This window comes from Sander lucioperca, chromosome 12, assembly GCF_008315115.2.
Source record: "Sander lucioperca isolate FBNREF2018 chromosome 12, SLUC_FBN_1.2, whole genome shotgun sequence".
Lineage (NCBI taxonomy): Eukaryota > Metazoa > Chordata > Actinopteri > Perciformes > Percidae > Sander > Sander lucioperca.
In genome coordinates this window covers 32,177,429-32,318,808 of record NC_050184.1, presented here as the reverse complement: position 1 = coordinate 32,318,808, position 141,380 = coordinate 32,177,429, and the positions used below count along the sequence as shown (strand labels likewise).

The 141,380-nt window shown below is 39.3% G+C and overlaps 12 protein-coding genes and 1 long non-coding RNA gene across 20 annotated transcripts in view; 4 read left to right on the top strand and 9 right to left on the bottom strand.

The window, feature by feature from the left end:
• Positions 1-9,012, top strand: part of pan2 (poly(A) specific ribonuclease subunit PAN2) — a 14,028-nt gene extending 5,016 nt beyond the window's left edge. Inside the window, exons 9-26 of one of the 3 annotated variants that reach the window (XM_031290262.2) lie at positions 1-106; positions 221-340; positions 442-570; positions 696-895; positions 1,378-1,526; positions 1,659-1,765; positions 1,882-1,980; positions 2,108-2,196; positions 2,557-2,701; positions 2,819-2,956; positions 3,089-3,148; positions 3,248-3,338; positions 3,426-3,583; positions 5,178-5,321; positions 6,582-6,761; positions 6,906-6,999; positions 8,400-8,591; positions 8,725-9,012. The exon at positions 1-106 is cut by the window's left edge and continues 14 nt beyond it. In XM_031290262.2, the coding sequence (XP_031146122.1) occupies positions 1-106; positions 221-340; positions 442-570; positions 696-895; positions 1,378-1,526; positions 1,659-1,765; positions 1,882-1,980; positions 2,108-2,196; positions 2,557-2,701; positions 2,819-2,956; positions 3,089-3,148; positions 3,248-3,338; positions 3,426-3,583; positions 5,178-5,321; positions 6,582-6,761; positions 6,906-6,999; positions 8,400-8,591; positions 8,725-8,759 (2,236 nt within the window). In that variant the 3' untranslated portion in view covers positions 8,760-9,012. Of the gene's footprint in view, positions 107-220; positions 341-441; positions 571-695; positions 896-1,377; positions 1,527-1,658; positions 1,766-1,881; positions 1,981-2,107; positions 2,197-2,556; positions 2,702-2,818; positions 2,957-3,088; positions 3,149-3,247; positions 3,339-3,425; positions 3,584-5,177; positions 5,322-6,581; positions 6,762-6,905; positions 7,000-8,399; positions 8,604-8,724 lie in introns of all 3 variants that reach the window. The other 2 variants (XM_036007800.1, XM_031290260.2) reach the window with 2 other exon arrangements.
• A 4,816-nt stretch (positions 9,013-13,828) lies between these two features.
• spats2 (spermatogenesis associated serine rich 2) lies at positions 13,829-34,651 on the bottom strand. Of its 2 annotated transcripts, none has more exons than XM_031290155.2 (13): positions 34,508-34,651; positions 31,843-32,126; positions 30,881-30,960; positions 30,124-30,232; positions 29,515-29,564; positions 29,155-29,377; positions 28,434-28,613; positions 28,115-28,250; positions 24,123-24,181; positions 19,605-19,714; positions 19,225-19,327; positions 17,268-17,413; positions 13,829-17,184 (listed from the first exon to the last, which is right to left on the bottom strand). In XM_031290155.2, the coding sequence occupies exons 2-13, from the start codon at positions 31,865-31,867 to the stop codon at positions 16,927-16,929; spliced, it is 1,479 nt and encodes a 492-aa protein (XP_031146015.1). In that variant the 5' UTR covers positions 31,868-32,126; positions 34,508-34,651; the 3' UTR covers positions 13,829-16,926. The 2 variants fall into 2 exon arrangements, with proteins under 2 accessions (XP_031146015.1, XP_031146017.1); XM_031290157.2 differs by lacking the exon at positions 34,508-34,651 and adding an exon at positions 32,956-33,122.
• Positions 34,652-35,988: 1,337 nt separating this feature from the next.
• On the top strand, positions 35,989-40,746 carry pym1 (PYM homolog 1, exon junction complex associated factor). Its single transcript, XM_031290160.2, has 3 exons — positions 35,989-36,343; positions 39,219-39,312; positions 39,528-40,746. Exons 1-3 carry the CDS (start codon positions 36,265-36,267, stop codon positions 40,024-40,026), a joined length of 672 nt encoding a protein of 223 aa, XP_031146020.1. The 5' UTR covers positions 35,989-36,264; the 3' UTR covers positions 40,027-40,746.
• A 255-nt stretch (positions 40,747-41,001) lies between these two features.
• On the top strand, positions 41,002-45,163 carry LOC116043481 (matrix metalloproteinase-19-like). The gene is made up of 9 exons (XM_031290158.2): positions 41,002-42,093; positions 42,944-43,032; positions 43,180-43,310; positions 43,425-43,637; positions 43,812-44,057; positions 44,146-44,244; positions 44,357-44,521; positions 44,640-44,767; positions 44,850-45,163. Exons 1-9 carry the CDS (start codon positions 41,977-41,979, stop codon positions 45,087-45,089), a joined length of 1,428 nt encoding a protein of 475 aa, XP_031146018.1. The 5' UTR covers positions 41,002-41,976; the 3' UTR covers positions 45,090-45,163.
• Positions 45,164-45,393: 230 nt separating this feature from the next.
• On the bottom strand, positions 45,394-52,597 carry LOC116043482 (transmembrane protein 198-like). Of its 2 annotated transcripts, XM_036007802.1 has the most exons (6): positions 52,328-52,597; positions 50,551-50,602; positions 50,297-50,519; positions 46,796-47,371; positions 46,549-46,676; positions 45,394-46,374 (listed from the first exon to the last, which is right to left on the bottom strand). In XM_036007802.1, the coding sequence occupies exons 3-6, from the start codon at positions 50,454-50,456 to the stop codon at positions 46,225-46,227; spliced, it is 1,014 nt and encodes a 337-aa protein (XP_035863695.1). In that variant the 5' UTR covers positions 50,457-50,519; positions 50,551-50,602; positions 52,328-52,597; the 3' UTR covers positions 45,394-46,224. The 2 variants fall into 2 exon arrangements, with proteins under 2 accessions (XP_035863695.1, XP_031146019.1); XM_031290159.2 differs by having other exon boundaries at positions 50,297-50,602.
• A 14,462-nt stretch (positions 52,598-67,059) lies between these two features.
• Positions 67,060-72,480, bottom strand: LOC116043636 (thyrotropin-releasing hormone receptor-like). The gene is made up of 3 exons (XM_031290471.2): positions 72,119-72,480; positions 70,605-71,439; positions 67,060-68,684 (listed from the first exon to the last, which is right to left on the bottom strand). The coding sequence occupies exons 2-3, from the start codon at positions 71,379-71,381 to the stop codon at positions 68,289-68,291; spliced, it is 1,173 nt and encodes a 390-aa protein (XP_031146331.1). The 5' UTR covers positions 71,382-71,439; positions 72,119-72,480; the 3' UTR covers positions 67,060-68,288.
• A 3,398-nt stretch (positions 72,481-75,878) lies between these two features.
• LOC116043540 (osteoclast stimulatory transmembrane protein) lies at positions 75,879-79,038 on the bottom strand. Its single transcript, XM_031290298.2, has 3 exons — positions 78,939-79,038; positions 76,626-77,625; positions 75,879-76,536 (listed from the first exon to the last, which is right to left on the bottom strand). The coding sequence occupies exons 1-3, from the start codon at positions 78,974-78,976 to the stop codon at positions 76,189-76,191; spliced, it is 1,386 nt and encodes a 461-aa protein (XP_031146158.1). The 5' UTR covers positions 78,977-79,038; the 3' UTR covers positions 75,879-76,188.
• A 2,022-nt stretch (positions 79,039-81,060) lies between these two features.
• Positions 81,061-93,065, bottom strand: slc13a3 (solute carrier family 13 member 3). The gene is made up of 13 exons (XM_031290291.2): positions 92,756-93,065; positions 91,251-91,516; positions 87,003-87,181; positions 86,068-86,137; positions 85,234-85,413; positions 85,031-85,156; positions 84,459-84,551; positions 84,250-84,354; positions 84,005-84,102; positions 82,749-82,861; positions 82,205-82,366; positions 81,367-81,504; positions 81,061-81,283 (listed from the first exon to the last, which is right to left on the bottom strand). Exons 1-13 carry the CDS (start codon positions 92,861-92,863, stop codon positions 81,101-81,103), a joined length of 1,821 nt encoding a protein of 606 aa, XP_031146151.1. The 5' UTR covers positions 92,864-93,065; the 3' UTR covers positions 81,061-81,100.
• Positions 86,238-91,584, top strand: LOC116043536. The gene is made up of 3 exons (XR_004103497.2): positions 86,238-86,555; positions 87,055-87,157; positions 91,276-91,584. It is a non-coding gene; the product is annotated as an uncharacterized LOC116043536 (long non-coding RNA).
• Positions 93,066-98,417: 5,352 nt separating the features above from the next.
• LOC116043626 lies at positions 98,418-104,736 on the bottom strand. Its single transcript, XM_031290455.2, has 5 exons — positions 104,632-104,736; positions 104,363-104,500; positions 104,007-104,229; positions 102,508-102,674; positions 98,418-99,072 (listed from the first exon to the last, which is right to left on the bottom strand). The coding sequence occupies exons 1-5, from the start codon at positions 104,656-104,658 to the stop codon at positions 99,025-99,027; spliced, it is 603 nt and encodes a 200-aa protein (XP_031146315.1). The 5' UTR covers positions 104,659-104,736; the 3' UTR covers positions 98,418-99,024.
• Positions 104,737-111,598: 6,862 nt separating this feature from the next.
• Positions 111,599-113,040, bottom strand: tcf15 (transcription factor 15). The gene is made up of 2 exons (XM_031290327.2): positions 112,509-113,040; positions 111,599-111,928 (listed from the first exon to the last, which is right to left on the bottom strand). Exons 1-2 carry the CDS (start codon positions 112,983-112,985, stop codon positions 111,866-111,868), a joined length of 540 nt encoding a protein of 179 aa, XP_031146187.1. The 5' UTR covers positions 112,986-113,040; the 3' UTR covers positions 111,599-111,865.
• Positions 112,991-123,974, bottom strand: srxn1 (sulfiredoxin 1 homolog (S. cerevisiae)). Of its 4 annotated transcripts, none has more exons than XM_031290329.2 (3): positions 123,593-123,974; positions 122,166-122,409; positions 112,991-113,096 (listed from the first exon to the last, which is right to left on the bottom strand). In XM_031290329.2, the coding sequence occupies exons 1-2, from the start codon at positions 123,824-123,826 to the stop codon at positions 122,200-122,202; spliced, it is 444 nt and encodes a 147-aa protein (XP_031146189.1). In that variant the 5' UTR covers positions 123,827-123,974; the 3' UTR covers positions 112,991-113,096; positions 122,166-122,199. The 4 variants fall into 4 exon arrangements, 3 of the variants coding, with proteins under 3 accessions (XP_031146189.1, XP_031146190.1, XP_031146188.1); XM_031290330.2 differs by lacking the exon at positions 112,991-113,096 and adding an exon at positions 118,062-121,165; XR_004899060.1 differs by lacking the exon at positions 112,991-113,096 and adding an exon at positions 121,391-121,895 and having other exon boundaries at positions 122,115-122,409; positions 123,593-123,971.
• Positions 123,975-131,772: 7,798 nt separating this feature from the next.
• scrt2 (scratch family zinc finger 2) lies at positions 131,773-140,660 on the bottom strand. The gene is made up of 2 exons (XM_031290300.2): positions 139,985-140,660; positions 131,773-136,457 (listed from the first exon to the last, which is right to left on the bottom strand). Exons 1-2 carry the CDS (start codon positions 140,136-140,138, stop codon positions 135,658-135,660), a joined length of 954 nt encoding a protein of 317 aa, XP_031146160.1. The 5' UTR covers positions 140,139-140,660; the 3' UTR covers positions 131,773-135,657.
• Between the last annotated feature and the right edge of the window lie 720 nt (positions 140,661-141,380).

Here is a 141,380-nt window from a genome sequence, read left to right as displayed (position 1 = left end):
TAAAGATGTGGAGCTTGATTATGATAATTACAACCAGGTCCCTGAATCACCAATTGGGCGTGATGAAGAGCCACACCTCTACATGGTGCCCAAAAAATACAGAAAGGTTCGATGCATTTCATTGTGGTTTTTAGCAGATTTTTTATCTTAAAATATTTTTTTTTTTACTGTTGCTTTGTATAAAAATGAAAAATATTGTTTGATCTTTTTGCGGCATCAGGTCACAATTAAATACTCCAAACTTGGACTGGAGGACTTTGACTTCAAACATTACAACAGAACCTTGTTTGCTGGCCTGGAACCTCACATCCCCAACGCCTACTGCAACTGCATGATCCAGGTAAGAAACAAGGAAGGGTTTTAGTGATATTAAATAAAGATTGTTGTTTTTTTTGACCAATGCAGAGTTGTTTTTCTGCTGTTTCTGTGTTGGCACGTTAGGTATTATATTTCCTGGAGCCAATCCGGTGTCTAGTGCAGAATCATTTGTGCCAGAAGGAGTTTTGCTTGGCCTGTGAGCTCGGCTTCCTCTTCCACATGTTGGATTTGTCACGAGGAGATCCATGTCAGGTACATATTTGTTATTGTTACTTTGAATAACAGAAGTTTGATCCCTAATCCACATTGTGTTGCAACTGCACATTGTCTCCCATGTAGATTTCCCAATCCAACCTCTTCTATCTCCTCCTCTCAAGGCCAGTAACTTCCTCCGAGCGTTTCGTACCATCCCAGAAGCCTCAGCGCTGGGTCTGATCCTCGCGGACTCAGATGAGCAAACGGGGAAGGCCAGACTCGGCCGCTTAATCCAGAGCTGGAACCGCTTCATCCTTACCCAGCTCCACCAGGAGACACAGGAACAGGAGGGCCCACAGGCCTACAGGGGAGCCAGCAGCAGGTCAGAGCAGTCGAATAAAAAGCTTCTGACACGTCCAGGACAGAGTCTGAAAGTATTCCGGGCACTAGGGCTGGGTACCGAATTCAATAGATTTTAGGCACCGACCGAATTGCCTCTAAAGTATCAAGTGTCTAAAAATGCCTCATCATTCAATACCCAACTTCAATACCTAAGGAGCATGCCTCTACCAAGATCTAATAATAATAATGTCTGTGATTGGCTGTTTAGCGTTACACGTCGTAGAGACACGCAGGAAAAACTTGTTGCACACAGAGACGGGGCTCACGTAGTATGAGCTGAAAAATAAATAAAAAGATTTGTGCCGGAACGTGCAATGTTGTAAATTCTTTTTGTTTTATAAAATTGATATTGTAAAAAAGTATTGTTAAGGAACTGGTATCGAGGTCACGGTATTGGTACCAGTATTTGAATATTTTTGAACGATACCCAGATTGTGTTGTGTCGATGATCCATTTATACAGTTCTCTGGGTTCCTCTGGGGAGTCCGCCATCGGAAAACTGTTTGGATGTGAAGTTGAGAACAGCAGCCTGTGTCGCTGTGGCAAGGAGACGGTCCGCTCCTCCCTCACGCTGCTCTTCACCATGCATTACCCTGAACAGAACTCTCAAGGTGCGTTTAAAGTGCTCTTTCACACTGCTGGGCAAGGATAGTCTTGTGTAGCTGTCTCGCCCTGAGACACTGGCGTATAGGGAACCTGGGGCTGATAAAAGACAACATATTCATTTCTCTTTGACTCTTCAGAAAAAACAGTAAAGGAATACGACTTTGCTGAGATCTTGAAGAAAAGCATCTGTCTGGAGCAGAGCACTCAGGCGTGGTGTGAAAACTGTGAGAAGTATCAACCCACAGTGAGTTACAGCTCCCATGCCGACCCATCAGCAGCTCATATTACCAGACAGTACATCTGACAGTCTGATTTCCACCCTATTCTGCATCATGACAGTGTTTCTGCGTGCTACTGTAGGTGCAGACACGCAACATCCGATGTCTTCCAGATGTGCTGGTCATCAACTGCGAGGTGAACAGTGCTAAAGAGGCTGAATTCTGGAAGGTTCAGGCCGAGGTAACTGAATACATGTCATTTTGGCTTCATTTCCATCCTTGCAAGTTTCCAATGCACTTTTAAGATTAATTCATGACCTGCCGTTAGTTAAATGAATTATGTGATTGTTTTTCTTTTTTCTTCACAGTATGCCTTCAACAAGGCCATGCAGAAAGAGGCTCAGGAACCTGCAAAACCCAAAGAGCCCCCACCCATGCCCACCGAGTGGTGCTTGGAGTAAGATCCCTTATAATATCAAATAAATAGGGTTGCATCATTGGTTATTTCTATTGTGGATTAAGGTTTTTGATTAATTCAGTCAATAAAACATCCGAAAACGGTAAAGAAAAGCCCCATTGTAATTTCCCTTTGAATATCTTGTTTGGTTCCAAACAAGAGCCAAAAATGATATAAAAGAGAGGAGACCATCAAATCCTTAAGAAGAAAAGCTGTCTCTATCACGTCTGGCAAAAATTGATTTAAACAATTTATAGATAATCAGTTTAGTTTCTAATCAATTTTCTGTCTAGCAACTAATTGACTAATTGTTTCAGCTCTGCAATTAACGTATCACACAAAAACTGTACGTCCTTGTAGCGGGGAGGACATGTGCAGCATGGAGGGCATCACCTTCGACACGCGGGCGGAGGATCTGCGACACGTCTGGATCCCTCTGACTCTCAAGATGTCCATCAGCAAAAGCCAGGGACTGGAGATCAGCAGCTGGCCCGAAGGAGAGGAGGTGAGCAAGGAAGCGTTTGATTAAAACACTGATTTTGATTCTTTATTTTTTATTTTTTGTAAGGTTAAGATTTACAGTACATGCAACTAACGACTCGTTAACATGGTCTCCGATCAGTTAAGTGCTGCTGAAGAGGAGGAGGGCGCCTCTGTTTACGACTTGGTGGTCACGGTGCCTCATATCCTGGACGCTCGCACAGGTGGGAACTTGGTTGCACACATCAAGGTGGGAGAGACCTACCATCAAAGAAAGGAGGTGAGCTTACATTAGAAAATACAGTCTGAGAGAGTCTTGCTTCTGCAAAGTTGAGCCAAAGTGTCGATGTTTTATACTGGGTCAAATCAAATCTGCGTTTGAAAACGGACTTTTAAAATGTTTTTGTTTCAGGGAGTCACACATCAGCAGTGGTACCTCTTCAATGATTTCTTAATTGAGCCAATTGACAAGGTAAATATTTGATTTAATTTATGCTAATGAAATGTCACGTTTGGAGTCCTGTAAAAGTATTGTGATTTTTTTTTTTTTTTTTGGTTTTGTTCGTCAAAGACCGAAGCTGCTCAGTTTGATGTGAGCTGGAAAGTGCCAGGCATTCTGTATTACGCCAAGAGGAACTACCACATCAAATACGACCTCCGCAGTGAGTGTTAGGACATTACATCTGGAGATTTTACTTGTAGGTTGGCATTCATTCATTTACTTGCTCATGCTATGCTGTTTGCCTCAGTTAAAAATCCCATAGACGCCAGCGTGCTACTGACGGAGGCCTCGTTGGCTCGGAAGCAGCGGAAGAGTCACGCCACTTTCATCCCCCTCATGGTCAGCGAGATGCCGCAGGCCAATGACTTGGTGGGGCTGGACGCGGAGTTTGTCACGCTCAACCAGGTGAGTCTGGATTATAATGCCACTGTGTGTTTACCGCACTCTGTCACACAGGATGATGACTGTTTACAGGTGTTGGGGTGTATGACTGCATATGTGAAAAATAAGCCTTTCGTGGCTCCAGAGGGAGCTGTGCATAGTCTGATAAATTTGCGCTGAATACTAAAAGTTTGAAAATTAAAATAAATCTTGGGGTGTGGAGTTAGAAAGAAGTGAGACCTCTGTAGCTCGCTTCTCATCTCTGCTGCAGGCTAGTGTCTCAAAGCTACAATAGCTGCTACTAGCATAACGCACCCAAATCTCTGACGCAGTTGGAATGTGGCTATTGTAGGCGTTAGGTTTTGAAAAGGGAGAGGAATGCGTGGAATAAAAAAAAAAAATATCTCTGGTTCTGCTGCATAGATTTTCATCCTTTTATTGTTTTCAAACTGTCCATCGCAAGTCCGATAATGAGTACTCTTCAAAGTCTTTGTCATGCACATGCATAGTTGTGAAAAGTCGATTAGAAACCCGGTAACCCATATACTACTCCATTTTCGTTTGACATTGGTAGTTAAAGGTGGAGTCTGCGATTCTAATCCATTACACGTTTTGTCAAATTTAGCGAATATCTCCTCACGGTTCGCTAGCTTTCCGTTCTGTTTGTGTGCTTAAAAAAAAAGGTGTTCATACTAGGCATGGGCCGGTTACCCGTTTCAAAGTATATCGCAGTTTGAAAAAGTCACATTCCTGCGGTATGAGCTGTTTTTTATGTCGTCAAGGACAGAACGTGCAGTTTAGAAATCCCTCTCCCTGCCAGTGTGCAGTGTTTTTTTTTACCCAGGCATTTCAAAATAATACATTTTAAAGTTGTAATTGCAATACCGTGAAACTGTGATACTTTTGCTGAAGGTTACCATACCATCAGAACCTCATACCGGCCCATGCCTAGTTCACCCACAGCCCTGGCTCTGTAAATGGGAAACAGACAAAGCATCTCGGACCAAGCCACACAACATTATTGTGTTCGTGCTGGTGCACAGGACAGGGGAAAGGCCATGGATGTGTAAAGAGAGAGGCAGTGGGAGCGAGGGGGACAGTCAATCTGGCACATGCTAACGTTCTGAAGGAGCACTGACGGGAGGCGGTGTGTTTGTTTGGATGTTCAAATATCAACAGTCTTTCTCCAGAATCGCAGACCCCACCTTTTTTATTACTGAGGTCTGTTTACCAAATTATTCTTTTTGATTTCGTTGTTTGTGACAGGAGTTGAGTTGGAGTGAAGTCTTTCATAACAGGACAAAAAAAAATAACTTAATAACTTTTCTCTTTCTGGCAAGGAAACATGGACAAACGGATATTCCAAAAAAAGAGAAATATTGGCCTGATATATTATGAAAAAAACAAAATGATAGCCTAACTTGAATCACCTCAATGTGAATCATGCTTTATTGTTAAGCTCTGTTTAGAGAAAAATGTTTTTCATATCTATGATCAAACATTATTTTCACATTATACAGTGTGTTTATGCTCATAATAATACTGTTTTTGTTATTAAGTCTTAATCTTCATGGAATAGGACCCAATAAAGCTGACCTATGACTGTGTGTGTTTGCAGGAAGAGGCAGAGCTTCGCAGTGACGGCACCAAGTCGACCATCAAGCCCAGCCAGATGTCTGTGGCCAGGATCACCTGTGTGAGGGGCCAGGGGCCCAACGAGGGGGTGCCCTTCATCGATGACTACATCTCCACTCAGGAGCAGGTAAACAGCCAAAAATACAGGGACGTGTTAAAGGAAGTGTTGAAGGTTGTGCAAACAGGATACCCCTGACTGACACCTTTTTCCCCGTCACTACCTCTATCATGTTGCCTTCATTGACATTAAACAGTGTCCTTTTGTCCGTGTTGATAAAAAAATAAAAAATAAAGTATTAGCATTACAGAAAGATTTCCTGATCTTTTCTTGTGCTCGGGTCACGATGATTGATCCCTTGTCCCTTGTTTGTCTAGAGCAGAGATGCCCAAATTCTTTCATATCAAGGGCCAAATTCTATCTGGATGGAAGGCCATGGGCCAAAAATAAGATGTTAAGATAGATGTTAAAGAATACCGTAATTCTTTGTAGATAAAACTTACTTATTTAATGGGGAAATTTACCAGCACTGTGCTTTACAGTACATTGCTGTAAAACTGAGATGAACCCTGGTGTTGTCTTCCCATCAACCATGAACTTGTCCATCCAGGTCAAAATTGAAAATGATGTATTTGTCACTTTTTCCATGCTTTTGGCACTTTTTTAAAAACCTGAGCTGGTTTAATAATAGGTTTTAAACTTATTCTTGGAATTCATGGTCAACAAACCTCATTTATATGAAATTATACATACGGTTTTAGTTAAAAAAGCAGAAATTGTGAATTATTTTAATTAATAGTTAAGATCAGAGGATGTTGAGTGGATCACAGATGGGTATATGTCAAAGTTTAGTTCGGATACTGTTTTGAAACCATTTAAAAAAAATTTCAAATGCTATAAAATTGAATAAAACACCCAAAAATGTAATGAAAGTAATCATTCATTTTACCTGAAGAATGTTGTATGGAACCATCCATGTTATTTTTGGGCAATTTGGTTGAAAGAAATCCATATTTCTGATATAAATCACTTTGAAAAACGGGTCAAATTTGACCCAAGGACAACACAAGGGTTAAGTACTTTTTGGCTGCACAAAATGTACGTTTCGTAATCATTACGGTTAGGATTTTACAGCACTTTCAAAATAAGAGGAGATTAAGCACGAGCATGTCAGATGCCATGCCGGGCCAAACCAAAGGGAGCACGGGCCAAACTTGGCCTGCGGGCCCCAAATTGGGCGGCCTTGGTCTAGAGTGTACTTTCTGCCCACTTCATAGAAAAGTCTTTATTCATTAGTTACGAAACATTAACCCTGAAGAAGAGGTACAGTACAAGTTGTACGTGTAGTATGTGTAGACACCTGACCCTTCTGAATGTCTGTTCTCCCAGGTGGTGGACTATTTGACACAATATTCTGGCATCAAACCAGGAGACCTGGATGCAAAGATTTCTTCAAAGCATTTGACCACACTGAAGTCCACGTACTTAAAGCTGCGCTTCCTCATCGACACGGGAGTCCGCTTTGTTGGTCACGGATTACAGAAGGACTTTCGGGTTATTAATCTACTGGTATGTTGTTTCACAACTCAAGTCAGATTTGTTTTGTAAATAATTTAAGTTTACAGTTGACTGTGTAGTGCATGGCAGTGCATACTTAAAACCACTGTAAGGGGATCACAGGTGACTTAAGTCTGTTTCTTTGCTGTTTTTCAGGTTCTAAAGGACCAAGTCGTCGACACGGTCTACCTGTTCCATTTACCCCGCAAGAGGATGATTTCTCTGAGATTTCTCGCCTGGTACTTTCTAGGTAAGTACAGGCGGCTAGAATCAATATTTCAGATCGCAGGACTGCGTGTGATGGGAAAGGGGTCGCTCGCAGTGACGAATCTGCAGAGAATTATCACCCGACTGCAGTTACTTTGACTCTACAGAGCTTTGAAAGCGTCCTTCAGCTCATTGTTCAGCTTTCCAGCCCGCATTTTGTAGTTTCTCTTTCACATCTCACCGCTCGCCGTTTTCATCTGCAGAAGGTGGCAAAGCTCTAACAATCCACTACACAACCTGTTCAGCACCAGACAGCAGACAGACCCAGTTAGAGACTAGCTGGTGAACATAGTGGAGCATTTAGCAGCTAAAGAGACAGATATTTCCCTCAGGAGTTGGTAGAGACACAAAAACGGAGCTGGAAAAGAGTGAATATTGGACTTACATTCATCAGGTGGACAGACAGTGACTCCAAATAAATGCTAATGTTGATCTGTGTCTGCTGGATGTGTAAATAAGCAACCGTACGCTAACAAGTTCACCTTATAAACTGAAAACGTGATAACTTGTTCATGTTTTTACAGCTTGTTTCTGCTGCCTCCAAGTGGCCAAAACAATCTGTGATTGCACCTTTAGGAAGAAAACAATAAAGTAGACCGCAGCACAGATTCAGGGTCAAAGCAAATAAAGCACACACAACTTCATGTCTGCTCCCAAATTATTAACTGATTATCTGACGTTTCTGTGGACAGGCAGGGCGCTTAAATGTCAGTTGGTCGATTGCAGTTGATTTGCAGTTGTTCAAGTCTCAAATGTCTCGAAGATTAGATTAGATTCAGCTTTATTGTCATTGTGCAGAGTACAAGTACAAAGACAAACGCAGTTTGCGTCCAACCAGAAGTGCAAAAAGAGCAGACAAGTGCAATGAGATACACAAAGTATATAGACAGGACAAGAAATATAGTGCAGTGTAGACAGTAGTATACCGTTGGTTTTCAGAAGGTGGTTTAGAGTAATATAAATAAAATATAAATGTGTGCAGTGTATTAGCAGTTACCTTATAAGAGCAGAATAAATATGGCATGTAATATGAACAATGTATGAACAACATGTACAGATATGTGCAATGTAGCAGCAGTAACATTATAATAGTAGTAAGAATAATATGCAGTGTATTATTATAAGAAAAACAATAATAAACAATAAATATGGATATTCGGTATGATCCGTATAGACAGATATGTACAGTATGTACAGCTATGTGCAGTGTGGCAGCAAGTGCAGAAACAGTAACAAGATATTGTGCTTTAATACAAAGAAGTGAATCATTTAGATCATTTCAAATACCCGCATTGTAAACTGGTGCTTAACGGTTGAGATGCAGCTGTGGGAATCATAATGACAAGGCATTCCTAAATGTCCGTTTGTCTGTGTGGCTCCCAGACCTCAGCATCCAGGGGGAAACCCACGACAGCATAGAAGACGCACGCACCGCTCTGCAGCTCTACAGGAAGTACCTGGAGCTGAGTCGCGGAGGAGGGAACGACGAAGTGAGGAAGGTCCTGAAGGGACTGTACGAAAAAGGCCGTCAGATGGACTGGAAAGTCCCGGAATCGGACACCGGAGATGGTCAAGGTAGCCCAAAAAGTACGACGTAACATTGAATTACATGTGGGGGCAGATGCTAATGACGTAGCGACTTCAGAGTAGACGGCTTCATGGGAAACTGAGTCAGAGTGGATTTAAAGCACTCTCCTTCCTTCAACAGGTGCTGCTGTGTTTCCCTCTGTGATGGGGCTGTGAGCTGCTCCGTGACACCTTCCCACTCAACCGTGTTGGCTGACATCTGCTACTGTAGTTCAGTTAGTGCCATATTGTGTACTTATTTGCATTTGCTTTGTGTGAAGTGTTTATGAAGGTCTTTGTTGCCTGTACAGTCCACTTCAGCACGGTGACTAAACAGTTTTAATCATGTCAACATTTTTTACTTTTTGTCCAAGAAAGGTTTTCAGAAAAAAAGGTATGTTGTGTATGTTAGGATTTTGGAGCCTTTTATGAAAAAAATTAAATAAAATTAAATAAAATTAAAAAAAACCAAGAACAAGAAAAAACAAAACATGTTTTTTGGTGCATGTAAATAAATAAATGTATCATGAGCACTAGAAGATGCATTGTGTTTAATACCAGGACGTGGGAAATATATTTTAACGTTATTAACATGGTCTTCCTGAGAAGTCGATTCAAACGTAACAATGCATTTGGTGTCGTCTGCTTCACAGCTTTCTGAGAAATGTGTAGCATTTTGAATGCTTGGTTGCAAAATTTGCCTGTTGATTTTCCTGAAACGTTTACTGGCAGATTAGGGCCGTTCCCAAACACAGGCACCACCAGTACAAGGATGACATTTCTTTATCTGTAGGCTACATGAGGATTTTCAGAAAGCCTACATGCAGTGAGAGTTGAACTGAATGAGGAGAAAAAGTTTCTTTTACCCAAGTTAACATTACATTTTTTTTTTTTTGCACCGGTCATGACTAACCAGCTACAACTGCAAAATGCTGCTCATGCAACCGTATTAACAATATTGTAATATATAATAATATATCAATCCCAGGAGCCATTTTTTTTGCACAAGTACTTTAATACTTTAAATATTAAATACATCTGCCCTTTTGCATAAGTATAAATTGTATAAGTTGCAGACTTTTACTTGTAACAGAGTACAAGTGAACATACTGTACATTACATTTAAAAAAAAATTACACAACTAATTTATAAACCCTTGTTGCGCGCTAAGAGTAGACTAATGTTCATCTTCCATTTTAATTCCAAGCTCTGTCTCCCGTTTTCTTAAACCGGAGCATCGGTTTTGTCAGAGGATTATAAATTATAGAAATATATTTTGCAACTATCTTTGTTTCCTATCCAGTAATGCACATTTAATACTGGATATGACTTTCATGCATTTGTATTCAGTGAATCCAGAATAATTTGGATGACTGTATTTGTCAATCCAGCGTCAAATTCCCCTCCTGTTTCCGTTTGACTTTACTCGCTTTCTGTTTGCAGCTGTTCTTGTGAACAAACTTCCTCTTCAACACTTTTGCATCTTTAATGAACATTTGCATCAGAAATGTCAGATGTCACCTCAGTTTAATCTCTTTGACCTCTGCATGGTGACATGTTGCAATGAAATGAATGTAAAAGGAACGTTTTGAACCAACCCTACAGCAGTGAAACATTAGCAAAGAACCACTCAAACCCCCAGTCCCCCCCCCCTTACCAGTTAGGCTATTCATCAGTCTAGATTGTTTTGAAAAACTCAACAGCAATGTTGCTTTCCAGAAACCATGACCTGGTTACTCCAGATACTCCACAGGCCTGGTTGTGAGCAGTTTTCTCTAGGAACTATGGTACTGTAGAAAGAAAATAGTTTCTACGTAAAACTGCTCCCAACTGGGTCATGATTTCTGGAAAGAGACATTGCTGTTGTGTTTTTTTTAAATGTATGTTTCTGGCGCTTTGAGCACCACAAACCAAGTGCCATCTAGTTCCATTGTATTGGAGAGAAGGCAGACCTATGTCGTTTTGATTTTAGGGTGAACTGTCTCTTAAGTGGTTGTTTTCTTCCACTCTTTGCTAACCTGACTTCCTGGAGGGGGTGCAGGGCAACGTGGTCCGAGGAACAGTGTTGGTTCTCTGGACAGTTTAATGGAGGTAAGATGTTGACATGGAACCTTTTATTTATTTAAGATTATTTTTTTGGGCATTTTCGGCCTTTATTTTGACAGGACAGCTGAAGACATGAAAGAGGAGAGAGAGGGGGGAATGACACGCAGCAAAGGGCCGCAGGTCGGAGTTGAACCCGGGACTGCTGCGTCGAAGAGTAAACCTCTATATATGGGCGCCCGCTCTACCCAACGGAGCTATCCGGGCACCTAACATGGAACCTTTTAATAGACCTGTATTTCCCCTCACTAACGTATTGAACCTGCCATGTGAACAGCTGCTCCTGTATTCTAAGTACAAAATTAGCCTCTTCTGAAAACAGCCCAAAGGATAAATATACATAAGGCTACTTATGTTACTGTTGTAAAACCTGCCAGAAAAGGGTGAGATACAGTGGCAAGAAAAAGTATGTGAACCTTTTGGAATTTCATGGTTTTATGAATAAAGTTGTCATAAAATGAGATCTGATCATCTAAGTCAAGGGTATTGACAAACATAATGTGTCTAAAATAATAACAAAATCTGACCTTTAATATCTTTATTGAACACACTCATTCAATATTCAAAATGGCAGTGGCCAGGCCCTGATGCAGCAAAGCAGGCCCAAATCATGTTTCCTCCACCATACTTTACGGTTGGGATGATGTTTTCGTGATGATATGCCGTGCCGTTTCTACGCCAGATGTAGTGCTGTGGTATTTCCAAATAGTTCAATCTTATCTTTTCATCAGTCCACAAAACATTTTGCCAATACCGCTGTGGAGTGTCAATGTGTTCTTTTGCAAACTTTAGGCGTGCAGCAATGTTCTTTTTAGTAAGCAGTGGTTTCCTTCGTGGTGAGACGTTGGCCAGTTCCAATGATGCCTTCAAATCTTTGGCTGTCATTCGGGATTGTTTCTTGACCTCATTGATGAGTCTTCGTTGTGCTCTTGGTGTCATTTTGACTGGGTGCCCACCTCTTGGTAGAGTAGCAACAGTCCCAAAGTGTCTCCATTTGTAGATTGTTTGCCTAACTGTAGACTGGTGAATTTCTAAACTCTTTGAAATAACTTTGTAACCCTTGCCAGCTTTATGTAAATCAACAATTCTTGATTTCTTGTTTGCAGCGCAAACTCCAAAAGTTTGAGGGGTTTTTATCAAAGTAGCTGTAGTCCACACCTCCAAACTCATTATCTTAACGAGACTCCAGGTGTGCTAAAACCTGACTCCATTTAGCTTTTTTTGAGGTCATTAACTCAAGGGTTCACATACTTTTTTTTCCACAAGCACTATGAGTTTTTTTTGGTTGTTCTCAATAAAGACATGAAAGATCAAATACATGTTGTGATATTATTTTAGACACATTATGTTTGACTTGTTTCATCTTGACGTAGATGAAGATCAGATCACATTATATGACAAATTTATTTAGAAAACCATGAGATTCCAAAAGGTTCACATACTTTTTCTTGCCACTGTACATTTGACTATTTAACACCCTTAAATGAAGATTACCTGTTGGAAGAAACATAAGCATGTACAATATCTCACAAAAGTGAGTACACCCCTCACATTTTAGTAAATATTTCATTATATCTTTTAATGGGACAACACTGAAGAAATTACACTTTACACTATGCTTTGCTACAATGTAAAGTATTAAGTGTACAGCTTGTATAACAGTGTAAATGTGCTGTCCCCTCAAAATAACTCAACACACAGCCATTAATGTCTAAACCGCTGGCAACAAAAGTGAGTACACCCCTATGTTAAATTCCCATAGAGGCAGGCAGATTTTTATTTTTAAAGGCCAGTTATTTCATGGATCCAGGATACTATGCATCCTGATAAAGTTCCCTTGGCCTTTGGAATTAAAATAGCCCCACATCATCACATACCCTTCACCATACCTAGAGATTGGCATGGTTTTATGTCGGTTAGCCTAATAGCTGGTTTGATTTGCATTGAGAGATGATTTTATGGAAAGTACCCCATGCCAATCTCAAGGTATGGTGAAGGGGATGTGATGATGTGGGGCTATTCTAATTATATAAAAATAATTAATGGCTGTGTGTTGTTATTTTGAGGGGACAGCACATTTACACTGTTATACAAGCTGTACACTTAATACTTTACATTGTAGCAAAGTGTAATTTCTTCAGTGTTGTCCCATTAAAAGATATAATGAAATATTTACTAAAATGTGAGGGGTGTACTCACTTTTGTGAGATACTGTATATGAATCTCTGATGAGGCATTATTAATGGTTTAGAGACATTCATTACTATTATTATTATTATTGGTTGTCTCATTGCAACTTTCTGCAGTCAGGCTACCGGTTAGGATAACATAAGCTGGAATGGACAGTAACTATTACTTTATATTACTCAAGTACTGTACGTAGTTTTATGGTAGTTTACTTGAGTATTTATTTTATGATACTTTATACTTACATTTCTGAGGGAAATTGTATATATTCTACTCCACTACATTTATTTCACAGCTATACTTTTCAGATGATTTGACATAGGCCATTGGACTAAACTACCAAACTCTATATAAAGTGCATAGACCAGCTACAACTGCAAAATGCTGCTTATGCATCCGTATTAACAATTATGTAATCCATCAATCCCAGCTGCCATTTTTTTTTTTTTTTTGCACGAGTACTTTAAATACGTCTGCCCTTTTGCTTGCAGACTTGTACTTGTAATGGAGTACAAGTAAACATACACTACATTGTTGTATTGGTTATGAGAAAGATATGAATAGTTTTCACCATTGCTGATGGATGAGGTCCTCCACCAAACCTCTCTAAAAAATAAATAAATCACAAAATCACATAAAAACATTTTTCTAGGAGTAATGGTGCCCTCTGCTGGCTGTTTCAATAGTTCAGATTGTTCTAGTTTATTCTCGTTAATGCATTTAATATAACAATTAAAACTCAAAGTGAACAGTCACTTGCAGCACACAAGCAGGAATTATGTTGATAAATTACTGCGGCTGTATACCTCCATATCCCACTATTGTTTACTTTGTTAAACATAAGTGTAAAACCTCATTGTAACCTCTGCTTCAGCTCCTGGTTTGCTTCCTGACATATAGACCATTACATGAGAGTATAGCTATAAAAAAAAAAAAAAAAAAAACCACACACACAGTCAGTATTGCAAACTGTTTATTCGTAGTAAATAAAAAGTGTGCAATTCAGTGAGTGGGGAGAAAGAGAGGAGGGGGTGTTGGGGACGGTCGATGTCTTTGGTCCATACTCTGGTGGAGGGGACGTCAATGAATCAGTGGGAGACAAGAAAAGGCACTTGAGTAAACAGTTGTCTCAGAAAGGTTGTCTTGAGAAGGAGGACACAAGGTCTACTGGAAGAATGAATTAACTAAATGTCTAACCTCCATTATGCCTAATATGAATATCACATACAAAATGCCCCATGTGAGCACAAAATTATATAGCTACATATATGTATATACAGTAAGGAATCAGAAAATAAAGTAGTATAGGAAGAAAAGGTGAAGTGTTGGATATATCCCCTTTGGAATTCTTTACAGGCCGAGCAAAAAAACAAAAACAAAAAAACAGGACGAAATTATTTCTTTGGCGATAACCTAATATTCCTACAGTTTGGAATGTAAAAACAAAAAAAGTGGTTAAAGTGAGGCAGACACAATCTACTCTCTTTGAGTCATGATTGAACAAATCCAGCCCAGAGATATACTGGAGTAAATGAAAACAAAACAAAAAACCCATCTGCAACTACTGACGAAGAGAACCGCAGGTGTAGTGGGCGAGCCCAAAGAACAATGCTCGAAAACAAACTTCTACAAGCGACACAAAAAATGAGATTTATGCTTTGTCGGAAGCGTTTTCAAACTGTAAGAGAATACGCGTTATTTCCCAAAATGTCAAACTATTCCCCTTAGTCCAAACGTGTCATTATAGCACATATTCACCCAAGTCCAAACGTGTCATTATAGCACATATTCACCCAAGACTGCAAACAAGTTAACGCTCTTCTCTCCACAGTATTAACTAATAATTACTGGGGTTTTTTTGAATCTCTCAAATAAGAAGAAAAATCTCCCCATCATATGAAAACCCACAAGGAAACAAAAAATGTGTGTGTGGGGGGGGGGGGGGGGAACATATTATAAATTCATGTTTTTCAAGTCTGCTCAAAGGAAGACCACATTATGGAGAAAAAAATGCAGCAATTATGTAACAACCAGTCTTACATTACAGCCTTGCAGCTTCACATGCTGTATGTACATAACTACAAGAAGAGGCATCACCAGGGGTCCCTGTCCCTTAAATAAGAGCCCACTGCCAGAAGACAGGCCATGTCATATCATCAGCACTGAGGTACGCACCAGCTTTCTGTTAGAAGCCATGGACACTACGATGAGACATAACCCTAACGACAAGCAGCCTTAAAGCATCTACTTGGCAGCCGTAGAAAGTTTTTTTGGAGTTCAATACAACCTTCTAATTCATTCATCGGTTTGATCAGTTTTACGCTCATGGATGGGATACATTGAGAATATAAAAAAAGGGGAAGAAAAGATCTTATTCTCACACATATAATTATAAATCATCTGCTCTACGAGTACCATCGGTTTAGAAAGCCGTCATGATGCAGACATCTATGTCTCTAGGAAGGCAAATGTGAAGTCTCTCTGTGACTAAAGGCAAGCATGTCATTAATATGCCGTCCATGTGCATATAACAATGCAACAACACAAAAGGAGAAACTGTGTGTGGAAGAAAATCCATTTGAATAATTGTCAAGGACTAAATATAGAAGAGCATGTAGACAGTTTCCTTTGTTGTGAGTTTTGACATATCATTGAACAGTATTCTACCAAAAAAAAAGGTAATGAGCCCTCTCTTTGTTACAAAATAACGGACAGCAAGCCAACGACAGCACACACGATAACCGTTGGCCAGTGGGAGGGCGACGCATCACTGTCCTAGGCAATATTTAAAGGAAAAGCTCCACATTTTGAGAAATGTGCATCTTTGTTTTCTTGCAGAGAGTTAGATGAGAAGATTGATACCACTGTCACGTCTGCACGGTAAAATATGAAGCTATAGCCAGCAGCCGCTTAGCATAGCATAGCTTAGCATAAAGACTGGAAACAAGGGAAACAGCTGGCTTTGCTCTGCCTGCCTGGCACATAGCCCCAGCCCCCCCCCGTAAAAACCACAACTTGTAGTTTTTACACTTCAGTTTTTGTAAAAAAAAAAAAAAAAAAATAAACAAACATAGAATAGAAAGTGTTAATTATTGAACTTTAGGTGCTGGTAGGCCGATTTTGTGACATTAAGTCAGGTAACAAAAGCGGTTTGCACCCGCTTCCAGTCTTTGTGCTAAGCTAACTGGCTGCTGTTGAAATATTTATCGTACAGACACGAGGGCGGTATCCATCTTCGTATCCAAACTCTTGGAAAGTTAGGGAACGAGCCATTTCTCAAATGTCAAACTATTCCTTTAAGGCGGCAACCTCTCTGTTCACAGAGTTACTCTCAAACACATCTAAGTCCTAGTGTTAACAAGTCCCCTATGGTTTGTAGCAGCCATACGAAAAGCTGTGGATTACAGTTTTGATATGCTTCATTTCTTTTTTTTTTTTTTTTTACATTGTAAAGATTAATGATAGTCTGTAGTGTTGATTGCAGGTCTACTCTCATGATGACAAAAATCTCTGTAAATGCTAGAGCTGCTTTTGCACTTACACTACGCTTTCCACGGCGAAGGCATTGAAATGGTTCTGGGAGACGAGAAGGAAAAAAAAAAAAAAAAAGATCTGACGTGCAAATCAGAGAGCTGAAATAAGCCACCGCAAAAATAGAAATAGAACTAAGAGCTCAACTTCAATAGTGCACAAATTGTTTCAGGTAATCATGGTGGTCTCTGGCAGACAGCTTAAATGTAGAAAATAATAACAGAGACTGGCAATAGCATAGCAATGAGATCTCTCAAAGGGAGCCTAAAGATAGAAGCGGTTACCTTAACCAGGATGGAAGAAATGCAAAAAGGACGAGCGATTACAGGACAGTGAAAGCGTTTCAAGTTTGATGTAGAGAGGTGGCACTACAGCTCGACTCACAGAAATATGTAAACTTGTATTCTATTCTTCATTGAAAGGAGTTAAGTAGAGGGGAAGAGTGTAGAAGGCATGGGGAGGCTATAGGGAAACGAGTGCAAGGGTTAGTAGATGGGTTTGATTAAGCACGGGGTTTCCAATGTCAGGGGCATTGCGTCCGCGGAGGCCTTTGGGGCAGCCCGTTATGAGAGGGTCGGTCTGGGTTGTAGGAGGACGTGGAGAAATGCTGGGGACCTCTGGAGCTGTGGGAGTGCTGCGAAGGACCAGAAGAGCCACTGTCACTCTGGTAGCGGTGGTTAGCACGAGCGGCGTTCCGGTCATGGTAGGAAGCGCCGTTATACCTCTGAGCACCCGAATGATACCCTTGTCCCTGGAAAGTACGCCTGTTGCCTTGGAAAATCTGAGACGAGAAGTGAAAGTCAGTGAGGTAAAAGTCAACTTCTTTGTGGTCTGAATGAAGACACAATTGCTTTCGCAGCTGACCTGTTTGTTTGGTGGAGGGCGGTGTTCACTGGGGGTGCTTTGGGTCTGGGTGGGAGGGGGCGTTTCCAGCTGGCTCGGGCTGGCGACAGAAGAGGACGTGGAGCTACAGCGGGACCGGTGGGAGTAGCCTGTATGCGGATGGTAAACTGTAAAAGAAACAAGGTCAATCACTAACAGTACAAGCTGGGTTTACACTCAACTTTTGTCCAAGAAATCTTGCAGCGACGAAAGACACGCTGCGTCAACATTTATGAAATGAAGCAGAATGAAATGACATCTGAAATGACTCAAAACTGATACTACAGTATGAGACGGTCATATATTAATGATCTAAGCGCACGATGTAAAGCGTCTGGCGCAGGTGCGTTTAGGGCGTGTGCAAATCCACTTTTGCTAGTTTGACGGAGGAAAAAAAGGGTCCGTGCGGCGGGCGCATGTTTCAAAAGGGTTGTACTTCAGTGTCTTCATTAATTCAGAGGTGTGTTTTGGGCGTAACATGCAATAAACCAATCAGAGTGCCATCTCCCATTCCCTTTAAAAGCCAGGCGCGTTTGTGCATTGCTATTTATGATGGAGGATTTGCACCGTAATATTTTTATTTGTAATCTTTTGCATGTTTGTGTGCTGCTGCGCTTCCCTGTGTGTGTAACAAGCATAGTGTGCGCGCGCTGTGCACAAGCCTAGGCACATTTTACTAATGTTATGGGCTGTTAAAATAACAATGAAATGCTACGTTATTGAATTTGGACCAGGTTTTTGTTGGTCAATGGTGCAATCACTTCCCGCTGCCTCAAGATAGCAATACGCCAAGAATGCACCTGAACACACCTCCCTGTAAGACCAGCACGCCCATGGGCGCACAGATGGCCGCAAGTGCATTTGCTATTTAAACGACGCGGGCGCTGGACGGGAAATTGACAACTGCGTCATTCTTAAACTAGCAAAGACACAAGCGTCGGGCTTTGCGCCGCGCTGGGTGCAAGATAGGGCCCAGATTGTATGAGAACAGTGTAATAAAGGTTTGGTCAAAGTGTGACATGCAATGAACTATGTATGATATGTGGTCCAAGGACAAAAAGGTGGAAACAGAACCGTTTGCTCTATTAAAAGGCTGCAAATGAATCAGTGTGCTCCCGTTTTTAACTTGAAGTTTACGGTCCTCGGTCTGAGAAGCACCTGACAACTTAATCCTACTTTATGAGACAGATCCCTGCTGCAGTTGTATCAATTGTACATTTGTTTGTGTTCCACAGTAACAACAGTGATTAACTGGCTTTCTCTAAAAAAAAACCACATGATTGCCGTATTACTTCATGACACATTTTTATATGCAACCCAGAGGAAGATCAGTCGGACTGAAACATTGCTGAGAATATTAATAATTCCGTGGACAATATTTTGTGTGTCCATGCTTGACATGTTTTTTAAATTATTTTAGGTGCCAAAAATAAACCCTAGATGCCTGCACAAATGTAATATCAAATTGTACTATTAATACATCAACCCTAAATGTTTTAAGTTTGGATTCTTATGATCTTCTGTTGTGGTGGGAAACGTTTAACCACTGAGAGCTGGCAGCTAAACCAACGCTGACGCATTTGAGAAGATTAAGCATTTAAAAAAATTAAACAAAAGGTTTCTTAAGGGAAAAAAAAAAAAAAAAAAAAAGTGTTTTATGTGTCTTTTTGTATTTTCAGCTTTAGCTAACATTTTGGTCTCGTTCTGACATTAGTTTATAAGCCACTGTGAGTGTACTTCCAGTCTGCTGACCAATTGTGGACATGAGCTTATAAAATGCTGAAACTGAGCAGCTGAAAAGCTTGCTTCAGTGATTTGTGGGGAAGGTGTATTGCATCATTCAAGATTAATAAATAGAGATGAGGAGTATTTTTCCAGAAGTTTTCACTTTGAACCCATGAAAAAAAGGTAAGATAAACGGATGAAAATCATACTTTACCTGATCCAAACCCTAAGATGCTCGCCTTCAGCGGTTCAAGATCAAATGTAAATCTTACAGCTTTCCCAAGGTCCTCGTCATATTTACGCTCACTCACAAAGTGCTGCAATAAAAAAAAGAAGAGACAACGAATTATATTATACAAGCATGCCAAAAATGCAGCTAAAATGCATTTTAAATTCAATTAGTTTTCTGCTCGTAATTCACCTTGAAAAATACAACAACACTGCTACAAATTAGCTTTTTAATTTGCTTTCAATTGTGGGCTCGACAATCAACACCCGTTTCACATGTAGTTGGCTGCGAGTCAAACATTGCGAGAAAGAAACAGAGCGGCTGTGTTGTAAAAAAAAAAAAAAAAAAAAAAAAAAAAAAAATACCTTGATGTCTGCACGCAGTTCAGTCAGCTGCTCCTCAGACATGGATGCTGACTGGTCGGTCAGCCGTCGGAGCTCCTCCGCTCTCTTCTGCCGGGAGTCCAAAATCCCCACTGAAACACAACAAATGTGATCTTTAACAGATGCTCACAAAAGGTGAACACGGTTTTATGAAACCAACAAGAAGACCTTCCATCTTTCTTGCGCATGGTGTCTCTGCTTCAGAGTGGAATACAAATTCGGACAGATTATGTCCAATTAAGGGGCTCTATGTAATAATGAAATATCTTCATGTGCCATGTCTTCCACATGCCTGCCAGCAATCTTGATTATTTTCATTAGCGATTAACCTGCTAGCTATTTTCTCAATTAATCGGTTGGTCTAGGAAATGTCATTCGCAGTTTCCTGAAGCCCGAGGTGGTGCCTTCAAATGTCTTCTTTTGTCCGAAAAATAGTCCAAAACTTAAATTTACTTTTTTGTCACATAAAGAGAAAAACAGCAAACTGAGAACTGGCTTTAGAGAATATTTGGTATTATCTTTGAAAAGTGACTTAAATGATTAATCAATTGTTTTTAAAAGCTGCAGATTATTATAATTCTATTTTTCCCCCCATCTGTTTCTGTACTACTGATTTTCCCTGCAGTACCAGTAAGTTTCATTTTCCCTGTCAGAACTCAGCTGTACTCTTTTGATATGACAAGTTCAAAGTACAGTTGACTCAGCATCTAAAAAAGGTAAAACAAGGGTCAAAGATAAAGCTATTTGCACATCAAGATACCATGTACACTGCCGTTCAAAAGTTTGGAATCCCCTGCCACAAAAGCTTGATTGAGTCAAGTCGGACGGCTGAGAGGACAACTCTACGTATACTTTTTAATAGTCTTTCATGTTTTTAGGTTGTAGAAAGTCCTCTATACAAATATGTTATTTAGCATGAAGGGGTTTTTTGTAAATAGAGAACAAATGCTGTACAATAGTTCCCTTTTCATAAGTGAAAAGGACAGAAAGAGACAAAGACACCTCTGAGCAACAGTTCAATAAGAGTAAGATAAGTCACTGGTAAAAGAAACTGGAAGCTTAGCATCCAAATAATAATTCACTGTACTCGAGTACAGTACTTGAGTAAATGTAGTTACTTTCCACCACTGATGATGAACATGTGATGGGCATTTTTTCACTATTTTCTGACATTCACGCAGAAGTCTCACTGTTATATTTGATCATGCTATGTATTTTGATCAACATATCAAATCATTAACCTTTACATGTTTCTTCCAATTAAGAAACGTTCCCAAACCCAGGTCTGCAGTATCACAATCTGAGCTAGAGATGATCATTCTCGACTAAAACTAAAGGTGACCATGTTCTCTAAAGCCCAGTTCAGACCAAAGATTTGCGACACGACAAAACCGTTTTAGAATGTTGCAAGGAAAAGATGCAGCGGTCTGAACCGGCCCGTCTCAGCTCGACTCAGGACAGCTGATGGTTTCGCTGCGACTCGGCTGGTCGAGTCTCCAGAGGCTGGTTTTAGAACGTCACCTGTTTCAACAGCCAATAGAGAAGTCAGCTGGTAAAGTCAGCTATAAACTATAGGCATAAAATGATCCATAATCCATTTTATTTTTATGTTACAAACAGCTGGTCTAAATGGCAGAGTTTTAGACGGAGCCTCAACGACCGCCTGAAAGCACGGTAACGTTATATGGTCAAGCGAGATAGAGAATGACTGAAGAGAGAGAGAGCGCCCAGCAGCGTTCGAACAAATGAATCAGAGAGCATGAATCAGAGAAACAAAAAACGAGTTTTCGCCGATTCATCACTAGAAATGCAACTGTAGCAAGCATCTCAATATCACTAACGTTATCCATATTCATATTTAGACGAAATAAATAAACATATCCAGCTACAAAAAAAGCCTAAAAGTCAGAAGTTAGAACAGAAGTACAAAGAGGCATTGCTATGGAGATGATACACCGTCTGGTCTCATCACATTGGTGTGAGCTGGCAGGTTTCAGAACGCTGCAGACCAGCTCGTTGCAAGAAGTTGCAAGTTTCAACTCGTCTAGTCACGAATCTTTGGTCTGAACTGGGCTTAATACATCCATGGACCATGCCTTTAAAAGGGGTGATAGAATGATTATATAGGGTATTTCACACTGTTCCTTAAGGTCTCCTAATAGGGTATGTAACATTGATTGGGCTGAAAATGGCCCAGGTGTTATTCTATGGGGCCTAATGCATCCCTGTGGAATGGCTCTATTTGGAACGAGAGCTTTTCTTCCAAATATGGTATGCTCATGAATATTTAGATGAGCTGCGCGCTGATTGGTTGAGCGAAGCACATACACATACAGTGGAAAAGAGACAGCAGGTCTCATATTTCAGACACTGCAACGTTATACATTGTTTGTCTGCTATTTCGTTACTAAATTCACTTCTGAGACTTTTTTATGCGAGAAATCAACTATATAAAGCTCAAATATGGGCCGTTTTACGAAAATGTATGGCTAATTGCAAATTTGGTAAGACGTGTCGGACTTCAGAAGCTCCAGACAGTCTGACGAGACAGCGGCAGCCCACTGCGATCCATACCCAGGGCAAAGTCACCGTTTCTGGGTTACTGGACTACCGAGCCCTGAGCTGAGGAAAGGACAGGCCGCTGTCATGTTAGCCTCCTGAACTCCGACACACAGTCGAACAGAATTTGCAATTAGCCATCAATTTTCGTAAAACGGCCCATATTTGAACTCTACATAGTTGATTTCTCGCATAAAAAAAAGTCTCAGAAGTGAATTTAGTGCTGAAATAGCAGACAAACAATATATAAAATTTCTGAGATCTGCGAGACCTAGATTCACAAGACAAACTGGTCCCAGATCAGTCAGTGGCCTATGTAAATTTTGGGGCGTTACAAAGATAGAGCCAAATAAGGTTGAGGAGTTGACGTCAACTTTTAGCTTTGTTGAGATTCACCCGTTTTCAGCAGCAGTTTCAAATTGTGAGATTTGCAGAGGAAAGAGGTGTCAATGGGACTTTGAGGTTCTCTGTATGTCCTTTTTACCCACCTAACTGTCGTAATTCAACTATGACAAGGTAAACTCGGTTTTGCATTCTATCACCCCTTTAAATAGCGACACTGTGGAACGCCCCTTCCTATTGTCTTACGTTCTGTGGTCTCTGTTGACACTTTTAAAAAGCAGCTCAAGACTCACTTCTTTAAAATGGCCTTTGTCTCATGTTTGTAATTTGTTTGTTTTTAAGTTTTATTTTACTGTTTTTATTGCTGTTTAAGTTTTTTGTGTGTTAATTTTAACAATTTTACTCTTGTGAAGCACTTTGGGACTTGTTCTGTAAAAGGTGCTATATTAAAGCTGCAGTGGGTACAATGCAACAAAAAAAAGCCAGAATTTGAAGTAGAGTGAGACCACTTTCTGCAGCACTTCCTCTCCTCTCTTTGTCATAGGCAATGCATGCACAGAACAGCCAAAAGTCTCTCTCTCTCTCTCTCTCTCTCTGAAAAGAAGACCTGTGATTGGCCAAAGTCTCTTGTCAGGCTAGATTATCTAAAGCCTGAATACGGAGTCAAAAGAAGGTGCAGAAGGCCAGTTTTCTCTCAGACTACTTGAATTACAATATGCTGAACGATTATTATGAAAGTTTTGCTCAACGACACCAAAAATAAAGTGCCTACCACAGCTTTAAATTAAACGTATTATCATTACTTTATAGACCAAATTATTAATTGATAAAATGAGATATTATTTGCAGATTAATCAATAATTAAAATAATTATTTGCAGATTAATCAATAATTAAAATAATCGATAGTAGCAGCTACAGTACTCTTACTTGGTAACACTGGTACCTACAGTACGGATCAATAAGGAATGGACTGCACTAATCAACACTGAAAACATCCTTTTTTTTGGGTTTGGATTCTTTGATTTTTGCCATTTCTATATCTACATTATACATTTATCAGTTATATCTTTTCCTGCAGGAGATCAAAATGTTATAAAAGAAATGCATCAGTTAAACACAAGTCTAACACAGGAAGGGGGTAGGTAGCAGGTACATTTTGAGGAAACCTGGCTTAGAAATACTAGTTTCTTCGCTTTCCTCTCAATTCCCCAATCACCTTGTACAAAGACAGCATTGAGTCTCCCTCAACACCTGACACTATTCACTTTGTCCAGGCCTGGAACACACAGCACTATACACTGGACAGAAGAAGATAGAATGGCCTACTTGTACAAATATGCAGTCTTGACTTGCTCTGTCATGACTGACACACACGCACACACACGGTATATCAGCACCCTGGGGGCACCACAGCAGTTCTGTAGAAACTGGGACACAGCTATCCCTTTTCCTACCTCTCCGGAAGTGATTCAGGTCATATTCTCCAGGCCCTTGAGTCAGGTCATAATTATATGCGAAGAATACTAACAGCTCCGGGGTGGTAATTGACAAGCTAAGTTTTGGTTTAGTCTACATAGTTAAAAAATACAGTACTTACTGGCCTCTGCTTTCACTTTGTCCATCTCTCCCAGTAGAGTCACTTCTCGGTCCATTAAACTAGAAAAAAAAAAAGAGAGGAGGGGGTCATTTTTCATGAATCACTCCGAGATAAGAAATATTATGAACGCTAACTTTGAGCTGAATTTCCAATTACCACAAAACATCAGAAATACAGCAGGGTCAGTGAATAACAATGCAAAACAGCCAAGTGCAACACAATTCAACAGTTAGTTATTAATATATGAAAGGAAGTTCTATACTGTGTGATATTAGCAGTAAAGTATACTGCAGCTCTCCCTGGTGGCATAGATCAGCATATGAGTGCCATTATCAAATGATAAATCATAACCTTGAGTGAATTATTGTTATCATACCAATTTGATTTCTCAGCAGCTAAAAAGATACAAAAAGCTGAGCCCATTCGACCGTGGCATTCAGGGGTTTGCATCTGACATTTTTCCAAAATAAGACAATATGACAACCACACCTATTTATACACCAATTGGCCAGGTGTGCAGAGGTGATGGTATGCAGGTATTGACCTTCTCCCTCAGGCTCCACCGAATTCTTTACACAAACATCCGTTCTTTCTTGCGTGTACAAACAAGTCAAACACCATGAATGGCTTTGATTATCCTAATTTCTTACGGTTTTTGATCATGTAATGCAGCCAGAAGAAGGCTCCTCTATGTGGAGTGTTGTGCAACCGTATCTCAATCCGTGTGTGCGCAGATTTGTAAATCTTTAAATGCGTACTGAGATTTGTGAAAGTATACAGGAATCGGCAAATGTGTATTCAGAATCTGTGCGTACATAATCAGATTTGTATACGTCTAAACAAAATCTCCACATCCGTATTTAGATTTGTAAATGTGTAGACAAATCGGTAAATGTGTGCATAGATCTGTGAATGCGTTGACAAATGAATTCATACATCTGTAAATGTGTGTGTGTGTGTGTGTGTGTATATATATATATATATATATATATATATATATATATATATATATATATATATATATATATATATATATATATATATAAAGTATTTTGCTCAAAGAGCTGGAAATACAGACAAGTCATACAATTCAGCAGGCGTGTTAATTGTCTTTTTACACGTGACTTTAGTTACACTTCTACCGTGACAGAAATCTGCAAATGTGTGTGAAGATTTGTCTGTACCGCTCTGCTCGCACTGTGCCTCAATGCAGCCTACATACCTCCAGGTGGCGGTAGCATCGTGGACCGGTGAAAAAGCCCTAGTTTTCTCTACACATTTTCAAATCGGATTACGCGCACACGGATTGAGGTACAGTTGCACACAGACTGAGATACAGTAGCACAACTCTCCACACATATTTGCAAATCACTTTGCTACAATAATGGCTCAATACTTTTCGCCCCACCCTCGAGTGTGGCAATTAAGAACAGATATAAACCATGCATCTATTAAGAGAACTGATCCTAGTGCGGATACTGGTGTTTCAGGATAGCACCCCATTTATACCAATAAAAGCTGTTCACTGGACGCCAAAAACTTTTTCACACTTCCTCAGACCTGTACAGCTTGATTAAGACTTGATTAATTTTGGACTTAATTTTTTTTTAATCAAATTCTGATTATACAAAGACCACTCAGAAAATTCACTTCTTTTTGTAATGTTGGGAGGGGGGGGGAGCATTTTAGGAAAGTGTGTGTGTGTGTAACATGATCCTGCTACCAACTGTGGCCACTACACCAAAATCCCCTCACAGTCCACAGTGGTTCTTGGGAGGCTTGGTAGAAACACTTTAAACGGTGGGATGACACATTATTTGACCTAGTTAAAGCATGTTGAGCTTTTATCAGCCATGATCTCTCTCTACCTCTGGCGCAGCCTTTATGAAGCCTCTGGACAGCAGATACCCACCAGCTATGTCCAAAATTCACTTTTTTTAAAATCACTGGCCAAAAGGACTGGTGGATCCAAGCTTTTTCTTTTTTACTGGCCAAAATAGAAATTTCCTTATTTTGTCACATTTACATTTGTTTCAGTACAATTCATTGAGATAATGACGTGTTATGTTGAATACAAACTAAAAGAAGAAACCAGTGCAAAAGTGCTTTTCGGAGAGAATGATGAAGTATCTCTCTATGACATGAAATACAACACATAATACTTAGGAAATTTTATAGTTGATTAAAACTATATATATATTATATTTTTTTTTATTTTAAGTAATGCATACGAATGCAGACTTCTCTCTTTAAGCTTGTGTTTTTCTGAGGCTAAATTAAGGCTTTGGAGTCGAGTCATCTCGTCCTGCTGACTTATCATGGATAATTACAGCCAAGAAGAGGTGAACCCTGATTTTCTGTTGCGTATGCTAGTAGTTATCTATGAAGTGTATAAGCTAATCACAGAACAAGCTGTGGATGGAGCCTGCCCCTTGCACTGTGCTGGCTTAGAAGTGACTGCTTAAAGCTTAAAACAAAATGACAACACAAATGACAACAGTATTTCTTCAGTTTTATATTAATGGTTATAATAGTTGTAATACTACCCTACACTGTAGTTAGTCTATACTATTTGACTTGTCACATCAGAGGCTTCATAAAAAAGGTACTGGAGGTTCAACATATCTATCCATCCAATGTCTGTTACCTATTATGCAAAGCAACCGTCCCAGTGTCATCAAGTAGGACAAAGGTAAGAAAAATGCCCTTTTACACACTGATGTAACAGCAAAACCTATAAAAATGCAACGACATCCACAACGCTTTAGTAAACAAGCAACATGACCTAAAGAAAACTTTTTCAACCAAACAGTTCCGGAATCTACTGAGCAGGAGGAACTAAGCTCAGGAATTTTTGTACATTCTTTAATCATTAGTAATCAGGGCTGGCCATCACTCATTGTTGCTTACACACTTCATAAATAAATAACTACTAGCATATGTAAGAGAAAATCAGGGTTCACCTCTTCTTGGCTGTAATAATCAATTTAGGCCATGATAAGTCAGCAGGATGAGGGGACTCGACTCCAAAACCTTAATTTAGCCTCAGAAAAACACAAGCTTAAAGAGAGAAGTCTGCATTCGTATGCATTCCTCAAAAATATAGTTTTAATTTACTATAAAAAAATTCAAAAGTATTATTAATATGTGTTGTATTTCATGTCATAGTGCCCAAGTTTCTGAACATTAGAAGTACTAAAACATTTTTAGCACCTTGAACTATGATACAGGAACTACTGTAAATTCAGTGCCATGAGTTCCTCAAAAGCTTCTTGCAGTAGAAACTGCCCTACAAGTGTTTGTGACTCGCTTTTCAACATGCTCAACAGGGTTTCTGTCCACTGGGTTTTTAGAGCACTTGCAAATGACGTCATATGGTAATTTCCATATTGGGGACATTGTCACACAATTACTTACATAAAGCTCAGAGGTTGTTGGTTGCAGAGAGGGAGAGATCAGTAAAGCAAAACTTGGAGGAGTGGCTTGTCACTAGAATGAGAATACGTCCATGGTTGTAGCATTTATTCATCGAGAGATAAACTGTACACAGACTGCACTGCTACGTTCACAGCTCTACCCATGTTAGATTATGGTGACACTATATACAGGATTGCTCGCAAGACAACTCTATCAAAACTCAACACTCTTTACCATTCCGCTATCAGGTTTGCCACAAATGCCCCCTTCAACAATACACACCACTGCACTCTATATTCCCCCCCCCCCCCCCCCCCAACTCACAGTTGCTTACATCTGGGCTGCAGCTGCCACTGTGTGCGCAACATGCATTGTGTGTGTGTGTGTGTGTGTGACTGTGACACTGTTTGTGACCTATGTATGCAAACCATCATGCAGCCCGTGTGCAGAGGACAACGAGCGCATGCCCGTCCTGTGGTCGGCTCATTGTCCAAATGCTCTCCACACTGTTCTGATGCTCATACGCTGCGCTACAGCGATGACCAGAGGCAAATTTTAAAAAGACGTGTACTCACGAGCTCTGGAGCTCAGCGAACGTCTGCTTCATCCTCTTGATTGAGGAGTCCATCTCCTCCTTGACCACTATCCTGTAGCGAGTCAGTGAGGCGGTGCATCTCTGCAGGTCCTTCACAGAGCGGTCAATGTTGGGAGCTGAGGGGCGGACATTAAACATGACTTAGGCACACGCTGAAAAAGAAGTGCTACGACACATTTTGTCCCAGATTAGGTTTAACACGTGCCTTGGTAACAGCTCATTGTGCATCATTGTATTGTGATAAACCATATGCAGGACCAGATCATTTTGGGAAGGTAAGAGGTATAAAGATGTCTAACCCATCTTCTTGACTCCTGACGATCCGTGCTCATCAGTGTTGGGTGGAAATGAGGAAGGGAGTGGATGTGAATTGGAGCCTGGCCTGTGTCGGTTCTTGTTGCCTCTGGGACCCTGGTGATTCCTCCCTCCTTGCTGTAAGGGGGGACTTGGAACGCTACCTTGACTTTCTGCTTCTGCACCTGTGAGAAGACGGATTAGTAGTTTATAAACCAACTTTCCCCAAATAACTGTTTAAAATAGAGATGAGCCAAAGTAGTCCACAAGTCGGTCAGCAGCAGAGTATTATGCCGTTTCTTTTAAGATTCTCGAAGTGCAACATAAGTCATTGAAATACAGCAACAAAAGAGAAAATGGCAGGATTTGATATATGCAGTTACTAAAAGTAACCACATGGAAAAGCATTGGGCCTCACTGAAGAATATTTGATTCTTATTATAATCGACGGCCCCAAACTGCTATATAAGGCCACCTGTTCAGCTCTGGTTCTGAGCAAATTTCAGTCACAAAAATATTAAAAGTAAAGGCAACATTTTCAACAGAGCCGAGCTTCAACTTCTGCTGTTGGAAATCAGAAGTCATATTAGGGGGCCAAAAAAATGAGAAGCAATGTACTCTGACAAAAATAAAGAAGGAGAAGGAAACATTTGACGTATAGTCAAAATGGGACATGACGTAGCCCTGCCTTCTTTTGGCTTCATCATTTATAAGAGCTGAGATTACCGGTGGTTTCGGATGTAGCAGGTTCAGAGTCCAGCTCGGCTGCATCCAGGGAGGCAGAGTCCAGCTGTTCACTCAGAGAATCAAGTGACTCTACGTCCATTACTGATCCGTTGGCATGAAAGCCGTTGACCTCATCCTTGCCCTCCTCAGGCGATGTGGACTCAGGTGGAGCAGGCTCGGCTGAAGCCTCTGGCTGAGGCTTGGGCTTCTTTTTCTTCTTGGGCTGGACATGAAGAGATATTAATGCCACTTTGAACATCTAACTTTAATAAGTACAGTAAATACTTTCAAATCTAGGGCAGACATGAGTATGCTTACTCAACAAAAATGCATTCAAGATGCAGGCTTTCAGGTTCTCACCTTCTTTTTGCCGGTGACATTCCACTCCTTCAGGATCTCAACAGCACTGCCTGCGTTGTAAATCAAACAATGACGAAGGTGATGCATGACAGACTCAAACCCCATCTCAATATCGGAATGCCCTGAGGTGTTGTTAAGATGCCACTCAATAAGGAACAAAGCAGTTTGACGCATGTGGTACAACCCTCTTGTTCTAATTTTAAGCCTGCAAGTCATGCAAATGACGCAAGCAGACTTCTGTATGCAAAGCATGGCATGCATGAAAATAAAGGTTGTCAAGGTCACATAAAGCACAAGAAATGTGGGCGGCATGCCAGCTCCGACTTAAGCACAGTAAACAAGGTAGGGCTGGAAATTACAGTAACACGATCAGAGTATTTGCAGAAGTAGGCAGGTAAGGTGCATCACATAATACAAGCATACAGGTTCTCTTAAATCTTTTCCTCATGTGGTGTGATTATCTACTTTTTAAGGCAAACTTATAATTGTTCTAAAACATGCAATACTACTAATTGTTTGGGGAGATCATGTAACTACGGTCATTCTTTTTAAGCAAGCTTTGAGGCCCATAATTCACATTTTTGAAGTCAAGCAGCAACATTTTCATACCTTCTAAGAAAGCTTGAACGGCCTTGTCAACACAGTTTTCGAAATGCTGCAACACCAGCACTATCTCATTGTTACTTTTGTTGGGCACAACTGCCCTGACGGCACTGATCTGTAAAAAAAGAAAGAAAAAAAGGAAAAAGTATGAGGAGAACAGGTTTTCATATTGAATAGCTCAATGTGATTCAACATTCATGATTCCTCATATTTTCTTATATTATGTGTAAACAAACCACCAGCTCCAACGCAGATATTAACAATTTCATTTTTATTATTATTTGTTTTAAAGAACCAACATATTTGTTAGTAGTTTTGGCTCTACTTTTTTTTACTGCCACTTAGGTTCAGTGTAACTCAAAATGTGCTTTAAAGCATGGAAACCCCACACAATGTTTTATTTATTTATTTTATTACGCAGCCCCATTTTCTTTAAGCAGTTCCATTATAGATTAACAGCTTTAAAGAGGAAAATGCTCGTCATTAGATTACATAATGATTTACCTTAAGCAAAATTATTGTTGAGCTAGTGAATATCTAAAATACTACACATCGTGAACATCTAAATACTACACTGATAAATTAACTCCCATTAAGACTGCTGTACAGAACTAATGAAACTGAATGTCAAAGCTTAGGAGCGACTCCAACGACACAGCATTTTTTGACTTTGGGAGCAGATTAGGAGCCATTGAAATGTAACCATTCACTGAAAACCCTGCAGTCTCTCTGTGCAGGCATGTGCAGTGTGTATACTTCTTACCTTCTCTTTCATCCTCTCAGCTGTTCCTCCCTGGGACATGGCCATTTTTGAACGAGTGTCAAACACCACCCCTGACGTATCTGAAAAAAAATATAACAAACTCCATCACCTGTTCAGGCCTTGAGTCCAATTTGCAACCCACTGTAGAGCACCATTTACAAAACAACCACTAGACGTCTTCAGAGAGATTTCCTAGAAAGACTCGTTGGCTACGTTTATAAATGATGTTACGATTGCAGATTTGTGCATGGAAAAGCCATTTGTCTTCATAAAATGCTGACTCTTGGACAGACATTTTTATCTACATGAATAAAATCAAATTGATAAACAAAAGCTTACAGCTGAGGGCGGCCTCTAGCTCACCCTTTTCTGCGTGTCATCCCCTCTCTTTCTCTCCCCCTTTCCTGTCTATCCACTGTCACTATCGAATAAAGGGAAAAAGCCCCCAAAAATAGTCTTTAAAAAAAAATAAAAATAAAAGCCTACAGCCGAGTATGAAAAGGCAGGGTAAAGTCCGCAGTTAATCTACGGCCATTTAAAGACAAGACGGGGTGGAAAATAAAATGCTGGCAGAGCATTCTTGAAAAAAAAGAAAATGCCTTGTAAAAGTTGTTTTTCTTGTGCATGAAAGTAGGTTAATGTCACTGTAAATGTCCACAGCATTTCCCTTAACAGCTATTCAAATTCACTTTAAAAAAGTATTGCCAGCTGTAAGACCACCCTTTTCATTTTAGGACTATATTAATTAACAGATATGCACAGGTTTATTTGTTATTTTATCTTAAGCTATGATTTACCTGCAACTTAAACCTTCAAGCCATTAATTAAAACACAAATGCCTATATTGTGTGTGTGTGTGTGTGTGTGTGTGTGTGTGTGTGTACACACTAAATAAATATACATACAATATAGATTTTTATTTTTCTAATTTCTTTAAAACACGTCAAAAAGTCAATACATACCCTTTGGGCTGTTTTTCTTTGCCATGTTGTCACACAGAAGTATCCAGGAAATGTTTGGTTGCGTACTTCCTCAAGACAGTATTAACGCTTCAAATGTGTTTAAGATGGTGGTCAAATAAGGGCTCCAAGAGTGGCCACTTTCCCACAGTTTTTCTTGTTAGACAAGATGCCAACAAGGCTCCCAACTGGCAGGAGAGTTGGACGAATGAGGTTCCGATCAGTCCTCCACCATTTAGGAAAAGATTTGGGGTTTCCTCTCGTTTCTCTACCAAGTTGATCCAAATCTGTAGGGGGGGTCAAAGGGAGAAAAGCAAATGAAAATGGTTTTGCGCCGTGGACTAGAATGTAAAAAAGAAAAGAAAAATCCAAGTAATTGTTGCTCTGCTGTACGAAGCAGAAACGAACAGATACCAAATCTCCACTTTTGCAACATCTGAAAATATGAATGCAAATGAAATCCATTTCCTCTGGCTATGAAATATAAATGAAAAACAGATTTCAATAAGTTATTGTCTGTCTGGCAGAGCATTCTCAAAAAAATCTGCAGTTAATCTTGTCCTTGGCAGAAACACTGCATGCAATTTAGTTATTAAGACTACAGAGAAACCCATATCTGAAGGGGAGTTCCTTTTTCTCAGTTCTCTGTAGGAATGGCAGGTGATAATATTGTGGGGGCTACGCAGAATATTCACAGTCTTGCATGTGTATCTAAGAATTTGACACAGACAAATGCTTTTAATAGGCATGATAGAGAACCTTTTTTTTTTTTTTTTTTTTTTTTTCCATAGCCAAACTCATAACCAATGGCACAAATGGTTTTTGACTATGTGCCTTTGGACACGGTTTCGCCTTGCAATGGGATTTTAATTTTTTAAACTGAAACTCTCAAACTGCAAATTCAAATGAAACTGAGAAAGATGACTAGCAGTCACACTAATAAGACAGAGAGGAACAGTTTGTTTTAGGCAAATGTTTCAACCTAAAATTCAATAAAATACAACTGTTGCCATTTCAGCACTTAACCATAGCCGGAAAAGTAATACACCTGAAAGTCCCAAAACGTCTTGGAAATGATGCCATCACACTGCTGATTAGTCAATATTTTACTGGTACCTTAAAATCTCCTGCTGACTGCTGCTGCCCTGTCCAAGTCTGCTTCAATTATGTCCCCTGTAGTCTTTAAAATGCTTCAACCAGACCTCCAGCAATCTGGATTCATTTTATGGGCCAGCTGTTTCCCCACTTTTAGGTTTCTCTTTCTGACTCTGGTTCTCTAGAAAGGGAAACTTACAAGCTGAACAAACCCACACCCTGGTGATTAGGACTTTGCGTGCCAAACAGTCCTGGTTCCACCACACCTCTACGGACGTCAAACTACACATCAGCACAGTCAACAAGTGACAATGCAGCAGACACTCAGGCAACCACTAGGATGCATTATGTTTATCAAGAGGGATGGTGCTTGAATCTTCAAGGGAGAGCCAGGTGCACTTGTGATGCAACACAGGAAAAGTGCTAACTCCGCACTCAAATGAGACAAAAAAAATGCTGTTAGATAAATGAAGAAGGTGGCACATTTAAAAGGTGGATGTGTAGAAACCTAGAGGGGCTTCTTTCCCAGTAAAACGATAGAGAAGATACACCTTCATGATCCCCAGCGGTTGTTGCAGCAGAAAACAGAAACACCATACATTAAAACAGATATGCACAGAAAGTAGGCCTAACAGAAATAAATAAGGAGGTACATAAACTACAATAGAGTAAATGGTAGAAATTATAAACTATACAGAACATTTGGAGACAGATGACGTGTTAAAGTGACAGTTGTGTGATTAATAGCAGCAGTCTCAATATAAAATATATTGAAAGGGTCAATGAAACATATTAACTTAGTATAATATGGTACATTGTGAAATAGTGAGGGGAATGACACATAGTATAATGTGCAGTAGTGTTATCATATGGAATAACATAATAAGCATCTTAAATAATATAGTAATTCAATGTCCGTGCAATCCTGCTTGCTGCAGAAGTCAAATCAGCCTCCCGATTTTACTGCAAGATAGCTGTAAAAACATATCCTAATGTCTAGTTTCACTCAATCTCAGGAAAAAATAAATACTTTAGCTTCCAGAATAGCCATCAAAATATCCAACTCCGTGTTAGCTAACTAACCCTATTCAGTTCCTTATGAAACATCTCTTTTTGCAGCTTAACCAACCTGTACATATATTGCTAACTTCTAAGTGAATTTCAGGCTCTCCCGTTCAGTATTTCTCATTTTACATAGCTATTTGGCTGAAGTCCGGAGGTAATGTTAGCTTGCTAGCAGTAACAACCGTTATGTGCTTAGCTTTGCGGGGCTCTGGGTTAGTGACCGCAGTAATTTGCCATTAACGTTAAATTCTCACAACAACACTGACAATTAATAAATGCAACATAAAGTATAAGCGCTTTCTTTAAGGACGGACCTTTGAATGCAGCCTTAGCTAGTACGCAGCTAGCAGACTGCTTTTATTATTCAATGCTCTGTTGTAACGTTAAAGCTAGCCATCCCTTAGCTACTCAACTTTAACGTTAAACAGCTAAACTAATACTAAATCATTAGTTATTAGATTAGTGACTGTCTCAATGTATTAGTAGATAAACATTATTAAATACGTACTTGTGTTGGCAAGAAAACTGAACAGTAGATTCTGGAAACGGATCACCGCAGCTTCCACCGCCAGCCGTCTTTAATGCCAAGTAGTCTCTAGTCTGCTGTGGGCATATTTTCCTTCTTCGGGGTTGCCAGGTTGGATTCAAAGAACCCCCCTTTTAAACCAAGAGTTTTACCAAAGGTTTGAGACCAAGGTACTTCATTTATACAGTGGGGGAAGAAGTACTCATATGTTTTACTTAAGTAAAAGTAGCTATAACACTTAATAATAACCATCACTGATATATGGTAAACTGATTAAACTTGAGTTGTTAATTACACTTGAGTTAGTTATTTTACTGTTAATGTTTACTAATTATGAGTAATATTATAATTGATGGTATTTTTACAGTTTATTGTTGCACACATCATACATTTCTATATATCATATTAGGCATTTGTTAATGATTACCAAATTATATGTAAACCTTTAAGAAATCATTTGTAAACCGTCAATAAACATTATGTGGATGGCTATTCTAAAAGTTTGAAATGAATGGCATCTATAATCGTGCATAATAAATGGCTGAAGCTAAAATGCTATAATATGTCAAACAGTGGGGGAGGAAGTATTGAGATATTTTACTTAAGTAAAGGTACTAATACCAGTACTAATAAAAAAAAATACTCTGTTACAAGTAAAAGTCCTGCACTGAAAATGTTACTGAACTATCAAAAGTAAAAGCACTCAATGCAGAAAAATGTCCCCTGTGACCATTTTACTATTATAAATTCATTAAATTATCATTACTTGTGCAAAAGCAGAATTTCACTGTTGTAGTTGGCTGATGTGGAACTATTTTGTATAGGACTGCAACTAATGATTATTTTAATTGATTGATTGGTTAATTGATAATTGATTGATTGATTGATTGGTGAAAATTCTGAAAACAGTGAAAATGCCGCCACATTTACCCACAACCTAAAGTGACACAACAGTACAAACCTATACATTAATAATAATAATAAATTATTTTTATTGGTCTTTCAATTATTTTTTCCTTTCTTATTTTCTGTTGGATCATACTGTATTTTTACAAATGTTTATCGTGTGAAGCACTTTGTGACTGGTCTGTAAAAGGTGCTATATCAAATAAACGTATTATTATTATTATTATTATTATTATTATTATTATTATTATTTGTGAAGCTGGAATCATGCATTATTTATTATAAGCTCTCTATGTTTTGTGTGCACAAATCTTAATTTGTATGTATGCATGTAATGAATTTAAAAAGTACAATATTTCCCTCTTAAATGTAGTGGAGTAGAAGTGGAAAGTAGCATGAAGAAAAAAGGCTTAAGTAGAGTCCAAGTACCCTTAAATTTGTAGTTGAGTATAGAACTTGAGTAAATATACTCAGTCACATTCCAGGGCAATGCTGTCCACTTTAACAAGCTGTAACATCAATACCCGTTGACTGTACAAAGCTGGCAACCTATAATCCACGTCGTCATTTCCGAAGTTGAAGAAAAGGGTTCGCGCGATTTGCCTTCCCTTACCGCCCGATTATACACACACTAGCTACATACACACAGTTCAGCGATCGTTGGTTAGCATTAGCTGTCGTGCGCTTCGTCTTCACTGTAATAACCGTCTGTAGAAGCTGCCATGACAGCTCTCTTCTCGAGAGAAGCAAGAGTTGAAAAAGTTGTATTTCGCTGCCGTGTGGTATCAAAGTGAGCGAGGGGACATTTTGGTGGACACCGCAAAGCTAGGTGAATGTCTAACGTTACCGACCGACCGAGTGAGGGGAGCGGAGCAACCAAAATGGCAACCCCCTATGTCACAGATGAATCTGGTAAGGCTGCTGCATGTGCCAGACCTTTGTCTGCCTAAAACAAATCGATCTTCATTTAACAGAGCAACTACAATGAAGTATTTCTTTCTAACTGTAGTATTGATGGTCAACAATAACATGTTGAACGACGTTTTTGATTCAGATGTTTTGTTTTGCAGCTAGCTAATGCTAAACGGCTAACATGATACTACCCACTCTTCATTTAGTTATTGATGTAGCTTTATTTAGGGTTATAAGTGGTTTAATTAGCTACATTACCTTTTTGCGTAAACCTGTTGCCCCATTAGCTAGCAAACATTAGCTATTTAACTACTGTAACGTTACCAGGTATTTCTCTTTGTAATGAGTTCAGAATCAGATTTATTACCAATTAAATTTACAGTAACGTTAGCTGTAAGATAAGTTTAGAATGTTGTAACACTCGCCTGCATTAATTAGGACCAAGTTAGAGTAAAAATGATTTTATATCATGATATCGATTGAGAAACAGTTAATGGATAAAATAACCAGACATCAATAATTCAAGGTAAACGACAAATAACGATACTTAATTACATTGATGCATAGGTTAGGCTGGGCGATATGGAGAAAATCAAATATCACGATATTTTTGACCAAATACCTCGATACCACAACGATATTGTAGTGTTGACTATTGGTGCTTTCACAAAATATTTACACAATGAGATTTTTGATAAATAATCATCAGTAATGTAGATATAATGACTAAGTGGGTAAAGGCAAATAATAGACAGTCTGGTGGGTAAAGGCAAATAATAGACAGTCTGGTAAGTTCAGAAAATGACATCACTTTACTGTAATGCAGCCTTTAAAACCAGGAAAAGACAACACTTATGCCATATTACGATATCCAAAACCTAAGACGTTATCTAGTCTCATGTCACGATATCGATAAAATATTGATATATTGCCCAGCTCTAGCATAGGTTATATAAAACTTCAAAATGTCCCAAAGCAGTCCTGCTTATTGGTCTAACACAGTGGTTCCCAACCTTTTTGCCTTAAGACCCCTTAAAATGAGGTAGTATTTATTTACATGCACACCTTTATCACATGTCACATACATCAGTGGTGAGCAGTGCTTTTCTCCTCTTATTTTGTTGATTTGGATTGTCTAGAGGACTGAAGAGGTAAAGCTATTGAGAATGTCACAAGGAAAAAAGCAAAGACTTAAGAAAGAAAACAAGTAGAATTTGTGTAACAAAAAGAGTTTTTTTTGTTTCCTATCTTCAGTCATCTCATAATCCCTCAGATTTATCTTGTGACCACTCGGAGGGGTTCGACCCCAAGGTGGGAACCACTGGTCTAAAATACCGAGACATATTGAAGGGATAGCTACCACGGTATGTATAGTATCACAATAGACGGTTGACATCGTCTCATGATGTACTGTATATCGTCACCCTCACTATGTAAACATATTACAATAATCAAAGTCATATAATGCTTACTTTCGAACAACGTTCTTATCCGTTTATTTCCCACCTGCAATACACAAAGCATTGTTCCTGTGCCCACTAGAGTGCAGATCGGGCCGCATTTGTCTGTCCGAGTCCGGCCCGCGTCCGACAGAGCAGTAACCGAACCCGGCCCGAGCCCGACAGGCATTAAGATATTTATGTCCAAGCCGGATTCGAGCCCGACACAGTTAAAATGTCATTTTTTTCTCATACTAATGACACATACGCTTGTTTGTGTGGAAAGCCCGCTTTTATTAAGCAACTGTAGGAAGGCATTCGGAAATGTCAACAGATGAACATCAGCGCACACGGGGCAACAAGCTCACGTTAACACAGGCTCACCTACATAATAAGCTTTTTTTAAATGTTCAATGCCTTGTGTGATGTGACCGAGCCCGACCCGAACAGCATTTCTAAATATCTGTCCGAACTCTCTCTCTCTCTCTCTCTCTCTCTCTCTCTCTCTCTCTCTCTCTCTCTCTCTCTCTCTCTCTCTCTCTCTCTCTCTCTCTCTCTCTCTCTCTCTCTGTGTGTGTGTGTGGGGACACAGTAACACCTGGTGGTTTGAAAAACTTACAGCAGCCCTTCAACACTAAGGCCATTTATTTATAAAATCTATAATAGTGTTGTTCCGAAGTGCTGCAGTGACTGCATATTATTGTTCAATATGTTGCAGTAAATTAGTTGATGAAAGCCTAGCCTACATATAAAATATTTCTGTTGACATAAATTATGAATGTACCATATTGGTGCAGATGTTCCTATACTTATGATTATGTCTTTAGTGTACTTGGTCATATGTTTAATTGACCAGAAATTCCCTGTCTTGCTAACAAAATGTGTATAAAGGTCATCTCTCAAATAGCAATAACATGTCACCTATAGACCTTTTTCACAGCAGACATGTTGACATGTCATAGTAGGAAAAGCACAGGTGTATTCAAAACCATTAATGATGGCTGCATTCCACTTAGGAGAGGCCCTGGTGTTGTGCATGCTGACTCACTGAAATAGTCAAAATGTCTGCTGTGAAAAAGGTCCATTGAGTGCAATTCCAGCTAATATTTAACAACACAGATTTAGGGTAATTTGGAGTTTAAAAAAAAAAAAAGACTGGGACAGTACACATTAATGTAGGCAAAAGGCTATTTTTCATCTGTAGTCCTTGGACAGGAAAAAAAACGTACAACAGAGCAATAATGAAAGGAGTAGAGAATGCAGTTTTGACAAACCTCCAAAGGATTTGAGTGAGCGCTGAGATATATGTTCTTGGTCTTGATAACAGTCAAAGCCAGCTCGCAGCTGACATAAAGGTCTGCTGGCTCCAAAAAATGTGCACTTTTATTCATGCCAATATACCAACACTCTAAAATGGTGTACCTGTTGCTCTTCAGGGAAATACATTGCTGCCACTCAGCGACCTGATGGAACATGGAGGAAGCCGAGGCGGGTGAAGGATGGTTATACCCCCCAGGAAGAAGTGCCGGTGTAAGTGGCGTTATTTCCCTACAGTTGTACACAGAATGTGTAAATCCTAATGTTATTGAGAAAGTAGCGGGGGATTGCAACAAGTAGGGATGCTCTGATGAGTTAGAATGGGCCCATATTTGTTAGAAATGAGTTTAATATTTCTTGAGCAAAGAGTCATTTTCATCCCCTCACCTCAGTTTTCAATCCTGTGTTTCTGTTCCTTGCTGTTTCAGCTACGAAAACAAGTTTGTGAAGTTTTTCAAGAGCAAACCTGACCTGCCCCCCGGGATGAACCCGTCCGAGGGAGCTCTGACAAAGCAGCAGCAAAAGATCCCCGGCTGCGGGGACAGTGAGACAGCCGGTCTCTCAAAGTCTGCCAAACGCAACATGAAACGTAAAGAAAAACGGAAACATCAGCAGCACCAGGACGACGATGCGGATGTGGACTCGGTGGGCGACGCTGTCGAGAACGTGTCCATTTCAGACAGCGCAGAGTCTTCGAACAAGACGAAGGCGCCGGCTTCCGTCTCGTCTCCCAAGGATTCGATGGCAGAAGCAGCCGAAAAGGCCAAGAAGATCAAAAACCTGAAAAAGAAGCTGCGGCAAGTCGAGGAATTGCAGCAGAAGGTGGACTCAGGGGAAATAACAGAGCCAACAAAGGATCAGTTGGAAAAGCTGGGTCGGGTTAAGATCTTACAAGATGAGTTACAGCAGCTCGAGCGTGACTCTTGAAGCAATAAAGAAAAAGCAGAAGAGTTGAACAGACTACACATACAAACTACATATTTCAAGACAGGGAAGGGACCCTTGCAGCTTTGTGATCATGGCTTCCATTAAACATTCTACCTATTTGATATTCATGATGAACTCTGGAAGTGAACACAGTCCCTGCGCCTTTGAAGCAGATCTTGACAGAAAGTCCACGTAGGAGGCACCACATCAAAACTGACCGGCCTCTTTTCTAGATTCAGATCTCCAGATAACAATATGACTCCTGCTCATACACTTATCGGCCAGGCCACTCATTTATAAATATCTTTTAAAGACATTGTGAATTGTTTTGTGCGTGTCTGTCCTTTCCATTTTGTACCTTTTTCGTCACAACAGGTATTACTCACGTATAAAATATTTTCTGTTTAAGAGAATATAGTTTGTTGACTTGTCTGCTCTAAAAATTAACAATTTTTTTGTCAATGATCGGATGGATTGTTGGATGTTGAGCCGCTGTCTATACAGTCATTACATTAATTAAAACTACATGCTGCATAAAATGTTTATCTCATATTGGTTATTAGTAGTAGAGTTAACATTTACTGTGAGTTTCCTGAATGGAACGGAAATTATTTTGGCAGGAAAAACATGGTGTCATGGGATGTTTTGAAAACAAGTTATACACTTGGTGATATTGTATATTTTTCCTATTGTCAACAAATCCCATTTAAAAAAAAAAAAAAAAAAAGACCAAAACCAATAATTAATTGTTTCTACCGACAACTATTGTCTCTGTAGCCAAAGTTTATTCCTCTGTGCCATAGAGCTCCATTGTTAAAACAAAGAAAAACTATTAAAAATACATCAATGAGCCACACTGTTGCACCTGTTGACATGTTCCTTTATTATGATGAACATGGACACTAGTTACTTTGAGTTGATCCCACATACATGTACACCGTCCTGCTTCCGTAAATACTCACTAGACCCAGGGGTCTTCAATAACAATCAATTGTCAGGTTTAAGTTGGCAGAAGAGAAGGGATATGCCTGAACCTAGGGCAGGAACACCCCTTAATGAGAAATAAGGGGTTGTCTAGTGTTTGTGGCGTTAAAATTGAACCAGTGGTTAAATTTAGAAACTAATTGTTTTAAGCATGTCTGAGTCTTGTTCCCATCTGTCCACTCACGTTTTATGAGCTTCTCACAGTGTTAGAGCAGAAAAATGAGGCGTTCTCTTGTTTCCATTCAGAGGACGATTTGTAGCGATGGTTACATGGGGGCGTCATTGTTTTTTCTTGAATGGGCTCCTACATTGTGAACAATATAATTAGCTGTTGTCTCAAGGAGGAAGTGTGGTTAGTTGTTTTCCTCATACAGCTGTAACCATGAAGTGAAAAATGTTAAGATTTATGTGGAATATTGTACATGTTTCACCAACATAACAGTATTTCTGGTACATCTGTTGGACTTTCATGTCGTCTGAAAAATAATTGACCTACAAAGTATAATTAAATATCAAGAAAGTGGGATTTTCTTTCACCACAATGACATAACTGGTTATAAGTCGTCACCTTTAGTAGATGGTGGGCGAGTTAATACTTATTTATTTGCTTCCTTTGACGTAAACAAAATGACAGAAGTTATTCTTAAACTCTTCGAGACAAATGGCTCTAAATGATGGTGCAAGAAGGCGTGATCATGCTGGTGGTGTCTGAAATATGTTTTGGTTTTTGTCATCCACACATCACATTCCTTGTAAATGTTTATTATGTGGCTTTGAGGCAGGTCCTGAACGGACACTTGATGGTATAAAAACTGAATCCCTAAACTAAAACATCAGCTTCAGCTCTGCCACAGGGAGGACTAATACTCAGATGATGGATGTAGATGGAGGAACTGCAGTCTTCAGTGATGCTTAGAGAGACCCAAAACTTGTTTATCAGTTGAAAAGTTATTATTTGACAGTGTAATGGAAAAAGACCCACACTGGAAAATGGAATATAGGCTGGAGTTAATGTTGCTTCTTGTTCTGTTGACACCAGCTTCATCCGTTGCCCTGAGCAGAGAAGAATTTACAGAAGCGGTGGTAAGAAAATGCAGAACATGTTGAGATGCTGAAACATAAATTTACTGAGAATTTAAACCAACAAAATTTCACACAAAAAAGAACACTATCCATTATTTTGGGCCTTTGACCTGAATATTGTTTACAGTTTAAAGCTGCCTAGTAATACGGAAGAGGATTAGGGCCACGTGAAATTTTTTTTATCGGAGTTCTGACTTTTTTTCTCAGAACTCAAAAACATGTTTTCACATGTGGCCCTAATTCTCTTCCGTATAGCAACACTGATTGTGATTATCGAATATTATTCAAACTAAATTGTGCAATCTGAATTAACTCTATACTACAGTGAATTATTTTGTTTCACAAAAAGAGGAAGACATGTTTTCAGTAGTAAAACATATTATATACAAATCGTTGTAACCTTTCATTTGGATGGTTCAAATCGATTAAAACTACCTTGGTGATTTTGGCATGACGTACTTATTAGGGAGTTAAGTAAATGTTCACCAACCATCGGCTCTGATAATATCAATGCTGATTATGATTTTACAAACACATAATAATAAAAAAGGTTGCATTACTGTAGATTGAACTACCTAACATCATTATACAGTATAAAGTGGTCAAAGTACTGCTTACCTGTAAAATACATAATAATACATAATAATGATCAAATAATATAATAGTAATATGACAGGAAACAGTCTGCTTAGTGAATAAATTGTGATGCTAAAACTTGGTCCTTTTCTTAAAAGTAAAATGTTGAATACCGGACTTGGAGTATTTGTTTAGTATGGTATTGGTACTTTTATATAAGTAAATGACCTGAATACTTTTTCCACCACTTTTAAAATTAGTGCTCTTTTTTTAGGTATATTTAAGGCAGTATGACTATCTGCACATCCCACTGGACAGTGAAGGCCAAAACCATCCACCTGAGGAGATAGCGGAAGCCCTAAGGTGACCATATTTCATCCATTTGAACTATTTGTAAAGGTAGTTTAACATGTTTCCCTCTGGTTTATTCGTTTACCTTTACCCCAGGTTTGTTTGTTTATTTGAACCAGTGCAAATGTCATATTTTTTTGTCTCTTCTTTGTATATCAGAATCTTTCAGAAAGTGACAAACCTGCAAATATCAGGTAAACTAGATTCAGCCACTCTGGCGATGATGAACAAACCTCGATGTGGACTACAGGACTCTTTCAATAACAGATCTCTTAAATATCGAGTCCTGGGTGGGTAACTGCATTCGTATTGCATATCCGATACTTTGTCCGATAATAATTGTTACTGTAGCATTGTCTGATAAATGCATATAAAATGTCACCTAATGTTTCCTAATTGAACAGGTTACTGGCGCAAGAAGATGCTGACCTATCGCATCTATAATTACACCCCTGACTTGGGTCAAGGAAAGACCCGTTTGGCAATCCAGAGTGCATTCAAGTACTGGAGCGATGTGTCACCTTTAAAGTTCAAGGAGTTGCAGCAAGGAAGAGCAGACATCAAAATCTCCTTTCACAGAAAAGACAAGACGTGTCCAGTTCCCTTTGACGGACGAGGTAGGAGCAACTTTCTTAAAATGTTTCAAAACTTGACAATCTCTGAATGTCTCAAAGAAACCGTGGAAAGTTTTCTGATCTCGGTGCTTTCACACATGTTGAATTGGAAAACCTTTGATATAAGATGCCACTTGATTGAAACAATACTTTAAAGAGTTCTTACTTTATCTTAAGGCCATGTTTTGGCTCACGCTGATGCCCCCGAGTCAGGCATTGTGCATTTCGACAACGATGAAGTGTGGACAGAGGGGAAGAGCTCCGGCTCCAACCTGAGGATTGTTGCAGCCCACGAGATTGGCCACGCTCTAGGCCTGGGCCACTCACAATACTACAGCGCACTGATGGGACCTGTTTACAACGGATATCGCTCCGACTTCAAACTACATCCAGATGACATCCAAGGGATCCAGGCTTTATACGGTAAAGTCAGAATAGAGTCATAGTGTCAGGGTGTGTGTGTGATTGTTAAAGTACAATTTATGCTATATGCAGTGGTTTCCCTCTTCAGGAAAGCCAGAGAAGACTCCTCCATCCAGAAATCCAAGTCAGTTATTGCCAGGAGTTATTCCAGATCCTTGCAAGGCCTCTGTGGATGCAATAATGTTGGGTATAGAGACTCTGATGCTGCCACACTGCACTCAATAAAGAAAATAGCCTCTGTATTTTGATATTTAAACAACTTACAGCTGTATGTTTTCTCCTGCATTGTGTCCCTGCAGGTCCTTTGCGTAAGACATATGTCTTCAGTGGTCAGTATGTGTGGACGTTGTCCAGCTCTGGCTACAACACTCCCATCTTAATCTCTGCACTGTGGAAGGAGCTGCCAGGGAGCCTCAATGCAGCTGTTCACTCTCAGCGGACCAGCAAGTCCTATTTTCTGAAAGGTGGATTAATTTCATAGTTTCTCACAAGGTTATGATTTACGATGCTGGCAGGATTTTAACATTTTTAAAATGCAGTGTTTAAAGAATGCATTTCTTCACTTCACATGTTCTTTCACAGAAGACAAAGTATGGAGATACACTGGCTTTAAACTTGACCAAGGTTTCCCCAAACGCTTGGCCAATATCCCGGCTGATATTGACTCAGCCTTGTACTTCAATAAGAACAAACAACTTGTCTTTTTCAAAGTAAGTGCAAAACACAATATTTCCTTCTATCTGTTTTGAGAGTTTTTGTTGAATGTCTCGTTCATTTTCTGGGTTATTTCAGGGCTCTGGATACTGGCAGTGGGATGAAATTGGTACGACAGACTTCAGTTCATATCCCAAACCTATTGGAAAACTCTTCCACGGGGCACCTAGCAACCCTAATGCTGCATTCACATGGACAAACGGACATATATACTTGTTTAAAGGCACACAGTACTGGCGTGTAAACCAGAACCACCAAGCAGTGGAGAAGGCCTACCCTCTGAACACGGCCACGCACTGGATGCAGTGTGACGACTGAGCCACCAGAGGCCACCGGGGATTCAACACAAACGTCGTCCTGCACAATGATTCAGTATAAGAACTGGGGGGGGGGGGGGTTTAGGCATGAGGAGAGATTTGTTAGGGTAATCCAATCAGAGGCAGAATAGGGCGGGTCTTGCCTTCGCCATACTGGGAAAATAAGTCTCTACTTTTGCTAAATGTTTTTTTTAGCATTTAGCATTATTATACCATAACTGCCAGTGAATTACTGCTGTTTTTTTTTTAGTTTTGCTTTAACAGACATTTATATAAGACAATATCTCAAAAACAGTACAGTACAGTATTCCTGTCACATCAGTGTTTTATTGGTTTATTGTCCAACATTCCCCATTTTTCTGATGTATATCCTTAATTGAATTGCATATGTTGGTATGAATTCATTGTTACTACATAACTAATACTTGAACTTCAAAAGAATTACAATCCAATCTAATCTAGACACGTGCTACATAATGTCATGGTTTGGAATTCCTGTTTGGTAATTCACCATTTTGTTTAATTGTTTATACTTCTTTCCCACTCACCTGTTCTCTATTCCCTCATTAGCTCCCTTACCAGTCACTTCCACTAGCCCTCTGCCAGATTGTCTTTGTGCTTTATTTCTTAGCTTTCCAGCGTTATGTTTATTGTTCGATGATTTTTTTCATCTTGACCCAGTTTTGACCCAGTTTTGTCTCAGCCTGCCCCCTTTTTGCTGTTGTCTGCCTGGATTGTTTGCATCCTTGTTAAGTAAAGACTCTTTGCTTCTACCTCTGCCTCCTGAGTCGTGCTTTTGGGTTCTTTTTGTCTCAGGACTGCGTGTGACAACATAGTATTTTGAGAATAAAAGATTATTATCCCATCCTGTGAGATAAACTGCTGAAAGGAAGTGATGATCACAAGTCTGATGACTGTGTATATTGTGTTGTCATCATTCAGGGGATGATCTCTGAGCGTCTCAAAGTCCACTGTGTGCATATTGATGATTAGGCTATCTGAAGAAGCTGGTTAGCTAAAGCTAGAGCGGAAAATGTCTGTAGAAAATGAACATTTCAAGGTATGTTTAATTATCAGTACATGGTAATGGATTACTTGGATATGTGCAGGTTGCAGATATTTGATGGCGGGTTCCTTCAGACTGTAAAAACAGGGGAGGCAGCAGTCAGAGGCACCATGGAGCCCGTCTCAAAGTCAAAGTCAATCAGAGTATGTGTGATGGTGCTGACGCTGCTGGTGGAGGAGCCTGTTCCCATCTGGCGCTCCTTAAGGCTCTGGAGATAACTCTGAAAGGCAAACAGGAGAAAGACTCATTGTTATTGCACTGACCATCTACTATCATTTTAAACGATGATTACTCATGCAATCAGAGGGAATTGAGAAAATTGATTGTCAGAGCTAGACTCTGTCTCTCTGAAGAAAAGAAAGCTGAATGATCAATTTGAATCCCGGCCACTGACCGGCGCCAGGACGTCCCCAGCGTAGCGTTTCAGTGGTGGAGGCCTGCGCCGATGGTGTGGTTGAGGTCTTCTCCTTGACTCTCTATATCTGTGCTTCTTGGAATGTTTCTTCTGTTTTTTGTGTGCAGCTGGAAAGCATCCAAAGGGAAGTAAAAAAAAAAAAAGGAAATCATTAGTCTATAACATCACAGAAGAGGGTTTTGAGCTCATATTTAACATGAGAACTTGAATATATCAGAAAACTCACCTTCTATGTGTGATACTCCTTTGGCGGTAAACCTCCATTGTACCAACACACCTATCAGACCCATAACAGGCACTATCCCAGTGATCCCCCAGTTAAACCAGCAGAGTGGACGTGGGGTGACTTGACAGAACAAATCATACACCTGATCTGGCAGCATAAACGTCCCCACCAGGTAATCCACACACAGCATCACAGTGGTGGCTCCAAACACAGATGTGTAGATGATGGTGAACAGTTTCTGCCAATGGAGTGTGAAGAGAGCAGTGAGGATGCTTGCAGCCAGGATGACGATGAGAGGCAGCCACACTGGAGTCATGCTGTGAAACTGTCCGATGACTACCAGGATGGCGAGGGAGAGCAGGCTCCCCAGCTGCAGGCTGCTGAGGAGGAGTCCCATGGTGGACACCAGCATGGTCATCAGCCCGCAGAGCACACCCACTCCCAGGCCGATCCCTGCCTTTGTCTCTGAGCCCAACTGGGCGTCCAACAGGGGCTCCTTGTGGTACACCAGGAGAACGGCTGCTGAGCCAAACATGAAGCCAGAGAAGAACATGACCATCTTGAAGCAGCGGTATCCTGACAAGTGGAATAAAAAAAAAGGTTAGACTTGATTTTAAAAACAAGTCCTGTCTACTATTCAATGATGTATACAAACCCAAAAATGACTAACAGTATTTTGCAATTGCTTTGACTGTAACTCTAAATGCAGAGAGCCAAGCTGTCTTATTAATTCTTCCTTTTAAACTCAAAATACTGTCCTCACAAAGTGCAAAACACAACCATATGCTCAGCCCTAAAATAAAGCCACAAGTTTTATATTAGCACAAGTTTTGATGCTTATTTCAAAGCGTACTGACCACTGAATCAGTGCAATGCGTTGTTTGCAAGCATTTTATTACAATATTACTTTGGCGTACTGTACTTGAAATATCTAAGGTGTGGTGTCAAAACTGAAAAAAAGCTAACTCATGGAGTCAACAACAATAACGATTATCATTTTGTCTTGTTTGAATGGGAGTCACACTCTGGACTACATCATCTATTTGCAGTAACGCAGCGTATTCAATAAATAAAATGCTTTCAAAGGTTATTCTTACTCTTGATCGTTTAAAAAAATGATTTCTACATAAATTGCACATTTTCCTTTTTTTTAATGAGATTTTACATTGTAAATGTGTTCTAATCATAAGGTAAAGTGGAAAAACTTTTTGTTTGGATATTAAAGGGGACATATCATGTAAAACGCACTTGTTCAGTGCTTGTGCACATTCATTTAGGTATCTGGAGTTCCTACAGTACCAACCCACAAACTGTGAAATAAGACAACCCAGTCAGTTTTCTGTGGGCTGCCAAGATCAGAAAACATGGGATTCAGATTCCTTCAGTCTCATTAGACTATACCGCCCCTGATCTCAGTATCTCCACCCACGGCTTGAGAACTGCCTTTGCAAAGGTGCGCCCATAGACTGTTAATATTAATGGACAACGCATCCGGTTCGGCGAAGTGCTGCAAATGCAGAAGTGCCTTAAACCTGCATTCTTTCTGAATTCCAGCAGCGGTCGACACGTGCGGTTGCAAAACGAGGTCGGTTTCTGTAGAAGTCTAAAGAGAAAGTTTATTACCTCAGTAAACATTTTCATAATGAGTTTATGAAATCCTCCCTCTCGTCTAAAATCGTCACATCCGCAACCAGGATGGCTGCACCCGTAACGGCAAACTCGACGACTGATAGCAGATCTCCACAAACCAATGGGTGACGTCACACATGCGCTTCCATTAATATACAGTCTATGGGTGCACCATATTTTTCTCGCAAGCCAATCAGAGCAAACTAGCCTTTTCAGGAGTGGGGCTTAAAGAGACAGGCGCTAAAACAGAGTGTAATACAGATATATTCAGACAGACATTACACAAATAATGTGTTTTTTGTTTTTTTTTACATTAAAGCATGTAAACATGTTCTAGTGCACCCAGCATACATACATTCTGTATTACCCTGAAAATGAGCATTATAGGTCTCCTCTAAAAAAGTTACAATTTTGTGGCATAAATTCTAAACACACAAACATACAGTTGCATACCGGCAGTACTATAGTACTTTCACTGGTTTCTTGCTTGAAACCAGCTTTTGACTGAAATCTCACTGATATGCTTGGAAGACCATGCTTATGTCAATGGGTCACACATAGCTGACATTCATTTTATAAGTGAATTTGTTCCAGTTTTCATGTCCAGCTCCAACATCTGTCATTAACATTTATTTATGTGAGAAATATCAGTTCTCAGAGCTCTGAAAACTGACAGTACTGCCTTTGGCTGCACTACTCTAGCTGCTGCTTTCCTTCAAATTATTAATTATTTACAGTCATAAAATTCCTTGCAGGCAACACTGTGAGACTTACTGGAAACCCAGACTTTGGCAGCATGTGTGTTTGCATAATCTCACGTTTTAGGTCTATAGGACACACTAATCACGCTCTCAGTTTGTGTTTATTGGATTTGTGTTCAAATATTTTCTTAGTGTAAACAGAGACAGAAGTAAAGTTGAACTCTTTTGCGTCATATTGCTTTTTTTCTTTTCTTCGGCTAAATCTCCCTCGAAGCATTATTACTAAACATACAGCTCTACAAACTGCTGTTACCTGGAATGTAGAAGGTCTTTGTAAAAATGCAACATCGCTGTCAGAACTAACATGAGCTTGTGTCAGGTGTAACGCTGTGAAACCACTGAGATGTCAAACAGTGCAACAGGTGGCACTTCATTAATGCTGCCTGTGTCAAATTCAGAGAGAGGACAGAGGACTACCCATCTGCCTCCTCCAGCTTTGTGCTTATCCACCCTAAAACCCTGACGGCTTTCAGACACTGCCACTGTGGGTTTAAGGCATCATCAGGTGAGCTAATAAAACATTAAAGGTATGAGAACAGGAACAGCAGGGACATGTTGAACTCAGGGGCGGAGCCAGTCATTGTAAACATCCGGGGCTCAGCCCAAACCTAGGGGGGGCCAAGGGGCATGCTCCATTTACAGCAGCGATAGGAACTATTTTTCCAGCCATTTGATAATAGAAAGCCTAACAATCTGTATATCGTTTGGGAAAAAACATGATAGTTGCCAAGGAAAAGAATCATCCTGTAGAGCCAACATCCTATTTTATATCAAATTGTTCCCTAACTGTCTTCATCATTCTGAAACCGAACACAAGAAATGAGAATTACTAATTTTTACTTATACCACCTAAAAAGAGGTAAAAATGCATACTATTCTTAAGTTACACAACATAGGTAGGGAAGGAATTTGACATAAACAGCATTACTAATCTTTAAACGAAGGCAATCATTTTCAAGTAATAGCACTTTACTTTAAAAACCTAAAAGATTTGGGGCTTTTGAGAAAACATTTGGGGATGGAGCCCCAGAAGCCACCCCGTTGCTCCGCCCCTGGTTGAACTTTGTGTAGCCTGTTCTTACCAAAATAATTTGTGACCATGAATACATACCGAAAAAGATGTAGATGAGGCCGAATGAAATGCAAACAGAGCAGACGATAGATGGGATGACTTCATACTTGATGTTAATCTCAAGCGTACAAATGTCCACCTCAGCTAAGCCAGCGCTAGGCTCCTCAGTAACAGAGTAAAAGAGTGACGTGACTGCCATCTTGGAGGATTATTATTACTTCTATTACTGTGTGGCTGGTCTTTGTTCATTGAAGGTGGGAAACCGGAATGTCCTGCATGTGGCGTTCAGGAAAAGAGGAAGCTCGGGAAAGAAGAACTTGTACTAAGCTGTTTCCTGTTGTGCACCTGCAAAAAGAGAAGAATGTTTCAGCATTCATGGCAACATAACATCAGCTTTTTTTCCAGTTTATTTTCCTGGATGCCAACTTGAGAGTTATTCAGTCATCAAGTTGTATGAACACCCTGAGGAGTAATCCTTCAAAATAGTACTTATAAACCTTTTGAAGTTGTGATTTAAGTGAATATATGAGAGAATATGACTCTTTTCCCATGTACCAGTTTCCTGTCCAGAAACCAGGGAAGGAAGCTGGGGATCCCCTCTGAGTTTAACGTCTCTTTTTCCTGGTTCTTTTGTTCAAGAACAGGACACAGATGAGGATATGGCCTTGTGGCTTGATGCCATTGCCATACAGGTTTATTGTTCTGAGCATGTGGTTAGATACTCTGTAAACATATCCCACTCCATTCAGTCTTCTTTTTGCACTGTTTTGCATTGTTTGCACTGTTTAGTTATGTACCTTATGTTTCTTATATGCATTTTTATGTCATTTGAGCTGAAGAAGAATTTCTGTCACTCTTGACGGACATTAAAGTTTTTCTTATCTTACTGAACAATATGACAAAAACAAAACAGCTCAACGATAGGACAAGATATTCTAACATCAATAAAGAAAAGTAAGTGGTGGTAGAAGTACTCAGATATTTTACTTAAATAAAACTAGCAATACTTTAGTATAGAAATACTCTGTACTGTTATACTGTTACAAATAAAAGTCTTGCATTTCAAATGTATTATTTAAGCACTAAAGTATTAGCATCAACATTTTCTTTAAGCACCAAAAGTTAGAACACTAATTATGCAGAATGGCTCATTTCAGCATAATATATATTATTGAATTATATTTTTTGTTGCATTACTTTAATGTTACAGCTGGTGAATCATTTTGAATAATGTAAATACTGCTATCCCTGTGGATCAATAAAGTCTTATCTTATTTTAATCTAACGCTATCTCAATTTATTTGCTGATTATATTTTGTATTTTTTATCTGCATCTGCAAAGTAACTAGTGACCAAAGTTATAAAATATGTGAATAAATATACAAAATGTGCTTCTTGTTGTAGCGGAATAGAAGTTTGAAGTAGCAGAAAATGGAAATACGTGTAAGGTACAAGTATACCTAAAAATTCTGAAGTACAAATTACTTTTCACCACTGGTAACAGGTTTTCATCACTTATAAAATGAAATGAATCAATACAAACAATTATTTTTTTAACTGAAGACTAAGAATCTAAGGGAAGTTTAAGTGTAAATGTGTGAATCCCGATTTGTGTTGCGTTGGCTCATAGTACAGCTGTCTAGCTACAGTGTTGAATACTGTAAGGACCTTATCAGCTGCTCAGGCAGATCTCACTGTCAGCAAATGGAATTAGAGGAGCTTTAGCAGGTGAGCGATCCTCTTGCCTGTTTAGCTCGACGCTGTGTCCTCTCGTAAAGGAGAGTGTGAAACACAAACACTTACACTTTCTAACAGGCTCCTAATAAAATACAAATTACTGACTGCTCTTTGGAGGATGAAAAACTACTGAAATAGTTACATTTTTATTGGTATGATATGCTTTAGTAAAATCCCACTTCATGAACAATTTTTATTTCTTTTTTCTCTTTTATTCTTTCTGCAATAAGTGACTGTCAATATCTACAAGCTCAATAACACAATGTGTAATAAAAACAGATACATCTCTAAAATAAAAGCTTGAAATGAAGAAGTAATATTGCAGTGGCCTACCTGGGATTATGCATCTCTTCACAGAGTAAATGTGAGCTTCAACAGAGAAACAAAAAGTATCTTCAGTGGTAGTTTGTCATGTTCCAGTAAGCCTGTCAGGGAGCGAGCTGTCAGGAGTCTGTGTTGTTCCCTCTGTGAACTGTGGGCGGCCGACCTGTACTCATGTGAACAGCTGACGCCTGGCTCTGAGAGGGAGACCATCTGCTCCCAGCGACAGTATAGGCGGCTGCTGCCAAGTCCAAGGCCGAGCCAGCTGAGAGTCCAAGCTCTCACAGCCCATGATCCTACTGGAGCCTCCACTTTGTCTCTGCATCATCACGTCACAGCTTTTTTTGCTCCATGGCACTTTAAATTAAGGTTAAAGTTGGCTTAGGGTAAAAGGGACACTGGACTGTTTCGATGCGTAAAATGTCTTTTCTTCTGGGACTTTTCTAAAGAATCTCATTTAATCCCTTTTGTTATTGGACGGAATTTACGAATGAATGTGCATGGTCTGTGTAGAATAACTCCAGCAAGTCTTCACTGTTTTCATGGTTTTAGGGGTCTAGGGTCGTCTAATGGATTGTCATGAAATTTGCATGTTTGGCTTTTTCAGCCATTTATGACCTACACAAATAATATTATTTATATCATACTTTGTCTGATGCCATTTAGAAAATTGTAGCTTGCCAACCAGTGGTGGAATGTAATTTCCACCACTTGTGCATTTAATCAAATATTGTATTAAGTGAGGTACTTCTACATAACTTGATTATTTCCATTTTAAGCAACTTTATACAGTACCTCCACTCCACAACATCTCAGAGACAAATATTGTATTTTTTACTCCACTACATTTTTCTGACAGCTTTAGTTACTTTTCAGATGATAATTTGTCATACCCTTCCTTTCCAATGAAAACCATGTAGGCTTATATTCATATGTGTTGATTCAGAATTTGAATGTTTCTGATAAACTGAAGGATGAAGCATTCTCCTGACTCCTTAAGCTAAATAAACTATTAAAAAAAACCTTGAATCAGCTGGAAAATGCTTTGTCACAAAGCTGACAACAGGGCTGTTGTTCCTGACACCATAAGTTGACTTTCTAGAGATATGTGGTTCTCACAGGACAGCAAAGCTACAAACATATGATGATCTTATATAATATGATGCATTGCTGTAGATTAAACTACCCGTCTATAAAGGAGTTAAAATAAGCACAATCGTCAACATCTAGAGCAGTAAAACGCAACCCATTAACGCAGTAATACAACAGGACAATTTTTCTACATGACAAGTACTTTTACTTTTGATACTTTAAGTTCATTTTAATGATAATACATAGCCTACTTTTACTTAAGGTTTTGAATACAGGACTTTTTATTCTTTTATTTTTTATTTTTTTTAGATTATTTTTGGGGCATTTTTATTTCCACAGGACAGCTGAAGACATTAAAGGGGAGAGGGGGGGGAATGACATGCAGCAAAGGGCCACAGGCCGGAGCTGAACCAGCGGCCGCTGTGTCGAGGAGCAAATACCCACACATGTGCACCCGCTCCACCAACTGAGCTAACCTGGCCACTGAATGCAGGACTTTTACTTGTAGTGGAGTATTTTTACATTGCGGTATTAGTACTTTTATTAAAGTAAATGATTGAGTCAAATTGATTTGAGTACATCTTCATACTTGAATTTCATCTTGGGGATCAATAAAGTATCTATCTATCTATCTATCTATCTATCTATCTATCTATCTATCTATCTATCTATCATACATAAACATCAGCATATTAGTGCTGTCAGTCATTGTGCGCATGTTGGCACATTAAAGTTAGCATTTAGCACAAAGCAGCACTGTGCAACTAAAGATAATTAGTCACCAAATATCAAGCAGGGGAGTGCAAAGCAACAAGGGAAACACCTAAATGCAGGTAGACAGGAACAGTTCAGTGATCTATTCAAGTGAAGGTACAGGCAGGTAACATCGACAATCATGACTGGGACAGGGGGGTGGGGGGGTCTGGGGGCATCTGGTGGATGGAAGAGGAAATGCAGGGGGCTGGGGAAGTGACAATGTGGCTGAATGAGTGGTTGAAGAAGAGCTCTTTTACGTAAGTAAAAATAGCAATATTACAGTGTGAAACTACTGTTTTACAAGTTAAAGTCCTGCATTCAAAATCACACTAAATGTTTGTAATAATGAAGCCATTGCCAAATGAGGTGATACAAAGCTAGATAAGACTATTAGCATAGACAGTATATAATGGACCAACAGATCCCGTTGCTCTGGACGGAGACCAGTGAAGGATATTAGAAGCACTTTTCCGGTGAGCGCTGAGCGTTACTGCGCAGACTCCAACTGAGAGAGACAACGTAAATGTGACGTGAGCAACCTGTCTGAAAGTTGGAAGTCTTCTGGTAGCTGTCTCAGCCAAGAGAAATCTCAATCATTCCCAATCTTGCAGAGACAGAGAGCGTAGGTATATGTAAGGAGATAACATGGACACAGGCTAATTATTGCTAACTAAAATGCTAGTTAACATTAGTAATTAAACTTAAACAGCTAATGTAAGTCGAAACTGCCTGGGCGCTTCTCCTGTACTATACGGTAATTCCTCTACTATGTGACAGTAAGTCCCGTGGTTATGACACAATCGTTGGCCTATTTTTACAAAAACGTCTGCTACGGAGCCATAACGTGAGGTACAAGGTAACGGAGCCTTTTATACATTGTTGTGTTTCTTTAGAAATAAACAATGGACAAAAAAAGTCTTTAAACACTTCAGATGTAAAGTTATTCGCTGTCAAAGTGACATCAAAATGAATGGCAGTCAATGGAATGCTAACGTCGGGTGATTGTTTGATAGCATAAAAATGGCGCCATAGGAGGTTAGAGTTCTGAAGCGAAGCTTACCCCCTTGACTATTAGCTCCACACAACTCTCTCTGTATTTTTCAGTATGGCTTTGTTTACAAAATGGTGGCGTCCAGCAACTTTCCCGTGCAGAAGCTCGAGTGAAGATAATTACCTCTTCTGAAGAGTGCATCATGTTTTTTTCTAATCCTTCATGTCCTCCTTGGATACAAGTACCTGTGTGGAGGAGGGGCGGGGGTGGTGCGCGATCACGCAAGGCTTGTATCTTTGTGGATGCAACGACAGTGTTGTTGTCATTACTTAGAATTCCTCATGGGGGAGACAGAAACTACGCACTATAGCTTTAAAGTACCGGAAATAAAAATGACCCATTATGCAGAATTTCAGAATAAGATTATATCATTGAATTATAATAGTGCTGCTGCAATAATGTGTACATCACTTTAATGTTTCAGCTGGTAAATGAGGGGTGAATTGTATTTACTTTACATACTGCTGGGTAGCTTAACCTATAATAATATATCACCATTTCTTAGTTGATTTAAATTGTATATGAAAATCTGAATCTGCATGTACCTTTAGTTGTCAGAGTAAAAAGTACAATATGTAATTATTAAAAAATATACTTGATTAAATGTACTTATTTACATCAGCACTGGTGAGACCATTAGCTATGGTCATATCAGACCATGTAAAGTTGTAGTAGCATAATGCCCAAGCATACTCATTTGTACCAGCATGCATTTAATTGATTATAGACCAAACTTCTCTGTTATAGACAAATAATGAGTGTTGTGATATTTTTTCAGAAGTCTCATTTAAACACTCAATCAAGAGTGAGATGCACTTGGAAGTATACACAGTTCATTACAGTATATTTATATTTAAGGCAGATAAACTAAACTCCTATTTATACAGAAACCAAAAGTCTATAGTCTGGAGTTGAAAGCTGATGTGCGAAGTGATAAAATATGTGTGTTTTCAGCAGAGCATGAAAGACCTCTCATCCGTCAAGGTTTGAATTATGGCACAAACACAACATCAAATGTCGGGGGGGGGATTAATAATGAGAGCAGATATCGTCATAACTGCAGGGTCAGTGAGCTGCAATAGACAGAGCTGGTGAAATGGAGCTGTCTGGAAGAATTACGCTCCACCAACCAAAGACAGTACCAGCTTGTAGTCCTTTCATCAGTCACATATGTCTTTCTATTGTCTGCTTCAGTAGATCAAAGGGGAGTTATGCTTTTTAAAAGTTAAGAGGTCCGGTAAAATATGACAAAAAGTACTTTGTGAGAAATGTTGAAGGAGTGATTTGATTTAGTGTTAGTGTCAGTCCAACACTTTGGTCCAGACTGAAATTATTTTTAACTGTTACATTGATATATACCATGACATCTTTTACAGGTATATGTATGGTCCCCAGACAATGAATCCTATACTTTCTTTGGTGACCCCTTGACTTTTTCTCTACCACAACCACCACGTGGTTGATATTTGTGATTTTGAAAAAAATGTCTTAACAACTGTTGGATACATTGTCATGAAAGTTAGTTCAGACATTAATGTTCCCCTCAGGATGAATTGGAATCACTAAACTTTCCATCTAGCGCCATCATGAGATCAACATTTTAATTTGTCCAATACAGGTATGACCAAATACTTGCAAAACTAATGCCATTCCCATCAGCCTCATACACATACATACAGTACAGCCTCATCGAGCTGCTAGCATGACTGTGGACTCTTGTTTGCATATCACAAGCTTGAATAATTGTATTCATCTTTTGCAGCAAAGTGACTCTTATTTTATTGTGTTGTTTCTCTATTGAGCTGAAATTAGAAGCAAAGTGTAGCTTTCCTAAATGATTGACGTAGTGGAGAATGGAGGCGATAATAAAATAGCTTATCTTGTTGTTATAGGCTACCTCTCTGTATCTACTATCCACATTTCTCTATTTATTAGAAACCAAAAATACTCCCCTCTGGGAACATACAGTATAAAGTATACACTGAGCCTATAAACACACTGAAATATGAAAACATACGGTTCTTTATGACGTTTTTGATTGCAGAGCAGAAAGTATTGATCGCTACGCACCATGAAATGTGTTTTTCACCTGAATGGCTTACAAAACCATTAAAGGGAGATTGTATTGCTTCGGTCAGAGAGAATAAATTAAGTTTGATGATTTAGATGTCTCGCCCTAGATTTTTGGTTGCTGAAATGAAACACACATACACATGTTCTTATGCCTTATAGAAAATAAATAGACCCATCATCTGTGTATTTATGACATTTAAAAAAAGTAACCCATCATTTTGCATTGCAGTAACATGGCAGGATGCTGACCAGTAAAACATGTCCTACTGTGGCCCACTTTTGACATTTGCATGAAATATGTATGACGGGTTGTTCCTGAAAATAGGAAAAAATTCAAATGTTATGGAAAAATGTTACTCATTTTATTCCAGCACTCTAAATGTTCCCTATTTTCCATGTCAGGTTTGCTTAAAATACATTTATATCATATGAATCATTCTGAAATGTTTGCACTTTTATTAGAAACGACAATACAGATGTTCAATTCGTGATCTTTACAAGAATTACAACACAATTCTTTAGACATTTTAGATAACACTTAAAAGGTAGATACAGTACATATTTAAACACACAGCTTTTACACAGTGGTGACACTATAGAGATAGTCAGTCTTAGTAACACAGAGGAAGTATGCATGAACACTGTTGCAAGATAATCAATCTATTGGTCGCAGTAATTACTATTCAAGGAGCACTTCCATTTTCCTCTGATTCATATATGCAGCAGTAACATATAGAATACATACTGTACATACAATCATATAGGCAATTAGATAGAATTGTGGAAACATGCAGCATATACACCGCTTTTTTCTGACCATCTCAGCCTGTTTTAATCAATACATGCTTATTTTATATCTCACACAGTTTGGGTTTTCTGCACATTTGATACTTTTAATGACTCTTAATGTAACATCTTAGATAATAATATTGACTGAAAACCAAACATGCAGTGAGGCCTCGGGGAAGTTCAAAGTACACTGATAAAAACTAATCAATATAAAACTATTTGCCTTGATGAAAGCTTTGCACATCAACTGAAGCATATATTCACATGTGTTTTATGAAGGACCCACATATTTATGCTCCATCCACATTTATAAATTAATACAAATCCTCTGACATCCTTAAAATGCCTGGATCACACTATTCTCAATTGAGATATGACTGTATTTAATGTATGAAGTGGCAACAAACATTCAGCTCAGAGCAGTAGTGAAGATAGTTGGCTACTCAGATATTTCCCTTAAAGGGGAACTCAAATCTGTGTAAAAGGTCTTAGAGAAAAAGGCTGTATAAAGTCATTTGTGGCACCAGAGCGAGCTGTGTGAAGTTTGATAAATTGCCTCAAGTAGTGTCACTCTTCAGTTCTGCAGCAAAGATTCTGATCCTGTTTTTTTCAATGAAACTGTTAATGAACACACTATTGTGAGTCTGTTGTGAGTATGACCAAAAATCTATATCTATTGCAAGATGTTTTGATACAAGCAGCTTTAATGTTCCAGTTGAAACGATTATTCAAGCAATGACATAACGTCTCAATGGTTCCTGTAAACTCATGTAGGTTTTTCTGGAAAGTTTGTATCTAAATAAAATTGACATAATCAAAAAGCACAGCTCAGACATGTCGACTGATTTTTTTTTTTAATGATACCCTTGTGATGGGCTGAAATATACTGCAAATGTCAGTGAACAGACTCCAAGGAGGTTTGCACAAACAAACACACACTCACTCAACTCCTGCATATGTGTAAATGTACATTTACTGCTGCACACATATTCTCCACTATCACTTCAATCTATGGCACAGGATAAAAGCTTGGGCCGTCTCATAGCAACCTCTCCTTAACCTTCACATTGCAGGAGGTCTCTGATGCTAATAACCCCCTCATTCTAAATGCCTGCATATAAAAGGTTCAGCAGGGTGGAAAAAAACTCAATACATCAGGAAGTACAAATGCTTTATTGTTTCAGTGTATGTGGTATTGAGTTGAGGATACGCCCTTTAGGATTTAAGCCTGGATAGAGGTTGTTTGATGAGGAGCATTAGCTCATACTACAAGTCATAAATGTACTGTATGTGGAGGGTTTTCCGATGCTTAGTGTCAACACATTGAGAGTGAAAAAAGGAGGATTTGCTCTTCCAACAATTGTTGGTGAATAAACTCACATGGACAAAGTGTTTTGTGTCACACATTACTACGTCTGCAGAATGTTCATACTGACAAAAAGATTTTAAAGAAAGAAGCATTCTTAAAAATGGCAACATTCGTACTAAAATGAGTGTGGTGCTGATGGGCAACACTGTCACACAATTCGACCTGCAGCAAAAATGGTGGAGCCATTGATGGCTGGAAGAAGTTCACTCATTCACTACTCCCCAGTTTACAGTAAGCTTTAAGTTGAAATTTCGTACACTTAGGAATCACCACAATTTTGTGTCATTGTTCTCTGGTGTACAATGTTTATTTTTGCATCTATAAGATACACAGCATTGCATCGTGGGATTGTTGGCTAAACGCAGTGTTCATCTAATATATCTTTCTTTTGTGCCATTGTGGGAATTTTTGAGGGCCGACAGTAAATATAATGCCAGAGTTAGATCACCATCAGCACACAACAGAAGTAAAATCCCAAAGCCACCATGTTGGATGCTCTTTATTACCTTGGGTGTGTCTTAATTGTCAATAAAATCACAAACAGGTGATGGGATCCCTGTCATACACCAGGGCTGATTCTCAGTTATCTTATTTGATAGCTCCTCGCTCAAACCGGAAGTTCTTCTAGCTCTCCTTCGTGAAGGCCGTCATTCCTGCCCCGAGGAGCGCGGATAGAGCTTTGAGGATCAAGGAGGGATCTCTGAGGAGCTATGAGCGAAGATACAGAGAGCAGCCTTCCTGGAAGCTGTGCAGCTAAAAGCCGTTGCAAACTCTGCCTATACAGCTGATGTATTCATGAGATGCATCAAAGGAAAGGACATCTCATCCCTCTAAAAACCCATTTGCTCGCTTCCTCTCTTCTCACGTGATTTCCTCGGGAAAGCAAGTGAAGGAACTGCGGATGCAATTTAAGTTAACTGAGATTCAGCCCTTTACTTTGTGAGTTCAAGGCCCCCTATGGTCACAGCCACAAAGGTGTTATCAATTGTTCAGGCTGATTAAATCGCCGCTGTAACACATGCGGCTGCAAGAAAGCTAACAGGGGAGTGAGGGAGGTGTCAATTAAGCACTGTGTAAGCACACCCACACAGTCCTGAGAGGACTCAATCAAGCTTGGTAAGTGAAAAAACACCTGTGGGGCCTTTCAACAACTCCAATAACAATGTGAGTGTACATGTTACTGTATTACAGTTGGACTTGGATATTTTAGTTATTCAAATGTTGAATATGTATTAGTGTAATGGAAAAGGAACATGTTGCAGTTAAATAAGTTATTCAAGAAAACACAATTTTACATTTTTTTACAATACTCAAATCTGTGACTCTCAATCTCTCTCGTGATCAATCATTCATTCATGCATGCATTCATTTAATCATTAATTTATAGGCCTTTTCCACTGACAAGACATTTTGACCTGTCACAGTAAGAAAAGCACAGGTTTTTCAAGTAATTAAATGAATGTTGGCTGAATTCCATTTAGCTCCTTTGATTTCTGGTTCCTGGTATTGCTCACTGTCACTGGGACACTTGAAGACAACAGAGCCATCGTTAGTGTTATTAGTAACACCTGTGGTTTTCCTACTACAGCAAGTTTCACACCAGAAATGGAACACGACACAAGTCATAAATCCTGCTGAGAGAAAGGCCTACCCTGGATTCCTGTGGTGTCGAAATAATCTGAAAAATGAGTTCCTGACCGGGAAAATTCACGTGAACACCCCCTCAACTCAGAACAACAACTGGAAAAGTTAGATTTGTTAGTTTTATGGTTTTGTTGAGTCCCCTGTGCTTTTTTGAACAAATCAATGAACGAAGAAGACAAGCTTTTCATACTTTTAAAGGTTATTTAGTAAAAAGAAAAAAATGCATATTCCACAGATTAATACCTGCTTCTATGTTAACATTGGCTTTGAGAGTACTGAAATAAAATATTAGATGTGGTGTAACCATCTCCTGCCTCCCTGCTTTGTGCCTGCTCTGTGGGATTTTACTGAAGGAGCCTTAAGATTAAACAGATTCATTCAAACACGTAAGGATTAATGGACAGAAAATAAACACTCTCAACGCAGCGTAACAAACTCCCTGAAACAACTCGAAACACTCTGGCTACCCTTTGATTATTTGTGTTGAAGAGCTCTTGACAGATGCAGCGGATAAATTATTCAAACAGAAGAACAGCTCTTTTGTTCTATTAAATTCTATTATCAAACAGGATTCAAATATATTATACCAGCTGTTACTTATCGTATGATTTACGTGTGGTGTATCTGCTCTTTGAGATTCATCTGTGATTCACATTCAGTAGTTTTAATTTCTCAAAGACAGATATCTCAATGATCTCAGGCTATGTTTTTCTTGCATCAGATGTGTTTGAAGGTAGTTATCAAAGATGAAAATGTAGCCAAAGATGAAAATTAAGATAAATATCACAGCGTAAAAACATTGTTGGAACATTTTTTTCTCACTGATAATGATTTAACTGCTTGATTAAGGTAAAAGTAGCAATACCACATGATAAAAATAATGTAAGTAAAATATTCATTAGGTGGCAGGATGGCCCCTGTCAGTGTAAAATAGACAATTCAGCATAGATTTTGAAGAGCTGACAGAAAGGCGACTGGAAAGTTTCAGTCCTAAATCAATTGTGCTTGATGTGGTTGACTTTGGACGGTGATGGCATGTGGCCATGAGTCCCTCAGCAGGATCAGAACATCAACTTGCCAGTCTCCTGACGACTCTGCTAACCTCGGCCAATGATTCTTTAACTAAAGATTAGTAAAAGACTAAAGCATTACATGTTGCGCCAATAGTACGTCGTGTTGGTGGATGAAAAGCTATATTTGCATAATTAATTTATATTTCCTTTGCTAACATTAGATATTTACACAGCTAAAAGCAAATTTTAGCATTACAAAAATTAGTTTTTTACAACATTTGCGAACGTTAGTTGAGGGTAGCTTATCAGGTGAGGGTAGTGTTGTCAGCTCTCGAGAGTTTGTTCCTGAGACAGAAACAAGTCTCAAACTAATTTTAAGATTTTCTCTTGATTTGTGTGTCTGAAAAATGGCATTTTAGTGTCAAAATGTTTGGGAGGCCTAAAGGTTAGAGAAGCGAGCTTGTGACCGGGAGGTTGTCGGTTCAATCCCCAGACCGACAGGATAAAATCTGGATGGGGAAAATGAAAGAGCAACGCTTGTCCCTCCCTCATTACCACCACTGAGGTGCCCTTGAGCAAGGCCCTTAACCCCATGGGCTCCAGTGGAGCTGCTCAGTGGCCAGCAGATCAGACTGTGGTTGTACTGGGAAGTTTCCAGGTATGAATGTGTAACTGTGTGAATGTAATCAGGGAGTTCTTGCAAAAGAGAGGCTTCCTCTCAGTGAACATTCCCTGAATAAATAAAGGTCAAAATTTAAAAAATTTAAAAAAAATTGGCTTGTGAAAAATGGGTCCAATATTTACTTTGGTGAATATAGGGCGAAAGAATTGGCTATGATCTGTGCTTATGTTCACTACTTCCATTGGAATCAATACACTCAGAACCTGCCGCTAGTCTTCTAAAGAGGTGTGGCAGTTGTGAAACCCACGTGACACAGATATGGGAATTACTCTGAGTTGGGGCTTTACGGTTCTAGAACTCTAGTCTCTGGCTTCACTTTTCTGACCAGTAAGCTCCATCTATTATTTTTTGTAGTCTATGGTCTGGACATTTGAGTTTAGGTTCCTACCAAATTTAAAACACCAAACCAAAGAAAGGTGTTAGTTTTCCGATGGAAGTCTTGAGAAAACATATTGAATTTTGAACAATTTGTAGGACTGAAATAAACATCAGTAAAGAATAATACTCAGCAAGCACAAACAGTCCTTCAGTTGAAGCAACAGGTGTTCTTCTATCTGACATACAACAAAACAAGACCGCATAAAAAAAGAATATATTATCGATCCATGTTGTCTCATCTAAGAAAGAGCTGAAAAGAAAAAATATATATGGCTGCTGGAGCCACGAGCAACATTTTTGCTGCAGGGCTCTGTGTATTTCTGCCTTCACTGATTTTTTCCTCCAGACCTATGTGGCATCTCTTTCATTATAAAAACTCCTTATATGGAATTTATCAGCACTACATAGTCTGCACAATGTCCAGAGGGACTTATACAATATTCTCGACGTGACAGAGAACATGGCTCCAGCATTAGAAAACAGACATGTTGATTATTGACAGTAACCTCACTCGACAAGTGCCAAACGTGATGTGAAGCTGCATTTAGCTTCTACTGACTGCTTCACATTTTCCTTAGTGGCACACGTTTTGCTAATCATTGTTATTTATGTTATTTGTATGATCAGGTGTAGTCTTCAGTATGCTTTTATAGTTTAGAGCTATAGGAAACTGGAAAAACAAGCAAACAAAGGTGGAATATGCTCAATCACACATGGTAAGATATACAGTAGGCTACAGTAAATAATGCTAATTAAAGCAAAACAGAATTATAAGTGTGTCCTTGAAACGAGCCGTTATTCTCTAATCAGCGTCTGTACTGATGCAAAATGTGCTAGAGCTACAGTCCCACTTCAGTTAATGGAAATCTACATCAAATCTCCTTTTCCAAAGGAAATACTGGATGAATACTGTCGAGATTTATTTTATTCGACACACACAACTCTTATGAATAAAGACAATGTACACATTTATTAGATGTATACATATACATTTAAGAATAGATATTTAAAATAATTTGTTAATCCACATTAAACTACAAAGCCTGTTTACAAAATGTTAAAAACACAATATCAAACATGCACAATACACAGAATAGATAAATATATTGGCCAAGCGTGAAAGAGATTTATACACAGGTCTGTAGAGATGGGCATGTTGAGATGCAGAGCCATGCAGTAATGATGAAGACGACAGCAAGAAGACGAGGGGGACAGCAAACTCGTTGGCAACAACATCCCATTTTTTTCCCCATCATGCACTTGCTGTCAGTTTTGTTGCCCGTCAAAAGGACAACTTTATTTTCATTCTCTGACTTGACTGGCTGATATGAATATTGAATTGGAAATGATCTGTTTCCATGGTTATTACCTCCAGCCTCACAGTTTGGCAGACTGAAAATCTAATGATACAAACTTTTTTCCACAACATAGAATTTCTTTGGAGTCAGAAATAAACTCAGTGGAAGGGCTGACAGAGGGATTGTTTTCATTTTAGTTTTTTGGATTGCAGAATAAGTAAATTCTGTGACAATTTCAAGGAGTGAAAGAGGAGCATAGTTGGTATATGAAGAAAAAAAACATTCTTGCGACGGACTTAGACTTCAAAAATACTAAAGACCCTGCACACCCACACAGGTGTTTTCAATTACAAGGCTAATTAGACCTCTAGTGAAATTAGCTGGAACTATTCTGGGCATAAACACCAAACTTTATTAATTTATAAAGAGTCAAGGTGACAACCATAAATCCCATCGTCCTCCGTTTGTGTCTGGACCTCATTCTGTCGTTCCTCATGTCTCTCTCCACTCATTTCCTGCTGTCATCTTTCTACTGTCAGCAATAAATGCCCAAATAATTATAACAATTAAAAGATTTGAAATGCTCCCTCAGGTGTAACCACTCGAACAGGAGAGTGAAGGAGATGCCAATCAAACAGTCTGTACACGCCCACACAGGTCTGAGAGGCGGCAAGATGAGTGAGAACACCTGTGTAAGTGGAGCATGGCTGTGTAGAGGCTTGTGTTTACTTAGCCTAGCTGACCTTCCAAATAAAACCATGCCAGCCTACAGCTGTCTATAGAAGCCGGGGCCTGTTTCACAAAACCAAGATAAGGGATTAAGCCGGGATTCATCAGTTATCCTAGATGATTTAAGCCTTGACTCGGTTTCACGAAAGTGGAGGCACATAAATCACCATGGAGATTTATTCTGTGCAGTTAGCCTGCTCCCGACCAGGCTAACAGCCAGGATTTATTTAATCCTGGAGCCTTTTCTGATCACCCAGCAGTGGTTTTACCCTATTGTTATCAGCCTGCATTAAAATACAACAGGTGCATATTGCTGTTCCTTTAAGTACTGTTATTATTTAAAGTTGTGACCATTATTTGTTTTAATAATTATTCATGTGACAGTTATATTGCTGTATGAAGACTGCTGTTCAGATTGTTAGTTTGATGAAAATATTATGACAGTTGAGATAATTAGAAAATGCTGATAAAATTTCAAATGTGTTTTAAATTTTGTTACTAAGGTCAATACATACAATGTTTTACATTTCTATAGTTGACCAATGCACCTTGAATTATTTGAGTTGATTCATTTTTTTTAAATTCTTTAACAATAATGATCATGTTTGTTCCGCTGCCATGTGCATTTTATTTGGCATTCTTAGCACACAATTTGTGTTGTCCAGTAAACTGGGACTATAATTGGGGAGGATTGTACAATTTAAAGAACATGTCCTAATTGTACAATCCTCCCAAATTATAGTCTTAGTTCACTGGACCAGTAACTATCTAGTGATGTAGGCTACTGGACATTCATGTAACAACAGGGGGAGGACACCCCAATGGTTTTTGACCTTATATTTTGCTGGGGGGGAAATAACTGATGAATATAATCTGTTCCATTCATGTTTACAGTGTGCATGGAATTTCTCACTTAATTATCTTTATAGTTTCTAGATTTTAGAGTCCAATTTCTTCAGTGTCTTTATTTTCTATGTCCATATATACAAGGGAGCAAGGCATATAATATGTAGAGAAGGAAACTCGTCCTCTATAAAAAAAAATAAAAGAAAAAATAAAAGAACGCGAGAAAAAGCGTGGCAGATAATAGCGGACAGACTGAATGATGATCTAAAAATATACATTTACGAACTACTGCTCTTAACTGAAACCATTCAATGAGTCACTGTCATTTGCAAAAACGAACAGTTGTACACTTTGCATTAAACGCGAGCAGTGGAAGTTAATATGACTTAGGAAATGTATATTTTAGCCCATGAGGGAGAGGGAGGAACAGAACGAAGAGATATTTATGCATCATACTCTAGCGTTGTAGAAAATTGATCTTCGTGGTAAATTTCCTGAGTAACATTATCTTTTGCTTACTTTTAAGGCAAAGACTACAACTGTTAATTTGTGCAAATGATTAGTAGCCTAATCTTTGAATGGAATGATTATGACGGTTTCAATTCAGAGCAGTGGTCAGTTAATATATGTATTCAGTCGGTCCGCGATCGGCTGCTACGCTTTCTCTCGCTGTTTCATTACAGCGGCCGTGTTCCTTTTCTTTTTATACAAATAATGTGTTTCACGTCATCATACTTCTACAAGAAGCTGCTGCCCACTCTGTATAAAGTATGAACAATGCGTATTCTCCATTTTGGCATCAGTAAATCTGTGATCGACCTCGCGGTCTTTTGAGGAAAGCCGTGTACGCGCATCTATCTGAATTACTTCAGCCTGGCTCAACCTAGTCGCTCCTCAGCCTGGCTTGGCCTTCGTGAAACGCACCACGCCAGGATGAACAGATTAGACTAGGTCAAGCCTCGCTTTATCAGTTATCCTGGATTTATAAATTCTGCTTTTGTGAAACAGGCCTCTGGTTAGCTATCCTGTTGACTTATATACAGTATGATCATGATGCTTATGAATGAATAAATAAATAAGACTAAGTGAAGCTGTACTTATAGGCACAGTGATACTTTGAGCTAAAATGCTAATGTCAGCATGCTAACACGTTCACAATGCTGATGTTTAGCAGGCATAAAGTGTAGCCTGCCATGTTCAACATCTAAATTTAGCATGTTAGCATCCTTACATTTGCTAATTCATCCTGAAGTGAACATGAATGTCTGAACTAATGTTTATGCCAGCCAATACAGTTGTCAAGACAACATCACTCCAAACCACAAATGTCAACCTCATGGACTTGTGGTGGTGCTAGAGAAAAAGTCAGATCACCAAAGCCTGTCATCATCTGGGAACAAAGAATATTAGTCCAAAATTTCATGAAAGTCAATACAACAGTTGTTGAGGTATTTCCACCAAAGTGTTGATAATAGCTTGGCAGGTGAAAGTCTGCAGATGACATTCACCAATTAACCTTTTTGATTAAATTCCAAAATAGTTTGGTAGCTACAAGTTGGATGTGATGCATTCAGGGCCACAGACAGAAACATACAGTGCAGTTACACTCTCTCACACTCTCTGTTGTTGTTGTCTGTATTATTAATATTAAGTGGGGTTTAAAAAAAAAAAAAAAGGAAAAATCTGGACTGTGATCATAAGTGCTGTCAAAGAGTGTGGTCTATCTGAGTACACTACAGCCAGAGAGTGTCACAATGAAAAGGACAAGTGCAATTGTTATCAGACGTATTATGCTGATAATTTTATAGGTCAGTGTTGCACATACGTAACAAGTACTGGTACTAGTCAAAACTAGTCAACATAAAGTCTGGAAACTCAAATTATGTACAAAAATGCATCTAACACGTCACAAAAAATGTCCATCTTTCCTAGTCATTCTATTTGTATGTGCATTAAAATAGTGAGTCATTTTTGTGCAATGGCAATGCACATTATGATGCACTTTATGTCCCACTAAGCAGTGTGAAATACACGAAAGCCTGGTCTCACATACTGTGTTTACAGTTAAAATACTGATGCAAAAGTACCACAACTAGCTTACTACACCACAAATTCAACCTGTGTCACTGCTAAAACTAAAATGTCTACAGATCTCAGTGTCAGTAAATAATGGAACTGGTGGAACTGACAGCAATCTTAAACACAAATAATGCCCTTATCCTAATAGAGCCAACAAACTCATCAAAGCCTTCATTAAGAAATGCTGAGAGTGCTTGCGTCATCTTCCGTTTGGTTGAGCCTTTTGTTGGTTTGACTCACTTCCTCCTGCTCTGTGACCAGCTCATTGCTCTCATGGGAAGAATCCTTTATCACGCTGTAATACATTGGCACATTATACTCTGCTGCCTTCTCCTTGTGTCGCCAGTTGCACTTGCAGAGCTTTTTGAATGCGACGCGAAACTTCTGAGACATGAGGTTGTAAATGATGGGGTTGACGGCACTGTTGGTGTAGATGCACATACGGCAGAAGAGCAGGAACCAGGTGTTGTGGTAAGGCGGGTCGATAAAGGAGTTGACCACCACCAGTGTTCGGTAAGGCATCCAAAGCAAGGCGAAGAGGATGACCACCACAGCCAGCATCTTTGTTATCTGTTGATGCAGAGAGACAGACAGATGTGCAAGGAAACAAGGAACAAAAGTAATGTAATTATGTGGCAATAATGAGGAAGAGTTATAACTATAATCACAGGCATGCTGTTTTGACATCATGTCAGTATTGTAGAAGATGTCTAATAACATGAGTCTGTAGCTATGCTAGTAGCTCTGTGAGGCTGTACCTATGGACAGTTGTTCTAAATGCTAAAGTCAGCATGCTAACATGCAACAATGCCAGGTCATGCTACAGCGGAAGGGCCTATTGCTCTTTTCTGAACGACCACACATGAGGGTTGTGTGAAAAGGTGGTCTTCATAGAGAGGATGGAGGTGCATTAATTGTTTAAAGGTGCCGTAGGTAGGATTGTGAATATCCAGGACTTATCCAAAAAATTTGAACATCGACAACTTCTCAGTCCCTCCCCCCTTTCTGCTAAAGCCCAATACGGTCTCCTAAGCCCCTCCCCCCACAAGGGAGAATGAATGAGTGTGCATGAGCAGTGATTGACAACCCCCTGGCCCTGATTGGTGCATCTGAATAGGGAGCGGTGGGTTTTTGCAAATTGCATTACAGGCTGTAGGTGGTGCCAGAGGAGCCAGATTTTTTTTTTAATTACCTGCTTCATGTAGTTCTACTCGAACATAGGGTCAGTTTCAACAAATATGACAGAAAGTTAGTCTTACCTACTGCACCTCTAAATATGGGGATAACGGTGAACACTTTCAGTCACTTTCTTCTGAAAGACATGAATAGTGTTGCACTTGTTTGTACACATCTATAGTGAGATAAATAGTTGTGTGAAGAGAGACATTTTACTCAAAACTACAAATCTCAACCACAAAGTCAGGGGACCACTAAAGTCATCGTCTGAGAACCATAAATGTCTGTATCAAATGTCATGGCAACCTATCCAATAGTTGTCAAGACATTTTACTCAAAAACACAAATGTCATCCTCATGGTGGCGCTAGATGGAAAATCAGGGATCACCAAAGTCAGTAGGATTCATCCTCTGAGAACAATGAACGTCTACAAACCATCCAATAGTTGTTGAGATATTTCAATTTTGACCAAGATAACAAATTATAAATTTAAGGGAACAATCACATTTTGGAAAATCCTGACCTAAACTATATATTTTTGGTTTGGCTAAAAAGAGATTTCTTAATCAGAAACTATTCATGAGATTTTAATATTTTCTAATAAAGGTGGATTTTTTTTTCTATACCAGAGATCTTCAACAGGGGATCCGTGACCCCTAGGGGGTCCTCAGAGTTAATGCAGGGGGGCCGCCAAATTATCTTTAAAAATATATTCTTTTTTCAAAAATTTAAATATGTCTGAAAATATACATTGATATGCATCTAAAATATTAATAGCAAAGATATATTGGCCTATTTGTAAAAAATAAAAAAATAAAAATTACATATTGAAGATAAGCTTACTATAGGTAAGGTAGCCACTATGGCAGCTATAGAGTTAGGCTTAAAGATTCACTGTGCCTTCCACATGTATGTTTACGGTTAAAACACGATATATAAATAATTACCATTTATATTCGTCCATTCGGCCCAGTTTAATATGCAACTCAATTGTTTACAATATATGCAGTAGGGGGTCCCTACTCAGTCTATCTTTGAGCTAAGGGATCCCTGGCCTAAAAAACATTACATGTCATTTAGCTGATGCTTTTATCCAAAGCGACATACAATTGCTATATATGTCAGAGGCTGCACACCTCTGGAGCAACTAAGGGTTAAGTGTCTTGCTCAGGGACACATTGGTTGATGTATTGCAGTGGGATTCAAACCCAGGTCTCCCACACCAAAGGCATGTATCATATCCACTGCACCATCACCACCCCAAAAAACGTTAAAGACCCCTGCTCTATACTGTGTGTCAGCCAATTCAGTACCTGTTTCCTTGCAGAGACCGCACCCTTGTTGGCCTTGTTAGTGGTGTTAGAGTGACCCTGGTGAACTGAGCTTCCTCCGGCTCTGTCGTTCAAATGCGAGGGCAGGGGGCTCATGAACAAAATCCTGGCGATGAGCCCGTACAGCACCATGGCCACAATAAGGGGGATCACATAGAACAAAGTGAAGTCCAAGAAATAGATCGGCATGTACAAGCTCCTGGAGACACGGTAGCCACAAGTGACCACCACTCCGTTGGTGTAGACGGTTTCTTCCGTGTCCACTAAGAAGAACCACATAATGCAGTAGAGGGAGGTGAAGACCCAGACTGCAGCTATGATCCTCTTGGCCCGGGAAACGGTGCATATGAATTGAGCCTTTATGGAGTGACAAATTGCGATGTATCGTTCGATGGTGAAGGCCGTGATGGAGCAAGACGACACGTTGATGCCCAGGTACTGAAGATAAGTTATACACAAGCATCCTGTGTATCCATATATCCAGAAGGCTACAACATCAGAGATGTTAGGCAGCCCTGCAGCCAGGAGCACGATGAGGTCTGCGACAGCCAGACTGACGAGGTAGCAGTTAGTCGGGGTCACCATGTGTTTGGTGCGCAGCACAACCAGCACCACCATGATGTTCCCAGCAATCCCTACTACACAGATGAGCATTGTCAAAAATATTGTAATGGCCTGCTCTTCAAGAGGGTTCAGAGGTATTTCTGTCCGATTTACAACTTGAGCGACTTCCCGAAAGATGGTTGTGTTGTTCTCCATTGTGTTTAGGTCCTGCGGCCACAACTCAGTTGAACTCCAGAGACACAAAACAAGAAGCCTAAATGCAGAAACGTGAGAGAAACAATAGATAGGGACTGTAAGAAAATGGTAGGGCGGGGCCCAGATGTTTGTTTGTGTGCAATCCAGAGAATATCAATCAAAACTGGTGTGAGTCAAAAGTGGATATGTCAATGTCGTGTTCACAACTTGTTTCCACTGCCCCCAAATGGCAAAAAAAAAAAATCTGTCGTTGCAGGTTTAATATATTAATGAAATAACAGGAATCAGCAAACATCACCAAATTATTAATAGTTCAGCCACTCTAGTTTAAAATAAAGAGATATAAATAAAAGGTTAAATTTAAATCTTAATATAAGTCAACATTATTTAACTTTCTGTTAATCACTAACATCCATAAAGATGTGTATCCTGTGTTTCTCATAATGGACATATTCCTATCAGCCAGTTGACTGTGAAGGGAAAGGTTAAGCCCACACTAAAGCCATTATGTTGACTGTTTGATCCGTTTTTTTTTTTTTTTTAAACAAATGAAGAAAGCCAGAAAAGACTGACTATCCTCTTAGAAAAAAATACATAACCCTCCATCTTTATATTCCCATATCCAAAGAAATAACGCAGAAATAAATTGTTAAACATTTATAGTTGATTCAGGTTAAGAAAATAAAAGTGTGGGAGAGTAAACAAATATTTTTAAGAGAAGAAAATGGGCAGCTTACCATCACTTGCAAAAGGCAGCTCTCACTCTCGCGTGGTAGCAGGTGCAATCAACCAAGAAACACAAATGAATGCTTAGTCTTTCTCCAGAGGCGCTCTAGTCGTCCACATATGTCTCCCTATCTCTCTCTTGCTCTCCCTCCCTATTTCCCAGTGCACCCCTCCCTCTCTTTGCCATCACACACCATTACATCCACACTGCAACACACTGCCTTGTACAGCCACCAACTTAAAAATCAATTCCACCTCCCCATCCAAGCTGAAAATGCCATGTCAACCATTGAGGCCACGGCTGTGGACATAAATCCTATAATTATCAAAAGAACAGAGGAGGTAGCCTGCAATTTAACACATCATCCACTGCAGTGATCGGCCATTGAGTTTAAATGGCACTAATTAGGAAGTAGACCTTTTGTTTTTTGCCATAGCAGACATAATTTAGTTAACATCTTCTTCTGTGAAAAACCAAATTTACATCTTTGGATACTCTGGTTTTGCACAGATACAGGAGTGTAGAATTCAAAAAGTATCTTGAAGGACAAACAGGAACACACATCATAAGATAAAGATTTTCGCTGTTCCTTTGAGGCACATTTAGGAATGCTTTCACAGCCACTGGCACTATGTGGTAGATACTGATACTGTTTAAAACCTGCTCCCAATAGCTGAAAACATTAAGACACATCAAATCCGACTCACAAAATCCTTCTCACAGCTATGGAAATAGATTCAAACAAATCATTCTTTAAACCTCTTTCTGTGGACAAGACTGTCGGTATGAATGCTAATGCATGACAGACGCTTGCAATTTTATTATTTCAAGTAGTTGCCAATCGCAAAGCACTCAGTCCGCCAGGCTTCCTCTAATGAATAGATAACAGCTTCACAGAAGAAGAAAACATAATCCTGCAGAGCAGTTTCTTTCCAGGTAATTGTTTGATTGAACTGCTGCATGCTAAGAAGTCCATCCTATACGGCGTCTGAACAAATGAACAAATGTTAGACTGCTCGACAATCCCACAGACATTTATTTTTAGTTCCAGTTGAGAAAGGTATCAAAACATGCTAGGCTACATTTTAGGGTAATGTTTATCAAATGTAAGATATCTCGAATATTTGAGTCTTATTTAACTTAATGTAAACATTGTATAGAATCTTCAATGAAGAGCTGGAACAAACATGTACAGTGTGATACTGTCAGATAGTGTAAAAAAGTAGATTTTTTCACCCGCTACTTAAAGAGAATGAAAATGAGAAAATTAGATGTTAAGAGCTACATTTGATTTGCATTTTTAATAATCTTTCAGTTCACTGCCTTTCCAACAATAAGCCCAGAGCTGTGACACACATAGTAAGCACAAAATACATGAATAATTTATCATTTCTGTCTATCATCTTTACACAGATTTGATGAATTTTGAGACAATCATGAGTGGACAAAAAGTCAGAAAAAAATAGACTAAATGATAAAGAGGTATTCTATTATTATTCTGGGATGGTGTCTTAAAATAAACTCCCGAAGGCTCATGGGAGTTTTAAGCAGAAGCGTACTGATAAAATGTGAAGGACCTGCAAAGGAAGTGATTTTTTTTTAGTAAGGCCATACTGATTAAAATAGGCCGGTGAATTATTGGATGTGCACATGAAACAGATTCATTTCATCTATAAAAATCATCTAGGTCAATAAAATATTCAAAACATTGTAAGATCCAATCTATTGCTGTTCATTTTCTGACAGGAGGTACTGTATTATTCTCTATTCTCATTTGTCCAAAGCACCATAGTGACATCTAGTGGGGCTCAGGGGTAAAAAAAAAAAAAGAAGCAAAACAAGAAATAACAGGTTCACACTGAACCACACACGAGGTAAAACAACATTGCACACACAGTACAGAAAATATGCAGTAAAATATGAGCTCTCTGAAATTTGTGTGAAAAAAAAAACCTGTTACCATGCTGGCAAACACACACGTGGATGCAAAGTTAGCAGATGTGGTGGTACATCTATAAAAACCACATCAGGTTTGAGTGTGAGCGCCTAAGAAGACACATTGAGTGGCGACATGCCTGCACAGGAAAATGTGTTGTTACACAGGATGCTCTATCAGTTTATATTTTGCAAAATCAGACTCTTAGCATAAGAGCGGAGAATGATGTGTTACAAACCTTAAAGAAAAACTGTAGCCTACTGTAGGTAAGAAGACTAAGAGAGTCTACATGCAGCCACACTAGCAGCTCTGTGAGGCTACTTAGGCCCAGCAGTGGTTTGAGGTAAATGCTAACATCAGCATGCTGACATGCTCAGAATCTTGACCATGGTCATCCTATAATTTGTTAGCATGTTGATTAACAATAAACACAAAGTACAACTGAAGCTGATAGGAATGTCATTAGATCTGCAGGTATTTGGTCGTAAAGTATTGGATAATGAAATTTTGACCTGATGATGGCGCTAGATTAAAAGCTAAGATATGAGCAGAGTTATTACAATTCATCCTGAGGTGGACATGAATGTTTGCACTAAATTTACTGGCAATCCATCGGTTATTTGTTGAGACATTTCACTCAAAACCACAAATGTCAACCTCTGCACTAGAGGGAAAGTCTGGGGATCATTAGATAGGCTACAGTGTGTAGGAGCCATGAATCTCTGTACTCATTTTTGTGCCCATGCATCAAGTGGATGTTGAGATTACACTGGACAAGTGAAACCTTTGACATGCTGGTGGTGCTACATGACAAGTCAGGGTACAACCAGTCATGAGGAGTTGTCCTCTGGGCACCATGAATGTCTATACCAAATTCCATGGCAATCCACTCAGTGATTGTTGAGACATTTCAATAAAACCCCAAAATATCAACCTCATGGTGAGACTAGAGAAAAATTCAGGGGATCACCAAAGTTAGTAAAATTCATCCTCTGGGGACCAAACTATGTCTCTAGAAAATATCATGGAAATCCATCAAATAATTGTTCAAATAGTTGAAATATCAAAGTGGTCAATGTGTTATCATCATCGCAGGTTCGTTTGATTTCGTACGAAAATGTATGCACAACTATTCTAATGATATCTTTTTATCTATCTTTGAAATTATGACAACCGGTCACCGTTAGGCCTATGCGACATTTTAAGGTTATCACCAAAACTAGTTAAGATTAGAAAAAAGTTTTTCGTTTGGGTTAAAACACCGGTCCCCTCAAGTAGTAGCCTGGCTCCGCCCTCCTATGTACTTCCGCTCAATTTTCATTTTCCTTCAGTACTCCGTCTGGGTTTGCGATATATTCTTGGGTTTTCTCCGGCCAAATTTTTGGCGGTCCAATTAGCGAACAGAGGGAGTGGCTGAGAACAATGACGTTGAGGTTGTGCGCTAGTTTGAGTTGTAGTTCCGTAATGGCGGCGGAGAAAGATGTGAGCGAAGCCATTCAGTCCGTTGTGGCAACGCAACCGAATATCCAAAAGTTAAAGCCTGAGAAAGAACAATCTTTGCTGAGTTTTGTTGGTGGCCATGATGTTGTGGCCCTCCTCCCCTCGGGGTTCGGGAAAAGTTTGATTTTCCATCTCGCTCCGTTAGTGGTGAAAGAGTTGGCTAAGACGAACGCTAGCGATTGGTTATGGCAGATCCAGAGTGGCTCTGGGCAGATCCAATAGTTTTAAACTTCAACAGAGTACCCGCCTTCATGGAAGTTAACACTTGTCAATGGAGAGTGGCCAGACTCTCTGTACAAATGAAATGTACCAGAGTCTGGTAGGACCAGGCTACCAATCCACCACCTCTACCTCATCCATACGATATACAGTCCCATACTAGGTGTTTTGGTTATTATTACTACAGACAGTAGAGGGGCCTGCCTTACAGTAAACATCAATGTGGGGTTTACACTAATAAATACGTGGAATACACACAGATTACAGTGCATTACTTTTTGAAGCTATATGTACGAATAGTTCATGAGAACAGCCTGAAGTGGTGGACCGACACACCAACGTTGCCATCCCTAGAGCAAAGCAGTTAGCATGGATAAAAACATCTTTAGAAAAAATTGACAAACAAATCATTGTCCTGTAACCATTCACCTAACCTCAACACAAATAGTCTCTTTTTGCTCTTTTCTACTCTGCTTCTCTTGTACTTTCTTCATCAAGTAAACTATTCTCCTCTCCTCCTGCTCTCTGAAAAAAGACGCAGAGATTTTCCTGCGCAGCCGTCTGGCGTAAACCTCGAGGAACACCAGAGAGTAGCTCATCAGCCAGAGACATCCTAGCAGGAGTGTGACTCCCAGGTTCGGAGCTGAAGTTGTCACATCACAGAGCGATGGCTCGGGGTTGAAAGTCCACTTGTAATCCCGGTGGAAGTTTGTGAGCTCCTGTGTGACACAGGATTGTGGGATGATACAAAAGGCAGGGGGGAACAACTGAACCTGGCAGGAGATTAAAAAAAGAGCAAAACCTTAAAAGTGAGGAAGCAAATACTGCAGGTAGAATAAAAGGAACTGCAGTAATGTCTTACCTTATAATTGACACTTATGCTGGCAGATGTCGGTGGAAAGTCCAGTATCCATGGCACAATCGCCTGAACTATATGATACACAACATGATCCAAAGATACTAATAAAGTTATTGCAATGAAATATAATGTTACCACAACCAGTGATATGAAACAGGAGGTACATTCCTGACTTGTTATGTTGCAGCTTGTGGGATGAGTTTTATTTTTAGCAGCATGAGTCACTTTTTGATGAAGCTCTTTGGAGATGTAGCCGTTATCAAACTGAACTGATGCCAGATAAGATTTTAAGTAGCGAGCAGATTCAAAGATTAGTAAAGCAACAAAAATGGCAGCAAGGATCCGGTTTGACAACAGTTTGTAATATTTCAGCAGGCCCCTGGCATGTGAGAAGTTGACCTCTATCTGTGCAATCATCTTAGTGAACCTGCTTTTGACTTCTGACACATCAACATGTGTAAAGTGATCTAACTTCCTCAAGTTGGTGACAATGCTCAAGTCTTCCCTTCTCGCTTTGATGGTTTCCTCAACAAGGTCCCTCTTTGCTTTGTTCAAAGGTTCAGATGAGTTTAATAAAGTCTTTGTGAAACCCTCAGCGGTGCACTTCAGGATGCGAGCGACCGCCCCTACGTTCACTGAAATATTAGGAATGACGTTCAAAACTACAATCATGACGGAGGCTGTGATGAGGAGTTTGCGTCCCTGTTTGGTGCAGACTGTCGGCAGAGTCATGGTCAGCACACAGCGCAGAGGGTGACACAGGAACGAGGCCAGAAATATGGCCACACTGTAGATGCAGGCAGTCTGAATGGATGCTTCATGGTTGTATTTCAGAGTCGTTGACAGCCAGTGATGAAGCAGGCCGCCAGTGATGATGGCGAGTGTGACACAGAGAGACAGCAGAGTCAGGACGTCTCTGCAGACAGGTGCAGGTGCAGAGTAAACATCCCACAGGTAAAGCAGGACACATTTTAAAACCTGTCTGCAGGATCCTGCTCTGTTCCTGAGGAGAGAAAACACAACCTAAACAAAGTTGAAGTTGGAAATATTTGCTTTCTTGCCCGAGAGTCAGATTAATTGAAAGTTATAAATTAAAACCTTTCCTATATCCATTGAATGTAAACTACATCAGCCAGCAGACTGTTAGCTTAGCTTATCTTAGCATAACGACTGGAAACAGGGAAAACAGTTAGCCTGTCCAAAGGTTAAAAGTAATCTGCCTGAACAGCAAGAATCATACAGAAGAAGTACATTAGCTTTAAATAAGCCAAAACTACAAAGTGCCACATTTATTTTATTACCATCATCTTCTTAGCCAAGGTGCAGTCGGATTTTTAAATGCCGTTATCTCGTGATAAAGAGTTATTGATCTCATCTCGTGTTAATGTGTTTTATACTTCTTGTGAATGTAATTCAAGTAATCTCATTTTCCATGGATGTTTATACCCTTTTTTAGCATTTTATTTTTGAAAACCAGATGTCGTCACATGGGTTGTCACACGTTTATCATCAATCGAGTCCGTCACCATCAGCTCGATCTGACTTCTGATAACCAATATGAGTAATAAAAAGAAACAAAAGATTGTGATCTTGGGGTAACAGCATTAAAAAAAAAATTGCAAGGATGACCCTTCTCAGCTTCCGTACTTATCAACATCTGTAAATGTAACCATTTTTTTTAATCTGTCCATAAACAGTCAAACAACAGCTACAATGTGGCCGGGGTTGGGTCAGTGGGTAGAGCAGGCGCACATATACTGAGAGGTTTATGCCTCGACGCAGAGGTCCAGGGTTTCAGTCCGACCTGTGACGATTTCCTGCATGTCCCTTTCTCACCTAGCTGTCCTGTCAAAAATTAAAGGTGGAAAAAGCCCAAAAAATAATCTTTAAAAAAAACAGCTACAATAATCGATCTGCCCAACTCTTCTGTGCAGTATCTTCACTGTAAAACCAAAATTTGACATTTTTCTCATGTAACTCGTCAAGAAAGCAAATAAACTTCTTTCCCAAAGTGTCAAACATGTAACTAAACACCAAAAAATGAAGGATGGGGAAAGGAGAGTAGGATCAATTCTGCGAAAGATAATCTTCCACATCTAACTGATCTCTGTAAACCACAATAATGGGAAATTATGAGTACCTAGCCTAATTTACTTCAAAATGCAATTGCCAATTATGTACGTCCTACAGTGGATACATTTAAGAATAAAAAAACGTTGTACTGTATATATAAACCACATACCGTTACATAGCCATTATAAGATTAGATAGATAGATAGATAGATAGATAGATAGAAAATAAATAACAGTTCTTACCTGACAGGTATAATAATATTCTCTATGAGGAACTGCATTCTCTCTATAACAATATGAGTTTAAGAAAAAACAGGGTTGGGAAGTGTTCTGTTCATTGACTGTGAAGGTTAGAAGAGGAACTTCTCAGAACAGTCAGTCATGTTGATATTTGTGGTTCCCACGTGGGAAATTAAAACTGATGACTCTTCTCCATGTAAACCAAACATGACACAAAATCATATGGGGAGGCATGATGCAAACACACACACACACACACACACACACACACACACACACACACACACACACACACACACACACACAATGTGACACAGGTCACACTTTTTCAGTGACATACAATTTGGAAATATGCAATTTGTATTGTTTGTTTCAGCCAACAACCACTCACACTATTTAGAAATTGCCCTCCTCCATTTCAAAATGTGTTTGACACTACAAGATTTTTTTTGTTTTATTTTTAACATTCATCTGCTGAAGTTGTACGAATATGTAGCTGTCTGGCTGCATTTAGGCTCTTTACTGAGCCTTTCCTGTTGAACTTCTGTTGGTATAACTGTTGTGTATCTTTTACTCTTTTTTAACTTTTAGTCTTGTGCACTTTATGTGGATGTATACTAGACTAATTTGACAGGTATGCGGTCTATACTTTTGGGAATTTGGTTTCCTTGTTACCATTCTTATTCATTTTACACCTTTGGTCATTGGTCTCTTATATTGTCATCATTGAATTTGCTGTCCAATACTGTTTTTACAGTTTCCCATTTGCTTCAAGTCAAAATTTCAAAGGCAAACCGCAAGTGTTACTGTGCAGTGAGGGCAGAAGAACGTTATTAGAGCCTCACAGGACACTTTGTATTTCATACACTTTCTCCACAACACACACAGTATTATTAGTCACGTGTAGAGGTGAAAATGTCATATAAGGACATATTTTGTGTCACTAGAGATAAATGGGATTTAGTGTAAAATTATAGTTCCAGTTATCATTGATACGGAAATGCCAATTTTTTTTTATGAGTAACAACTGAATAGTAAGATATTTCTAATCTGTCTTTGGATCTTCAAAAAATATAGGCTAAATCAGCTTTTGTTCAAATCAAAGTTTGTTTGAGTTGTGCAGACAGTTGGGTACATTCTGTTTTCGGTTGTTTTTTTTTTTATAGTTTTGCATTTAAACGCACCGTGCTAACACTCAGTAACAACCAAAGCCTTGCACTGGTTAACCATTGTTGTCGGGCCTTGTGATTTCAGACAGACACACACTCGTTGATGATCAACAAACACTGGAAGTACTTTACAACTGTGTACTCTTTCTGGCTCTATTTGTGTGTGCAAAGGCCAAAATGTGTTGAAATATGTGTTAAACCTGCAGCAGTACAGGCACAGCTACTCAAAACCTGAGGATTGAAGGTCATTTTGGGATAAAAACTCAAACACAACTTAGCTGTTGCAAATACTCTAATAACAAAGGCGTTTTCTTAACAATAAGCTTGCTACAGTATGTGCAATCATTACAAGCAAATACAGAGATTAAGTGCAACTAAATTATCATAATACAAACTCCAACAATTTTTTGTAACAGCAGTTATATGAATGCAAATCATCATTTACACGTTTATTAGTCAGGATTAGTACCCTAATGTAGAAAAGATTTAAAATACTGTTTATGTGCTATGGCTTTAAACACGCACCATATAATACATTAACAAGTAACATGATCTCTTAGTGATTTTAACCAAAAAATATATATCTAAAAATAATTATTTACAGAGTGTCTCTCATTCTTCCAGCGGAGGTCAGTCTAGCATTGATACAAACAGCACACTCTGCTGTGGAGCTTCCTAAAATATTTTAAAGAGAACTCTTCAGAGCTCTCGCTGTCATTGTTGTTGAGGTTAAATGTAAAAAAAATGTTTAACTCGTTTTATCATGTTTTAACTTAAAACTTGGAGTATGCCATGCATACCAACAATTCCCACCCAGCATGAAATGTTGGCACTCGAGAGACTAAAAAGACACTTGAGTAATAAACTTATTAAATTCATCACTGAAAGGTAACATCTGAAGCTCCCAGAGGCTTCTGACATTTTAGTGACACAAATGAAGACGTCTATAGACTGACAGATCTTTACACAATCTTCTGATACTCTTTGGGTGAGTGATCAGAGCGTAGCATTGAGTGACTGAACAGGTGATAGGTGCACATCAGTAACAACAGCGGACGTGTTGATGGAGTGAGCCCATTCTGGATACACGTTCAAGTCAAACATGGCAACGCCCCACGTATTCATAGCCAGAGAGACCGAGAGGATACCCAGGATGTTCATCACAAAGCCAGTTTTCACCTGAGAAAACAGGAGCAGAAAACATGAAGTTATAGGTGATGAAAGGTGACAATAGGTTTTAGTGTGCGATGTGAGGATCTTACCATGTCTTTGACCATGAGATGTCCCGTTGCAAAGGCGATGGAGTTGGGTGGTGTGGACACTGGCAGCATGAAGGCATATGAACATCCTACTGTTGCAGGTATCATGAAGTACAGAGGGTTCACTGAGACACGAATAGCCTGCAAAGACAAAGTCGAAAGAAAGTCATCACATTTTTAGGATAGGATGTAAGTCATTTAGTACTTTCATGACCCCGTTATTGCAAACTTATTTCATATGAAAAAGCATTGTTCAAACCCACACAACTTTATATTCTATCCAAGATCTAAAGTGCCCAAATATCTCGGGCTCAGCTGCAAAGAAAAGGACGCACATGACGTCTAGATTCTAAACGTTTGCATGTAAAGACAAAATAAGAGAAAAAAGTAGTTCCAATGAAAACTGTTCAAATAAGATAATTTTAAAACCTGGGCAAAAACAACCAAAATTATGTGCATTGGCTGCATTTCATAGAGGGTAGTAGTATGGGTGAACTGACCCTTTAAGGAAATTGGGTGGTCACGGTTCAAATTTTAGGACAGAGTCACTAGCCTCCTATACATCCTGTAAATTATTCTCTGAGTGCGTGCAGATAATGATTACTGACAACAGCAGTTAATGTCCAACAGACTACAAACATAACATCTATTGCAAGTGTTTTACAAGCATACAAAGTCTTTGAGTAAAATTAAGAACCAGGTCAGCAACAAACCACGTTCCTGTATAATTCATGAGTTGCCGTGCCAGTTTGTCTACTGTACTGTCACCCTAATGGCCATTTCATAACAGGAACACAGAATCCAACCCAATTTATATCTTTAAGTTGAACACCAGTCTTACCAGTTCAGCAATGACGGGTAGAAATATGATAATTGTGGCAGTGTTGCTGGCGAACTCAGTGAAAAGGGCCAGGAAAGCAGTGATCAACATCACAGCTGCAGCAGGAGGGACCTCGGCCAAAGGCTGGAGGTGGCCTCCGATCCAGGAGGCCAGTCCAGACTCCTGCCAAAAGCCACAAAATCGGGGTCAAAGGTCAAAGATCAAATCTCAACACAATGAAGCAAAGAGGAGAACAGAACCCAACAGAGCAGAGCAGCAAAGAGCCAACAGAACAAAAGAGATGCATTTATTACATAGACGTCTGACATGCAAACTCTGAAGTCACTGATCTTGCATTCAGCTGGAAAGAAACTTTGCCTAGAGTTTAGATGAGACATTCCCACTTCCATATTTATATATTAAATATAATGCTACAGCCAGCAGCCAGTTAGCTAGCCTGGCTCTGTCCAAGGGTAGCATAATCTACCTACCAGCACCTTTAAAGTTCTCTAATTAACACATTATATCTAGTTTGTTTAACCTGAAAAAAAACAAAAAAATGTACCTCACAAGCTTTAGCCATAGCGAAGCCGCCTCCGAGCAACAGGATGATATTCCAGGGAACAGAGTCCTGAGCTTTCTTCCATGATAAGAGTGGGACATAAGGAGTATTTGACGCTAAAGGGAAGACATGGAGGGAAACAATCAATTAAGAGCTCCAATTCAAGATTATCATATGATAAATTGTGCTCATGTTTTATGAGCACAATGTTTTCTACAACATCACTGCTGTCAGCTGATTCCATAAAAGATGTATGCAGTTCAAACTTCTAAATCACAACTGCATACAGTAAACAATGTCTTGTTTACTTCCTGCACAAAAGGGTGCATTTCACAGCTTTAATCAAGATTTTAATCACAACAGAAATATTAGCTAGAATACAAAACTCTTAAAGAGACTCAGGGGCATTATAAGGTGCCTTTGGCAATTCAAAATGTTTTTAGTAAGTCTATAAGTCCAACTGCAATCCGAATTTAAGAGTAAAAACTCCCCCACAAATCTAGAGCGTTTATTTCATGGTTTATACATTGATGATGATCTTTTGTTACTATATCCTACAGTTTTGGTGGGATAAAGAAAATGTTCCACTCTAGTTGAAAAAAAAAATCTATTTTCTTTTATTCAAAACATCTGACCTACATTGAGAGAAACAAATTAGCCCCATGATTTGCTTTTCTTTTTTTTTCTTGCTTGCGTCCAGTGGTTTATTTGATCAGCTGAAAATAATACACACACACACACACACACACATGCGCACGCGTCTCCAGCACACACAAAACACGTGCGTACAGTTTACACATACACAAACAAAAACCCCAAAAACAAAAAAGTGTGACAACATAGCATTAAGAGATTATTCTAATCACAGAAACAGAGAAACTACAGTTTCAGGTCCAGACTCTCTAATCTACATTATTAACATTCCTCGGCTTATTTACAGTATTCGCAATAGTTGTGCCAGAGACACAGACCGAATGTCTTTAAATCTTTCTTTCATCAATCAATCTTTCATTAATATTAACTTCTGACTCGCCCCAAGCTGCTAACTGGTTGCTTCCATTTGTTATATCTCTTTATTAGATGATATTCTCCCTTTTTTCCAGCACAAATCAAATCTAATCAAAATAGTTTATTTATACCATAACTTAAATCACATTATCACAGTGATTAAAATAATAGGTTAGATATAAAATATCGCTGAAAGTCCTATGTCCGCTAAATGAAACGTTAATAGGTGTGTTCTTTTAGAGCTCACTGACCATGAGGGTCGAACCACCAGCTCAGAGAAGGTTTCTGCGAGGGGAAGAAGAACAATGCGGACACAATGATCACACCAGTGACTGCGTCTGAGACGTACCTGCAGGACAACAAGGAAGGGATCTTTACTAGAGAAAGATAATGAACAGGCTTCTCAATACATACATTCCTTGTTCATTTCCAAACAAGAAATGACATAATAACAAGCAAACTACTTTATGTTTGTCATCACATGTGCCTCTCTTACCCTTTTTTAAAAAACACAGACCAGCCAGTGACGAATTTGGGATCTCTTGTGAACAGCAGAACAGCAAACAATACAAAAAAGAAAGCGATCGCTCCCTCTGCAAAACTGAAAGTGAGGTAAGGTTAACAGTCAGTAAACAAGGCTTGGTGATATAAATGTCGTCCCTCAGCCTGTATTGCATGAGATTTGAAGACATACACAATCCTCACTTTATGGGCCCTAGATTTCTGTAATCTTCGTCTATTAGAGCCTTTGCTCTGGCCTCTGCTTTGGCTCTCCGGTCGTGTTGTGTGAAGCACAATCTGCACAAAATAAAAACAAACTGTGTGACACATGGAAATCTACAAATGAAAATGACTGTACTCCATATCTACAAAGATTATCTACAATTAACAGCTTTTTCCCTCATATGAATATAAATCAATATAAATAAATAAACATCTTGACATTTGGCCTTGATTGTTTTGGCTAAAAACAAATCAGCACAAAGATTATTTTAACATGATTGTATAAAGTTTCTTAAGTGAGTAAGTAAAGTTTATTTATATATACTACCCTTAACGGATACAAATCTCAAAGTTCTTCACAATAAAATGAAATAATCAATAAAAGACATAAGAAGGAAAAATCAACCAGCCATAAAAAAAAAAACCTCGTCAAACTAAAAGCATGTTTGAATAACAGTCTCTAACTGCTTTTTAAAAGAATCAAGAATTTAAGAATCAAAATCAGAACTTAAACAACGTAATCTGCAATAAGCAAATGTCTGACACCACATTACCGTGTATTCAATCCCCCGTGGAGAAACGCGATCCAAATCCATCCCAAAAACAGGAAGAGAAGCATGAGCGGAAAAGCGAATGCAAACCAAGAGCCAAAATTGATGAGGTCGCAGTCTGGAAAGTAGCTGTAAAACAAAGTAGCTGATTATTTTTGATGATGCAAAGTTTTCACTGTTTAAACGCGACAAAAAAAAGAAGTTACCTTTTCAGCTGTCCAATCAGGATGAGGTTGGGCGCGGTGCCTGTCAGCGTGGCGGTCCCTCCGATACTGGCTGCATAAGGAATACAGATCAAGAATCCTTTCCACACCTTCAGCTGATACGCCGACTCTGTTTGGATCTCCTCAGCCGTCCTCATGTCACTCTGCTCCGTCTCATCTGCCCTTTTGGTGTTTTAAGAGACATGATTACTTCAAATGAACCGTGAATAAGTACATTCATTCATTTTCATCAAAAGAGTTTAACATGGGACTAAGACATTTTAGGATATACGCTTATTTGCTTTCTTGCTGAAAGAAAGATGAGAAAATTGATACAGCTAGTTAGCTTAGCTTAGCTTAGCTTAGCAGAAAGACTGGAAACAGGGGGAATCAGCTAGCCTCGCTCTGTCCAAAACTAATGAAATCAACCTAGCAGCACCTCTAAAGATCACTAATCAACACATTATATCTGTTTGTTTTTTTTAATCTGTACAAAAAAAGTGTAAAAACGACAAGTTGTAGTTGTATGTGAGGTTATGTGCATTGTGCAAGACTATTTCTTAGATTTTATTTGAACTTTCGGACAGCTGAACAGCTGAGCTGTTTCCCCTTGTTTCCAGTTTTAATGCTAAGCTAATGGTCTCCTGGCTGTTGTGTCATATTTACCATACAGGCGCGAGAGTATTCTCATTTAACTCTTGGTAGCAAATCACAAAAGCAAATTTCCCAAAATGTAAAATTTATTTTTATAAAATGCCATCCAAATTCAATCCAATTTGATTTAAATGTTGAAGGATGTATAGGATGTGTGAAACGATCTCAGAGTTTGTTTCTTACCCATCTATTGACAGCATTAATTTTTCTGAGGGAATTGAGGGCAGTGACTGCAGCTTTACAGTAGACTGACCTGAAAAAAGGTGAAACAAAGAGTTGCTGTCATGTAGTAATATAAGCAAGAGTTTTTGCTCTTTGTGTGTGTCGGGGGCGGGTTCATATATACTGTTCATATATTTAATATATGACTTTATGGCCATCCAGCATCATTTATCACCTACCAAGTGGATATTCACTAACTTTGTATCCCAGGACTCAGTGTATTGGAAAATCTGTACAAAGTTCACACCTTAGATTACATATTAAAGGCTAGTAAAGAGAAGGTTTTCTGTCATCTGGGGTCAGCGGAAAATGCTGTAAACACAACACTGACATATAATCACATCATAAAGTTGGTTTTCCAACACACATTTGCTTATAGTTACACATCCAGCAGTTACAGAGCAACATTATGATTTATTTGAAGTTGGGATTCTGGCCATTGGATGAATGTAAGTTAAAATATTCTCTTTCTTTTTGCTTTGTTTTTGGTCTCCACCAACTCTTGAGAAAAAAAATCTGGCTCTTTGGCTGCTAAAGGCTCCACTATGTTCACCAGCTAGTCTCTAAGCTGTCTGTCTGTTTGGGGCTGAGTAGGTAGTGTACATGGGTTTATCAGAGCTTTTGAGCTGCTTGCTGCGGATGAAAGGTTTATGAGAGCAATGCGACTAAAACAGTAAAGTTGTGGGCAGGAAAACTTAAAAGATGAGCTAAAAGTTGTTAAGATGCTCAGTAGCACTGAGGGAAACTCAGAGTTGGTGATTATTCTCGATGGGCTCAACACTACACCTTTCACATTATAGATAGTAATTTTATCCATTGTTAAAATAAAAATTTTGATTAGAGCAGCTCCAAGTAAACAGTCATTCTCCATGTCAGGTAAACAACATGAAAAGTACCATTTATTAGGTCATTCTCAGGATCCTCTGTGGACTTGCTCTTCTTTTTCAGGGTCTCCAGGTCTCCAAACAGACTCTCTAGGATGGCATTAGCAATAGGGAGCATCATGGCTGTGGTGGCGGTGTTGCTGAGCCACATGGACAGGAAGGATGAGGTCAGCATCATTCCCAGTATAAGCCTAGGGAAATAATTAAATCTCAAATGAATAACATTAGTCATTATCATAGCTGCTGACTTGGAAGATGTTCTTTTTGGAATAAGGAGCAGGGACGTCACTAGGATTGAAAGACAGGGGGGGCTTAGCCCCGAGGCTATGCAAAACTTTCCCTTGCAAAATCTCACTTACAAACTCTAAAGTTAGCTTTAAGATACATCAAAGCTGCATGGGGGGATTTACTTAGGCCAGACTGTGCTCCTGCTGAGTTCTTCTTTAAGACTTAGGCCACGTCCACACGTACCAAAACAATCTTTTTTTTACCCGTCTTACCTGGATTTGTTTCAAGAATAGTTGCGTCCAAACCTATCCATTTGTAAAAGACTCAACACGCTACTTCATATTCCAGGCCTATAGGCGGCGCTGTTTCTGCTACAGAAATTCACCAAAAACGGAGAAGAAGAGCATCGTCACTTCCTCTTCCCATCATAACATGACTAGACTATAACGTTCTCTTAATACATCCATGGACTATAATAACTTTCACCACTGCTCATTTTTATAAAGGCCGCCGCAAGAAAACGTGTCTTTGTTTACATTGTATAATATGCTGTTGGATTGCTTTTTATTTTGCAATTCTGTCTGCCATCGGACATGATTGCAACGCGCTAGCTAGCAGAGCTAACGTTAGCATGCTAATGCTGCTAGCTAACATCGGCAGTCAAACAAACATCAATGAGCCAATGTCTTTTTGATAATCTACACGTTTTTCTTGCAGTAGCCTTTCTGCAATAAGCCGTGGTAAAAGTTACTATAATCCGTTCAAGGAGTTGATAAGCAGACAGATTAGCTAGCTAGTTAAGTTGTCTACTTCCACTTTATAAACAGCTAACCATAGCAGCTAACGTTAACGTTAGCTACGTCGCTGCTGTAGCGGTCAGCTACTTTAGCGATGTTTAACATTAGCTACATAATGTTAGCAATATATCTTGTGTACAATCCAGGACCGGCAGAACAGAGGGAAGTGTCAGGGAGCAGAGACAAAGTATTTAGATGAAGTGAGCTGGTTCGACCATGGAAATGGAATATGCTCGCTTAGCTTCACCGCAGTCGTGTGTGGCCATGCACTAGTGCGGGACTGCGGGTAAGAGGTCGAGGGGTGTGGCGATGACATCATTGATACGGACGTATTCGTATTCGCCGCCCAAACGAAGCCAAAAGAGAGCTGTTTTCGAATTTTTTCACCCTGAGACCAGGTTTCAAAAAAGTGCGTTTTCAGGCAGTGCGTTTACAGAATTCGTTTGGACGGTTGGCCCAAACGATGCTAAACATGTGCGTTTGCATCAAAAAGTGTCTCCGTGTGGATGGCCCCTTAACCACTATCTATCTACCCGTGTAAATGTGTGGTAAAGTAATACCATACCTAATCCCTCTCTTTATTAGATAAGTTGCAGGTCAAAATAAGACTATTTAATTACTAGGGGTGTAACGATACATGTATTCGTAACTGTTCGGTACGAGGCTTTCGGTTAGGTGCGCATTACAAACCGAACGATTCGTTGGACAAATCCTATTTCATTTTTTAAAAAAGAGCTTAAATTGTGTGAAATATAATGTTCTCAGTGCCGCTGCACTCAACAAGGCAGCCCAAATGATGAAACAGGCAACATGCTGTCTGCCCTTCCCACTCCTAAAGAAAAACACACTACTCCAGTCAGGCATGATACGCTGAACTAGCTCGTTGCAATATGGTTGACAAGGATTTAAAGTACGTCTGAATTTAATAACCTGATGGCGAGATGAATAAAAGTTCTAGTATGTATACGTATGTATGTAGACCTATGTATGTTCATATATAGCCTAGTCTACATTTAGGCAACATCTACATACTTGTTTAATTTATTACAGCAAAGGAATGCAGAAAGTTAAGTTGGTCAGAATCAAGCATATATAATAAATATCATGAAATAATTTAGTTTAGGCTATGCCTTGGTGCCTCTCTCTCTCTCCTAAAATATCTTCTAGTATCCATTTGTTCAATGAATTGAAGGATATACTGGTACAATAGCATTAACAGTGACACTATGATATTTAGGGACTGATATTGTTTTAATACTATAGAGATAGCAGGCTATATTGATGGTAAAGAATAGAGAGCTTTGGATACCTTAGGCTAGCTATTTCTTGCATTTCACTCGTTTACACTAGCTAGACTATTGTTTTCTATAACCAACTAAAATATTCCTTTATTTTTACCTCAAGTAAATGTAGCTGAAGTGAAGCAAGTAAAAGTCATTAACAACAACTTACAATTTCACTCTGTATCACTGTGTGTTGCGGTAGCAAGTCTAGACCAAAGATTTGCGACGAGACAAGATAAATCCTGCAGCTACTTGCAACACACCGGTCAGCAGCATTCTGAAAGCTGCCAGTTTAAACCAATGAGAAGAGACAAGACGGTGTATCATCTTCATAGCCATTGACTCTTTGTACTTCTGTCTAACTTTCGACTTTCCGGCTTTTTTTTAGCTGGATATATTATTTGTTGTTTCTAATTATGAATTTGGATAACGTTAATGATAGTGAGATACTTGCTACAGTTGCATTTCGAGTGATAAAACGGCAAAAACAACATTTTATTTCTCTGATTTACTGCTTTGTTTTAATGCTGCCTGGCGCTCTCTCTCTTCAGTTACAGCGGCAAGCGACCATGCAACCAGTTGACAGTTTGTGAAATAAAAATAAAACAGACTGCAGTGCACGACGACACCAACAGATGAATGGTGAAGGAAGATTGATTCCACGTAGTGAGTGATACAGAGTGCACTGTAAAAAAAAATATATATATCTAAAAAAAAAAAATAATATAAAAATAATATCTAATTATTATTTTTCTTATTATTATTTGGGGGGGCTTAGGAACATTTTGGAGTAGCTTCAGTCCCCCTAAAATAGGCCAAACGACGTCCCTGATAAGGAGCACATTACCTTAGAGGGTAAGGTTGGCGATATTCTATATTTTCTTATTGTCAATAAAATCCATGAAGACTAAAGATCTAAATCTTTAAAATTGGTCACAAATACATACTTTAAAAAAAAAAACATACAGTATATAATTTCCTTAATCATTTCCTCTGATGACTACTATCAGCAGAAGGATGGTGTATGATAGATCAACTCAAAATAAGCTACGGAGCCCATGTTCATCATTATTAAAGATGTTGCACAGTAGGTGTAGGCTAAGTGTTTTAGTTTTTGAGAGAATAAGAGAATATAAAAAACAACAACATTGTTGTGCTTCTTCTACCTCCGGGAGGAGCATCTTAAGATTTCCAATGCCTTCTCCTACAGTGCAATAGTGTGGCTCACTGAAGTGTTTAAAGTGCTCATATTATGCTTTTTTGCTTTTCCCCTTTCCTGTATTGGGTTATATAACTTTGTTTGTGCATGTAATAGGTTTACAAAGTGAAAAAGCCCAAAGTCCACCCAAAGGGACTTACCATCTTCCAGAGAAAACACTGTTCACCAACTGCTCCAAACAGCTCTATTGTAGTCCAGCCTTTACTTCCGTGATGAACGTGCGTTACTTTGTAACACACGTTATAATGCTCGCCTAGCTGCTAGCATGGCACGACCTCATGCTCTGCAACGGACTAGCTAGCAGTGCTTACCTAGGTACTGCGCATGTGCGACTCCCAACAAAGATGGGATAGAAGTGAGATGCCTCACTCTGTAGCTAAAACAGAGAGCTCAACACACAGGGTGAAAAGAGGAGCTGCAGTACAACAAATATATGGTGTTTTCTGAAAATTAAGCCACATAAACCTATTCTGGTACAACCTCTAAATACAATTATGAACTGAAAATGAGCATAATATGAGCACTTTAAATAGTTTTTTGAACAACAATGGAGCTCTATGGCCCTATATAAGATATATAAGATATATCAGGTTTTGGCTACACAGGCAATACTTGTTAGTAGATCGATTTATTGTTGGTTTTGTTCTTTCAATGAGATTTGTTGGGAATAAGAGCAATACAGAATATCATCAGACGTATCCTTTAAAATGTTTTTCCTGTAAAGATTTCTCACCAGGCTGGTTTTACTCCGACAATAGTGAGGACCTTTAGGGCGATTCTGCGATGCAGGCCCCACTCCTCGATGGACGACGCCATCACAAGACCGCTGAGGAAGAGAAAATTGGTTTCCAGGAAGTACTGAGGACAGACTGTTTTGGATGGAAGAATTCCCAGTGTTGGGAAGAGGCAGACCGGAAGCATTGCCGTGACGGCCAGTGGAAGGGCCTCTGTGCACCAAAACATAGCCATCAGCACCACCACATAAAGACATTTTCCCTCCTAAAAGATAAGCAACATGTGGTTGTTAATGTTTAGCCAACTTTAAAAAGAAAAATATGTGACAGGGGGAAAAAAGGAAGAAATACAGTGACTTTGTCAGAGAGAGAGAAAATGCATCCATGTGTACCTGTGTGCATAAGAGGCATGCTTCTGTATAGTTAAATACAATGCATAAGGAATAGTGTACAGTGTGTGGCATAAATATAATTGCAGGGGGTGGCAGTAGCTCAGTCAGTAGGGAGTTAGGGAGTTGGGTTGGGAACCGGAGGGTTGCTGGTTCAAGTCCCCATACGGACCAAAGTATGGTGGTGGACTGGTAGCTGGAGAGGTGCCAGTTTACCTCCTGGGCACTACCAAGGTGCTCTTGAGCAAGGCACCGAACCCCCAACCGACATCTCTCCATTAGTGCATGTATAGGTACTGAGCATGTGTGTGTAGGTCAGGCCAGTGTGTAATGTGTGAGTGAAAACATTGTAATTTCCCCTTGTGGGATTAATAAAGTATACATTACATTACAAATCAATACAGCAATGGCTGGTTTAATGTAATATAAACATAATAAATGAATACATTTTTTAGATTTAGGTTATTGAGATGGGGCTGCAGCTAACATTAGGCTACTTGTATTTTTTTATTATAAGTAGGCCTATACTTCATAATTCTACTCCACTACATTTAAAAAAGGGAAATATTGTACTTTTACATCTATTTGACACTCATAGTTACAAATTACTTTTTACATAAAAATATGATTGAAAAACATGATATGCTTCTTAGATATGATATGATGCAGTAGGCTACTAATTCAGTAGTATACAAATGTAAAATATAACATGCTCTTATATGTATTTGTTAGTGATAAAACACAATAAAACATAATAGCATAACATTCTATAATAATAATAAAAATAATAATAAAAATAATAATAACAATAATAATAATAATAATAATAATAATAATAATAATAATAATAATAATATACCACTTTGAAAGGAGCTATTCTGCATAATGAGTTTACTTTTCAGTGCTGATAATACTTCTGTACTTTTACTTTAGTAACATTTTCAATTCAGGACTTTTACCTGTAATGGAGTATTTTTTGAGTATGGTATAGGCCTACTATTTTTATTTAAGCAAAGGATCTGAGTAGGCTACTTCTTCCACCACTGAGCCTCGGTGTGGTGATTTCATTCATTAAGCCTGACCAAAAATGACGAGAAATAGCTTAAATCACTCACCTTTTCCGGCAGAGTAAAAAGTAAAGGCAGAAACACCAATGGAGTGAGCAGGATAATCAGCTCTTTGTGGATGCACCACAACTTGTTGGACACAACTGATATTTTCATCTCCGGAGTGAACTTTAGCGCCGTTTAGAGGGAAGGGAGCTCCAGAGTGCCTGAGGGGAGGCTGTTAGGACGTACTTTGAAGACTCTCCGAGTACAGAGAAGATTAACTACTCGCCACTACAATTTAACTCCTCGTAGGGTGGTGACAATGGCTGACAGACTTCAGTGCGACGTCTGATAGACCTTTCGTGTATAGAACGACGCTGTGCTTGACTCCATATTCAAATTTACTGTTGGTATTTATAGGCTATATTTTCATTATAATACTTTTGTACTTTTACTGAAGTACGATTTTGAATGCAGGGTTTTTACTTGAGTTGTGGTGGTAGCATACTTCTGTAAAATATGTTAATTATTGTAGCCTAGATGTTTTTTTTTTTCGAAAACACATCATTTCGCAATCCATGACGCTCCACATTCGCTCCTGTTCTCCTTAAGTTTCGCTTCCACTTGTGTCAGCCATTGAGCGGTAATGTTTATTGCAAAATCGAGCCATTCTGCATCAGGGCAGATCACAGATTGTTTCCTGACACTTGTTTGTGCTGAATCTGTCTGAATAAAAGCCAACAATCTTGTAAATTATATTTAAAAAGTCACAAATTATCATGACCTGTAGCCTACCACACTGTGAGGTGTAAGTGTAATTTTTTTTTTATGTCCATATCTACTGTGGAATTATGGAGAAAATCAAGCTCAAATATAGACATCTTGACAATTATATTGATAAGTGAATCAATCAATAAGTGAATTATTTTCTAAATGAAGTCACGGTTAAGTTAGTGAGCATGATGCAATTAATTGAAGGTAGGGCTGGGCGATATGGAGAAAATCAAATATCACGATATTTTTGACCAAATACCTCGATATCGATACCGCAACGATATTGTAGTGTTGATTGGTGCTTTCACAAAATATTTACACCATGAGATTTTTGATAAATAATCATCAGTAATGTAGATATAATGACTAAGTGGGTAAAGGCAAATAATAGAACAGCTAGAACAGTCTGGTAAGTTCAGAAAATGACATCACTTTACTGTAATGCAGCCTTTAAAACCAGGAAAAGACAACACTTATGCCATATTACGATATCCAAAATCTAAGACGTTATCTAGTCTCATATCATGATATCAATATAATATCGATATATTGCCCAGCCCTAATTGAACGCTGTTTAAACTCTTAAATTAACGATAGCCATACATAGCCTATAGTTGGCAGATTTGTGGATGTTGTTGTTGGCTCCCTGATGTTAACATTTGTTGTTTATTTGATGAATCCTGTGATGACTTTACATTTTTTTTAATAATGCTTTATTTGCAAGTTCATAACAGTAAAAAAAAGGACAAGCGTAACATAAAAACGTAAGCCAAGTGAAAAAAATATAGCTCAACAATGAAGCCACCCACACAATACTAAAATTAATACTCTTTAACATATGAGATCACAGAAGAGTAGGCTACAATAAAAATGTTTTCATGCCTCCCATTAGAAGGATCTGATATCTAAAATTTAGATAAGAGGAGGTTAACCAATATTTTATTATAGGCTAAATCTTTTTAATCTTCTATAATTTCGAAAGCTGCATTTATGGATTTTAAATTTGACAACAAACATTAGGATTAATATAAAATATTGGTTAACCTCCTCCTTTCTGAAATCATAAAACATTTAAAACTGCATCAGCGTTTAATGTTGACGTTTGTTTAAGCCATATTACATGAGAGGGTTTAATTTTGAGGTCCGAAAGGCACATCACTGAAGTGTAGGCCTCCTCAAGTGTAATATTGTGATTATACAACAACGGTTACCAACAAATAAGTGATAATCAATCTGTATTCATATTGTGGAGCAATTTGCTGTTGAAAAACACAAAAAAACATAAACAGACAAGATTTCTAGTCACTCCCTGTTTAGTCAGCCAGACAATTTGAGCTTTGTAGAGACCATGGGATTTCCCATTTCCATTTGGGAGCAGTGCAAAGTCAGCATCTGTTGCAATATAATTGTCAAAATGTCTATTTTTGAGCTGGATTTTCTCCATAATTCGAAAATAGATATGGACATATGGGGCGTCATTGGTGAGAAATTCAACGGACAACCATATTTGGCTATTTGGGGGCAGTGCTGCAATAGAATTGTCAAAATGTCTATTTTTGAGCTGGATTATCTCCATTATTCCACAGTAGATATGGTCATAAAAATAGATTTATAGAAAATAGATACACTTACACCTCACAGTGTGGTAGGCTACAGGTCATGAGAATTTGTGACTTTTTAAATATAATTTACAAGATTGTTGGCTTTTATTCAGACAGATTCAGCACAAGTGTCAGGAAACAATAATATATATATATATATATATATATATATATATATATATATATCATGGATTACGAAATGATGTAGATTTTCCAAAAAAAAACCCATCTAGGCTACAATAATTTACATCTTTCACAAAAGTAGGCTACCACCACAACTCAAGTAAAAGCCCTGCATTCAAAATCGTACTTAAGTAAAAGTACAAAAGTATTACGATAAAAATATAGCCTATAAATACCAACAGTAAATTTAGGCTCATTATGCAATATGCAGAATGGCCCATTTCAGAAATGACTGGATTAATCTATAATTGTTGATGCATTAATGTGTACATCACTTTAACATTGCAGCTGTAAAGACTGGTCTAATTACAACTATAGCAACACATCCTCATACCTAAATTACATTATAGGTCGATTTCCAGAGACTCCCAAAACGGCACATAGCCTACAACCATTCTATTTACGGCCACGCAGTGGAAGTTCAATCATGTGTCCGTTTTATTTAACACTCAGCGTAGTCTGGAGCAACAGAAGTACAGTTCCAGGATAAAGCCTGGCATCCGGCACGTGGTCAGGCTTTGCCCCTCGACCTTCGTCTTTGTGTGTGTTGGCGTTCCCAAAATCCCTTCGCAACGGGAAACAACAACAACAACCTTCAAGCTAGCAAGCTAAAAATGGCGAGGTTTGAAGAAAATTTGGATCGTGCAATAAGGCAGGCCTGCTTGGTTCTTTTGGTGAATGATTGTAAAAATTAACAAAGAATATGTTTACGGCATTGACTATCTAACTGGGACGTTTTGGGGCCGATTGGTGGGGATTGCTCTGGACAAAGTACACACGGTGGAACACTGATAAGAACAAATCACATTTAACAATGTATCCAGCTTATTTAATTAGCTCACGTTATTCATTGTGTAAACAGTGAACTTCCTGACTTATTGTGGCCTTTATGCTGACTTGGCTGTCCTGGACCCTGAAGTGTTGTCATCAGGTGCTCCACCAAATCACTAAAATTGAGTAAATACTTCAGGCTTTGCTCTCAAGTTTTGACATGCTACAACCTCCTTGGAAAGAGGAAGAAATTCCGTGCATCCCCTAAGGTCATTTTAAAATCAGTAGAGAAACACAATATACAGTGCTCAGCATAAATGAGTACACCAATGCTCAATTTGACTAAAAAGAGGAATAAAAAAATCCATTTCCATAAAATCATCATCAACTTTATCAGGATGCATAGTATTCTGGATACTATGCATCCTGATAAAGAGATGATAGAGAGATGATTTTATGGAAAGTACCCCATGCCAATCTGTAGGTATGGTGAAGGGCATGTGATAATGTGGGGCTATTTTAATTCCAAAGGCCAAGGGAACTTTATCAGGATGCATAGTATCCTGGATCCATGAAATAACTGGCCTTTAAAAATAAAAATCTGCCTGGCTCAATGAGAATTTAACATAGGGGTGTATTCACTTATGCTCCCTGTATTTTAAGGAAGAACATTTATTTATTTACGATACATTATTCATTCACAAAGAAAATTGGTGTCCTTAAAGGTTTGATTTTTCCTATTTTTTGTTTTTAATTAAAGCATTAAGATCAATTTCCAAAAGATGATTTTTTTATTCCTCTTTTTAGTCAAATTTAGCATGGGTGTACTCATTTATGCTTAGCACTGTATTTAAAGCTACATTGTGTAAGAATTTCTCCCATCTAGCGGTGAAATTGTATATGACAACCAACTGAATATTACTTTCTAGCCCTTCCCATTCCAATCGAGTTTTAACTCCTACGGTGGCCAAACGCGAAATTAGCTCTTAGTATCTCCATCGTTTACACGCAGCTGTTCTAGCCACTCCAATATTAACTTTGGTCTTGTTGCTTTGCCTGTCGCGTTGTCGTTGTAATTCTCTTTTTCGTTTCTCTGGCGAGTAATCTCCCCCTGGCATTCGTCACGGTGACACTGAGCGTAAGAGGGCGAAAGGCGGAGGTATGTCCCTCTTTGGCTAATGTATTTTAAAGATGGAGGCGCAACATGGCGACCGTCATTCAAGCGACTCGCTCGTATGTATTCTGAATGATTCTGAATGGCAGATTCTACGCGTACGAGAATACTTTGATTAGTTGGTGGAAGTAATTACACATGAATGAGCACATATTTGTGAAAGAACAAAGGGGTTTTTGCTAAGAATCAACTAAAAAAATGACAAAATGTAGGTTTAAATATACATTTAAATCCATTTATAGAAAATAAACCCTATTGTAACTGGAACCTGATACTTTCTGATAGATAGTTATACTCCATATTTACTACAAAGAGCATGGTGCTTTACGCTCCCATTTTCTAGTGTCAATATAAAAGTAGGACAATACAAAAATAAAGATTACATTTTTTTTAACCCAAGAAACATAGTTGGCATGAGCCATTATAAAAACATGAACAGCATTGTTCTGCATGTTTCTAATTTGTTTTTGTTGTTCAAATTAAAAAAACTCAAGTTAAAGTGTCTGTACTCTACATTCAGAACATTAATATAGTAGCAAAAAAATATTACCACATCATCATTAAATCACAAATTTAATGAATCAAATTTTTTTCTTTTAAACCCAGTAGTGATTTTATACTTACTGGCTCACTCCATGATGCATCAGACCAAATACCAAATCTCAATAATTTAAATTATGTAAAGCCTGTTTAAAAACAGTTCAACTCTTCAACTCTATCAACTCTTAGAGAAAATCCTGATGATTCAGTTGATGTCTGATTCTGTCTGAATGTGGTGGTGGTGGTGGTGTTGTCTGAGGATGTGCCAGTAGGTGGGGATCTGTGCACATTTTCCTTCACGCTGTGCCTGCTGAGCTGCTCTCCGTGAGACACCTCGCCTCCTTAATGATCTCAAATCAACATTTTCAAAAGCCAGTGATCCATGTAATGCTTTTTCTGTATTAGTTTGACTTTGTAATCCAGGAGGAGAACTCAGAGGCAGACGCTCAGCCGCTCCCTCACTGTGACGATCGGTGGGTGTTAGTGTCTGCAGGATAAAAGCTGCTGGATTTCTTTACATCCCCAACAGGGAGAGTCGATACAGACTGGAGAGCATGAATACAGCATCTCGACATGCTGCACTTTCACACTTCCTAAACACTCACCTCAAGAGGTCTTCAGCCTTCAAACTAAAAGTCTGAAACTGATAATGAAAGAGATTTTTAAAGATAACATTACCACAGTATACATCTGATAACGGCTTGTTGATATGTTTATTGGTGTTTGTGGTTCTAGTCATTTCGGAGTGGTATCATTTTCTATTCATGACAGGAACTAAAGTATAACGTGGTACAGTTGCTCTAGTTTTACCGTGAAAAGTAAATGTATTATTTTTCATAGTAATTAACAGCACAATTAAAAACACAAATAATTAGCTGAGCTTTGTCATTTAAACTCTGTTAGCATATCCAAAGTTTGTTAAAATCCCTGTACACAGATACATTCAATGTTACAATATCACAATATCAGCTATCATATACTACAATAAATGCTGTTTACACCTGTAGAAGTGTGTGCATGGTGTGTGTGTGTGTGTGTGTGTGTGTGTGTGTGTCTGGTTTTTGAACCACTAAATAAGCCTTGCATCCTCTCATGTCTGTTCTGTTGTTTGGTGGTTTGGTTCAGCAGAGTGACATATTTTTACAAACTGAGGATGCTTTACTGGAAAAAAAAATCTCTGAAAACAAGTGAAGTACAGTACATAAGAAATGCAACAATAAAATCACATGTAATAGCTGATTTTGAAGATTTGTCCGCTATTTACATGATCTCCTCACAGGTCCGCTTTATCACTAATGTCGCCATCGTCTTGAAGACCTCATACGAACAGCTTCAATAACCTGAACGACCAAAACAAAGAGACAAACGGCACAAATCAAATCAATTCAGCAAATTGTTCAACGGAAAGAAGCCCACACACTATGCATGTAAGAAAAGAAAAACGAAGAGACGGGCTGCTGTTAGAGGAAATGGTGCATCAGAGCAGGAGTCAGCTCGCCTACGACCTGTCGACAAACTGTAGTGGTTTCACACTAGATATAAAAACTCAAAAACAAACATAATTTATGCTTCATAATGTTCAGTGGTAGGTGGAATAAGCCAATGTCTTATCATAATGCATCTAATAATGTGTATTTCCTTTAAACGCCCCCCCCATACACCCTTACAATCAAATGCAATCCAATAAAACAGCTCAGACAAATTCTACCTTAACAAAGATAATAATTGCTCACTTGTTCTGTTGTTTCTAATATTTCTTCCCCACTCATGTTTGTAAATGGGGTCAGCAAATCATTAGAAACACCTCTCAATATAATGTAGTCCAGTTCAACACTACTGCAACACTACTGAGCTGTTGTATTGAACTGCATTCGATTTTACAAGTGTAGCCTACCTAATAAAGTGGCCACTGAGTGTAAAATTATTTTTTTTAACTGTAGGACGGACCAGCAAGTCCTCCAAATTGATTAACAAAATACGTTGTTTTTTCTATGCCCTCTAAAATGACACATTAAAGTATATTAAGCCCACATCTGCAGTTTCTGCTGTTTTGTTCCTCAAGGCTCCATTTTAGGCCCCATCTAATATAAATAAAATGACACCACAGAGGGCTACTTTAAGAGAGCACTGTCATGTAGTTGTACTTCCCCTTCAAACCAGGTGAAGTCCAGCGAAACAGAAGCGAAACTTTTTCTTGCGAAACAGAAGCAAAACACATAAGTCCTAATTTCTAAAGCCTCAAATCAATGGTTTAACCACTGTTCTTGGGTTTGCAGATGTAAACATGCAAAACAATCTCTGTCACTTTGATTCTGCCTTAAAAGAGACATCATGAAACTTACTTTTTCAGTGCTTGTGCACATACATTTGGGTATCTGGAGTGCCTACAAACCCACTAGGGTGTCTTGATCAGAAAACATGGGAATCAACAAGCCATTAAGTTTTGGCTGCCCTTACTATGTTACATGCAGCCTCATTAGAATATACCGCCATGAGTATTTCCACCCACAGCTTGAGAACTGCCTTTGCAAAGGTACGCCATATTTTTCCTGCAAGCCAATTAAAGCAGACTGGGAGTTTTGGGAGGGGGGCTTAAAGAGACATGCACTAAAACAGAGTGTTTACAGACAGAGGGTAAATACAGGTATATTTAGACAGAGAGTATGAGAAAAAGTATGTGTTTCTTTAAAGCATGTAAACATGTTCTAGTAGAAACACAAAATACAAGTATGAACCGGAAAATGAGATTGATATGTCCCCTCTAAATTTAACAGCTTTATAGTAATTTTGTCTGTAAAACGGAAAATTTAATAGACTTCAGACTACTACAACTACTATTTTTAGACACTGTTCCATTTTCTTTATTGAGACTATTATTGCCACTGTCCCTTACACCCCCAACCGGCACCGTCAGACGCCGCCTACCAAGAGCCTGGGTCTGTCCGAGGTTTCCCCCTAAAAGAAGTTTTTCTCACCACCGTGGTTTCTTCCTAAAAGGGAGTTTTTCCTCACCACTGTCACACTAAATGCTTGCTCTTGGGGGAGTTACTGGAATTGTTGGGTCTTTGTATATTATAGAGTGTGGTCTAGACCTACTCTATCTGTAAAGTGTCTTGAGATAACTCTTGTTACGATTTGATACTATAAATAAAAATGAATTGAATTGAACTCAGATGTATTGCAATAATCAAATATTTTGTTTTTCTGTTTTCAATGCACTACATTGATTAGTACCAGCCCCTCCACTATTCCACCTCCAGACATGACAATCTTTTTGATCAATTCCTCTTCTCCATTACACATTCCATTTTCATTTTAAAGTGCCCATATTATGAAAAAATCACTTTTTCTGGGATTTGGGGTGTTATGTTGTGTCTCTGGTGCTTCCACACACATACAAACTTTGAAAAAAATCCATCCATGCTGTTTTGAGTGAGATACGGTTTCTGAATGTGTCCTGCCTTCAGTCTCTGGGTGAGCTGTTCAAAATCGGCACGGCTTGTGACGTCACAAGCCGAAACGAGCAGGCTAACTGCAACCATTAGCTCGTAGCGTTAGCATGCTAACGCTAGCATGCTAACGCTAGCATGCTACCTCGTTCTCAATAGCAAAGCACTGCTACAACACACACAAGGTCACCATAATCTACAAAAGAACTACTTACATGTGCGCCCTCATTTAGAAGTCTCCCAGCTAATCCTGCCTTGTAACTGACCAAAGTTATAGAAACAGCCTTTCTTTTACTGTCTATGGAGCTAGCTAGCTTACATGATCTACATCTGAGCTACTGCACATATGAGTGCAATCAAAGATAGTACAGAAGAAGAAGAAGAAGAAAAGAGGTCTCACTCTGTAGCTAAAACAGAGACCAGGTGAAAAGAGGAGCTGCAGCAGTGAGAGAGAGCGGTGCAGTACAACAAAAATATGGTGTTTTTTGAAAATTAAACCATGTAAACCTATTCTGGTACAACCTTAAAATACAATTATGAACCTGAAAATGAGCATAATATGGCTGCTTTAATTATCTATAAAGCATTTCAGCCATGTGCTCCATAAATGAATTGACTTGACCATGTTTACTTCATAACTTGCAACAAATCCAACGTTATCATGCCAACTACCGCCATCGGACATTAGCTGGGTACAAAGCGGACAAACCGGCTATAATAAGATGGCGTTAGCCTGTCGACCTGCCAAAATGAGTATCTGTGAACGTTAGCGGTTACGTTAAGGTCAACGTTAACTAGCTGGCCCAACCGGCCCCATTTTAGCTTGTGATAACGTTAGCTGGTTAAGTCAGCCCAACCGTGATAGTAACACGGACGGCGTTGCCTTTTGTACCTAGCTAACGTTAACGTTACAAAGCGGGCGAACCGGCTAAAATAGCTAATGTTAGGTGTTAACGTTACCCTCTCAACCTGACACCCAAAAAAACACACAGGTTAACAAAAGCTGGACGAAGTATAAGTCCCTATATCATAAACAATATATTTCTGAACTTTTACCACAGAGGTGTAAGAAAGACTGCTCCAAAATCCCAGTGAAACAGTTAACTTTTGAACAGCTTTGTGAATTTTTTCGTGCTTTGCGGTGAGTCTTCTTCCCAAGATGCATTGCGCAAAACAAAATACGGGAAAAACACCTGTGAAAAATCATTACAGAAAATTCCTTATTTAATTTATATATAATTTATTAATTAACACAGTATATTAGCCTGTATTTTTACAGACTTTCTTATAGTGTACAGTGCGTGAAGATAAATAGAGTTTATTTACCCAAATGCTGATTAGAGATAAAACGATTTTGCTTAGGCCCACTGCCACATAGCCTATAATGCTCCACATGACTGGCAGGTCCTCCACTTGTTTGTGGCAGTCTGCTTCGGACTGAGTCGTGTTCAACACAGTTGTCATTGTTGTCAGGTCAGCCTGGGTCACACACGCTGTATTTAGACAGAAGTCAGTGTTTAAATTAGATATTTCAGAGCAGAAATCTATCACAATAATAAATGTTGTTTGATAATTGTATCTCATCGATGATTAAACATTATTCCTTTAAACCAATCAATCAACCAATCCAATCCCGAAAATATGTCTTTATCTAAAAAAGGAATTATTCTATCAAGTAGAGGCAACATTTGTCTGTTGGTGGACATTTCATTTTTAATGAACAGTAGAATATATATGTTTAGAAAATGCATAACTGTCACAGTGGAAAGGAAAAAATGTGTGTGTTTGAGGAGATAAAAAGGTGTTTCCTGCTTTTTGATGTGGCTCGACATGTTCTGTGACAGAAATAAGGTTAAAGCAGACAAGTTTGAGTCATGAACTTCCTTTTTGTCAGATAAATTATTAACTATTTTGATATATATATATACAGATTATATTAATGAAGTGCTCATTTTTGGTGCAAAAAGCTGTAACCAAAAAACTTGAAGACACTCTTAATTCTTGAGCATTAGTCATGTATTTAACCCTTTACTATCATATTGGAATATTTTGGCTAATCTGAAGATGCATTATATAACAGGGATAGGCCGTGTTCATTTCACGGAATTCTTCCGTGGGCCCATCACAGAATTTTTTGCGTTTCCGTGAAACTGCCACAGATTTTGAGTTAAGGGGCCGTGTTCATTTCATGGAATTCTGTGAGATCAGGTTGAATTGAATTACTTTACCAATTACTGCGTATAAGCTAAAAGTAATAAGTTACTAGAGAAAGTAACTTTTGCATTACTTTTAAATATCTGTTTCAATTCTCTTATTAATGCTATATTATTTTAGTGTTGCTGTGGGACAGTGTGGGACAAGACATACAGTACGTCAAACTATCTATACCCATTATCACCACGATGAAAAGTAAGTAAACAGAATAGAATATGCATTAAACTTTAACCAGATCAAACAAAAGGATCTGAGAAGGACCAATCATAGGGTTAGGGGGTAAGCCAATAGACAAATACTGCATTTTCCAGTGTCTATGTAAAGATGTTGTCTCACTTTAGTCTTTACATGCTTACTTGTACATTATGTGTGCTTAAACTAATATTTACTTTCCCTGTCAAGTTAAGTGGCTACACATTATATTGAGGGGGGACCCCCAAACCAAATCCTGCTTAGGGCCCCCAAAAGTCTAGGGCCGGCCCTCATTATACCCAACACTAGAGATGAGATATCAAAAACCTTATCAACATACTATCTAGATATGTTTGTAGCTCAGTTCAGATGCTTTAATTGAGTCTTTAAGTGTGGTGTAAGTTAAATTCATAGCTTACCGTGAACCATTAGGTTGACTGTAAGATCCTGATTTTGACTCCCCACATTTGCACCGATGCAACACTCGTAGGTGCCTGAGTCTTCAGTTGTCACCCTGGGGAGCAACAAACTGTGTTTCTCTCCAAAACTGGGTCGGGGTGAACGACGGTAGCTGTAGTACTTCGTGGTATTGTCATCTTTAGCCTTTCTGATGATTCCATTTTTTCTCTTCTGGTTGGTGAGCTGTTTAAAGTAACAACCAAAAATTAATTTGTCAGATTAAATGAAAATCACTGACACACAAGATAAAACAAACTATTATTGTGCCATTTATTGTAGCTTAAATTTAGCAACATTAATGAAGGGGATCACTGACCTTGTACCATGCCACAAAGTGGTAATCCACAGTGTCAATGTCAACACCTGGATACTCACACTTCAGAACAACATCTTCATAGCAGTTTGCAGTTTGCATTTCCTGCTGATTCTGGGTTGCATAATGCACCAACAGCAGCTGAGATAATCAAAACACAAACAGCATCTATACACTGACTGAACTACTTTAGTTTGTATAGTGGAGGAAATGATCAATACAATATTATTAAAATGTTACAAGCTCAAATTTTATACTTAAACTTAACTCACCTTAATCAGCAATACCTTCTGTGACATGATTGACGGAGTTAGCCGTAACAAGGGGTGTTCTCACTTCACTTAAAATGGACTCATTTCCTGTAAATGTGGCACAATTTAGCTTTCAAGTTAGTGAAGGTTAGTATAGTTTGGAGGCATTCATTATCTGAGGAAAATCTGCCACCATGTGTTGCTTCACAGCAGTGCATACTGTGTTAATACTCGTTTATACATTTTTCACAAAACATTTGAATTTTGGGTCACTTCCTTAACACTTGCAGTTCAGTTCAGATCTTTATCCACACAAAATAATTTATTTTTAGCAAGGCAGAGTTATTTAAAGGGGCCCTCCACCAATTTTAGGCTGCTTTACAAAGTGTGCTGTTTAAAATCTGTGAATCTCTTGTGAGTCCACCAACCTTATGGAAGTACAAAACTAAATTGTTGCTCATTTAACAGCACCTGAAATTCTTGTATGCTAGCTGTGGCCTATCTCCCCCACAGTTAGCTGGGGCGTTACAGATGCAACAACGTGAAACGGACCCATTCAACCAGAGACAAACATACAAAAAACAATAAGGCAACAGAATGTGTGAAAACTATACATGTAATACAAAATGCAATGAAAAGACTGCAACCAGTAAGAATAAAGATAAGATCAGGCTGTACAGTATGTTGTTATCTAGGCAGTTTAGCATGTATATTTAAATTAAATAGATTTGCAATTTTCCCCACATGAAATAGATAAAAACATGAATCTGTTATAAGTAGAAATAAGCTGCAACAGGTCTCACAAATTTGCTAAAACAGATTTTACTTACAGTAGTTTGTCAGTGAGATGTTTCTTCAAGAAACTAACCATCCAACATACCAAGGCTCACATCAATCAAGTGTGCGTGCGCACAAATACACACACACACACACACACACACACACACACACTCATGAAGCTGGCTCATCCTGTTGTTTTCATCGCAGGGAACTCCCCATTGTCCCCCTCAAGCATATTATTTGTAGGTGTCGCTCTTGTTGACAAAGGAGGTCGATATATGGTTATTAATAGCAGACTGGCTTTATGGAAAAGGGAAGAGTGAGGTCTTTGGATTCCACCATCTGCATCAAACAATGCATCATTCAGCAGCAGCTGGCACAGCGAGCGCAGGGACGTAGAAATGTACTGATGTTAACATTGAACATCAGTGGACATGAGGATTTTTTGGCCGCTTCCTATTGGACACCGGTAACTGCAGCTGTGAGCGAGTTTAGATTTTATGACAGGGAGTAATCTCAGCATGAGAGATAGCAAATACAAAAGCATCATGCTCCATATTTCTTAAATGTCTCTCACTTGTCGGTCACTGCAGGTGTTCTGTGCTGCATTTATTAAAACATCTTAATCAAGCACAAGGGAGTTTTACAGTTATACAAAGTATGTGTTAAAAGGAAATAGTGTCACTAGGAAGGAAGTTCATAAGACTTATCAAAGTTGTGATTCTCTGAAGGTTTACTTGTTGGTGTTAGGGTTAGTGAGTGCACGTGTGATGTGTGCATGTACAGTATGTGTTTGATTCTGGCTCTCCATGCTGTAGCTAAAGGGTGTTGCACGCCACAGTAAATCCCAGAGGTTGTTAGCACGCCCAGCTGCTAGCGTAGGTCTCCATGTTTCTGTCAGCAAGGTTGTTCACTGCACACTCTTTAGCCTCTGATTGAGGAAATCCTCTGTTTGCTGAAATGAAACGTCCCAATGGTTCCGCCATCTCTCCCACAGGCCCTGTACACAGAGACTTTCCCATGAAGAGTGTGCATGTTTACTGGGCTTTGACAGATATATAGCTCTTTGATGGACCTTAGCAGTACCAATGTTTCAGTGCTGGAGAGGCTGATAGGTGATACTTGGAGATTATTTGGGCCATTTTTTAATTAACCCAGAAAACACATTAAAAACGAAAACAAATCCTTCTCAGTTCAGTCCATATAAGATATTTATTGTCAGACATGAGGAATTCTTTCAGCAGCAAGGAAACATAAACACAATAAAAACACAATAGGACAACTAAAGACTTGTACAGCACATGCAATACAGAATACTCTAAAAGCTTTATGTGATAAAAGCAGAGACAATGCTGCAAAAAGAATAGGGACAAGCTTGGAACCATGATTGAGTTTATGTTTTTTTTGTAGAATTAAGAGCATTTATTAACACGTGGGATAATTGAACATTTTGCACCTCATTTTTAGAGACCTGTATTTCTGACAAGGACAGGAAGTGAAATTCCTTAAACAAAGGAAGCTTTAGATTCGTTATGAAAAATGTCTGACAAAGAAACTGACGCTCACCAATGTTTTTACTCGCCACCTTGACAATGTTGCCCATTTGATTTGTGTTTCGAAGGTCTGGACTGACACCATGATGGATCTGTAAAATAACGTCCCCAAGAAATACCCCAGTCTTTGTTGCCCTTTGCATATTTTTGTATATTGCCACCATAACAAAGTAACTATAGCTAATTATTTACTTAGTAGCAGAATGACCAAAGAAACTCTGGAAAACACTACTACCGTAATAAAATAAATAAAATAAAATCACTTACTTTAACAAAGATAATCTAAATAAAGCCTAAAATTGTTGGCGATTTCATATCAATTTTTAAATCTAATTTAACACACACTCACACAGAGACATCTCAAACATACACTATAATAAATATATGCTGTCACGCATGCCAGAGAGGATGATATGATTCTCCTGTTTGATCTAGATAATACATTTGTTCTGTACTGAATACGACTGTAACTGAAATGATTCCTGTGTTTGTGAGGCTGCAGAGCTGCAATACACTCCCTGTTCAATTGTTTGTTTAAGGAAGCAAAAAAAAAATAAAATGTCTGTATTACTGGATTCTCACCTCTGCCTCTAGGCTTTGGCAGGCTGCTGAGTGCGGGAGGTTGATTGTCCAAGCCTGCATCAGAACAGAGCTATGTTACGACAGTCTGTATTGTTCCCTAATTTCTTCTCAGGGATTTCCTTTTTACCAGCTCCCCACACCCACCCATCCTATTCACTGTACAGCCCTCCATCATCCTCCCTCTGTCTGAAGGCCCTGCCAAACTCTCTGGCACATGAAAAACATTGTTCTTGTATGTTTGAGGAGACAGAACCGCCTCCACAGACAGGATTTTCTCCCCCACCGAGGCTCAGCTGACTGTCGGGCAGACAGAAGTCCTCCTCCTCCGTTTGGAAAAGCGGTCATGTTCAGTCAAAGCGGAAGCAAGGTACCTGAGTCTTGAGCCACAAAGTGACTCAGAACCATTAATATCTTTGACATGCAGGTGGAGCAAGGGGCCATCTCCCCAGCCAGGGAGTGTTTGAAACATGCTGAAACTGACTGTGAGAGCAGAAGCCATTGAAATATTACCATGTGCAGGTCTGTTTCTAACAAGAGCTCTCTGGCAAGACTACAAAATGCTGACATTAAGCACCCATCTGGGAATCGGAACTGCACTCCCAGATGACGTTGAAAAAACACTTTACATCCTTCCCTGTTTCTGGATCATCTATTTTAGCTTTTTCTTTTGGCGAGGCAAGGAGAGGAAGAAGTTTGAACAGTCAGAGCAGTGATTTGTGTTTAATCTGAAGAGATGTTTTCATGGAGCCATTGCTCAACAGGAGTGTTTCCAACATGTTTCCTCTTCTGTTTGTTTAGACCTATAACTATTAGTCAATCAACATGAACAGGCTGATATGTTACATTATGTCATTTTCTTCTACATTTACTTTATGCACAAATAACTCTCTGCAAAGGTAGAAACAAGAACACTAAACTGCAATCTGTTACCTACAATAACGCACTGAGCTTCTTAATGGGCAACATAAAGAAGACAAATCTTACACACACAATAGTTTTAGGTTTACTCTAAAGTGAGCTTTATTGTGCAATAAACTTGTTTCAACTTTATTACTGCAGTGCAGCCATCTTGCATCCAAATCCTGAACACATATCTTCTTAAAATATTTGTTTATTTTAAATCTGATATGGTTGCAATCTGTTATAATCTACTCTACTTTTTAATGCTACTGTACATGTAGTGGTGGAAGAAGTATTACGATCTTTTACTTTGGTAAAAGTACCAATACAACAATGTAAACAAACTCCAATTACAAGTATAAGTCCTGTATTATTTGCTAAATGTACATGTGAAATGTAAAAATGTAGTGGAGTGGAAGTATATTTTATTATTCTGTTTTACCACTATGTAAAATAATTGTAATAGTGTAGTTTGTCCATGTGGAGCCAATTTTAGATACTTCGTATACTATTGGGTAGATTAGTAGTATAGTACCGCATCATATCATGTGTTTTTTTTACGTAAAAAAGTAACTAGTAAGTAAGTGTCAAATAAATGTAGTGCAGTAAAAAGTACAATATTTCCTTCTGAAATGCTGTGTATAAGTATATAGTAGCATCACTATTTGTTACAGATTGTTAAGTGTATCCTTTGCTGTTTTTATCATCGTTTTATACAACTAATAGTACAGTGTTTGCGACAGTTTTAAAGGTAAACTGGGTCAAAACAACCAATTAGTACTGGGTAAAGATAAGTAAGTAGTCTCTGTGCTTTATGTTCAGTTTGGGTTGCAGGGGTGAGTTCAGGCTTCATCCTTCAAAGACATGACATAATATAGCAGACAAAGCAAAGTAACCAAGCGTTTTGTTCTTGTTTTCTTTTTCCATCTTCCACAAAACAATAGACTGTCGAGGTAGTTTTTCATCTCAGGTCATAAATCTGGCCGGAGGAGGATCGGCCATCTAGCTTCAGTTCAGCTGTGCTGAAATTCTTCCTGCACAAAATCCCTTTTGGGATTAAGAGATGCGAGCGTCCGAGGAAGAGGAAAAACTCACCGAATCGAAGCAGTAAACCTTTGCAGTGGTCCCCAGGTGGCTCCTCGCCTGTCAGACATGTTAAACACATCCACCCTGACCTTATTTCTCCCTCATCTCCTCTGATGCTCTCTGCCATCAATTTGTTACCTGTCATCTTGAAAGAAAAAAAAAACTGTCTACTTCCGAAATGGTGGAAGTCTCACTATTTGGTTCGCTCATGCTGAAAAGCACCACCAGAGAGCAGTACATCTGGGCCCCAGCGCCGGATGAAGTCAAGACTGGCGCTGACCCAAAGCTCGCCGCACAGAGAGTTCCTCAGAGAGGTCGGCTGTGCGTTGTTTTCCCTTCCTGTGCCTCTGTGACGTCTTCCTGCCGGGGGGAGCCTCGGGGAGCCATTTGAGGAGGCCCCGGGGACCCGAGCATGGAGGACTTAGCACAGCAAATTCCAATTAGCCTGACAGGGCAGGTGGGGGATGGGGGATAGAGGGGAGCTCGAACCCCCAGCATGCACCTCTAACTAAACTACCCTAAAATTCACTTTCCATACAGCCTCCTGTGTCACCGGGGAGCCTCCCTTCGTCATTTTGAGGATTACATTTGCACGTCTGATTCATAGCGATGCCAGACAGGAACCTGGGCTCAGCTGTCTGTGTGTCTGAGCTGCAATCCGCCTGTTGGACTGATCACAACACTGTCTTTTTCAGACTGGAAAAGACAGAGACAGGCCCGCAGAGACTGGGCTGCTTTTGCTTAGCAGCCGGATATCTCCGCACTTATGAAATGTTTCCCAGTGAAAGAGGTCTGAATCGTCTCTGTGCTATGGAGACCACCTTGCAAGACAATATAAAAGTAAATGTACTGTATTTATATAGCCCTTTTCTAGTCTTAACGACTACTCAAAGCCCTTTTACAGAGTACAGGAACCATTCACACACATCCATGCACTGTGGCTGATGCTGCCGTACAAGCTGCTCATCAGATAAACATTCACACACATTGACACTCCAGTGGCGCAGCATCGGGAGCACTTCGGGGTTCAGTGTCTTGCCCAAGGACATTCGACATGGGACTCCAGGGCCAGGGATCGAACTACCAACTTTCCGTTTGTTAAACGACCGCTCTATGAGCCACGGCTGCCCCATAGAAGCCTTTGCAGCTGAATGTAAGCAAATGAATAAGACTGTCATGATGATAGTGATAGTAAGAACCTCGGTATGAACTTCAGAGGAAATCTTCAACCACTGTTGACACGTGAACTAATCCATTCATATAAATTCAGAGAAAGTTTTCTTCAGGATCAACGGCAGCATTATATTTGCGTCATTTTCCATGATTACACATCAGCAGGGTTTCACTTCTGTGCTCCAGCGTGACCTCCGACCTCTCACCCCATCTCTCCCTGTCCATTGGGCCCACAGCAGTGATTTATCCCTCTGACATACCAACAGCTGTGTTGGGGGCTCCGAGCAGAGTGTGGGCTACTATTTGCCGTGACTAATCGATAACAGACTTCAAAAAACAGCCATCGTGAGATCTGGAAAAAAAATACACCATTCATTGACACCAGAAACCTTGAGGCTCTGCGCGCTTCATAAACGACGTCTTGGCAACATTACTGGAAACAGTGGAAATGTGTGTGTGTGTGTGTGTGTGTGTGTGTGTGTGTGTGTGTGTGTGTGTGTGTGTGTGAGACATCTTTCCATTAAGACATAAAAGACATTTTATACCACTAAGTTGATCGTTAAGTATATTTGCAAATGGAGCTGAAGATAAATACAGTTTGTTATTTGAGCATTTAGGTGTCAGACAAAGAATGTTAAAGTTTCTCATTAAATTTAATTTGGTATTTTATGTAATTTTCCAATCTGCAGTAACAGCTTGAAACAGAGAAAGTGTCAAAAGATTGTTGATCCCAGAAATAAACATTTTCTATTTTTTTCTTTTGTCAATTTTATAATTTTACTCTGCATGTATTTAGTTTTACATCAATGTCCCAGTCATTAATACAATCTGACATATATTTTGACATTGAGTTTTCTTCATGAAACTGTTTCTTGTTGTCACCGGAAAAACCTGGGAAGCAGGAAAATAACAGCTTTTATTTTGATAAAATATATTTTATTTTAAACTTTCGAGGGGCAAAAAAAGGACAAAAACTCATAAGTTTCAAACAAATGCACTGCATCTTTGAAAGGCTTATGCTTACATTTTCTCAGTCAAGTATAAATAGTCTCTTCTTTGTTTCCATCATTTGATCCAGCATGTGTGTGTTGGTGTGAGTGTTTGTGCTAACACCAGCGTTGACTCTTCCCTGAGAAAGTCTTTGAGGATTTTCAGGTTGCTAATCATTCGCTGGTCTTCAGTCAGCGTCTCATTCGCAGCGGACCCAGCCCTCGCATTTTTAAACAGTCTTTGGCATCCTTTATCTGGAAAAAAAGAGAAACGTCTCAGTCATATAAATATTCAGCAACATTAATGTAACTGCACCAGAAGTCATTGTCATTTTTTAGGGAAACAAAGACATAATAAATGTTTATTTTCTACAAAACATTTTTCAGCTTCACTGTTTGATGTCACATTAATGCCCAAATGCAAAGTGAAAGGCCATACTCATGTTGTATATCACATTATGTTTTGAACCACAGTGAAGATCTCACAGTAGTAAAAGAATAAAAAAACATCTGTGTCTGACTGTGTGAGGAATTTACAGCGAGCGCCAATGTGCCGTGCGTAAAGGTCTTTTTACGCACACACTCCAAGACAAAATAATGAAGTTACACAAAAGTGGTCAAGATTGAAAGATAAACAGATACTGCATTAGACGAAAGCTTCTCATAAAAGCATGATCAAGACAACAACTGGCCTGTGTACACTTTGATATGTATATATATATATATATATATATATATATATATATATATAGCACATTGAACACATCAGTTGTATTTAAACTGCACTGAATTTTAAGCCGGCTTGACTACGAATATGCAGAACAACAGAATTTACCCCTTTTCTCTGGTTGCTCAAACAGAAGGTGCAGATGGTCCGCGGCTGCTGCGCCCCGCTCTCTCCTCGCGCATGAACCGCGCCGAGGCAGGGCTGTCCATCAGCGCCGCCGTCTCCGAGAAGAAGCACGTTGGCCAGATGGGAAATGTAGCTGGATGCCAGTCGGAGAGTTTCAATCTTGGAGAGCTTTCTGTCCACTGGCTCGGTGGGTATGAGAGTCCGGAGAGCTGTGAATGCGGTGTTGACACTCTGGGTCCTGCCTCTCTCCCTGGCGTTAGCTGCGCTCCTCTGTTTCACCACCACCGGGGTCTGCCCTTCCAGTCGGTGCGAAATCCTTCTGCGTTTTTTGGTGGAGCCACAGTAACTTTGCTCCGAGCTGCCGTCGCTTTCGCTGCGGTTTTCATCATCCTCGGACGTGATGGTGAAGTCAGAATAGATCAAGTGTGTCGCCACGGGCCGCAGCATGGCGAAAGTCATCTTCACAAGTTATACAAGTCCCGGCCACAAATCCTCTGGTAGTTAAGACCGACAACAAACGAAGGGACCAATCCTACATCTCAATAGGGCCCACACGCTGCATGTAACCACCTGCGGAAAGAAGGACGTTTTTAATAAAGCTGACCGACTTAAGTTAGTTTTTGGACTGGCCTATTTTAGGGATGGACCAGGACTACCTGCTCAACTGGGCTCTTATAGCTGGATGGGAGGAGCTGCAAGCAGCACACACACACACACACACACACACACACACACACACACACACACACACACACACACACACACACACACACACACACACACAGTGTTACAGTAACCTCTCCAGTGAAAAGACTCACATAATAAATCACAAATATACGCCTTACTCTTATAAATCACAAATGCACCAGAATTGCACATGGATATTAAAGTAATAGGCCTACACTATAAAAGATAAAGTGAGTTATACATTTATCACTCAGACATATTAAAGAAACATTGGCACTGTGTAATTCAGTAGTATTGCAAGACACAGTATCACATTCACATTTCATTTTATTTAGCTGATGCTTTTAACCAAAGCGACTTCCAGATAAACAGTATTGCAGTAAGCTGTACCTGTATTTTGTGGTGGAAGAAATATTCTGATCCTTTTCCTAAGTAAAGGTAGCAATGCAAAATAGTTAAAATACTCAGTTACATAAGAAGTACATCAGTGTTAGCCGCAAAATATATAAAAAGTAAAACTATATGCAGAATTCAATTCAATTTTATTTATAGTATCAAATCATAACAAGAGTTATCTCGAGACACTTTCCAGATAAAGTAGGTCTAGACCACATTCTATAATTTACAAAGACCCAACAATTCCAGTAATTCCCACAAGAGCAAGCAGACAGAAGACACCCATTAAGTGAAATATTATTGAATAAGTAGAATCATAATGCCTGCTGGTCAACTTGGACCTAATTTTTCAATACTTTATGTAGTGTAGTGCTGGCTAGTTTAAAAATGCATCTTTTTTTTATAAACTGATTCAATGTTTTTGTATATGTACATTTTTAATCAGCAAAGTAATTTGTATCTATAGCTGTAAAAATACAAGTATTGGAGTAAAAAAATAAATAAATTAGTAAGATTTGTCAAAGAAAGTACCTTAAAATTGTACTTAAGTACAATACATGAGTAAATGTACTTAGCTACATTCCACCACTGGCTGTACTTTATGTATAGGATGAAGGGAACTCTTGTTTTGTATGAAATGAATGTTTCTGGACCGGGAGCATGATTATAAAGTTGTAAAATTCAACTGTAAAGGGCTATAGAGTCTTTTAATGGCATTTAGGGACCAACGTTTGCTTTTCAGTTATTTTACAGTTTACTATCCTGTATTAGTCTGACATGTTTATGGTGCTGCCACCCACTGAGTTTTGTTTCTGTTGGCTGGTAAACCACAAGACCAAAATGAACTTAATACCTCCACGAGACTTCAGCTTGCTCAACATCTACATCCACCTACTTATAATTGTGCCGGTGTTTGGAAAACTGTACGTAAATTCTCTTTGTCTTGCCAATTCTCAAATTTCCAATGGAAATTGTTGAGTCAAATGTGAGAAGTTCTTTAATTTGAATATCTTTTTCAAGACGTCTGCCTTATTTTTGACCTCGTACCACTATGGCACAGCAACAAACGGGCGTAGATTAGCTGGAGTAAATAATCTGTACTTCTTATGTAACTGAGTATTTTAACTATTTTGCATTGCTATCTTTACTTAGGAAAAGGATCAGAATATTTCTTCCACCGCAAAATACAGGTATACAACACTTAGGAGCAGAGCTCAGGCAGCAGGAGAAAGTGAAGTGTGAGTAAATAAACATTGAGCAGATGATCCTGGAATGGCAAGGATGTATTTGCTTGCTGCCCTGAGTTCAAAAAAACAAAACAGTGGCAAATGGACAATGTAGTCCTTCCAGTCTTCTCCAGCCACATTCAACCACTTCAGTGTGCCTCAGCTGCATCAACAGTCAGACATCAGACACCTAAACTGTCTGCTGAAAGAGCTCGGAGGTCTTACAAAGGACACGAACCAAACAGGAATCAGCTGTAGCAAAGGCTGTGCGAATATTTCAATTAGCAAAAATAAGGGGGGGGGGGTCTCCAGAGATTTTACTTCATACAAGTTAATAAAAAAAACATTATGAGCTATGAAAGATACACAAACTGATTTTAATTTGTTGTGATATCTGATATGATGCAGTAATAACACATTAAAAGGTCAACAAATCTCCTCAACTATCAGCAAACTAATTATGCTGCAAGTCTCAGACTCTCTGCTGCTGCTGCTGCTGCATGGTTTATTACATTTACAAGGACCTATAAAGACGCAGTATTTATTGTACGTCTTTGTGGGGCGTGTGAACCAGTGTGTGTGTGTGTGTGTTTTGACTTTTTGAATTGGGACTTAAGACAGAAGTTATTTTATTTCATGGAACTGTGAAACACTCCTTTGCTCGTCCGGAAGAAGTAGCTCCATTTGTCCATCCTGATGAGGCGACAGCATGTTGGCTTTGCCACCCACTGAGTCCTGTGTTGTTGTGCTTCAGATCGCTCCGAGGACAGCATGCTCTGTCCGAGGAAAGTTTTCTATCTCTGCTCTGTTGCGTGTTTTGCCACTCTATAGATGGCAGTGTCAGTCTGTCTGTCCATCACTTTACAGGATGGACTCTGCCATGACATTTGGTACAGACATTCATGTGCCCCAGAGGATGAATCCTAATGACTTTGGTGATGCTCAGATTTTTCCTCTAATGCCACTATTAGGTTGACATGTTTGGCTTTCAGTGAAATATCTCAACAACTAATTCATTTTTTGTCATATTTGGTACAAAAATTCCTGTTCCCCAGGGGACAAATCCTTATAACTTTGGTGATGCTCTGACTTTTGAGTGAAATGTCTCGACAACTATTTGATGGGTTGTCATGAAATGTGGTACCGCATCCATGTAGGGCTGACATCTTCTGGTCGGTTGGTCGGTTGGTTAGTCGATAAGCTCTTGTGCGACCAAATTCTCATTGGTCTAAATAAAAGCTGGAAACCAACAATAAATGGATCCTACTAACTAGTTAGCTAGTATTGCCTGTGTAGCCAAAGCCAGATATAGTATATTACTATATATTACTATTACTGAGCTCTATTGTTGTCCAAAAACTATTAAAAAACACATCAGTGAGCCACACCGTTGCACTGTGTGACATACAAATAGTCGCCAACAAATACACTATTTACTCCAGTTTAAGTCAAGTTTGCCAAACACTACAGTGCCCAGCTATTTAGGAAATTATGTAGACTTTTATAAAATTGAAATTATAAAATCAGGACCCTGTTTTAAACATCTATGTCCTCAGTAGAAACAAATGGGCTTGAGGCAACAGAGAGCGACAGACAGGCTGAGAAAGTATTGACAAACGGGACTAACTCACTATTGGTTTGAGTCTTTGAATGGGATTTGGGAGGTCTGTCTCCCCTGACTCTTAGAGAGAAGACACCAGCCCGATAATCGGGCGTCGGGCCGTCTGGCGAGGTCCGTGACTCGAGTCTGTTCGGTGTGTCCCGTGCCGTCGGCTGTCCGAGGAGCCGTCGGCATTCATTTGGGCCGACCCAACATGTTCAGTCGGGGACAGGGCAGTCGGGACTCACCCGGAAATGGGGAGCGGATGAGCCTCTCAAAATCTGACGAAAATCTTTTAAACTGACCTTTGTCAATCTGAAATGAAGACAGATTCAGCAACTGCATGGCCTATTTCTCCCTTAAAATGTTTTCAGAAACACATTTCGGTGAACTATTTTAGTACAATATGAGATCGTATTCTGAACAAGTCGCCATGACAGTCTGGCTGTGAATTTCCGGAGAAAAAAGAACCATGTGACGTGTTCGTCCAATCAGCTGCCGGTTTTCATTTTCTGGGAAATAATCAGACTGTTAATGGAAACAATACAGAGCAGCGCCGCCTGCTGCTATGGAGACGTATTACGTTTCACGCACGCGCAGAGCGTACGCTCAGGTCGGCGTCGCCTCAGTGTGTTCGGAGGCATTTTTTGGACCTCGGGGACCCAACTGATCAGTCCGACTGGCTTTTCTGCCGACGGTCGGCCCGTCTGGTTGGTGTGTCAGGGCCCTTAGAATAGGTTATGGTCAGGTGTTACAGAGAAAAATGGCTGGGGTTAGAGCTAAGGTTGTGTTGAGGTAAAGCCAAGGATCACATATTGTCCCTCATGCTTGTTCAGCAAAGCATTCGTAGAGGAGATCTGTACTGTGGTTTCATGGTTTATGCACTTTATGTTTGATCTTGTTTGATTATCAGGCATCCGTTAGCGGCGGATTTGTGTTTCTTAAGGTGCTGGAGCCCTGTTGATGAACATTGGAAGTAGACACACATCACCCACCTCCCTGGCGGAGCAGGTTTGTCTTGCTGTTCTGTTGTATGTGGACTCAGATGTGTGATGTCACAGCAGGGATTTGGGGCTTTGCTTACACCTACAGCTGAAGTTAACAGAGTGCTGTTAGAGGACAAGGCTGATGTGAAGTGCATGATAATATGTTTGGCCACAGACAATGCCTTCTGATGAGTCATCTGGTCCTTTGATAGTGGAGCCCTGTCCAGTGAATATGTTCACTCTGATTGGCAGGGCAAGCTTGAAGCTTGTGTGAAATACAACCTGTTGCTATTATACCTCATATACACTTTCACAAAGCTACATAGAGACAAAGGTTAAGGCACAATGTGTCACAGAGCACACAGTGGTGGAAAGTAACTAAGTACATTTAGTCAAGTACTGTACTTCAGTACAAATTTGAGGTACTTGTACTTTAATTGAGTATGTTCTTCTCATGCAACTGTATACTTCAACCTTACTACATTTCAGAGGGAAATATTGTACTTTTTACTCCACTACAAATATTTGAGAACTTAAGTTACTTTACAATTGTTTTTTGCACACATAACTCATTAGCGCATTACAGCTGAAATGATTAATTGAATAACAGAATATGTATAGGCAACTATTTTGATAACCGTTTCATGGTTACAACTTTTAAAATTTGAGGATTTCCTTGTAGATGTTTAAATGCATTTTAATCATTTTGAGGTTTAGACTGTTGGTTGGACAAAACAAACATTGTGAGGGTGTCACTTTGGGCTCTGAGTATCTGTGGTGGCGTTTCTCACTATTTTCAGAGTTTTTACCAATTTAAACTGTCAATCGATTAATCGAGAAATAATCAGCAGATTTATTCCATAATGATAATAATCATTAGTTAGAGTAATAAACAGTTAAAAATTAGCTCCACCTCAAAAAACCACAACAGTACAATCCTGGTTTCATATTAATGCACGAGAAATAATAATCTAATGATATAATATATAACTGTTTGACAGTCACATGGGGCATTTTTCTGCATTGAGTACTTTCAATCCTTTGAGTACATTACATCATACTTACATACTTTTACTTAAGTAGCATTTTCAATGTTTACAGTGTAGGGTTAGTACTTCTACTTAAGTAAAGGATCGGAATACTTCTTCCGCCACTGCACAGAGCACACAGTGCGGGGGTCAGAGGGCGGATCCGGCATTGCAAATCTGGCACAAATTACACGCCTGCAGCAGCCACCAGTAGTCGTGGAGGGAATTCCGGATAGGAAGCTGTAAGAAGTCCTCATCGGCTCAAACACCACACACTCTTTCAAGAGGATTTGGTTGTAGTGCCTCCCCAAGTGGAACAAATGGGTGCGCTGGCTAACCAGAGATTGTTTTTTTAGCTGTATTTTAAATGTAGACATACTCTACAGGACAGCCAGAATCAAATGAATAAGATCTTGTAAGGTAGTTTTATTCTGCCACTGGATCATTTTATAGACTCAGCAGTGATTAGAAGACATAGGGAAAGGCTCTCTCTAGCAATCTTTTATCACCTTTAAAACAATTATAAATCCCTAGAGAAATCTGCCATGATGAAAAAAAGAAGAAGAAAAAGCAGGCTTGTAAAATTTTAAACAACTGGTAAATTCATCTGTTTCAATGCACAGCCTATTATTTCCAACCTGGTTACAGTAAAAACTAATAGAGCAATTCATCTTTTAAATGTGTACAACACTGGTACCACGCAACACATAGGTAAAACAATTTGGTGGGATGCCAAAAGTAAAAACAATGTCACCGCAGACAGTGTAGTGAGTGCATGGACAGGAATGAGTGATCCTCTCTCTATCTCCAAAATTGAATTTAAGCACTTAATCTACGTATAATATGTTGTCCACATCATGCACATAACACGTTGCTGCTTAGAGCCCCTCAAAGGGTCCCTCAAAATACCATTCAAAAGGGCAAAACATTTTAGAACGACTAGAACTATTTGAACTTTTTGCACATAAAAAAAACAAAACAATTCAATATCAATCAGCACTGTTTTATATTCTTTCTTAATTAGTCATATTGTTCTTGGTTACAGCAATTACAAATAATCTTGTTTTGTAGTGATGTTGCAGGAGAGAAACTATACTGAGCAGAGGAAATCAAACCCTTCTTAGAGCTTCACCAAATCTCATCGAAACACAAAGTAGTCACCACAAGTTAATTTTATTAAGTCATCACTGAGCAATACAACAACAGACTGCAAGAAAGTATATGAGAATTGCCACAGCCACAAACCATTTGTAAAAAAGAAAATGGCCACAAACACTTCCTCTTCTTAGACCCCTAAACCTCCTTGATCTGTTTAAATCCTCAAAGATAAAAGCGTACAGAACCACCCATGGAAACTGCTCCACGGAGCAACAGGTGCAATATATTTTTTTCATACCGGTATTGCGTGTCAGAAACCCTTTGAGGATATAGTTACTTCCAGACAGTGAGCGAGCCACAGGAAGTCTTCTCACACGCGACGATTCAGAGGAGAAATTTAGAGTCCTTTAGGGCCGGTCGGTAAAAGCTGCCCTCAGGTCTCCCTTCATTTCCTCGATGGCCACAAAGGGAGACCATCAAGCAGCTCGGAGCTCGCATTGTGAAGGCGCTGACGTCGGAAAAGGCCTCGTTTCTCTGCAATGCCCTGCGTGTATATTTTACTTACATTATTCTGCAAACCTACAGTTCCTTCCTCCAAGACAGAGGGGAAAGGGAACTGACTTGATTTAATAAGCCGGGCCCTGTCTCAAGTCCGATACCAACAACAAACATGTACCTTAAGATTATTCATCACAGCAGAACAAACCATTATCGTCATTGTTTTACATGTTTAAGGAAGGCAAAAGGCTTCTATATGTTATTTACTGTAAGTGGAACACGTGTACTCTTAAAGCATCAGGGACAGCCAACAATCAGCTTCTTTTTACAAAAAATTGTAAAATGATTTCATCTGATGGTACTTTAAGGAAGTGAGAAAAGATTTTGGTTTAGGTAGGTTCTTATATGAACGGACCTGGACGACAGCAGCAAGACTGGAAGATGACATGAGGGATCCAGAGACGACGAGTAAGTAAGAAAGACTTGGCAAGACTCAACAACATCTTGCATTTTGACACAAGACGTCAGCCTGATGTTCTTCTAACACCTGAGTCATTCTGCAAACCATCTGCTCTACAGGCTCCTCTCTATTACCTTCATGTGCTGTCTGAAACATCACAATCAAAGTTGACAGTGCATAAGATTTTATACAGTTTTGATACCTTGTTGCAACATTTGGTCCTACTTAATTATTAGTACTTTTACAGGCTCGTTTTAGTTATTGAAATAATGCACATTTCCTCCTCACATTCTGATGTAGACACAAAGCAGCTCCGCACCATTTGATTTTTTTTAAATTAGCACTAGTGCCACAAAAAAAAAGAGACTGACTACAGGCACCTTTTGATGTAATTTCAGACGAAAATAACTCCAATGTGTGACAACATTTAAATCTTTTCCCAGAGCTCAGTAGAACGAGCTCCAAAGGTGTACTTGAAGGAAAGCCACTGGTGGATTCAATAAGCCTTTTTTTTCATAGAACACATTTTGACATGTCACCGCAAGGAAAAGCACGTGTAAGTAAAAAAAAAAAGAATGATAGCTGAATTCCATTAAGCTGCTTCAGTTCCAGGGTCCTGGTATTGCACATGCTGGCTCACTGCCACAGTGTACTGGGACACTTGAACGTAACAGATGTAACATTGTTAATGCTTTTCCTACTATGACAGGTCAAAACATCCGCTGTGAAAAGAGACTCAACATTTCCAACCATCTTATCTATGTAGTAGGGGTGTGCAAAAAAAAAAAAAATCGATTCATATTCAAATCGCGATTCAAGCTCTACCGATTCAAAATCGATTCATACAATTCCAAAAATCGATTCATATTTTTTTTTTGTATTTTATTTTTTTTAATTGTAGGTCTACTGCAAACACATGGGGAAAGTAACTACGTTTACATACTGTGAATCGTTTTTTTGAATCGAGAATCGTTTTTGAATCGAAAATCGATTTTGAATCGAATCTTGAGCCTAAAAATCGATATCGAATCGTGACATTTTCTGAATCGTGCACCCCTACTATGTAGTGTCACTTAGCCCCTTACTAATAATGTAATTTCTGCATTTGCTGTGCCAAAAGAAATGGCAGGATGGCGCTGTGATGTACAAGAAAATAACTGCAGGAAACGTATCATTTAAATTACTTTTTATGTGCAAGAACAACTGGGGTTTGAAGATTATTAAGTATTAAATGACCGACTTGATAATAATGTTTAATTTACAAAAACACAACTTTACACACATATGAGCACCCTTTAAATTACATTTCTGTGGTTTCAAATGACAAATGTCATGTGTTTAACTAAAGAGTTACATTTCCCCCTGCTGGTAAATTCTTTGCTGTGCAGTCTTGTAGAAATATTTGATTGAAATATGTGTTATTCCCATTATTATAGTTGTATCCCCTGTATATGTATAGACTTGGGAACACACACTTAGTTAGCTCAAGCTCTGATTACCATATAAGTTCAGGAATTTGAGTGTGTATTAGACTCAGGACACACAGAAAGTTAGCTTAAGATCTTCCTCTGGCCTTTGGGCCAGTATTTTTCCTTGAATTTTCTTCAGTCCCCAGCTGCAACAGAAGAGAGAAAAAGCTGTGTATGTGTGTGTGAGCCACCTGAGCCAAGTCTCTGAAAACTGCTGCTCCAGCATCACCGCAGATCAGGCGTCGAAGCTCCCAAGTAAGTGCTGAGGTCCGAGACGTTTGATTTGATGAGCTTGGCTGGGATGGTCGACATGTTCAACCTCTGATACGCAGCGAACCTGTGACAGCCTCCAAAAGAGTAGTAGTAATTTCCCCCCTCTCTGCCTTTGATCCAGAGCACATCGATGGGAGGAACAACACTGATGTCTCCTGTCTCCTGGAAGGAAGGACAAACTGATAATTAATTCATACCGCAAGTGTGCAGCAGATATTATGCAAGTATTGCAAAGAAAAGTCTTGAAAATTTTTTTTACAAAAATATATGATACACTATACTGTAATGATGAAGAGGGAAACTACAGTATGAGTAAGAAGCTAAATGTTACTACAAACATGCTCCTGTAGAAATATTGTAAGAACATTATAGGCAGTGGTGGAGGTAGTACTCAGATACAGAAAAAATACAGAATTATTATGAGCAAATTGTACTTTAAGCATCAAACGTAAAATCAAACGTATCAAACGTAAAAGTACTCATGATACAGAATGATCCCTTTCAGGGTCTGGTTGATTATTAGATTATTATAACAAAGTTCTAGCTAGTAGAGGTGGAGCAAATTTGAAGTACTTTAAATAATATTGGGTAGTTGAATGTATAAAAATGCATCCAGGATCAAGACTGAACCCCAAACTACCAACCAAACATTACAAAATCTATATTAATTTTAATGTTCATATATATTTTCTGTACATTTTATTTCCTCACATTATGGCCTGGTGGTGTGTATGTAATTATTGTGGAAAATACTAACTATCATCATACATTCATAAATAATTTTAATTTATTCATTCATTTTGATTACAAGCTGTCAAATTTAGTCTAAAAACGTTGGAATCTGCCTAAAAAATAGTAATAGATACATAGATAGATAGATAGATAGATAGATAGATAGATAGAGTACTTTATTAATGTAACTGTTACAGCAGCTTAGAGTATTAATACAAGATAAAACAGCAACAAAATATACTTTTTTATAATTATTTTATAAGCAATAATAAGTTATAACAATAACTTAAATAAAAAGTGGGTTTGAAAAACTTGTTTTACTATACATAAGGTGGACATTAGCTAGTGCAAGTGGTGTTAAGTTGTTGCAGTTATGGATCAGATCATTTAGTATAAAATGTGTTTGAAATCCTTGAATGTAAAATCATCTAATATAAAACCTCTACGTAACGTTAATAGAAGAGGAATGAGATCAAATTAAAATAGCACAAATATTCACATGAACCTGTATAAATATGATTTTACATTGGGGAGCTAATCCACAGCAGTGTTGTAGGCCAAGCATTTTATTGGATCTTAATGCCACCTTAAAGAGCACATAAAACATTGTTACCTTTATTGTTTTCATCAGACCTTCAACTTTCAGCTCATCCAGCACCGGAGGAATCGGTCTGATGATCACTTCCATCGGGACGTTATGGACCTCGTCGAGGCTGTCCGAGTGAATCGACCTGTTGTTTTTAACGTCCGCCGCGCCACATTGAGTGGGCATTCCCGACATGTTTCTACAGATTAAACCCGATAGTTTCACTCGAGTTGTTTTAGTGCCGTGCCAAAACCGGAACATTTACCTACCGACAGTAGACGGGATCTTAGAAAGGCTCTGTCAGTGTCACTTCCTGGCTGCTAGGTTTGCTGCATTCATGTAGCGTCGGAATAATCGGAATAATTTGTAACCGACTGGGAAAATGTACGTGAACCTCAACTCGGGACAACAACTCGAAAGTCGGCGAAATTTCTGCTACACGACTTGCCGAGTTGGCGTCATATAACGCAGTAGCATGGCAGACTAAAGTACTTGTTAGGTTGATACTAAAACATTTTTTTTATTCACATATTGCATAATACTTTTTTGTTCACAAGTCATTTGTAATATTGTATTAGATTGTACCCGTTTGTTGCTGTCCAAGTACAGTGGCTTAGATTAGATTAGTTAGAAAAGTTGTTTGTTAGCATTTACCCTGATAACTGTAGATAACAAGTCATGTAAAGCAAGCAGCTTAGTCAGAAAAGTGGGAGAAAGAGGGGGATGACATGCAGCAATAAGTCGCAGGTCAGAACCGAACCTGTGGCCGCTGCGACAAGGACTGAGCCTCTGTAATGGGGCCCACGCTCAACCAGGTGAGCTCCCCAGGCTCCCCGGTAAAGCAATATTTTTAGTTGTTTTAGGGAATGTACTGGTCCAGAAACAAGTCTGGGACAAAATCACCAATATAAAGCTTCAAACTACATAGAAATACTGGAAACAGCTATTAACGCATTGTTTAAACGCTCTGAGCAGTAAAAAAAAATAACACATCTTCGTTGTCCGTCCATATTTTTACTATAAACCACGCAGGCCCATGAACACACCAAATCTGAAGAACGACTTCCCAACTCGGTAAAGGGGCCCATCCAAGGAGCACGTGAATGCAGCATTTGATTACGTGATGCCTAGTAACTTTAACAGAAAGTTTTCATTGGTCCTCCGCGCTGTCAATCACAAATGTAAGTTACAACCATGGTTACAACGCCCTCTCTGGTCGGTTGATAGTTGGAACTAGATTGCATTTGGCATTCAAAAGGCGAACTTATTTGTTATATCTAAAGTAAAGTGTTTGTTTTGTTCGTAATTAGCATAATTGTTGTTGGACAGCCCTTTGTTGTCAAAATAAGAGATAGTATGATAATGCCTGGCCTATAACACCGCTGTGAATTAGCTAGCTCAGTTAACGTTACTCAAATAATTGCAGTTATCCTAACATTAGCATAATTCTGTTTGTTTTTTTTTGCCACTTGGGGACAGCAGAAACAAGCTGTGTGCCCACCATTGACATATCATCTCATTTTAAGTTGATATGGTGAACTGGTTAGCAAGCTGTTGCTTACACATCCAGCAGTTACAGGAGCAACATTATCATTAATTAGGAATCTTGCTTTTGTCCACGTGAAGAATGTAAGTTCAATATTTACAAGTTCGTTTTTTATAGCTCTTTTACCAACTCCTGAATGAAATATCTGTCTCTTTAGCTGCTAAATGCTCCACTATGTTCAGCAGCTAGTCGCTAACTGTGTCTTTTTGCTGTTTGGTGCTGAGCAGGTAGGGGTTTTAGAGATTTTCCTGTCTGCTGCAGATGAAAACAAGGCAATGAGAGCGGTGAGAGGGAATTTAAAATTTAAGTTGAGGGTTGGGCACCTAAATAATTAACTGAAACTCACTACAAAGCCATGTAAAGTTTTTTAACTCATTGTAAGGCGACCTTGGCTATTTTGAAAGGCGCCCTAAAATAAAATGTATTATTAGGGGAGCTGCTGCTGATTCATATTCTGTAGATTCATCACTACAAGCGACCCCATTTACATCGTTTTCACATTCCCATTTAGTAAAAAAATATAAATTCGCTTTAAATATTCTTTCCTTTATTTCTTTTATATTCCCACAGCAATAGTAGTTAACTCAAACTGTACTTTGAGGAACTGAGTGTTATTTATCTCCTGTAATCAGTGATGCAAAGTCACAAATTACATTTAATGTTAATAGTACAGTACTGGAAAAGACTTGACCCTTGTCTGTTGTTGACAATGGCTTTACTCCCTCATGGTTTGGGATCCCACAGACCCCAATGCTGTTTGTCTCAAAATAATAATAGAACTTACTAAATTAATAATTTCTTTCTCTAAATATGCTGTTTTTTAATCTCTGTCCTGATCTTATTAAAACCCAATGTAGAGCGGTATTACCATGGTATCCCTTCCCTTTGTCACAAACTGGGCTTTCACTTTTGATGAAGGTGACAAAATATGAAAAATCTATTCCTTTTGTTTGGCGGTAGCTGTTGTAGTATTTCATGGCATGTACATGTAGCACCAAATACACAGTTTACCCCTTTTTGTATAATTACTTTTTCATTTCATGGCCAAACAAATTCACTCCAGCAATTATTCATGCAGTTGAAAAGAGTCGCTGCAAGCCCAGAATCCTTTGGTCACAATAGTTTTTAATGAGGTCAGTGTTTTGTACTGTCGACTGTTGCATGATATAGGCTTCTTCCATCAAAGTACACTACTTGGTGTTATTCTATTTTTACAGAGATTTCAAAAAGCCAGCCAGGTTGCTGTGGTTACAAAAAGGACGTCTGGGCCCGCAGCTTTGCACAGGTAAGTGGAAAGTTTCAAAGATCTGTGGCAGCAGAGCGGAAACAGAACTATTGTTGTTTTCTCCAACCCACAGCTACAGCATCTTCTAATGAGACAATTAAAAATGATTTCTTGGACAGTAGAGGCAGGCCATTATATTGAATTATTACAAATACTTTGAACTACAATGGCAGCGCCTTTTGTGTTTATTAATTGGTCACACGGGGATCAGTTACAACATGAAGAAGGTCTATATATAGTACTGTATATAATCATCAACAGTGGTATCAGTACATTATATATCATTGTGGAATAAAATTGAACAAAATGTACCCTGTAATTTAGGTGCCGCAGCGAATGTTATCAACTTTTTCGCCCTATTGTCAAGTCGTAGTTTTGCAGTAACAGCACCAATCTGTTTATAATTTCCCTAAAAACAGCTTAGCTTTGAAATTCACCTTACATTTTCTATTTTTCTTTCTTAAAGAGCATCTTAGTTGACACCAGTATAGCATAAAAACAACAGACAAACTCCAATTAGACTGTAATATGCTGACACGGCTCGTGCGGCTGGCTGACTTGGTGCTTCTGTTTTGAATAACTGCAGTATAGTAATATAATAATATGTATGGTGACATATCCCCCCTGGGCATTCACTACTTTATACAATGTCAATTTCAACTCGCTTCTTTGCTGTCAATCTGAAACCACATCATCATGCACCAAAGGAAACCAGCATCACATGAAGAGAAGAGAGCCTGCCAGTCTAAGCATATAGACATGTAAATCATCTCCAGTGCTGAGGTGTGTTTGGAGTCCCACTACACTCTGCATGACCCTCTGCTGTCACAGCAGGACTGTATTCTAGTTGCTAACATATCTCAATTACTTAGATTGAGTTAGTCACACAGGTACAGCGGCAGGTCATGGAAGAACAGTTCCCACATAATGATTTGCTGTTAATATTAGATTTCAGTCCCTGTGGGATTGTCACACTTAGAGCAGCTGGAGAAAATTACCTGCCAGCTTTCCGACAGGGAAGTGAGCTATATTTATTTATACCTTCCCCTTTTACACGTTGACATGCTTTTGAAGTGATAATTATTCTGACTGCGATTTTCATTCTTCAAACTATAGCTTTGTGATAGATGAATGTGTCTGCAATCATGACACGGTTTAGCAACAGTGGATGTTGCTGCGTTTGCAGCTGAATGTGTGGCTGATTTGTTCACTGATGATGTTCACGCTTATTTGTTCACTGATAACTGGTGGCTCACGCTGCCTAAACCTATGAAATTATTTTCTGCACTATCTCCTTCTAGTACATCTGCCCAGAACGGGATTTCTGCTTAATGATCTTCCTTGCCTTTAAATAAATTTGCTCACCCAGAGATAACTGGTGCTTTGGAGTGAGGTTATTTAGATGTGGATTAAGCTGTACGCTGTCTTTCCATTTGCACTTCAGTTCATTAAATTTACCCTAAGAATAGAGGCCGAATACATTTTGTTTTCCCAGCTTAAATAACACCATAGAAAGCCACAAAAGCATTGTTAAAATTATCTTGTTTATCTTTTAAACAGATGATAAATACAGTATCACATCTGTAATTCCTTTGCTAAACTTGTTTCTGCATGTATTGTATATGAAGAGAAAAAAGGAGCTATTTAAGGAGTGCCCTCCTTGACTTTTGCTTGAGTGCCGATGACAAGTTGGATATCTTCGATGCATAAAAATGCGATTTTGACATGACTTCAAAAAGAGAAGCATACGGATGAGGTGGACCCTCTGCCAACGGGAGACGAGGAAACAGATGGGTTTTACACAAACAGCACAAACATCAAGAACACTGAGTTAAAGAGCTTGGCAGTCTCACTTGATGAAACAGTGAGGAATGGAGGCGCTTTTAATGAGCATCTCTCCTGTGATGCAGAATGTGAAAAGACAAACTGTTAGCTCTTAAAGGGGCAGTTACAGTTGGTTGGCCCTGACTGGTTGAACCGAATGGTTTCACTAACCTCTTGTTGAGTGACTTTGGTCAATACACATGCAGATTGGTTATAATATGGAGAAAATAAAACGGCCTAGGGCAGAATATCTCCTTCAGTTGGATTATCCAGTTGAACCGAAGGCACCGTCACCGACCATACAAACAAAGCTTGTTGTTGGATTGTTAATGCTGACAGTTGGTGATCAGCCAACAGATGGCGCCAGATGTATGGGAAGGGTCAGAGCAAAGGCCTGCACCAGTTCAAGGAGTGCTGAATCAAGTAATGATAGTTTTTCTAATTACAAAGATGACATGTTGTTTGCTACAGTATGTCAACCTGTGAGCAACTGGGAGACACCAACAGAGAAAACAGAAACAATAGTGAAAGTGAAACACATTAAGAATATATTGTTTACCCCATATTTTTATTGGACTGCATTTTTTTTTTTTTTTTAAATGAATAGATTCATTACTACTCTACTTCTCTATGAAATGTCAAATGAAGCGAAAAATGCCCATCACAAGTTCAGAAAGCTCAAGGTGACGTCTTCAGATGTCTAGTTTGTCTGACCAACATCCAAATTAAACCCAATTATATTCAAGGCCAAACTATGTAAAAGCAGCAAATACACAGAGACCCAGTAAATATTTGGGATCATTGCATGAGTAAACAACTGAAATGATAAATCGATTATCAGAAATGTTGAATTATCTGTTGATTGGCTATTCGATTCCTCAACTAATTGTTTCAGCTCTAATGATATTTCTCTGTGCAGATTTTTCAATTCAGTTCAAATAACTTTATTTATCCCCCGGGGGCAATTTAAAAGCATGAGGAGTAGTTCTAAGTAGAAAATATAATAAATACACACAATGCCATATACCATAATAAATACACTTAAAGTGCGAAGTGCAATAGAGAAAAAGCAACAACAAACTTTGTATGAATCCTAACAAATATTTGTATTATTGAGGATTCATTTACGATTAGAAAACATTTTCTTTATTGATTGATTGATTGATCTTTAAGAAAATAGTATTTACAATGGGATTTACAATCCTTCAACCTAAAGCCCCAGAGACATTCAGTCCACTATCACATAAGACAAAGAAAAACAGCAAATATTTACATTTCAGAAGCTGGAACCGGAGACATTGGGGTATTCCTGCATAAAAAACAATTATTTGATTATGAAAATTGTTGCTGATTAATAACCATCATCATCATCATCATCATAATAATTGACTTATCGGTTCAGCTCTAAAATTACATTATGCTTGCTGTGTCACGTGAGAGCAACTGAAAGACACCCACTGCAACTAAATTCCACTACTGAATTTGAAATGGTCAAAAACACCCATTACGGATATAGTTTCTTCTCCATGTTCTTTTTTGCCTGTCATATTAGCAAGAGATATCATTCGCCTGTGCAGGGTAGCAGTTCAAACTTTGGATAAATACTGTTTTCCTATAAATAGGATGATAATCTCATGTTTCCTTCTCCAGTTTGTGTTGTTTAATAGCTGTATATCTGCTGCTAGGTCTGTGCAGTAAGCTAGTGGTAACCCTCTCACCCCGTCAGAAGGCAGTTATATCAGACAGTCGCTCAGAAGATGATGGTGTTCTCAGGTCAACATCTTTGAAGGGAGAGTGTAGCACGCTCAATTTTGCCAGTTGTTTACTGGATATGATCTGTGTGTGTGTGTGTGTGTGTGTGTGTGTGTGTGTGTGTGTGTGTGTGTGGATGGGTGGGTGGCGATGTGAGGCTGTTGTGCTGTAGAGTGTCGCAGGGATACGTATGAAAGGCCACCTTGGTCTCCTTTCCTGTCTTATGGTGCTGATCACTCATAGCGTCTGTTGTTACACGCACAGCTCACCCACGGGTGATGTAATTGGATTGCATGGGTCCCCATTTTACAGTCCATTGGCATGTAATGACATCAGTTATTTACTTTCATCATAAAATCTGATAAGGGACAACATCTGCCAGGGTAAAGTTTGAGTGAGTACCGCACATGAATGTTAATGTGATCTGCAGCACTGTGAGCCGTTTGCTCGGGGTGTAACGATACATCGATTTCTGGATCGATATACCGATTCAGTCCTCAACGATCCAATATTAGGAAAATATCGATACATATCGGCATCTTTAAGATGGGCCCGTATTTTGAAATTCACACTTTATGTTTATTCTTTTTTTATTAAAAAGAGCAGTTTGTTTTTTTATTTAAATGTCTGGAAGAGCTTAGTAATGAAATTGTCAAACCATATTTGAGTTGCTTTTTGTAAATATAGATAAATAGTGTTATGGCTTATGTATCGTCTCGTATCGGTCTGATTTGAATCAAATCGAAATCGTATCGTGGCAGACTTTGTGATATCAGTAAATACTGTATCCTTGTCCTTAGAACCGATATAATATCGTATGGTGATAAAACGTGTGATTTACAGCCCTACTGTTTGCTGCGTGCACAAGAATCAGCACTTGGTCATTTTGACTCTTCGAAAATGCAACTTGCGAATACAGACACGGTATGTTTATTTAGTGTATCTTCAGTGACATAACTAGCATAGAAGCATGTAACGGCAACAATGGCAATCACTGCTTTCCCACACTGAAGAGATGAGTGTGCAGCAAAGTGTCTTGTTTCTGAGTCCCTGCTCTGCTCTGCTCTGCCTGCTGTCTCATTATACTGCTGCTGTGCTGCTGGAGGACACTGAAGGACACAAGCGATTGAATTCAAGTGTTGTATATTCCCTGGAAACCAATCAAGAAAAGCCACAGAATAATAATCCCCGTCCGCTGTCATGATTCATTTTTATTTTGTTCCATATTTTTCTCTGGCTCAGAAAGAGTAGTCCCAGCATAAAATCAATGTTCCATTAAAATTGAATGACCAGGAAGGGCTTAATAGTGGTGGAACAGATGCCTCTGCTTTTGATAACGCCGGCGTCTTTTAGGAACTCTTATTCAAAGCTGTATTTTTGTTGCCGGGCCCTCTGACCGTTTTTGAATGTTCTCAGCTGCTGTGAAAAATAAGAGGATATTGGCATTTTTGTGCCTCATAGCGGTGAAATTAAAAGTTAGCTAATTGACAGTAGATCTCATAAAAGTCACCAAACATTGACAGAGGAGGCTACAGCTGATGGCACATTACAGTCATAACTATAATTACTCACTGTGTTAATGTTAACTAAGGGCTATTTCAAACAGATCTAAGAATTATCATTTTTTATCAGTGTCAGAAAAAGGTTTAAGACAGATATGACAGTAAATTGAATGAACCGGTTGGCCTGTCAATGAACGCCTGCAGGTTGTGTGTGTCTGCATGTTTTCTCAAAATAAAAAAAAACCCATCCTATAAAATCAGTTGGCAATTTTAAAAGAAGCAAGAGTGAGCTTGTAGGTTCCTTGTGCTATTGTTTTTATTAACGTTATCATTGCTATTGTTGTCATCATTGTTAATTGTAGCAGAACAAGATAAATGAAAACACCCCTCAGCAATCATGGCTTAAGTTTCTTCATACTCAGCTGGGAGAGAGAGAGAGAGAGAGAGAGAGAGAGAGAGAGAGAGAGAGAGAGAGAGAGAGAGAGAGAGAGAGAGAGAGAGAGAGAGAGGAAAATCTTAATCAGTTTTTTTTTTCTTTGAGGACCATATGGAAGGTTTCAAGCAGCCAACCATATGTTGAAGGCTTTTGTTATGGAAATCATACTTTTTGGCACTTTTTCATTGCGCAGCCAAGCCGGGCACGTAAATAAAAGAAAACAAGAACAGAAAAATCATACAGAACATGATCAAATCTTTGAGAATACACAGAGTTTGAAGTTGCTTTGTCTGTAACTTACAACAGATAGCTTTTTAATCAAGACACTCCCTGATTCACATGGCCACCCAGACTGCAATTGGTACCTGTATTTGTCTTCTTTTTAATAAAAAAAAAAAAAGACAACATGAATAGAAAAAGAGCAATTAAATGTCTACATGCATTGTCATATTATTGCTGTGATATATTTACAAATATATTTACAAAAATCATCAAAGAGGAACAATGTTTCCCTACATCTAAATCCAGAAGTTTAGAATCCAATTGTGCCTCCCTTTCTCTCAATTCATATTTTCTCTCAGGACGATCTGTAATGCTGCCAGTTTTAGATACAAGCCTACAGTACATTTCCAATTGATGTTTTTAATGATCTCAATGCTTTTATCTGCCTCATTAAAAAGCCGTCCCCAGGTTTTGGAGATGCGTTATATCTCTGTCCTACAGTAAAACATGAAACATATAAAAAAATAAAAAATCTATAGGAAGTAGTGAATTCTGCATTAGTTCAGTAATACGGCGACGTGCCAAACTGTGTGTTCTGCAAGTTAATCAGGAGACAGGTGGTTTGGATGCTCTCATGCAGTGATTCAGCTGTAGCACTTAGACGACCATTGACAGGATGATGGTGAAGCAGGGAGGAGAGGGCGGACAAATGGAGCAGAAACTCCTCTTTCCTCTCTTTTCTCCTCAGTTTTGTGTTTTGTTTTGTTTTTTAGGGCGAGCTCAGCATTACTGCGATGGTGTCATCCATTTGGAATATGCAAATAGCTGACAGTGCATTTGCCTGCTGGTGCTTGACCTTCCCTTTGGAGGTCTCTCACCGACTCAATTACGCTCCCTATCTGCAGTCTGTCTGCAAACACCTGTTATCCTCCCACACTCTGCCACCCTCCGCCAATCCCACTTCAACACATCTCATCCTCGGTGCGTCTGTTTAGAGGCAGTTGGGATGGGATGAGGACGGCTGGTTGGGGAGGGGAAGCGACAAGAGGCATGGACAAATGATGGGGGAGTTAGAAGTGCATTACAGCGCTACAGCTTTATTACAACAATCTTTAAAAAACTCTCTCTACCAAGACAGTTCACGTCAAGATAATTTCCATCAGTGCTGGTTAGGACGTGTATATACCTCCATCCATTCTGTCTTTTGACACCTCAGAGATGTTCTTAGCTTTTTTTTAACTGCACAGAATAAAAGTGACTGTTTACTTAACTGATTTGAATTCTTTATTATGTCAGTGGCCTAAATTTATTAGAATGATTGTTGTGTAACCTTCTAGCATTTCAGTCAAATCACACCTGCCTTTCAGCTGCCGGAAGAGATTTGTTTTTACCTGGTTTCTTTTTAAAACAAGAGACAAGTTAAAATAATAATAATACTATAATACTATTATAGAATAGCAGCCTTTTCCAGTCAAATGAACACCTGTAGCAGTTTTGGACTCGCTGCATATAGGATTGAATGTTGCTCATTGTCACTGCATCACTATCATTATTGCTTTTGCACCTTTGAAATCTTGGTGTAACTAGATTACACCTACAATTATTATATAACCGATAGTGTTACATTTTCATAGCGATGTGTACATGCGCATCACCGTCGGCCATTTCTGGGACTTATTTGTTGCCTGAGATTTAAAGACAAAAAGGGCCAAACATCTCCAGTCATGAGGAGGCAGCTGGACTATTGGGAAAACAGCAAGATGGAGAATATTTTAGATTTTTGTTTTCATCGTTTCTTTTTATTGCCCTAAATCGACTGAAAACAGGACAGCTGTGATTGTTATACATGTCAGTTGCTGTGTCAGTAAAGTTATTGCCACGGAAACAATTCTGCATTCATTCGTTTGAAGTCTCCTAACACTGGTACTGTACATTGTTCCTCTTTAAAAAACTAAGTCCAATGGACTCTCTACAGTTTTCATGCATATAAACATTTTCTTTGAAGATCAGCAGCATCTTACAAGGTCAATGGATGTTCATTTTTTTAAATTATAAACAATAAATAAATAAATACATGGTAATTAACAGATAAGCAAGTCTTCAATAAATACACAAAATAAGGTGAATAAATTAATAAATAGGTAAATAGGTAGATAAATAAAGTATTTACATGATAAATAGATGGTATGCATCTAAACCGTGGGCGGAGCCTGGAGCGACATATAAAACAGACAAACAGAATAATTTGACTGTCACTTTGTAACTGAGGGTGTGTTAGTCCATACCTTCACTCTGAGGTAACACTGGCAAGGGGGAGCACCTCAAACACTGGGTGAAGATTGCTCTTTAAGACTGGACGATTCACCATAAAGGCAGCAGAGTTTATGCAAGCCACCGTGGTGGAGGAAGAACAACGAGAGTTTTCATTGCTATAGACAAGTCAACTGCACATGGCACTTATAACAATAGATCATTTGGTCTGGCTCCCAGTGTTTTTGTCCAAGTCTGTACATCAGGGTGAGACTATGAATTTGATGTGTGATAACCTGTTCAACAGGCCTGTTTTAAAACCACTGCTCTTGCAGATATGAATTGAATGACCTATGGCCTATGATCGTGTATAGCTTATTCAAATTTTTTTTTGAATACCCACAGTTACAAAGATGCGTTAGATCAACAAGGGATAATAAGCACAAAAAAATAAATTTAGAAAAATCAAATAGAAAAATAACATCCGTTGAATTGAAACATTGGTGTGGAAAAAAGGGGTTTGTCTTTTTACCTTTTTAAAATGATCTCCCTTTTTTTTGCAAATACTGTCATAGTTCACATTTTCATAAAAAGTTCATGTTGGCAGTTGCAAAAGAATTCAATTCTTAGCAAATAAAAAGCAGCATAAAAATACAAGAGGTCATTTTGTCTCTAAAAAACAAAAGAACACTGTTAGTCCTTTTTTACGTTTTTTTTTTTTTCATTTTCTCATTGCTATTTGCTATAAAATATCAGGAATCTAAATATTATTACTATTGATATCAATATCATTATAGTCATTGATAAAAATTCACATGCCAGGCCTCATATATAATTGTGTGTGTGTGTGTGTGTGTGTGTGTGTGTGCCTCTGTGTGTATGTGCATACGTGCGTACATTTGTGTGTGTGTGTGTGTGTGTGTGTGTGTGTGTGTATTTGCATACATGTCCGTGTGAGTGTATGTGTGTTTACATGTGCTCACGTCCGTGTGAGCACATGCTGCTTAATTGTGTACAACTATCATCTACAGTCTCTATTTGGGGGAAGGTTGTTTGATTGTATGTTTCTGTGGACGATTAGCTACTGTGCAGGGGAAAAAATCCAGCATCTTTTGAAATTGTCTTTGCCATAATCATTAGAGTTTCTTCACGTAATCTCAGTGAAAATATTGCTTTCTAAAAAAAGGGAAGAAAAAAGGCATGGAGGGCAGAGTGAACAGGGTTATTGGTTGTGAACCTACAACAGGGGTTCAAAATTTAGCTTCTTCTTCGTGGTTAGTTTTCTGATCCAGAGTCGTCTTCGTCCGCAGAGCCCTTGAAGCAAGCTGACTCATAGTGCTTGTTCAGGTAGGACTTGAGAGCGAAGGTCTTATTGCAGCGCTTGCATCTGTAGTGCTTGAAGGCAGAGTGTGTTTGCATGTGGGCGCGGAGGTTTGAACGGTCAGCAAAGGCTTTGCCACAGTGTGCGCAGGCAAAGGGCTTCTCCCCCGTGTGTGAGCGCATGTGGCCTTGAAGGAGCCATGGCCGACTGAAGGCCTTGCTGCACACGTCGCACTTGTGCTTGAGGTCGTGGGTGAGGATGTGCATGGCCAACGCTGGCATGGACACGTACACTTTGTTACACGTGGGACACTTGCGGGCCATCTTGCTGTCAAGGCTGCGGTGCGTCTGCTTGTGTCTGCTGAGGTTGGAGGAGGTGGCGTATGTCTTGCCGCACTCGTTGCAGGAGTGGCGTGCCGTGCCAGCTCCCCTCTCCTGAGCCCCACCGTTGGCACTGCTGCTTCTCGAGCCCCCTCCACGACTCTCGGTGTCTCCCTTTCGCCTTGAGCGCCCGTCAGAGATGAAGAAGGCATCCATGGTGTAACCCTCGGCCAGGGCCTCCGACTCACCACTGTAGAAGCCGCTGGCTGTCATGCCAGACTGGGGGCTGTCGGGGTGCTTCAGGTCGGGGTCACAGTACTCCTCTCCGCTGCTCACCTGGGTGTAGAGGGGATCTGACACTGGCGAAGCCAGCTTCAGCTCCATCTTCTTCTCCCCCTGGTACACAGATGGCGTGATGTAATCCTGGATGTAGCCTGAGTAAGAGACACACGCAAACACAGTTGGCCAGGGGTTGTGATGGATAAGGACACAGTGACATGCTGGTGATTACGTGATTATCATGTTGGATGATTGCCCTTCGTAAAATGGTGAAAGAGTGAGTAGCAGCACAGAGCAAATTGCATTTTTTCCAGAACTCACAGATTGTACGCACAATAGTGCAGTGATGCAGGGAAACATGACGCACGCAGCTGCATTTAGGAAAGGTGCAATCTTACAGTGAGGATGTGCACTAGATAATAGCTCATCAAAGAAGTATCCTGTGTAGGAAGATGTCTCAAATAAATTAGTCTCATTGATTAGACCTTTTCTTCATTCAATGAATGTTCATGTTTCAACTCTAAACCTTAACAAATACCTTATTTCTCCAGAATTTTTATTTTGGCAAGGTGTTTGTATTTTTTAATGTGAGTGTTCTAAAAAAAAAACAACAACAACACCCAAAACAGAACAGGTTGCATCTCTGATTTGAAAGTACTTTCTAAATTAATCACTGCATTTTTTGGTTTTGGACCAGGTGAACGTGTTTTACTTCCTGCTGCTTACATCCTGTAGGATTTCATGCTACAGTACTTCTTGAAGCACGTTTAAGCATGATGCAGCAAAGCACAAAGCACCACGAGTGATTTAAAATGTCCCCAAATGTACAGAGCATGATTTCAGAGAGATAAATCTTTGTTGGCATCATTCATGTCTTTTCATTTCCCATTGAAGCAACCCAGTGCCAATGGAGCTAAAAGGCTTGCTGGCAGCTGAATGCATCCAAACAGAACTCAATACATTCTTATGCTGTGACTCTTTGGAGCTGAATTAATACTAAATGTATTTTACCTACAGGGTTGATATTCAATCGGTTGAATATATGAGTTCAAATATAAAATGTGTTATATGTGTTAAATAGTGCATAACTGCAGAAAAAAAGCCATTCCTAAGCACTGTGTGCAGCAAGCAGTGGGAATTAGGTATTGACTGCTTTTTAATGAAATTCAAAGTTTTGAACTGATCAATAGGCTATCATATGTAAAATAGTGCAGCTGTGGAGAAGATAGAAATAGTGCAAGGAACAGATCAAGTGTCTGCGACACACAATAATAGTTTATTGAGCACAGTGTGCTTGAGGCCTGATAATGTGAGACACGTTGTTTGGGAAGAGGGGTCACCTGTCTGCAGCAGCAAGCACACTGAAGTGCCTTCAAGAAACAGGCCATTAAGAAATCAGTTGAAGTGCTCTCTTACTACAGCGCCTCCATTCCCAAGGGTTTCTGTTCACACACCCACTCTGTCAAAGACATGACCATGACACCCGGGGACAGGGAAACACCAGGCCTGTGCACACATTATTACGCTGCACTGCATGGGTTCACTGTTTTAAACTACGCAGATGGTGTTTGTCCGAGAGAGAGAGAGAGAGAGAGAGAGAGAGAGAGAGAGAGAGAGAGAGAGAGAGAGAGAGAGAGAGAGAGAGAGAGAGAGAGAGAGAGAGAGAGAGAGACTTCTTTTTTTTCAAAAACAATATTTTTTAAAAAGAAGAAATATTATCTTCTTTTTTAAAAAACTAAATTCTTACAATTCCAATACATGTACAAATGCTGCAGCTTCAACAATATCCACCTGTTTTACAGTCACACTATAGACTGTTTGAATATAGCTGAAGAGCCTCTGCACTACGTACGACAACTGGCCCTTATATATTTTTTTTTTTTCAACAAAACATAACGTGTCAATGTAAGCAGAGTTGTTGACTGTATTTCAATTACCCAAGGTCAGTCATGGAGCTCATCATTTAGGACCCACGCTGTATCAGCCCTTACAGCTCATAGGCTCGTTTCTCTAATGCAAAGTAAGCATGTAATTAATGGACCCTCTCAGCCACCCCTCTTTGTTGTTCGACAGACACTCAAGTCAAATGTCTCCACAATGGGGGGAAAGAAAATCTCCTGGCACGGCAGAAATGCTGATGTTAGGTATTTCAGCCACGCTGTGAATTCTTTTATTTCCCTTCTCTCTTTTTTTGGGACTCAGCACGAAAAGATTCTTTTGTTCAAATTAAATGCCTTTTGTCGACCCCAATGTAGTGCCTTAACGCACTTTTCTTCCTTTTAATATAATGCTTATTTTTCATGGTGTTGAACAATAGATTCAGGAACAATAGAGAGCGACAATAATTACATACACATGGATAATTTAATAAGAATATAAACTGGTGCAGCAGGAAATCTAAATAACATTCATTACAAGCTACTAAATATGCCTGGTAAATATATAGAAAACACGCACGTTTTTATTTCTTGCCATAATTCCTTAGACTTTCCAATTTAGCAAACCATTATACTTTACAAACCAGTCCAGACATTTTTAATTCCTCTACTCCTGATCCTAAGATTCACTGAACCTGGTTATTGACACGGTTGAATAACAGGTGGGCATCATCACAACATTAAGCTGTAGACTGTGAAGCCTCGCTCTCTGGGTAAATACCCTAACAAATCATAACAAAGACACAGATATGGCCCTTTAAACGTGGCCACAAAATGGAAGCAGCGAGCTTAAAGCAGAGCGTGAAAGTGAAGGTCGCCCCTCGGCTCTGAGTGGAGCTGACCGTGGCCGGTCTGTGTGTTGACCACAGTGCAGCTATGTGCCTTTCTTCATGTTTACTGTACAACCTCTGTCACGTGATCAGCCTCATTGCTGCCCCAAGCATTTTTGTCTCCTTTTTCTCCTTCGCTTTGCTATCCCTTCAGCCCAGCTCCCCACCTCCCTCCTGGCTGTACTGTACAGTGTGTTGATGTCTCTTGTGGCGGCGATAGGCCTGCATGGCTGAAACTCTAACCCCTGCTAGTTTTCAAACGCCCGGAAGGAAGAGAAAGATGTAGTGGAGCGATGGGGGTGGGGAGACTGTGCATGCTCCATTTGGATGGGAAGAGGGGGGCAAGGGAGGATCGGACCGTGATGGGAACTCAAGGACAATAACAGCTAAGGACAAATGTATCATCCGATACTTATCTCTCATATTCATGAATTTTTTAGTCCACATGATGACCAGATATAGTCAGCCAATGTGTGTTCAGCCACCACAGGGTTGGTGCAGTCATACAAATACGTAACTGGAGCTTCTCCTGATTATACACACGTTCTGTTCCCTATTTACATAAGCTAATCCGTGGCTGTGACCTGAATTGTGTCTGTCCTTCACTGGAGTCAAAAAACAAAAGTCTGGGAGCAGGGTGATGGGGGGGTGGGGTACCACTAAAGAGGATTATTTAGGATATTGATTCAAAAATCAGCTGACTGCATGTAACATTAATTTACACACTACGAGTATGTTCTTGGCTGAGGGGGAAAAAAACAAAATCTCACACCAACACAAAAACAAAAGAGGATGCCATCTGTGCTAAGTGTGGAAATGTCAGACATGCTGAAATCAGCACCGGAGCTGTCTACAGGCAGGAGTGCTAGCACATCTTTAAGTGGAGCGGGGCAGACTGGAGGTATGTTAACTCACCATTCTCGCTGAGACGAACCCCAAGGCTGGTCACCGAGTCTGTGATGGAGCGTGCAAAAGTGAACGAGTCGTCCAGGTGGTGGTGATGATGATTGGAAGTGGCCGAAGAGAAATCATCAAGCTTGATCTTCTTCACCAAAAATGAGCGGGGCATGTTTCAATGGATAAAAACACAGAGCTGAGAAAAACGCATGAGAAAAAAAATGAAAGACCCTCTGAGAAAGCACACGAGCAGAGCTGGCTTGACGGTAATCCTTGCGTTTAATGTGAAGACAACGGCCAAAAACATAAGATAAGAAAGAAAATGGAAACCAGTGGATAACAAGGCTGACGGCAATGCTGTGTGATACTCTCTGGCTCCCCCAGCTTCCCCCAGAAAAATAAAAAAATAAAAAATAAAAGCGATCCTGTTCAGCACTGGATAGCTCCTGTGATGCAGCAGGCTTAAGGGACCAGTGAGGAAGAGAAGAGATGGAGACAGACAGAGAGAGGAGGGAGAGAGACTGTCAGACTAGCTGAGATCAGCAATCACGCCAGCCTTTATATGGGGCACAGGCAGTGGAAGATCAGGTGGTGCTGCGAAATGGAGCTGCTTAGCTTTAATCCATCAAATGTCCCCGGGGACACACATCAAATTACTACTGAACCGTCTGTGCATTCGCACACAGACAGAGGAGAAAGAACACAGCCAGACCCCCACTGCCCCCACTGCTGCTCCCCCCCTTCTACTCGCCCTCCCTCTTTCACCCCGCTTATGCTCCATGCTCGGAGGAGGAGTAAAGGAGGAGGGCAGACAATGGAGATGTGCATGAGAGCACACTCAGTGTCCTGTCCCCCATTGTTTTCAGATGAAGTGGCACAGTTTATGTTTGCCTTGTACAGGCGCTGCCTCCCTCATGTCATCTCTGTTGCCTCAAACAGCCTCAAACGTTTCTGTCCCTTCTGTGCCTGTACTTGCATGCTGAGAGCACACATACCACAGCAGAGGTTATCCGAGCGTCTGGGAGCGCTGGACCTTTTCTTTCAAAAAAAGAAAAAGAAAAGCTACACTGGATTCCAGCACTGTTGACGAGCGGACTTTTGGGTTGTACTAGTGCTGCACTGCTCAGCTTGTCTCTCTCCCTCCCCATTACCGCTGCACAGATGTGTGCCCTGCCATGCGTGGCAGTGAATTATCTGATTAATTAATTACATCTTTTTTGATTAGGGTGAAATCTAGAATTAGATCCGTGCTTGCTAACGTGGCTAGATACCTCTGGGTTGGTTGGTTGTGTTTGTGTGGACTTGTTAGCTGACTCATTTTACATTACACGTTGTATTTTCATCATTAGAGATCAACATTTGTTGTTCCCTCGTTAGAATAAATGAAAGTAAAACATTCATACACAAAAATGAA

Bases quoted from the DNA above. Each gene is read 5' to 3' on its own strand.
- spats2 (XM_031290155.2), bottom strand. From the start codon at position 31,867: ATGGCAAAGAAAAACAGCCCAAAGG. The intron at 30,233-30,880 runs GTAAGAAGTATA...CTTTTTTTACAG, and splicing joins CTGAGAGGATGAAAGAGAAG to ATCAGTGCCGTCAGGGCAGT. The intron at 17,185-17,267 runs GTCAGCTGCGAA...TTCTCGTCTCAG, and splicing joins GCCCTCCACCAAACAAACAG to ATTTTCCAAGGCAACAGGCG.
- pym1 (XM_031290160.2), top strand. From the start codon at position 36,265: ATGTCTAACGTTACCGACCGACCGAGTGAGGGGAGCGGAGCAACCAAA. The intron at 36,344-39,218 runs GTAAGGCTGCTG...GTTGCTCTTCAG, and splicing joins CTATGTCACAGATGAATCTG to GGAAATACATTGCTGCCACT. The intron at 39,313-39,527 runs GTAAGTGGCGTT...TTGCTGTTTCAG, and splicing joins CCCCAGGAAGAAGTGCCGGT to CTACGAAAACAAGTTTGTGA.
- LOC116043481 (XM_031290158.2), top strand. From the start codon at position 41,977: ATGGAAAAAGACCCACACTGGAAAATGGAATATAGGCTGGAGTTAATG. The intron at 43,638-43,811 runs GTAGGAGCAACT...CTTTATCTTAAG, and splicing joins AGTTCCCTTTGACGGACGAG to GCCATGTTTTGGCTCACGCT. The intron at 44,245-44,356 runs GTATAGAGACTC...GTGTCCCTGCAG, and splicing joins TGTGGATGCAATAATGTTGG to GTCCTTTGCGTAAGACATAT.
- LOC116043482 (XM_031290159.2), bottom strand. From the start codon at position 50,456: ATGGCAGTCACGTCACTCTTTTACTCTGTTACTGAGGAGCCTAGCGCT. The intron at 47,372-50,296 runs GTATGTATTCAT...TCCACTTGTCAG, and splicing joins CCTCATCTACATCTTTTTCG to GATACCGCTGCTTCAAGATG. The intron at 46,375-46,548 runs GTCAGTGGCCGG...TTTGCCTTTCAG, and splicing joins CTGGGGACGTCCTGGCGCCG to AGTTATCTCCAGAGCCTTAA.
- LOC116043636 (XM_031290471.2), bottom strand. From the start codon at position 71,381: ATGGAGAACAACACAACCATCTTTCGGGAAGTCGCTCAAGTTGTAAAT. The intron at 68,685-70,604 runs GTACTGAATTGG...CTGCATCAACAG, and splicing joins CGGTCTCTGCAAGGAAACAG to ATAACAAAGATGCTGGCTGT.
- LOC116043540 (XM_031290298.2), bottom strand. From the start codon at position 78,976: ATGCAGTTCCTCATAGAGAATATTATTATACCTGTCAG. The intron at 77,626-78,938 runs GTAAGAACTGTT...TTCTCTCCTCAG, and splicing joins AATATTATTATACCTGTCAG to GAACAGAGCAGGATCCTGCA. The intron at 76,537-76,625 runs GTAAGACATTAC...ATCTCCTGCCAG, and splicing joins GCATAAGTGTCAATTATAAG to GTTCAGTTGTTCCCCCCTGC.
- slc13a3 (XM_031290291.2), bottom strand. From the start codon at position 92,863: ATGAAAATATCAGTTGTGTCCAACAAGTTGTGGTGCATCCACAAAGAG. The intron at 84,552-85,030 runs GTAATGTGGTGT...TATTTTGTGCAG, and splicing joins CACGGGGGATTGAATACACG to ATTGTGCTTCACACAACACG. The intron at 84,103-84,249 runs GTAAGAGAGGCA...GTTGTCCTGCAG, and splicing joins TCTGTGTTTTTTAAAAAAGG to GTACGTCTCAGACGCAGTCA.
- LOC116043626 (XM_031290455.2), bottom strand. From the start codon at position 104,658: ATGTCACAGAAGGTATTGCTGATTAAG. The intron at 104,501-104,631 runs GTGAGTTAAGTT...TGATTATCTCAG, and splicing joins AGAAGGTATTGCTGATTAAG to CTGCTGTTGGTGCATTATGC. The intron at 104,230-104,362 runs GTCAGTGATCCC...TACTTTAAACAG, and splicing joins ACTTTGTGGCATGGTACAAG to CTCACCAACCAGAAGAGAAA.
- tcf15 (XM_031290327.2), bottom strand. From the start codon at position 112,985: ATGACTTTCGCCATGCTGCGGCCCGTGGCGACACACTTGATCTATTCT. The intron at 111,929-112,508 runs GTAAATTCTGTT...CTTTTTTTCCAG, and splicing joins TGAGCAACCAGAGAAAAGGG to ATAAAGGATGCCAAAGACTG.
- srxn1 (XM_031290329.2), bottom strand. From the start codon at position 123,826: ATGTTCCGGTTTTGGCACGGCACTAAAACAACTCGAGTGAAACTATCG. The intron at 122,410-123,592 runs GTAACAATGTTT...CCTTCCTTCCAG, and splicing joins GTCTGATGAAAACAATAAAG to GAGACAGGAGACATCAGTGT.
- scrt2 (XM_031290300.2), bottom strand. From the start codon at position 140,138: ATGCCCCGCTCATTTTTGGTGAAGAAGATCAAGCTTGATGATTTCTCT. The intron at 136,458-139,984 runs GTGAGTTAACAT...TCTCTTACTCAG, and splicing joins GGTTCGTCTCAGCGAGAATG to GCTACATCCAGGATTACATC.